The 107,657-nt window shown below is 42.0% G+C and overlaps 2 protein-coding genes across 2 annotated transcripts; both read right to left on the bottom strand.

Moving 5' to 3' along the window:
- Positions 1-1,859: 1,859 nt before the first annotated feature.
- KIF5C (kinesin family member 5C) lies at positions 1,860-65,145 on the bottom strand. Its single transcript, XM_056496443.1, has 26 exons — positions 64,910-65,145; positions 44,133-44,223; positions 41,959-42,032; positions 40,539-40,643; positions 39,212-39,260; positions 38,193-38,248; positions 36,847-36,934; positions 36,634-36,758; positions 34,676-34,780; positions 33,515-33,663; positions 30,809-30,957; positions 26,834-27,009; positions 25,762-25,830; positions 22,767-22,973; positions 21,830-21,976; positions 19,542-19,730; positions 17,627-17,744; positions 17,006-17,082; positions 15,371-15,480; positions 14,512-14,613; positions 13,880-13,940; positions 13,463-13,534; positions 12,887-12,991; positions 9,139-9,355; positions 8,081-8,194; positions 1,860-5,392 (listed from the first exon to the last, which is right to left on the bottom strand). The coding sequence occupies exons 1-25, from the start codon at positions 65,033-65,035 to the stop codon at positions 8,088-8,090; spliced, it is 2,874 nt and encodes a 957-aa protein (XP_056352418.1). The 5' UTR covers positions 65,036-65,145; the 3' UTR covers positions 1,860-5,392; positions 8,081-8,087.
- Positions 65,146-71,486: 6,341 nt separating this feature from the next.
- On the bottom strand, positions 71,487-105,963 carry EPC2 (enhancer of polycomb homolog 2). The gene is made up of 14 exons (XM_056496820.1): positions 105,539-105,963; positions 92,918-93,077; positions 87,348-87,493; positions 84,868-85,074; positions 84,230-84,378; positions 83,883-84,015; positions 82,770-82,958; positions 82,442-82,531; positions 81,836-81,981; positions 81,390-81,733; positions 77,606-77,742; positions 75,932-76,091; positions 74,006-74,339; positions 71,487-72,798 (listed from the first exon to the last, which is right to left on the bottom strand). Exons 1-14 carry the CDS (start codon positions 105,689-105,691, stop codon positions 72,726-72,728), a joined length of 2,421 nt encoding a protein of 806 aa, XP_056352795.1. The 5' UTR covers positions 105,692-105,963; the 3' UTR covers positions 71,487-72,725.
- Positions 105,964-107,657: the final 1,694 nt, after the last annotated feature.

The raw sequence follows: 107,657 nt of genomic DNA, 5'->3' as shown, positions 1-107,657 counted from the left end.
TTTCATTTTGAGCTAAGAAGTGTTTGAATCAATTGCTGCAGCCTTGCGGTGAGTATTTTTCTAGGGATGCAGCTCCCGTTCCTTTGTTTTCGCTGCGCTCTTGCGAAAGGTGGATCTTGGAAATGGATACAGTAATTTGTGCTGTTTTCATAGAGTTAATTAACTGCTGCAATCCCACATTCCCAAAACGAAATTGTAGGGATCCACTTGCAAACAGTCTGCTCTCTAATTGAGTTCATCCTCCAGGCATGAGCTTTATCGGGGAGATCTTGAAAGGTGAGTGTTTTTTTGACTCATGGAAAAAGCTCTGGCACCCTGCGGTGTTTGCCTTCCTCTGCAGGACTTTTGGGGAATGGTTGGACTTCCCATCTGCTCTCCTTAATATAAACCATCTACCCTGGAAAGCCTCTTCTTACCGGGTGGAGCCATCCTCATCCTGCAGGAGCTTCTCAGAGGGTGAGGAAGTGCCTCTAATGCACTGATCCCAAAATGGATCACAATCCAAAATTTATACTTAATTTTTAATAATCGACTCCAAATTTTACTGGATTGATTTCTAAGTCTGCTTATGTTTTTATGGTGCAAAAACCACATAATCCTCATTAGGAGTCTATTCAGCAGCAAAAAAAAAAAGAGCAATCCATTCCTACAGAAACCTTGGGATAGCCAGAATTTGCATTGCTGAGGAGAAAAGTAATGATTTAATTGAGAAATGCTCAGAGTAATAATTACTGGAAATAAGCTGTTCCTAAAGCTCCCAAGTATGACTTTAGGTAAGTGGCAAGGACACAAGAACTTCTACTCCATTACATGAAGTGAGTGTAATATTCCTTTAAAAATGAAAATACATGCACAGGGAAAGTGGGAGAGTCTCCCTACCATCCTCCAGGCTAATGAAAAAAGAGGAGGGAGAAGGAATATATCCATGGAGAGGCAGTAGAGATGATTAAATTATTTATTAAAAAAATTTAAAATTCTGCTGGGTGACTGGGGAATGAACACAAATCCTTTAATTAGTGCCCCTGGATCCCTGGAAGTGTCCAAGGCCAGGTTGGATGGGGCTTGGAGCAACCTGGGAGAGTGGAAGGTGTCCCTGCCCATGGCAGGGGTGGGGCTGGATGGGCTTTAATTCCAAATCTGGGATGGGATGGGATGGGATGGGATGGGATGGGATGGGATGGGATGGGATGGGATGGGATGGGATGGGCTTTAAGGTCCCTTCCAGCCCAAACCAGTGTGGGATTTTATCACTTTGGGAATGACTTTGTACAGGAGGAAAGCTGAAATCCAGAGCGTGGCCTCGTTCCACTTTGGAGCATGATTCCACTGGATGGGTCACTCATGGAATCAGGGAACATCCTCAGCTGGAAGGAACCCACAGAATCATGGATCCAGCTCCATGACACCCCAAAATCCCACCCTGAGCATCCCTGGGAGCGGTATCCAAACGTTCCTGGAGCTCTTGGGAATGTTCCCATTTTCTGGGGAGCCCCAGCAGCCTCTGGGGGAAGAACCTTTCCCTGCCACCCACCCTAAGCACGCCCTGGGTGCTGTCCCTTGCCCTGCCCCGTGTCACACCAGGCCCACACGGCAGAGTTCAGTTCAGTTTTATTTTCCACTGTAACGGATTTCGAATGATACATCATGCAGTCTGCCAGTGTATCCATCCATCTCCACAGAACTTCAGCACGAAGATAAAAGACTTCTCTCCACGGGCTGGGGGGAGGAGGAGGGTTCAGGTCTGCTATTGAGAGTTTAATACAGTTCAGCATCATTTGATGCAATGGCAAAAAAAAAAAAAAATTTCCCCTTGTTACCAGCAAAACGCGTCCACCATTTATTTCTTTTTTTTTGTTTGGTTTTCTTTTTTTTTTTTTTTTTTTTCTCCTAAATTGAACACTACTGTAAAGATACATAGAGCCCAGAGATACACATCTGCAGTACACGTTACACACTTTACAGAGGAGACAGGGAAAGGTACAGAATGCCATCCCGCACAGCGGATGGGGCCGGGGCGCGGTTCCTGCAGGCACAGACAGGACACAACTCAGAGCAAGGGGAGATTCAGATTATCCTGACCATTTCTTTCCCTTTTTTAACCCCCTTTCCATGGAGGAGTACTTCAGTCGTGGTTGTGTGAGGTATTTCTCCTCCAGCAACGGGAAGCTGATGAGCCCTTTTCTTTTGGACTTTCGTCGCCGTCAAATAAAATCAAGTTCAAGTTAAAATTCTTGATTTTGTTTATTTATTTTTTTTTTTTAAGCCTTAGGGCAGGGTTGGATGGGATATTGGGAAGGAATTCTGTGAGGGTGGGGAGGCCCAGAGTAGCTGTGGCTTCCTCTGAATCCCTGGAAGTGCCCAAGGCCAGGTTGGATGGGGCTTGGAGTAACCTGGAATAGTGGAAGGTGTCCCTGCCCATAGCAGGGTGTGAAATCAGCTGATCTTCCACCCAAACCATTCCATGACCCTACAATTTATAAAGATTTCAGGCAAATGTGGCTCTTAGTCCATCAGGCTTTATAAAGTGAAATTGAAAAGCTGCTCAAGGCTCTGTGGGCAGGAACTGTTGTAGCAAAAACTTTTTTGGTGACTTATTTTTAAGTTTTCAGGATAATCCAACTCTCACCCTTGTTGGCTTTAATACAAAACTTAAAAATGCATCAGCTAAGGTTTTTCCAAGCTTAAAACTTTCCTTGCTTTCCAGAAAACAAGTCGATGAAACGTGAACTCAAGGACAAACACAAGATATTTGAACATATCATTAAGAAAAGCTCAAGTGAGCCAGAAATACTTTTCAATTACTAGCAAAAAGAACAATATGCACTTTAGTTCCATCTGAAATCCGTTTTCCATTCAGGAATGGTATTTCCACCCCAATTTGTCCCATGCATGACATTTTTGAGATGTGAAATTTCATTTGCGCTGTACAAACCACAACTTTAAAAATGAGCCTGGAATAAATAGAACACAACACTCAAAGAGCAAAGAAAGGAAGATGGGGTCAGGAAACAGCAAGAGACAGGTTCTGATCCCTGCAGAGCAGATGTGTGGTTTTCCTTTCCAGATATAAAATGTGAAAGCTTTAAAAATGGTACAAAAGTTGAATATACAACACGCCATACAAACTGAAGTTGCCTAATTAAAATAGGCTCCAAAAATAAGAATCGATACAAGCAGAGTATGTTCAGCTGAGAATTCAACATCTCCAATTATCAAATACCTCAGGTATTTCATTTTGAGGATTTTAGCCTAAGGCATCTGTGGGACATTGCTGAAATTCCTGCTGCAGTGTTGGTGTAGAAGGGAACTTGGAGAAATTTCGTCGTTTTGCTGCTGGTGGCACTGACTGGCTGATCAGCACCAGCACGAGGAAGAGATGTCCAAGTTCCCTTCTCCCTCAAGCTGCAGGGAGCTGGCACAGCTGTCCCCCCAAAAATTCCTGGTGATGCACCTTTTTGTTGTCATGAATGCTGCATTTACAACAGAATTCCATACCAAACTCTGAGAGACACAACAAAAAATTAGCATACAGTACAAAAACCTTCGACAGCAAATAAGCTTGGGATCTTTTCCTAGAACCAAAACAAGAGGATTATTAATTCCTAATAGAAACCTCAGCTCTGAGCAGCTGGTAAGATAGCACAGAGTAGTTCTGAGTTAGTGATTTTATTAAAGATTGCATATGGCAAGTTCACAGTTCATTCTTCTGGCAGTGCACATGCATGTAACGAAAGAAAATATAAAAAACTTTGGAAAATACAAAATAAATTAAATACATGCAAATCTGCAACTTCATTAAATATGTTTAGCAAAATGCTCTCCCAAAATAGTGCAACATTAAAAAAAAAAACAAAAACAAAAACAAAAAAACAAAACCAGTTAAATTAAGTTCAACTTACTTTGCAACACCCTAATTTCAGTAGAAAAAAATATCTAAAGTCAACTCACAATCTTCCAAAACACTCTATGGAACTGAAGAGTTCTACACCTACACATTCAGAAATTAAAAAAAAAAAAAAAATCCCAATCGATCTCAAATTAAAGAAGAGCAAAAAGAAGACCAGAGGGCTACGCTTGGCCGGAGCCTTCCTGGAATTCCAATTTCCTGGAGTCCCACCTGCCCCAGGAGATGTGGAGGGAGGAGGAGGAGGAGGAGCAGCACCTTCTGCCTGCCAGCAGAACTTTCCCAGAGCAATTCCAGTGCCCCCTTGCTGGGAAGATTGAAATTTGCTGTCTGAGAGATCCAAGGAAGGCTTTTCCTTCCCTTCCGTAGGATGAGTGGATATGGTGGCTTGGAAAGACATTCCCTTCCCCTGGCAATGTGCTCCTCACATCCCAGCAAAAAAAAAAAAAAAAAAAAAATCCCAAATTTGGTCTGCAAAGGACAGCTCGAGTGTGCAGCTCTCACCTCCTTTTGGATTTTTTGAAGGGAGGGTTTGGAGGATTTTATTTTCCTTTGTTCCCTCCGGGATGTGAATTCCGGTGTGAACAGATCGGGGCTTGTCTGGGGAAAGGGGGAGGAGGGAGATGCTTGTTGGATTTTCCAAGGCAAGATTTCCACAGCATTCTGAAATCCTTCAAAAATTCCTAGGGAACAACTCTTACAAACATGTGGCTAAGCCATCCCTTTCCAGGAAAACTCACCACTGTAGGGAGAACTACAAGGAAACAGGAGCTTAATTTTAAAACAGGTCACACAGATAAATTCATGGAACTACCAAACTTCAAATCCTAGGTCTATACTAACAGATTTCTCTGCATCCCATTTGTTCTTTACCAGGTACTGCAATAAAGGTTATTTTACACAGTCCAAAGATTTTTTTTTTTTTTCTTTTTGTGTTTTAAATCAGGATATTACAAATGCTTCTTTGGGGAAATTTCCTTCTGAAAATGTTAAGCAGTAAAATTAAACCACATAGCAGCACATTTTCATCCCCTAAAAATATAAAATAATATGTATATTATACAGGAAATCAGTCATGACAGAGCACAATCACCTGCCTTTGATGGCACTTGGTCATTGAATAATTAATTCCTCGATGCCAGAAGTTGAGAATTACTGATGCCAATGGAGGACTCGGGAAAAAAAAACAAAAAAAACCAAAAAAAAATCACTCAGAGTGGAGAAGCCCCAACCTAAGCAGCGCCAAGGGCTCGTGGAATTCGGAGTGGCAGACTCCCTATCGTCCTTACTGAGGTGGGAATGGTCCAGAAATTGTACAAGGATCTGGAGGAGCTGAGCCGGACACTTCTGTACACGTGGAGATCCTACGAAGCTCGGAGTACCTGGAGCCGTGGGAAGCGCAGGATGGGCAGGACGTGGTTGGAGAGGGGCAGAAAAAGAAACTAATGTGGCTTAATGACAGTCCTTAACATGCTAAGTGGAACTGGCCTGCCAGAGAGAGCGAGAGAGGGAAGGACAATTAGTGGGTTTGGGGGGATTAGAAAGCAGAGCACCCAAATGGGGTGAGCAGCAAGCAAAGAAATGAATCCACAGCCACATTTTGAAAAAATACAGAATTTGAGTCTCACAAAATGAGCCAATTCCTGATGGAATTCACTCTCTGCCGCCTATAGCCTGGAATTATGCCACCCCCAAACACTTATCTAAAGGTCTCACTTTTTTTTCCCCTCCTTTTAATTTTCTGTTCCTTTAATGGGATTTTTCTCTTGGCTCAGTGCATGTGCTGAAGAGCTGGTGTGAGTTTGTCTCGTTTATCCCATGTAATAAGGGAGGAAAGTAACAGCAGCAGAGTTTGAAAGTTACAAATCAAAAGGGTGAAAAAATTCAAATTCAAACCAATCCTTTTGTTCTCTGTCTCCTGACAGAAATCTTTTCCTGATACATACACACACATATAAAATAAGTGTTTACAGAAATACCTAAAATATTTAATCTACAATATCATGATAATATGATAAAAATATACTTTACAATTTTATATATGCAGATAGACAAGCACATTTTATTAAAACCCATGCTTCTTTCTCTTCTATCTGCTGGGTTAATCAATCATAACCACTGACCAGTCTGACAGCACTAAGTGCCTTCTATCTTTATGGTGAATAATGAATGAACACAAGATAAATCTCTCCTCAGCAAATGTTGAAATAGGGACCTCAATTTCATTTCTCTGCTGTTAAATGACTATAAAAGAAAGTTTTGTTCTAGTTCCAGCTGGAGAGAACTGCACCATTCCAAAGCACTTCCTGCAGAGCACAGGAATGTCTCAACAATAATCAGGAAATAATCTGGATGAAGTTTTCCCTGCACTGGTAGGACCCTTATTAACACCCTTACTCAGAGCCCTGGGTTTCCATCCCAGCTCAGAATTCAGATTACTCAGATACTCCCAACTTTGGCAGCCAAATAGTTGGAATTTACCAATATTCTTAACCAAAGGACCAAAACTGAGGAGAACTGACCTTCTCCAATCCCTTCCCAGCCTTCCTGGACTACACCTTCCACATTTATTTCTGGATGTGTGCAGAAAATCTCCAGCACACTGTTGAAATGGTTTCATTCCAACCTTCAGGGTTGCCATTTGGTTTTCAGATTTTTCCTGATTTTTCCCAGAGCCCCCAAGTCTGTAACTTTATCCAGTTTCTCCCAAGATATTCCATCTTCTTTTTCTCCAGCCTCGTTTTCCCTGGTGCTCCTCTGCAACATGGCCTGAACCTGCTCATCTCCACAGCCCTCAAATCTAAACCTCAGCATCTGAAATACCTGGTGAATATTTTATGCCTCCTGATTGCTTTTCCTTGACTTCCACAGTCCTGTCTTGTTATTTCAAACCCATCTAGTTTGAAGTGTGGTTATTTTATTGATACTTTTGATTAATCTACAGTTGTTCACTTGACATGTGTGGCCTGTTTGAATCTGACTCTTCGTTTCAGTGCAGTTAGTGAATTAAAGGTGCATTTATTTGGGGCAGGTGGCAGCTTTTTCCCCTCAGAGTAGGTGTTCCAAGAAATGTTTAGGAATCTTTGACAAGGCTCTGTATCCCACTCTTTGCCAGGTCACAGAGGTGAGAATGCAATGAAGCACAGGCACCTCATTCCTGAGGTGGAAAAGCCAATTTCAGACCAGAATGGACAAAACCACTCAGCAAAGCCTTGCCCTAATTTATCCACAGAGGAAATATTTGTTGCTGGAAGCTCATGGCAAACACAATGAGCAGGAACAATCCCCCAGCACAATAACAACTTGAGTGTGGCGTGATGGATGCTTGGCATGCAAGCCTGACATGAAACATTCCCAAAAAAAAAAAAGCTAAAAACACCCAAGAATGCCTCCAGGAGATCACAGACCATGGAGAGAGTCCTGAGACAGAATTAATCCTCAAGGAGGGCAAAAAGCCAGACTTGGAGGGACAAGTTTTTTGTCCCCAGGCTGCTTTTCACAGCCACTCGCTGCCATCTGGCTCTTGGCATGTCTGTGGCAAAAAGTCATCATCTCAAATAATGCAGATATAAAATCTCTCCAATAATGAGCATTTAAAGAAAGAAATGGGAGGGTGGAGTCCATGGAACAGTCTCCTGGGAATATGCTCATCTTTTGCTTAGGAGAAACCCTCAAGCCCTGGCAATTAATGTAAAATATTTAGGGTTTGGTTTTTTGGTTTTTTTTAATGAAGAGAACTAAGAGTGCAAAGTGTGCCCAATGGTGACACTCAAATTTGGAGATGTCTCTTGCTGCCACTGACAGCTGCTCTACCCCTATCCCAGGCTGGAATATCCTAACAGGGAAACACACCCATGGTACAGAAAGCAGAACTTGATGCTGGCAGGAGGAACCTCTGGAACTGTAATTTTACTGCATGAGTTTCATACCTCTATGTGTGAATTTTGGTCCAGATATACCAAAGAGCAGCTTTTTAAAAAAAATTAAGTGCTAAATCATTAAAATAAAACCTCTCCTCAGCAGCTGGCAAAGCCTCTTACAGGCACTCAGTTGAAGAGTATTGTAATTATCAGCAAACAACTACTAAAAACAGAAAAAAAGAAATAACAAAAATCAAGATGAAATGCAAGTGAGTGATGAGTGGGAGAAGAGGTGAGCACGTTGCTGTGGCCTTACCTCTGGTTTATTTGGTGCTGTGGTAGTAGCTGGAGTTGGACATCCCTCCCCCTCGGATGGCGTGGACGGCCGTCGGAGACGACGCTGGGTAGTGACCGGGGCGGATGGGCTTGGCTGCAGAGGGGAAGGAGGCACCAAACAAGACATTTTAACTTTCACATTTCAGCTTTCCACCTCCCCTTCTCCTCCAAGGGAAGCCCCATTGTTTCCCAGCTCAGAGCTGTGCTTGGCAGCGTGGTTTCTAACCCTGTGTAGAACACTCCCTGCCTTGGCCAACAACAAATACACCCATTTTCCTGCTGGCAGATCCTTTTTCCTGCTGGCAGAGCTCTTCCACATTCCCATGGAATTATGGATTATGGACTGTCTAACAGCAGAGGGAAGTCACTTGGTGGGTAGTGAGACACTTTTAATGTCTAATTTACACCATTCCAGAAGATTCAAGACAAAACTTGGATGGCTCCCTACAAGAGGAAGCATTCAGGAGGTGACACTTTGTGCAGTGTGATTTTCCCTCAGGATTTAATACCCCAGTATTGTCATCTCCATCTAAACCTTTAGCAATTCTCCTTGAGCAATCCCAACAAATAATTTCAAGAATTGCCCCCATTCCTCTGTGCTGTGCACGCATTACATTGTGCCTCGGAAATATATCAATATCTGAATTACAAAGGAAGATTTTTTTGGAATTAAATCACATACAGGAGTAATCAGGGGGAAAAAAGAGGAAGGGACAAGGTCCAGAAAGGCAAGGAAAGAATAAAAGCAGAGAGAGAGTGTGTGGGGGGAGGAGGAGGAAGAAAGTGAGCGACTAATTTAAGGAGACAAGTTTTCAGGTCACTAGAAGGGCACACAAGACCCATTATGCCCTTTATTTACCCAGTGGAGCAGCACAGCCTCTTTCAACTCAAGGCGGGGCAGATTCCATTAAAAAAAAAAAACCCAAAAAAAACCCCGAGACCTTTGAAAATTCCTGGAAGCAACCCCTGTGTTTTACTCCCTCCACTCAACCCCCAGCCTGAAGCACGTGGGCAGCCCCATTAGCTCCATGTCCTCACCAATTTGGGCAGAGTGTGCTCTCCTGGCCATGTTTTTGGCTCTCACGGCCTCCTTAATGCGATCCACCTCCTGCTGGTAGCGCTTGCGGTCGCGCATGGCATTCTCCTTGGCCTCCTTCAGTGCACTCTCCAGGGCCTTGACTCTCTCTGCCGTAGCTCGAAGGCGTTTCTCCAGCTTAGGAAGCTCGCAACGAAGATCTGCATTATCACGTACCAGCTGCGGGGAGAGCGGGGCGGAAATAAAGGGAGGTTAAAAGAAAGGCGGGGAAAATCTGCTTGGAGAAATGGCGGGGAAAATCTCCTCAGAGGAATGGTGGGAAAAATCTCCTCACAGGAATGGTGGGGAAAATCTCCTCAGAGGAATGACAGGAAAAATCTCCTCACAGGAATGGTGGGGAAAATCTCCTCAGAGGAATGGCGGGAAAAGTCCCCTCAGAGAAACGGAGGGAAAATCTCTTCAGAGAAATGGCGGGAAAAGTCCCCTCAGATGAATGGTGGGAAAAATCCCCTCAGAGGAATGGCAAAAAGTGTTTCCTCAGAGAAATGGCAGGAAAAATCCCCTCAGAGAAATGGTGGGAAAAATCTCTTCAGAGAAATGGCAGGAAAAATCTCCTCAGATGAATGGTGGGAAAAATCTCCTCAGAGGAATGGCGGGAAAAGTCCCCTCAGAGAAATGGCGGGAAAAATCCCCTCAGAGGAATGGCGGGGAAAATCCCCTCAGAGAAATGGCGGAAAAAGTCCCCTCAGAGAAATGGCAAAAAGTGTTTCCTCAGAGGAATGGTGGGGAAAGTCTCCTCAGAGAAATGGCAGGAAAAATCCCCTCAGAGAAATGGCGGGAAAAATCCCCTCAGAGAAATGGCGGGAAAAGTCCCCTCAGAGAAATGGCGGGAAAAGTCACCTCAGAGAAATGGCGGGAAAAGTCACCTCAGAGCAATGGAGGGAAAAATCCCCTCAGAGAAATGGCGGGAAAAGTCCCCTCAGAGAAATGGCGGGAAAAGTCCCCTCAGAGCAATGGAGGGAAAAATCCCCTCAGAGGAATGGTGGGAAAAGTCCCCTCAGAGCAATGGAGGGAAAAATCCCCTCAGAGAAATGGCGGGAAAAGTCCCCTCAGAGAAATGGCGGGAAAAATCCCCTCAGAGAAATGACAGGAAAAATCCCCTCAGAGAAATGGCGGGAAAAATCCCCTCAGAGAAATGGCGGGAAAAATCCCCTCAGAGGAATGGCGGGGAAAATCCCCTCAGAGAAATGGCGGAAAAAGTCCCCTCAGAGAAATGGCAAAAAGTGTTTCCTCAGAGAAATGGTGGGAAAAATCCCCTCAGAGAAATGGCGGGAAAAGTCACCTCACAAGGAGGAAAAGGAGAAAACGCCACTGGTTGCTCTCCATGTCTCATGTATTAAAATTAAACAGAAATTAATGTAAAAATCTTAGTTTAAAGAAAAATTTAGAACGTCCTGAATAATGGACACACAAGGTCAAAAGAAAGTGGCAAAAATCTCCTCAGAGAAATGGCGGGAAAAGTCGCCTCATAGGAAGGGAGGAAACGCCACTGGTTGCTCTCTACACCACATGTACTAAAATTTAACAGGTTTTTTCCAGAAATTAATGTAGAAAATGTTAGGTTAAAGGGAAATTTAGAATGTTCTGAGCTGGACAAACAAGGTCAAAAGAAATGGGAAAAAAATCTCCTCAGAGAAATGACATGAAAAGTCGCCTCACAAGGAGAGAGAAAACACCACCATGCTCTCCATATGTCATGGACTAAAATTAAACAGGTTTTTTTCCAGAAATTAATGTTAAAAATCTTAGTTTAAAGAGAAATTTCGAATGTCCTGAGCTGGAATGGACACACAAGGATCAAGACCAGCCTCTTACCCCACACAGGGCACCCCAACAATCCCACCCTAAGCTCAGTTTTACTCACAAAATTCTCTTGTCTGGCTGAGGAGTGATATTCATTTAATTGTCCAGAAACATAAAAAAAATTCCAGTGTTTATTTCATTCAGCAATATTCCATAGGGCTGATCCTAAGAGATGAGGACTCCAGGACCAACCCTGCCATTGCAGAGTGCCTGACAGCCAGATTTGCTTCTCTACACTTCAAAAACTGCAGCAGAAACTCTACATCTCCTCAGAACACAGAAGTCTCCAGGGTTTTACAAATCTTTGATCACCTCATTATTTTAAAATAATAATTCTGAATATATCTTACAGACAACACCAGGGATCACCCCAAATCCATCACTTCCAGTGGTTCTGATGTGTTCAGCTTTGTGTTCTCTACTCAGCCATGTGGGAAAACTGGGAACCTCACTAAGAAATCACTTTTAGACCTTTAACTACAAATATAATGATTATATGCTTTAAATTCGTGCACTTCCTGAATTTAATATAAACCTAAGTGAGGTCTATCAATTATACAAATCACATCTGGCTTCCCATGCAGCAAGAGAGGATTGATTTTTAATAAACACAAAACTGATGCAAAGGGGCAGAAAATCCAGCACAATTTCTACTGAACAGATTACACCACTGCTGGAAGCCAATAGAAATCTGCTCCAAAGGAATGACTCTTTCTTTCCTGGATTAACAACCACATTAATAATACAGCAAAGCAACAGCATGTCCTGACATTCACAGGTTGTTCAACAATCAGAGCATTTTACACCTGCTGGGTCAGGCTTAGTGCTGGAGAAAAACACAAACAAGCTAAAAAAAACCTTGTCACAATGTGCTTTTTGTGTAAGTGCTGAACCCTTGTTGTGTGAAATTGTTATGATACAAAATCCAAGCAGGATGGTATCAAGTCCAATGTCACTTTTCTCTCTAAGTTTCCTACAAGATATGAATTCCAAGTTGATTTTGGGTAAATACACACTAATGAGAGCTATAAAAATCCACTTTTTAAACCCAGCAGATGCATGAAATGAGTACAAAAAAAAAAAAAAAAAAAAAAAAAAAAGGCAAAATGGTGAAAAAAACCCACTTTGAACATGTCCCAGTTTCCACATTTAGAAAGTAGGTCTTTAAACCATCTGTTCCCTGGGAATCTCAAAACCTCAGATCTTAGTGGACACTTGTCACAGTGCAGCATTTCCTGCTCTTCTGGCTCTTCTGCAGGAATTATTAAAGCAAATCTGGGAGTGTGGGTCACTAATTCAGCCTCAGGAGAGTGCAGTGCACAGTGTTACATCACTGCTCAAAAAAGAAATCCAAACAGCTTTTGTGGGTTGTGCTGTTTGCTTGAGCAGTGGGACACAGCTCCAGCATAGTGGGAGAGGAGATTTTTTGGGAGAAATTCTTCCCTGGGAGGGTGGGGAGGAAATTACCAACCTCAGCAGCCCAGAGAGGAGCAGCTGCACAGAAAACCCAATTCATTGTTTTTATTGAAAACTCTGCTGGTTGAATCCTCTCCAATCACCTCTGAGCAGCTTCAGGCCAGCAGTCAAATTGAGGATGCACAATCCATCCAGAAAAGAGCTATATTTATCTATTTCCTAGTGCCCAAACAGATCTATTTTCACAGAAAAATAAAATAAATTAATTTACAACATTCCTAGAAGTACAGGGAGTGGGAAGAAGCTCTAACTCCTAATGGCAAGGAGTTCAGTGGGCACCTTTTCCTCAGACAGCACAGGCTACCTTCCAAAATCACCCTTGCAAATATTAGAAAAGTGCATTTTTTGATGGAGGAAGGGAAGGAGGGAAGGAGGAAAAAAGGAGAAAAAGGAGGGAAAGGGAGCCTTTACCTGTTTGTGAACCTTTGTAAGTTGTTCCAGGTTGTTCTCAAGAAAGGAAATTTTCTGCTTCTGCGCAGCGCTTCCACCTCCATCATCACTGTCCAGTTCAACACTCTGCACACAAAATTGCAGCACTCAGCAAAGCCAGGCACAAAGGCAACTCACCAAAGGCAGAAAAGTCTTACAGAGCCTCAAATTTAAGAGAAATTATTTTAATTCTTCGCTTGATATTTAGGAATCACATTTTCCCTTACATAAAAAACCCCCAAGCTATTTTTACTGAACAATTATGGAATCATGAATAAGAAAATCATGTAACACTAAATAATTTCTGAAGCTCATCATCTCTGAGAATTTTGCAGCTGAACTGCATGAGTTCATTTTCCTCAACCACCAACATTTTCCTGATCAAATTAAGACCAAATAAAAGCTGATAAAAATCACAACAGCTTTAATCTTGATTCTCACTGCTACTAAAAAAGACATTATCCCATTTTGTAACTGCATGCACTAAAGGCTTCCAGCTAATCACAAGAATACTGCAAGAAAAGGAGAAGATTTGGATTGAAGAGAGCAGAGTTTTACTTTTTTAACACGGGTGGTAAGATCCTGGACAAAAAGTTTGCGCAGATTGTGAAGAGTCTGAAGCTCCCTTGCCTGGAATAAAAATAACAAAACATGAATTATTTTTAAAAGCACAAATTACTAGGATATAGCAGATGCTCTGGTGTAAAAGTTCTCCTTGGATATGAGTTGGTAACAGGAGAAAAGAACTCTGGATTCTCTCTCTAGGAATCACATTGGCCCAAAGTGAATGCCACAAAATATCCAGCCCCAAAACCACACTGAAGAGGCCAATTCCTCCAAAACTGGTCAGAACAACCTTTTAAAATTTTAATTTATGTAGTTCAAAGCTGTTTACTCAAAAATTGAAATATATATCACCAGAATATACAGGTACAGTGGGAAAAGCTGAATTTTTAAAATGTAATTAAGACCTACCACTGTTTCCTCCAGTCCTTTAAGGTCTTCTCTTGCTTGTTCCCTTTTATCATTAAGGAGTCTGGAAAGATCACAACATGGAACACAAATCAATCATAAAAAACAAAGGAGAATCAACCAACATCCACCTGGAGCAGCACATCTGCAGGTGGCAGCAAATTATACATCTCTAATTAAGCTTTTGACTGCCCCAAATATCCAGTTTTATCACGTGGAAGGGCTGAGTCACCACCTCCATATTTGTGTCCACACATGGGATTTTTCTCTCTCATTTCCAGGAAAGGCTTTTACTCAGACATCTGATTTAAAATCCCCAAAAAAATCAACAAAACCCCACCAAAAATTCCCAACTTCTTTCATGCTTGTTTTGCTGTGCATTAAGGAATGAGAGCTTTAACACTTGCTGGGATTTTTATAAAATCAGAGCTCTAATAAACTCTTTTTGACTATTATCAAAGCCACTATTGAAAAGCCTGTAATATAAAAATAGAGAGTAATTGGTATTTATTTATTAGTGGTTCCTGCTGGCTTTGTTACTGAAATGGTACCTTCAGTGTGAATATTCCAACACAAATCCCTCTCCCGAGCACATTTTCCATGGACACATGAAGAGGGACACAAAGTGCACTTACATGAGCTTTTCCAGTTTCATTTCTCTTTCCTGGTCCTCAATTTTTAATTTATCATAGTCAGCACTCAGCTTCTCTTGTTCCAGCTGCAGCTTCTGGTTCATGCTGGAAAAGTGAAAGGAAAAGTCAGCACAGCTCAGACTGAACCCCAGGAGGGAGGGAGAGGATTGGGCAGAGAAAAAGTGAAGCTGTAACCCTCTACTGAAAAATTCTGGAAGAAATGAAGCATAAAGAACCTGAAGGACTTTATTTAAAAATACTGGAGAGCTTGATTCAGTGTTTTATTTTGTTTTCCTTAAAGGAGGACAAAATTATCAGCATCGTTCTGCCTTGCTTCCTCATTTCCCTACAATTTATCTTTGGCCACACAATAAATATGATAAAAGAATGCCTAGATTTTAGGAAAAGAGGAGTACAGGAGAAAAATATAACAGATTCACACTGGTGTGTGAAGAAAAAATACAAAAATGTGTGAAAATAGGAGCTGTTGGACTCTCAGAAGGTCTGGAGCAGGACAATCTCAAAACTTTCCTGGAGATGTGAGTTCAGTGCTGGCTGAACTCGATGACCTTAAGGGCATTTTCCAACCCAAATGATTGCATGATCCTTTAAAACCTGCTCTCCTCCAAGCTCCTCTCACCTGCTGACCTGCAGGTGCAACATCACTCCTTTTTTTTTTTTTTTAACTCTATAATTTTATGGCCTTGTTAAAGCTCCCCAATAAAGAATTAGGCACTGTAATCCACCCTGCAAAATAATTACAGGCTTGGCTGCTGCATGCAAGGACAGAACTTGCACAGGAACATCAATCAAATCTAACAAGCATCCCAGGACAGAGGAAGGGGTGGAGAGGTGAACTTACTCCCTGATTTCATCGATGATTTTCTGCTTCTCCTCGATTTCATCCCTCAGCCTGGACAGCTGCTTCTGGTGGGCTTCCCTGTGGCTCTCCATCTGCTGCTCCAGAGCCTTCTGCAAAGGGCCAGACTCACAACAGCCCAGGGACACTCAGCTCCCTCTCACCCAGCCCCCAGATTTGAGGGGAAACTACCAAATCCATCCAGGAATCCGCCTGGAATTTCCTCCTCTGATCACAAAACTCTTCCTGCTCATCCAAGTGTTTAATTCAGTTTTTAGCAACAGACCCACAACAATTTTCACTCATTTTCTTTACCATGTGAAAACCAAGGGCTTGACCACAAATGACACTGATTTTACCCCAATCCTCTATAATTTCTCTTATTCACCCAGGAAATACTTGTACAGCTCTACCTGTGGCAGGAATAAACCCCATATTTCTGAGAATTGTTCATACTTGTACAGCTGTGGCAGAAATAAAACCCAGACTTCTGAGAATTGTTCATACTTGTACAGCTGTGGCAGAAATAAAGTCTAAACCTCTGAGAATTGTTCATACTTGTACCGCTCTACCTGTGGCAGAAATTAAACCAAAATCTCTGATAAATTTTTATATCTGTACAGCTTTACCTGTGGCAGAAATTTAATCAAAAATCTCTGAGAATTTTTATACTTGTACAGCTCAACTTGTTGCAGAATAAAACCCAAACTTCTGACATTTTTTATACTTGTACAGCTCTACCTGTTGCAGAATAAAACCCAAATCTCTGAGAATTTTTATACTTGTACAGCTCTACCTGTGGCAGAATAAAAGCCAAACCTCTGACATTTTTTTATATTTGTACAGCTCTACCTGTGGCAGAAATTTAACCAAAATCTCTGGGAATTTTTATACTTGTACAGCTCAACTTGTTGCAGAATAAAACCCAAATCTCTGAGAATTTTTTATACTTGTACAGCTCTACCTGTGGCAGAATAAAACCCAAACCTCTGAGAGTTGTTTATCCACAGCCCTGCTACTAAAATTGTTATTTGAATTGAAATTCTAGGAGTAAATATGCCTTGAGCAGCAGGAAAAACTCCATTTATCTCTTTAGACTGCTAACAAAAGATTTGCTTTTTTTCCTTGGAGCTGTAATCACAACTGCTTTAATCACTTAACAATTTTACAACTGCTTTAATCACTTAAAATTTTTATAATGGAGGGAAAAGTTCTGCAGCTGGCAAACCTCTATTACCGTCCTTGTAAAACTCTATTTTTCCTTGTCTGCAATTTGCAACAAGAACAACCCATTATTGCAAACATTTCTTGGCATTCCAAAGGAAAAATACCAGAAAATGGGTTTATATATTCTATTATTATTTCCAGGAGATAATCAGAATTCCAGCCAAACTTTGGGGAAGTAGCTTCTTTTAAAATCAAATTTATAAGAACTTAAATTATATTAAATGATATTAAACCTCAGCAGCATCATTACTGAGCAAATTGACTTTCAGCAGAGCTCCAGCAGCAAAAAATTAGTGTAGCACAGTGATAAATCAATGTAATTTTTGGCCATGTGAACAGGAAGATAAAATTCCACCCCAATGAACAATCTCACCAAGAAATTCCCTCAAAATTTCCACTATGCCAAGCTACCTTCATCTCCTCTGCATCCTGGAGTCGTGTCAGGTGCTCCTTCTCCTTGTCCTTGAAGCTGACTTCGTGCATTTTCTCTGTTTAAAGGTAAAGAAGGTTTTAATTTTAAATCTAAAATTCTAGATTTTAAATAAATTTAATTTATTCCAGGAGATGGAATAAAGATTCTGCTCTAACAATGTAGGAGATTATAAAAAAATGTTTTAAAAATTTAAAAGTTTTGTCCCCGCCTGCTGCTCCCTCAGAAAAAATTCATTGTGCAGAAATCCAGAATGATTTTAAAGCTGTAAATTTATATAACCCAGGAGCTTAGCAAAACTACAAGAACTTCTTTTGATACCTACACGTTTTCCACATTAAATTGGAAGGGGAAAACCGAGCAAACCTTAAAAATGAAGTCAGCTGGGAAAGACACTTGTGCACAACTAAGGGAAGCAGCTTTGTTTGGAACAGGGCAGGGATTTTGCAGAGGGACAACTGAAATTTAGATAAATCCTTATCTCAGAATTTCACAGAGTATTTAGCAAGATTATGGGGGGTTTCTATAATTTTCTACACCACCAAAATACAACGTTGAGTCTTCTAAGAGAGAAATGATGAGCTCGAGAGCCAAAGTTGTACCTTGAGCACGTAACTTGGCCAGTTCCTCGTTGAGGGAGTCCTGGGACTCCTCCAGCTGCCTCCTCTTCTGCTCCATGTTCTGCATGTAGTCTGTCAGGGATTTGATCTTGGCTTCATGCTTTAAAGACAAGGAACAGCAGTGAGGTGGGAGGAGCATTCCATGCCCCAGGAATTCAGGGGAAAACTGAAAGAATTTCCACATCCAGAGGTGATGACTGGGAGAACTCACAGCAAGATGTTTGGGAAGGAGCTGAGAGATCAAAGCTGTGATTTTAGAGGTCACACTCAGTAGGCCAATTTGGAATTCAGGCAGTAATCCCAAAACATCCCTGGAAGCTCCTGGCTTGGTGTTAAACCAACAACCTTGAGATGATTTTGGGATCTTCACCCTGCAGAAACTCAGATGGACACTCCCCATCCATCCTGATGGTTTGGTTCTGCCAACAACCTTCTGAACTAAAAGGGCTTAGGGGTAAAGAGAAACCAGCAAAGTTTGCAGTGAAAACACTCAAAATGGAATTTTTATTCTAATTTGAGGATAAAAATTAGGATGGTGTCTGGATTATTGCATCTTAATTAAAAAGATTGAGTAGAACTTAACAAAGACACTCTGCTGAAGGGAAAGGAGCTCTCCCTGCTCCAGATTTCCTTAGGATTACTGCTAGGGAATGAAATACAGGAAATTGGATGATGCCTTTCTCTTCCCACATCCATTCTCATGCAGGTGAGCTCTCAGCCCCTCTCCACAGCCATCACCCACTCAGAACCCCTCCTACTCCCTGGATTTCTATCCCAGAAAGTTTTCCATGGTATTTTGTATTTCTCAGCAGCACACCCACAGAGCAGATCCGGGGAGCTCCCCAGAGGTTTGGCTCATGAAAAATACAGTAGTGATCTTTTAAAGTGATCCAAGATACAAATTACAGAATCACAGAATGAACCAGTTTGAGATCAACAAATTCCTAGTCAAGAAACACCTCCAGGGAGGAATTTCAGTGCTAACACATTTTTAGAGACCTACAACAGGATGTGACCTTGCCAGAGCTCAGGACACAATCTCAGGATGTGCTGAAAAACACTGAGAGGGAACAAAAGAGCCAAGAGACAACACTGCCCTGCTCCACAAGGCCATGTCTCACTGCTGGCGCACACATTCCGTGGGGAATGAGGTTGGGAAGGTGTCTTAGGATGCAATAGAGGATGTGAACAAAAATCTGTATTCTATCACCATCTGTTGAAGCTGGGTGGGGCAGTGACCCTGATCTCTGTGGGAGATATCTCCTGTTAATGGGCCAGCTGTTAAAAACCAGCTGGGGCAGTGCTCTTTATCGTCCCACAGCCCATCCTCCCTCCAGGAGATATCTCCTGTTCATGGCCACTGAGTCCCAGGGCATGACTGATAAAATTCCATCATCCCATGGGAGATGCTCCAGCCAGGGGAGGAGCCAAGCCTTTCCTACCCAGATAAAAACTGAGATTTGGGACACCAGAGCAGCCTTTGCCACTGGATCCCAGAGGAAAACCAGACCCTTCCACATCATCCCTGGAGCTTCAGAGGAAACTGCACCTTCTCCAGGAGCACTGCTCCAGCTGAACCACATCTGCCCCTGCAGGAGGATGCAGCCACCATTGAATGGGACTGTGCCAACACCCTGACTGACTGACGGGTGTCAGCTTGGATTCTGATTCTGTCAGTGTTTTGGGATTGTTCTTTGCAATACTGTATTTCTATTTTAATTTTTACCAGTACAGAACTGTTATTCCTATTCCCATATCTTTGCCTGAGAGCCCCTTAATTTCAAAATTATGATAATTAGGAGGGAGGGGGTTTCCATTCTCCATTTCAAAGAGAGGCTCCTGCCTTAGCAGACACCTGTCCCCAAACCAGGACAGAAAGGCACCAGGGAGGACCCACCTGGGAGATGAGGAGCTGGCAGGCTGCGAGCTCCCTCTCGCTGGCGTTCATCTTCCTGTTGGAGTCCATCTGGGCACTCTCCAGCTGCTTGCTCCTGTTCACCAGAGACTTCACCTCTGATTTCATCTTGCTGATGTAGAGCCTGGCCATGGTGAACTCCTCCTCGATCACCCCGTTCACATCTGCCAACTGAGCACACAGGGAATGCCAGCTGCTCACAGCCACAGCACCAGAGCTTGTCCCTGGCTGGAGGCTTGGGCTGGGATTTGGGATGGTTTTACAGGCCAGGGGTCATTTCAGAAAGAGAGTTTGGAGAAGAGGATGAATTATTTCTGAAAATTTAAAACTCATATTTGGAGGGCAAAAAAAAATCAGAATTGGGATCTTCTCACAAAGCAAAGACAGCATATTATATTAAGGAAACCTCTTCCTTCAGAGCTTTTGGTTTGGTTTGTTATTTTATCTTGTATATTTTATTTATGTTGTATATTTCACATTTGTGTGAAGGGATGTCATATAGGGATATTATATCCAGGTATTAGGATGAATATCAGGGAAAGTTTCTTCCCCCAGAGGGTGCTGGGGCTCCCCAGGGAATGGTGACATTCCCGAAACTGCCAGAGCTCCAGGAGCATTTGGATTCCACTCCCAGGGTGGGATTTTGGGGTATCTGTGCAGGGCCAGGAGCTGGATCCATGACCCCTTCATGGGTCCCTTCCAGCTCAGGATATTCCACTGAGGAGCTGTGCAGGTTCTCACACAGCTCAGCTTCATCTGCTTCCCCTTTTTCCCCAGCCCTGCCAAGGGGAAGGGAACATGTGCTGCTTCTTCTCCCAAAAATCCTGAAAAATGAGACTTCTAAAATTTTCAGTCTGCTCTGAGATTAGACACACTTGGAGAAGATGCTAATTGCCAACAAATTTGAAATTATTCTCCTAAACGCTCCTCAGTCTGGCCTTGTTTCCACTGACAGCTGTCCCCTGAAGTGCTGACATCTCAGATCCTATAAAAACTCCCACCAAGCTGCCTCTGCCTCCATTTGCAGAGATTTCCTCTCCCAGTCGCTGCTGCTACGGCCACCAGAGGCTGCTGTGACATCTCCAAAGGCTGGAACGTGCAGCAGCACAGGGACAGCAGGGACTGTGTCCTCTGCAGCAGGACAGGCTGGAGCTCCTGCTGACCTGAGAGAGCCTTGGCAGGACATCAACAAAAAGTGAACTAGGAGTAGCAAAAATGTATTGCAAGGAATTTTCATACATCTCAAAAATGAGCTTTGCCAGTTTTAACCACTATTTCTCATGGGGTTTTAAACAGACAAAGATGGCATTAACTCCACCAAGGGGATTTTCCTGGCCATGGAAAGTTTCCATCGCTGCCATTTAGCAATGACCATACAAATATTTCCTCTGAAATCAGCATTTTGTTCTTCTACAAACGTGACAAAGTGAGCAGCCACCTCCTGTGCTGTGCCCCCAAACCCAAGAGCCACACAAAGGCAAACCTCAGAGCAGGGCTGACCAAAATTTGCACCGAACTTCAGATTAAATATTGGCCACATCAGAAGCCAATATCTTCATATTCTGGGAATTCTGAGTCATGCCAGCTATGGAAGGAGTTGGGGTATGTGTGTATTGTTTTGGGAGGAATTCAGATCCCCATTGATCAGTTCAGTGACTCCCAGATGGGTCTGGCCCCACAAACTGAGAATAACTGTGGGAACTGTGAGCCCAGGCACTGAGCCTCTCCCAGCCAGACAAAGAGCCCTGCAGTGTCCTCCTGTGTGCTCAGGATTTCCACATGAAGTCCTGGGAGAAGGAGAATGGCTGCTGGATGCACACATTCCACGCCTACTGGTGCTCCCAGGGCTGGAGCCAGGCTGGGAGAGCTGGGAATGTTCCCCTGGAGAAGGGAAGGATCCAGGCAGAGCTTCCAGCACATTCCAGGGCTAAAGGGGCTCCAGGAGAGCTGGAGAGGGGCTGGGGACAAGGGATGGAGGGGCAGGACACAGGGAATGGGGGATGGATGGGATATTGGGAATTCCTGGCTGGGCTGGAATTCCCAGAGCAGCTGTGGCTGCCCCTGGATGTGCCCAAAGCCAGGCTGGAATAACCTGGGATGGTGAGATGTGTCCCTGCCCCTGACAGGGGATTTGGGACCAGAAGAGTTTCAAGTCCCTTCCAAGCCAAACCCCTCTGGGGTTCCCTGATTTGCTGGAGTGTTTTCCCTGCAGGAGGAGCCCAGGGAAAGGGAGGAGGTTTCCCTGCAGGGACAGCACGAAGCCCACGCACGGTTTTCACGTCGTTGGTGCCGATGATTCCCCCGATCTCCCCCAGATCCTTCAGCAGCAGGTTCAGGATTTCTGTGGCTCTCTTCTTCTGGTGGTTGCTGAGCTCCTGCAACTGGCCCAGCTCCCTCTGGGTGGCTGTCAGGGCACTCTGGAAAGGGTTAAAAACGAGAATTACCCTCCCCTCTGCAGGCTGGGCACTTTTCATGGGGAATTCTCCTCCTGCCTGCTGGCACAATGTGGTGACACATCCAGTTCCACCTTGGCATAATCCACTTTCACAACTCACTTGCCACCAAAGGCTGCTTTAGGCCTATTAAATGCAGCAAATCCACTAAGAATCTGATTTGCATAATACATCAAAGGAGGTTAATCACAGAGAAATAGGTAGAGAGGGATGGAAAATTCAATTTTTTCCAATGGATTTGGTGGTAATCTGTTTTACTAGGGGAGATAACAAAGTCTTTAATGAAACAGATCTGTTAGCAACAGCACCTTAAGTTGATGTAATGAATTAAGGGAAAAGGATGCTTTAAGCTACTAAACCCATCTTGATTTTCCTCAGATCCCATTTTTTCCTTGAGATCAGGACACATCAGCTGAAAAAGCTGATTAATTCTTTTCCTGCTCCCTTCCCTGAGACCCCCTGGCTGCCTGTAAAACCCCAACCCAGCAAGACAGAGTCCAGAAATCCACAAAACGCTCCCATTTGCACGAGGCAGATTTTCACAGCTTTCTTGGCAAAATACAGGTTTTAAATATCCAAAACACAGGATGGCCACTTGTCCTTGCTGCAAGAGCCACAATCTGCCACCAACTTCAGAGCAGCTTCTGAATTACCTAAATTTTGTTGTTCGATAAAGAGAGGGTGGCACCAGCAGGTTTTTGGGAAGCACTTTGGGAATATCAAGGAGCAGGGAGGATGAAGAAGTTGTTCTTACACTTTTCTGTGCCAGCTCATCTGCCAGCTGTTCGTTAGTCCTGGTTTTGTCCTCCACTTCCTGGGATTTTTGGTCATAATTGACAGCCAGCTCTTCCAGGGCTTGCAGCACCTCCTTCACTTCATCCTTGGCTGCTTCATTCTCGATCTGCAGCCGGGTCAGCTCCTCCTGGATCTTCTCATAATCCCTCCTCGTGGAGGCCAGAAGCTGGGAAGAAACATCACAGCAGCATTAAGTGACCCAAAAACTCCTTCAAAAGGCAACACTGAAAAGGAGAAAAGCAGGCAAAGAGGGGGGGGAAAAAAGGGTGAGCACAAATCGTGTGTACAGGAGGGGAGAAATCCTGAAAACAGCACCAGTTCCAGCATAAATGCATTTGAAAGAAGCACAAAAAAAAAAAAAAAAAAGCTCTGAACTTCAACAACAAGAAAAATCTCCACCAAATCCTACTCTGACCCAAGACTGAGGCAGAGAAACTGATTTTAAACAGTATCAGAGCTCCAAAGGCATTTTCTGCCCTCAATCCAGTGCTGCAGCTCAGAGCTGGAAAAATCCCACAAAGTGAAATGTTTCACCAGAGGCTCAGGGCTTTGAACTGAGCTGAGGGAAAAGAGTTCTCTGAGGCAGCCTCAAAGACCTGGTGGCTTTACAGAAACATTTTGATAAGCAAACCTAAGATGATTATTCTCAGTTATCTGAAGGATGATGCTGAGGACAGATTAGCTGCTCCTGTTTGCTGGGGGAAAATATTAATCTCAGAAGAAAATACTGACTTCACACACACTCTCTAGGGAGTGTTTCCAAGCTGGAAAACTTATTAAATTTTTTCTTTGCACGCTGCTGATTGTGAGAGGTCGCTGGTTTAGTCCTGTCCCTCCCCTTGAAGCAATGTTCAGTGAGATGCTAAAGCCTTGGGAATTCTGCTCTGGTGTCCTCAGCTCCACCAGCAGCCCTGCACTGCAGGGTGATGTGAAAATAAATAAAAGTGACACCTAACATTTACTGCTAATACTGCACTTTCAAGAGGAATAATAAAATCAGGGCTTGACATGGCATAAAAACATCAAATAGGGAATCACAACAGATAAAAGCAGTGCAGGGGATGTGACAGGGCCTCATGCTCATCCCAACAGCAAAGTCACAGAATGCTCTAATCTCCAAGAAATATGGATTATGGATTGGTATAACAGAATATTATTGAGACAGTGAAATAAAACCTTCCCTGCTGAAATGTTTTGGGTGGTTTCCTCTTGATCTGCCCATGGAGCAGCTGAGACCCCCAGCACAAAAAAAATAAAAATCACCCCTCTCAAGCAGACCACCCAAAAAACAGAATGTCCCAGAAGAAATGGCTTTTTAATTTAATTTGATTTTTATTTTTTGGCTCAGAGTGCTCATGGAAAATGGGAAAGCAGGCAGGCAGCTCTGGCACGTGCCCAGAGAGGCACAGAGAGGATTCAGAGTAAGGGAAATTTCTCTCCCTGGTAAAGCTGCAGCCTCAGAAGAGCCCTCACATTATGGAAAAAAATCCATTGGATTGCCAGAGCCAGATGGCATGTAAATATTTAAATAACAAAATAGCTTCAAATAATCTTCCTGCTAAACACAGATGGAACTATTATTTACATTCATTTAGGGAATTTTCTGTGTGAGCACCACTGTGGCTTTGAGAAGTGTAGGTGTGCATCACCTGCAGCATAAACAAGGAGATTCTGGCTGACACTGTGTGCAGAAATGGAGCAAGGTTTTCAAAAGCCAGCAAAAAAAATACAAAAAATGAGCTGAAAACAAAGGGGATCTGTTCCACCTGGGCATGGAATATTCAGAACCCCCCAAAAAACCCACCTTAAACAGCAGCCAGAGGTGAAAAGGTACCAAACCCCCCCCAAAATCAGCCTCATCTGCAGCAGGTTTATAATTAACCTGCTGGCTTAATCAAGCAGAAATAAGCACTGCTTAATTAGGGGGGAGCAGAGTGAGGCAGCTGCTGGTGAATCAGTGAGCTCATCACATCTCCAGCTTGAATAATAAAATTTCACCTTGTCCCTCAAAGGCAGGAGCTGAGATGAGGCACAAAAGGCTCTGAGCAGCAGCAGCTGCAGGGATTTTGTCATTTAGCAGAGCTGGACAAGGAATGTGCCAAAAAATGGGGAAAATGGACAATGAAAACCTGATTCACCTTCCAAGGGTGATACTGGAACAGGGAGGAATTATTATTATTATTATTATTATTATTATTATTATTATTATTATTATTATTATTATTATTATTATTATTATTATCATTATTATTTTGGTGCAGTGCAGGGCAAACAAATCAAGCTGTGGCAAGAGTGTGGAGCTTCATCTAAGAATAGAATAGAATAAAATAAAATAAAATAAAATAAAATAAAATAAAATAAAATAAAATAAAATAAAATAAAATAAAATAAAATAAAATAAAATAAAATAAAATGAAATAAAATAAAATAAAATAAAATAAAATAAAATAAAGCTGGAGATTCCCCCAGCCAGGACAAGTTCCCTGAGGGATGAATATCATGTTCATAAAATTTTTTTCTCTAATAACACCTCAAAAACCCATTCTGAGGGCCTGGATACAAAATAAAATAAATTTCTAAGAAATATCACAGCAATGTTTGGGCAACTTGGTGTTGCTGCCTCATTTTGCATCTTCAGAGCTCCTCATAGAAGGGACTGAGTTTGGTGATCATGTTCTCCATCCTAAACCCAAAAAAACTTCATTTTAGGGACAGAAAAGATGCAATCAAATGTTTGAAGTGAGCAATCCAAGATTTTACAGCAAATCTGTGGCAGCACCAATTATCAGCTTTTTTTCCATCTGACAGATTGCTGCCTGTGATTGCCAAAATAATGATAATTAGCAATTTAATATCAGGAAATCTCTTCACTCCCTGTATCCATAGTGCCTGGATACCTGAGTGGACACAGATTTATTTTTTTTTAGGTTGGTTTATTTATTTTAGTTTCTTACCTCCTCTTGATCCAACATTTGCTGCTTTAATTTTTCAGCCAACTGGCTCTGCTGGTTGATTTCATCATCCTGCAATGAAACAGGGGTGGAGATTTTTAATTTATTTTCACAGCTCTCATTTAATCACTTTTTATTTCCCCTTTCTAGAAAAGCAAATTTTGTGCATGTTTGAGTGGTCATGTTTGAGAAAAATAAATATATATAAATATACCATAAATAAAATAAATAAAAATACACAGAGCTCTGCAGTAAAAGCTGGTATAAATGGGGATATTTTGGGTTTGGGATCCCTGTGTTTGGGATCAAATATCTTCTCCTTTCCTACAGTCCTGTGCCAAATTATGCTTCCCATGTTTTCTAGGGAAAAATTCAAACTCATTGCCAGCTCCCTCCAGAATAATTTGCTACTTTTGATGAGGAAAGTGAAAGAATGACTGAATTTATTTTCCTTTTCCTGAGCGAGATGTAAAAGCTGAGGATTGCTGCTGGGGATGCAATCAGAGCAAAGCTGTCATTTCTTACAGAAAACTCTTTTCAGTGCCACCAACAACAAAAATTAAGGTTTAAACACAATTCCTTTCTGTCCTCAAACAGCCAAACCTCAAAATTAACAGGCAAGGCCACACTGGGCTTTTTCCTGCTAATTACAACTGAATTTTAAAATTGAGTATTGATTCCTGAGGAGAGCTGCCCTTTTTTTCTAGGCAGCCTTTTTGTGGTGAATGGCTTTTTCTGAGCTTTTTTTTTTTTTTTTTTCCCCACTTTTCATCTTCCCACAAGCCAAAGCTCTTAATGGCTGGAGGAGGGAATTGCTGAGAGCTTTAAGTGCCACTGATGTCCCTCAAGCTGTGCAAAGAAATAAAAATAAATAAATAAATGAGCCACCTGCACTTTGTACAAACAAAAGGGGGTGGGGTTGTGTTTTCCTTAAAATTCTAGTAGCTGGAATTATTAAAGACAGTCACCCTTTTTTTTTTTATTTTCCTTTTTCTCTGGTGACTCAAGAAACAGAGGAAAAAATGCAATAATTGGCAATAATTTTCCATTTCCACCTGGATTCAAACATTCCCACCTTATCATCCAGCTGCCTGTAGAGACTGGCAATCTCCTCCTCATATTTCTGCTTCTCCTCTGTGGAGATGCTGGAAACCACAGGGGTGATGTTATCAATAATTGGGGTGTTATCACAAGGCTCCAGGTTCTTCTGGTCCTTGGCACTGATCTGCTCCTCCTCAGGCACAGCTTCACCTGCAGGGACACAGCTCATGGAAACCCCAAATCCCAAATCCCAAATCCCCAAATCCCAAACCCATGGAGAGCTCAGGATGCTCATTCCCAGTCACTGCTTCACCTGCAGGGACACAGCTCATGGAAATCCCAAATCCTAAACCCAGGGATAGCTCAGGATGCTCAATCCCAGTCACTGCTTCTCCTTCTCCTGCAGGGACACAGCTCATGGAAATCCCAAATCCCAAACCCAGGGAGAGCTCAGGATGCTCATTCCCAGTCACTGCTTCTCCTGCAGGGACACAGCTCCTGGAAATCCCAAATCCCAAATCCCAAACCCATGGAGAGCTCAGGATGCTCATTCCCAGTCACTGTTTGTCCTGCAGGGACACAGCTCATGGAAATCCCAAATCCCAAATCCCCAAATCCCAAACCCATGGAGAGCTCAGGATGCTCATTCCCAGTCACTGTTTGTCCTGCAGGGACACAGCTCCTGGAAATCCCAAATCCCAAATCCCACATCCCATAGAGAGCTCAGGATGCTCATTCTCAGTCACTGCTTCACCTGCAGGGACACAGCTCATGGAAACCCCAAATCCCAAATCCCAAACCCATGGAGAGCTCAGGATGCTCATTCCCAGTCACAGCTTCACCTGCAGGAACACAGCTCATGGAAACCCCAAATCCCAAATCCTAAATCCCAAACCCATGGAGAGCTCAGGATGTTCATTCCCAGTCACTGCTTCTCCTGCAGGGACACAGCTCCTGGAAATCCCAAATCCCAAATCCCAAACCCATGGAGAGCTCAGGATGCTCATTCCCAGTCACTGTTTGTCCTGCAGGGACACAGCTCCTGGAAATCCCAAATCCCACATCCCATAGAGAGCTCAGGATGCTCATTCTCAGTCACTGCTTCACCTGCAGGGACACAGCTCATGGAAACCCCAAATCCCAAACCCATGGAGAGCTCAGGATGGCCATTCCCAGTCACAGCTTCACCTGCAGGGACACAGCTCATGGAAACCCCAAATCCCAAACCCATGGAGAGCTCAGGATGCTCATTCCCAGTCACAGCTTCACCTGCAGGAACACAGCTCATGGAAACCCCAAATCCCAAATCCCAAATCCCAAACCCATGGAGAGCTCAGGATGCTCATTCCCAGTCACTGTTTGTCCTGCAGGGACACAGCTCATGGAAACCCCAAATCCCAAATCCCCAAATCCCAAATCCCAAACCCAGGGATAGCTCAGGATGCTCATTCCCAGTCACTGCTTCTCCTGCAGGGACACAGCTCCTGGAAATCCCAAATCCCATATCCCATAGAGAGCTCAGGATGCTCATTCCCAGTCACTGTTTGTCCTGCAGGGACACAGCTCCTGGAAATCCCAAATCCCAAACCCATGGAGAGCTCAGGATGCTCATTCCCAGTCACTGCTTCACCTGCAGGGACACAGCTCATGGAAACCCCAAATCCCAAATCCCAAACCCATAGAGAGCTCAGGATGCTCATTCTCAGTCACTGCTTCTCCTGCAGGGACACAGCTCATGGAAACCCCAAATCCCAAATCCCAAACCCGTGGATAGCTCAGGATGCTCATTCCCAGTCACTGTTTGTCCTGCAGGGACACAGCTCCTGGAAATCCCAAATCCCAAATCCCAAACACATGGAGAGCTCAGGATGCTGATGGATTCAGGGGATCAAGGAAATGTTTTGTGCCACTTCCAGGGAGACAAATGGCCAGGAAAAGGTGTGGGATCACCTTTTAGGGTGATGATCCCATGGAAATGCAAACTCCATGGGCTCTTGGAGGTTCTTTTCCAACCTTAATAATCCTATAAAAACTAACAACACTAAAATCAGGGAATGCCAGGCTCTCCTTTCACTCCCTTGATAGGATTAGCTCCATGGATTAGAGGTGTAAAAAATGAGGGAAACTCCCCAAATTCCAGCCTAAAATCTGCTGGCATTTAAATCTCTCTTCCTCCAGGGATTTCCAGCTCTGGGATGGACCAGGACAGCACCAGCACAGCTGTGTTTAAAACAATATTTAACTTTTGACTGGCAAATTCCAGCACAAACACCAACTTCCAGAGTGTGACTGTGCACAGCAGGCACAGCTCCTAAAAAATCCCTGTCCCCAGTGAATATTTACAACTGTAAATATTGGGGTTACAAGGCTCAGAGAGGAGGGATGGGTGAAAAATCTATGGGGGAAATTAAATCCATCCTCACCAAAAGCTGGGGAAAGCTCTGGGATACTGCACAGGGTTACAGGATTTTTCCTTTTCCAGGTAAAACTCCAATATTTTAGCTCCTGAAAGCTTTACCAGCCATTCCTCTTGCCAATTTATCTCACTGGCAGCAGAATAAATCAACAGGATCAATATATCAAAGCCCAGAAAGGCTGAGTGAGGCCCCAAAACAAAACAAAAAGGGCAAGAAAAAGCACAACCAACCAAGCAGATTTATTTTTTTTTTCTCAGCTTAAAGCACAAAAAAGTGGAATTTGAAATCAAGAAGCATCACCTCTATCAAGGTGCTCCACTCCAAATATTTTCTGCCCTATTTCTGAAGGCTTGAGGGTATTTTGTATTATTAATGAGGGAAATGGGAATTGATTGGATTTCACTGGAGCAGAGAGGGAAAGGTGGGTTTGGTTAAAATGCAGGGCCTTGTACACAAAAAAAATATTCCTCAGGCTGTGGAGAATCCACCAGCAGCTTCCCAAAAGGAATGTTTAATTTCTCATTCACGAGAAAACACAGAAAAATTGGGGAAGCTGAAATCCTGAGCTCCCCCATTTCCTGCTGCTCTTTCCTTTTGTAAAATAAATCTGTAATTCCTGGAATAATCTGTGCCTGTGGAATGTTATCCAAGATGTGATTGCTGTGACAGTTCCCTTTGTAAAAAGCCTCCATTCCAGAGGATGGGATGGCACAAGGTCAGACAAGAAATCAATAATTTTCTGAATGCATTGCTGGGTAACACTGAGAGAACAGCAGCACGAGGGAGGGGTGAGGATATTCAAACAAAAGGATCCATCCAGGATTTTCTTTAAAAAAAAAATGGCTTTGGATTCTTTTTTTTGTTGTTGGTTTGGAGGTTGGGGAATGATTTTTAAAATGTGAACTAAACAATTCAAACTGAGGTTGGTTTGCTAAAATTATTTGCCAGCGTTCCAGATAAAGTTCAATTTTAAAAATTTTGTTTTTCAACAAAAAAACTCTTTCATTTGTGTACATCCATATTCTGCCTGCTGAACCATCCTACAGCTGATGCTACAGCAATTCCCCACGTTTCTTATCAGAAAATTGGCTCTTCTCAACAAAAATTTCATTCAGAAGCCAGAGGAGCAGACAAATGGTGATTCTTCTAACCAGATGCCACTCCCTGTCATTGTACTAAAGACTAATTATTCTAATATGAAATTCAATTATAAAATTCCCCAAACCCAAGGTCCAATTACCTTAAAGCACAATGATTCTTATTCCTGAGGAGCAGAGTTCTTTAAAAAATATATATATAATGACATTTTCCAGGTTTTTTTTTTTAAATTTCTATCATTAACAATATTAAAATTAGTGATGCCTCCTGTGTTCTCTGCCCTGAAATTGCTGATTTTGGCATTTTCACTGGTTCCTCCTACAAATGGCTGCTGGTTTGCCTGGTTTTTGCTTCTTCACCTTCCATTATTATTATTATGAAGTGTGAGTTATAATGTGAGTTTAGATTTAGTGAGCAGACCCAATTAATCAGAATTGTGATTTAGGGCAAGATTTCAACATGGACACATCCAGCTCCCGAATTTTGGCACCTACCATTCCTCCACCTGTTCAGCTCCAGCTCCAGGTGCTGGATAACATTCTTTAAACTCTTGTTCTTGTCCTTCTCCTTCTCATATTTCTTCTTCCACTCCTCTGCTGTCAGCTCCAGGTTCACAGACACTGTGTTCTTGATGGTCTTGGCCCTGCACAACAAAACCCAGGATTTGGGATTTTTATATCCCAGTGCAACTGTGGGGATTGGGAAATTTTTCCATGGTACAGAAGGAAATGAACAGAGAAATTGTGGATTTCCCATGGGAAGGGAAGAAGGAAAGGAAAAAGAGGAAAGAGATGAAAAAAAAAAAAAAAAGGAAAGGAAAGAGAAAGGAAAGAGGAAAGGAAAGAGGAAAGGAAAGAGAGAGGAAAGAGAGAGGAAAGAGAGAGGAAAGAGAAAGGAAAGAGAAAGGAAAGGAAAGGAAAGGAAAGGAAAGGAAAGGAAAGGAAAGGAAAGGAAAGGAAAGGAAAGGAAAGGAAAGGAAAGGAAAGGAAAGGAAAGGAAAGGAAAGGAAAGGAAAGGAAAGGAAAGGAAAGGAAAGGAAAGGAAAGGAAAGGAAAGGAAAGGAAAGGAAAGGAAAGGAAAGGAAAGGAAAGGAAAGGAAAGGAAAGGAAAGGAAAGGAAAGGAAAGGAAAGGAAAGGAAAGGAAAGGAAAGGAAAGGAAAGGAAAGGAAAGGAAAGGAAAGGAAAGGAAAGGAAAGGAAAGGAAAGGAAAGGAAAGGAAAGGGAAAGGAAAGAGGAAAGGGAAAAGGGAAAAGGGAAAAGGGAAAGGAAAACTCTGGAGTCAGCCTCAGGAGTTTCTGCCTCCCTAGGCAAAAATATCCCAAATTTCAACCCTCCTAACCACCACCACCACTTTGTTATTGTGCAAGTGCTCAGCTCCAGCCCAACCCAAACAATTGTGCCAGGAAATGCAAAGCAAGCAGAAAACAATGCCCAGCACCTACTCCAGCAAATCCACACTGAAAAGGGAAACCAAACCAATCACTGTGAATTAAGAAAGCCTCAGATCTGCCCTTCACTGCTCAGACACTGAGCCCCTTCAAAAGCCTCCAGTGGTGTTGAATAAAGCAGAGGACAAGGAAAAAAATAACAGATAAACCCCCAGTAGTTTATAAAGCTCCAGTGATTTGCACTCTGTGGCAAGCAGGACTTTTATTACCTCAAAAGTAATTTTTAAATACTTCTGTGCTTTTAAAATAATTCCTCATGGTCAGGGTTCACATTTTGTCTCTGTTAAAAGCACAGCTCAAGTTTCATTTAACTGTATCAGGAAAAAAAAAAAAAAATCCAGCACACCAGGAAGTTTCTCCTGATGATGGATGAAGCCCTGACTGACAACTAAAATTAAACATGAGATAAAACCACAAGAAAAGATGGAGTAGAAAAAGAAAAAGCTGATTCATTGCTATCAGAGGAGCACTTGCACAGTTTGATTGGTACAAGAGCTCCCCTGAAGATGGATTTTATTCCTGACATTTATTTTAATGGTGACATAATTCTTTCTTTCTTTTCCCAGGAAAAATGGAAGAATCAGCAATCAGCCATAAGTCATGAACCTTTAATGCTCTTGAGGTCCACTAATATTTCCATGCACTGGTCCTCAGGATCACCCTCAAAATCTTCCTCCTCCCAGGAAACTCTGCAATATTTAACCAGGATGTGCAGAGTCAATCAGAAAATTTTACTGATTATTGAAAAGAGGAAGGAAAGCAGGAGGAATCCAAACTGAAATTGAATTTGGGAGCTGGAGTTCAGAGTTGTTCATGCTCTTTATTTCATCCCTGCATCTCAGGATGTTTGGTTTTGCTCAACACACGATGTCATCAGTAGAAATTTGGATCTTCAGTAGCTAAAATTCATGTTCAGCTCACAATGGGGGGAAAAACCCTACAAAGCAACTCTTTAATCTGATTTTGTCCATGGCCACTGCTTCTTTTTGCAGTCCAGAAACTCCACGTGGTGGAAAAGAACCCAATTTTAAACAAAGGTATTGTCTCCTCAAACTGTTCAACTCTCTTTCAAACACTCCTAACTCACCAGTATTTTTCCTTTCTGCTACTACACAAACCCAACAAAATGAGTAATTTTCCAAAGGATCCCAGTTCTCCTCAATTACCACAGAAGCAGTAATTGCATAATGAGCCTGACCTATTTCTGCAAACTTTCCCACTGTATTTCACATCACTCTTGTCAATAAACACACATGGAACAGAAATTTTCTTTCTGGATCATGGAAGAGAAATTTTCTTGCTGGCTCCTTCCATATTTTTGTTCCTAAAGTGTCCAGATCCTCCAAACATCAGCTCCATGAGCCACCACAGCAAGTTCTCAAATCTCTCAATATTACACAGTCCACACTCTTTAATTTCCCTAATTTCAAAAACATATTTTTTACAACCATAGCAATAATCCCTGAGGTAGAATTCCAGGAGAAAACACCTCTTAAAAGCATCAACAGCACTTTGTTAGATAAAGCAAACTGAATTTTCCCCATTGCCCAGTGCCTTTATCTTTCCCATAAAATTCCAAGGAATTAAGATAACCCTTTGCACTTCCTGCAGGAAAACTCAACCAGGAAAGAATTCAAAAAACTTTCCAACCCCACCCAACATCAGCACTGATTTTCCTGGTTCCACTGGGAATAAAGAGGCTCTCTGAAGTTTTTTAACTGGATTCCAAAGGCAGATCCCAGTGGTCCTCACCTCTGGCCAAACATCAGGGTGGATTTGGTCTCAGCCTCGTTGAACACGGAGGGGGAGCAGCAGATGACAATGGTGGTCCTGCAGTTGCCCCCCAGGGAATCCTGCAGGATCCTGGTCATCTTGCTGTCTCTGTAGGGAACGTGGGTTTTCTGCCCCAGACACAAGCAGAAAACAAGAACAATTCTTTTAGCCAGAGCCCAGGATGAGCAGGAGCCACAATTTGTTCTGCTGGTGCCAAGGTCTGAGCTGTGGCTCCTCCAGCTCTGCTCATTCATGTCTGAAATCCCAGGGCAAAGTTTTTAAAATGCTTTTCAATTTTTTTTTTTTCCCCCCAAATCCCAGAGAAGCTGGGCAGGTCTGGGTGTAACTCTGGGAGGGGAGATCACTTTTAGCAAAAGTTTTCATCCAAATCTTATAATTAAATTAAATTTCTGAGTGATTTTTATTGCTTGTGCAGGTAAAAATCCCCCCTGCTCACAGGTAAAGCACAGCTCCAGTTTCACTTCCACTTATCTGGAGTTTGATTTTAACCATGTTATGCTGGAATTTCAGAAAGCAGCAAAAAGAAAATACCAAGAATAAAGAAACCACTTTCTCATCTGTTCTCTGCATTTTCTCTGTTACCACAAACCCACCTCCACCTTTTCCCATCAATATTTATCTGAATTCCCTTTATGTCCAAACTCAGGATTTTTTCTTCCCAATTTTCTCCTTGCCATTTCAGCCCAGTAAAATACATTTGTCAAAACTTCTCTGGGTGCACCAAAAGCAAAATTCAAAAGGTGTATTTGGATATTTTTGTTAAAGAAAACAGCAGGAAGAGCAGAAGGAAATGTTATTCAGAATAAATTTCTATCAGTATGATGGGAAAAAAAGCAATATAATATTTACCAAAGCAAGAAGGCAGAGACAGAGAACAGAAAAATCAAATTAAATTAAAATTAAAAATAAAAACACAAAATCCCCCTCAAATCTGATCTGCCAAGATCTGACAACTCCCCCAGTGAGGAGGAGCCACAACAACCAAAGTGTCACTGGTCTGTGGCTGCTCACACAACATTTCCTCCCTTCCCAGCTGAAATTTTAGCTCCTTTTACTCTTTTTTTCCCTGTGGATGGCAAAGAAACAGATAAATAAAACCCCCCAGCCAGGATTACTTACAGTTCCCTCTGCCAAGGCTGAGATCACATTGCCCAGGGCAGACAAAGACTTATTGATATTTTTAGCTTCATCCAGAACAGCCCCCTCTGCTCCAGTTTTGCTGACCTGCCAAAGAGAGGCAAGAGTCAGACCCTGCTCTGCAAAGCTCAGCCTAAAGATGCTCCTGGAGGAGCAAAGCCCAGCTTGCAACTTTTATATCTAATTCTTATATCAACTTCATAACTTTTTTTTTTTCTGTGATAATTCCACTTTTCTCCCACTCCAAGAGCAAGTTGTCCCTGATTTTATTCAATGCCCTCCTGAGGACTTTTGGGAATCATTTCCAAGCTGTCCATGGGAGGCTCAGCAGCCCAAAATCAGCATCTTGCCTTTGCAATTTATTTGCATGGACCAAAAATATCAAAAATCACAGATTTTGTTCATGGCCACTGCCTCCTTTTGCAGGACTAAACCAGCATGTGATAGAAAATAACATTTTTTCACACCAAGACAAATGTATTGTGTTCTAGAACTGCTAAATTTTATTTTGCACACTTCTAACTTGCTGGTATTTTTCATTTCTGCTACTACACAAATAAAACAAAATTTGGATTTTCTAAAGTATCCCAATACAGGATAAATCCCCATATTTTTCTCTACATTAAAACTATCTGTACTTTCACCTAAAAATGCCCCATGCCATGAAGAAAAAGCAGTTGTGTGTTTTAAGAGGACAACCCACCCAAGAAATCCAAATTTCAGGTTTTCTCTGCCATGCCCAGACATAACAAAGCACAAAAGTTGGTTTTTCAGAGCCTGTCCAGGCCCTCACTTTGCAATTTTAATTTAACACCTCCATGCAATCATATTAACCTGATTAATTACTCTGACAAATCACTTTTGCATTGCACCCCTGGGTTATCAATTAACATCTGCAATGAGCAACCCAAAATCCCAATAAAGCTGATTTTGGATGCTCCAGAAGACATCAGAATGAGAACTGGGAAACATTTTTGCATTGCAGCACTGTTCTAAACCATTAATCTTTTGCTAAAGAGATAAAAGGCATTTTCTGGGGTTTATTTTTCCCCATTGGGAAGCAGAAATTGTCACCACAATCAAGATTCTGGGAGCTGTGAGTAGACTTGAAAACTGCATTAACTGATGGTATTTAATTCATTTAATATGTGAAATAATTACCAAAAAAAACCATAGAAACAGGACATGACAATACAAGCAAGTTAATTATGTCTGATTTGATAAATTATATCAGAATTACATTCCTTTTTTCAGCTACACAGACATCAGTGTGAAGGTATGTAAAAATACAGAGGGTATGTAAAAATACTGAATGTAGAAAAATACAGAAGGTATGTAAAAATAAAGATATATAAAAATACAGAAGGTATATAAAAATGCAGAAGATATATAAAAATACTGAAGGTATAGAAAAATACAGAGGGTATGTAAAAATACTGAATGTATATAACAATACTGAAGGTATGCAAAAATAAAGATATATAAAAATGCAGAAGGTATATAAAAATCCAGAAGATATATAAAAATATTAAAGGTATGCAAAAATAAAGATATATAAAAATACAGAAGGTATATAAAAATGCAGAAGATATATAAAAATCCTGAAGGTATATAAAAAGCCTGAAGGTATATAAAAATCTAGAAGATATATAAAAATACTGAAGGTGTATAAAAATACTGAATGTATATAAAAATACAGAAGATATATAAAATATAGAAGGTAAATAATACACTGGTTCAACTCACTCCATTATAAAAACAGATTTTGGGGGCTTCTCTTTCATGGCAATAATTCTGATCTGCTTCCTTTCTCCATACCAACTTTAAAAAAATAAATTAAATAACTTTATAAATGATAATCTAAGGGGAGAGCTCTGTGAGCCACCCTCCCATGCTCAGTGTGGGATCCCAGTGGGAATCCCAGAAAAATGAGAATTTACCTTCTCACTGCCAGCCAGGTCCACCAGGTACAGCTTCCCACTGAGTTTTTTCTCTGTTTCCACATTCTCCTGTTTGATATTGATGAGGAAGATGCTGTGGCTCCTCGAGCTGTGCTCATTCATGTCTGAAATCACAGATTGTAACAACAGCTGCTGTTAAAATGCTTTCCAAGAGAATTCCAGAGAATTCCAGAGAATTCCAGGGACACTCACTTGTCACAGCCACGTGCCTGTTGGCCTTCCCTTCATCAATGACATCCAGAACTTCTTCAGGACTGGACACAAACCTTTCTGTACAGCCCTGGGGACAGAAAAGTGGGAATCAGGAATGGTCAGGTGGGAATCAGGGATGGTTCAAGTGGGAATCAGGAATGGTCAGGTGGGAATCAGGGATGGTTCAAGTGGGAATCAGGAATATTCAAGTGGGAATCAGGGATGCTCAGGTGGGAATCAGGGATGCTCAGGTGGGATTTAGGGATGTTCAAGTGGGAATCAGGGATGTTCAAGTGGGAATCAGGGATGGTTCAAGTGGGAATCAGGGATGGTTCAAGTGGGAATCAGGGATGGTTCAAGTGGGAATCAGGGATGTTCAGGTGGGATTTAGGGATGTTCAAGTGGGAATCAGGAAGGTTCAGGTGGGAATAAGGGATGATTAAATGGGTATCAGGAATGGTTAAGCAGGAATCAAGGATGGTTAAGTGAGAATCAGGGATGTTCAGGAGGGAATCAGGGATGTTCAGGAGGGAATCAGGGATGTTCATTCAGCACTAATGAACAAAGCAATCAGCAGAACCATCACCATCCCACGGGATCATGGCCGAGGCAATGGACCCAAAACCACCTTGGGGTGACTTCAGGGGAAACTTGGGAGCCAATTTTTTTCCACAGGATTCAAGATTCAGTGACATCCAAACACACAGAATGAAATTTTCCCCAGAAAACATGGAATGATACTACATACATTCCTAATTTGGGTTAGATTTCACACCCAAATTAATTCTTCCCCCCAAACTACAAGACAAAGTCCTTCTCTCTCAATGCAATAAATTATTTTATCGATTTCTTTTTGCTCCTCAAGCTGAGAATAAACAGAATAATATTATATATACATTATTTAGGCTCACATATGTTCATATCAAGCAGATTGCATTCAAGTGAGGGCCCAGAAAGTCATAAAACAAATCCCTAACCCAACCAATCTGTTCTGAGCTATTGAGAGATCTCAGCATCCAAGCAGCAAAATATTAAAGAACAAAATTCCTCAAGTTGTTCTCTTTCATATCTGACATGAAAGGGGAACATGAACACTTGAAATTTAACAGCATCCTAACAAAATGGCAACGTTCAAAGTCAGGAAAATAAAACAAACACGATTCAAGCCCATTAATATTTCAGGAAACTTGTTTAAAGCCAGGAACCAACACAACTTGAACATCCAGGGCTTCAAAGAGGAGGTGAATTATTTCAGCAAACACTCTGCATGCAAATAGAAGTGTGGAAATAAATGCATTTGTGGGGGGAAAAAAAATGAAAAACTGAGGATAAAATTCTTTTTTTACCTTAACATAGGGAACTCTGTTTTTATCTTCATGTACAGCAAGGTTTGTCTTTGACACTGGAGAAAAACATGGAGATCATCAGGAATATTCCAGAGGGGAGAAATAAATAAAGTGTCAGCTCCAGGCAGGGCAGACTCATTTTGGGCTTGGAAATTTGTAAATGAATTCTGCAGTCACTCCCCACTCGTGAACCTTCAATATTTCTGACACACAGAAATTGTTTCCTGCTCTGTCAATCTCATACCTGCTTATTCAAATTTAACTTTGGGGCACAAAAGCTTTTTGGTTTTTTTTTTGTTTATTGCTTGGGTGAATTAAATTAACCCAGACTAAGCTGGGTTTTGGCAAAGCAGAGGAGACAGGAATTTGGAACAGCTCAGAGCCACATTTACAGAGATTTCTACATTTACAGCCATTTCTAATTTACAGGCATTTTTAATTTACAGAGATTCCTACATTTACAGACATTTCTAATTTTCAGGCATTTCTAATTTACAGGCATTTCTAATTTACAAGAATTTCAACATTTACAGCGATTTCTAATTTACAGAGATTTCTAATTTACAAGAATTTCTACATTTACAGAGATTTCTAATTTACAGAGATTTCTAATTTACAAGAATTTCTACATTTACAAGAATTCCTACCCTTACAGACACATCTGATTGACAAAATTCACTTTTATTAGCACCCAGCATGCAGAGCTAGAGACATGAACTGTGAAAAAAACAGATTCCCCCAGACTAAACTGCCTGACAGAAGCAAGGCATGATTCTAAAACCCCTCCTGCATTTTTAAACCAGTTTTTTTTTTAATTTTTTTTAATTTTAAGCAGTTTTCCTTGCCCTGCCTTGCTCTGATTCATGACAAACTCGTGCTCTGCACAGGAGGCACAGCAGGTGATTGAAGCTGCAAAATTCTCCAGTTTCAATTTAATCCCCTCCTAATAAAGTCACTTTTCCCCCCAGGCTTTGGTTTAAAGCCAAGGCACTCAGTCAGGTAAGAAACACAGAACTCACCATCAAGTAGGTCCCTTATTTTGTCCAAATATATCTCAAAGTAGGAAACCTGATTAAATAATCACAAACATCACAGATTGAAATGCTGCTGATTTCATGTCTTGCTGCCTCTGTGTTTCCAAGCTAAAAATAAAACCCCACCTCCCACACAGCTTGAATTCCATCTTACATGGGAGCACATTTGGATCTTGAATGATTTACAAGCCATTGATCTTCCTCCATTTATCAAAAAAAAAAAAAACAACCTGCAGGCAAACCTTATCTCCTTTTTTTTATTTTTTTTTTGGTAACATAAGCAAAATTGAGACAAAAAATATTGAATTGAATCAAGGCAATGCAGCTCCTGCCATATCTGTGCAGCAGCACCATGAGAAGGGTCAGGTTTGAGGATTGTAAAGATTGCACATTGATTTTCACCCCCCCAAAAAACCAGAGAGCATCTTTACCATTCCATTTCCAGAAGCCTCAGCAATATAAATTAAATTAAACTTTGAAATGAAGCACGTGTGGCTGTCCTGTCTTGAATCAAATCCAAAGGAGAGAATGAACCAAGAGAGGCAATTGTCCTCAAAAAAATAAAAAAAAATTAAAAAAAATTTAAAAAAAAATTTAAAAAATAAAAAAATAATTGAATGAATGAGTTTCTCAATAAAAGGATTTGACTCACAGAAAGAAACAGAAATATAGAAGAGTAGGGCCTAACCCTTCCCTAATTTAGGTTTATGCAGATTATTTAGCTGGAATATCTCATGGCTGCATTCTGGGTATCAATAAATATCAATAAATATCAATAAATATCAATAAATAGCAATATAAATAAATAAAAAATAAAAAATATAAATATAAATATCAATAATATAAATAAATATCAATAAATATCAATAAATATCAATAAATATAAATAAATAGCAATATAAATAAATAAAAAATAAAACTATTAATATAAATATCAATAAATATCAATAATATAAATAAATATAAATAAATATCAATAAATAGCAATATAAATAAATAAAAAATAAGATTATTAATATAAATATCAATAATATAAATAAATATCAATAATATCAATAAATATCAATATAAATTAATATAAATAAAAATAAAATTATAAATATAAATATCAATAATATAGATAAATATAAATAAATATAAATAATATCAATAAATATCAATAAATATCAATAATATCAATAATATCAATAAATATCAATAAATAAAAAATAAATAAATAAAAATAAATAATAATCAATATAAATCAATATAAATCAAGATAAATTAATATAAATCAATATAAAGACTGGTATTTGGTGAGCATCCCATGTACCTTGATGTGGAACTCCAGGTTCTCATCCATGGAGTAGATGTGGTCAAAGATGTCGTGGGCAATCCTGGGGATGATTCCCATCAGCTGAGGGTCGTGCAGCTTCCCCTGTGGGAAAACCCCAAAAAAAAAACCCCAAATCCTTCCTCAGAGGGAGGTCCATCCCAAATTTCCTGTTTATTGCTCCCATGGAATTCCTCCTCCCATGGAGCACAACAAAAATCCCACCCCAGCTGCTTCTCCTGCTCAACCAGAATTTTGGGAATTTGGCAGTGGCAAGAAGCTTTAAATCCTGATTTTAGGCTGGGGGAAAATCTGGGATATGGAGATTTGAGTAATACAGTGAAATATTCCAAACTGGAGCTCACCAGAACTGGAGGAAACTAAAAAAAAAAAAAAAAATCTGTTTTCCACATTAATTTGCACAACTTTCCCCCGGTTTTTAGGAACTGGATATTAACTCATCCCAAAAATCCCCCAGAGTGGCTCCTTCTCTTGTTGGGAGAGGCAGCAACACCAAACCAACCCTTTTAGTTGACCTCCCAAAAAATTCCAAACCACAAGATAACCCAGCTGATTAAAAAAAACCCCCAAAAAAACCCAAAAAAAAAAAAAAAAAAAAAAAAAAAACCCCACAGGAAAACTCTTCTAGCTGACCCCAAAAACCCCAAACCACAGGAAAACCCTTCTGACCCCCCAGAACACAAACATCCCATAATTAAAACAAGGACAAACCATTTTGTGCTTTGCTTGCCATTTGTTCTACATAAATTTGGGATTTATTTTGATATATCTGTTATTTATTTTGATATATCTGTTATTTATTTTGATATATCTGTTATTTATTTAGATATATTTGGGATTTATTTAGATACATTTGGGATTTATTTAGATAAATTTGGGATATATTTAGACATATCTGTTATTTATTTAGATGTATCTGGTATTTATTTAGATATATTTGGGATTTATTTAGATATATCTGTTATTTATTTAGATATATCTGGGATTTATTTAGATATATTTGTGTTTTCTTTAGATATATCTGTTTTTTATTTAGATATATCTGTTATTTATTTAGCTGTATTTGGGATTTATTTAGATATATTTTTGTTTTGTTTAGATAAATTTGGGATTTATTTATATATATTTAGGATTTATTTCGATATATTTGGGATTTATTTAGATATATCTGTTATTTATTTAGATATATCTGGGATTTATTTAGATACATTTGGGATTTATTTTGATATATCTGTTATTTATTTTGATATATCTGTTATTTATTTAGATATATTTGTTATTTATTTAGATATAACTGTTATTTATTTAGATATCTGTGTGAAAACCAAGGATCTGAACATTCCCAAATCCCTTTTTCCATCTTTCCCACCAAATAAATTGAATTTTCCCCTATTTTTACCTCCATGGTGTGTGTTTTTCCTGATGAGGTCTGGCCATAAGCAAAGATTGTGCCATTGTAACCTTCCAGAACATCTGCAAGGAGGAAAAAAATTTAAAAAATTAATTAAAATTATTCTGTGCCATCCTCAAGCTGAATTATTAAACATTTTTAAAGCCTTGGAGCTGGAATAAGAAGTAGTTCGTGCAAAAAAATGGGGGGAATATGAGACATTGAGCTAATTTTAGGAAAAAAAAAATCTAAATTAGAGAATCTGTGGGATTAAAAAAAAAATAATAATAAAAGAAAAAGCAGAACCCTGGAGAAAATGCAACAAATTCACAGCTATTCCTTATTTTAAATTTCACATTCTATTTTCTATTTCTGTGTCACAGTATCAATTAATAGATAAATAATAGATAAATAAATAGAGAAATAATTTCCAATTTTTTTTTTAAATAGATAAATAACTTCCAGGCAAAAAAAAAAAAAAAATTATACATTAAATTAAATCGATTAAATTGTATTATATGCTTTATTTGATATTAATTAAATTATATTATTGATATAAATACACAAATAATCTCCTTATTTACATCTGCATGCAGGAAGGAATATTAAAGAAGAAAAATAAATATCAGAAAAATAAAAAAGGAATTTTGAATTTAAAGAGAAGGATAAAGTTAGAGACCTTAATTAATGCCCTTCTAGAATTAATATTTTGAATTAATTTAGAATCTTCATCTGCTCACAGAAACAGAGACACTGCTTGTTTTTGTTTGTAGGAAATAAAGATTTAAATAATTGATTATAAATAATATTTGAATTTTAAAAAATCTTGTTGTAATTCCAGAAGAGTTCATTCCTAATATTTCAATTTTTCAATATTTCAATATTTCCTGCCAAATTTGGTTAAATTAGGGGAGAAAATAGCTTGAACTGAAATAAAAAAGGAAAAAAAGGAGGAAAAAAATGGGGAGAAAGGAGGGAAAATGAAGGGGGGGGAAAGGGAAAAAAAAAAGAGGAAAAAATCGGATAAAAGGGGAAAAAGGGTCATAATTTCCAGGTAAGGGGGAAATAACCTGATTAATCAAATATTATGTAAGGAAATTACTCAGAATTTGCATCAATATTTGCATTTTGCTGGAGGAAGCAGAGATAAGCAATTTACCTTCCCAATTAGCAAAAAAAAAAAAAAAAAAAACCAAAAAAAAACCAAAAAAAACCCAAAAAAAAACCACCTTTATCTTATTTTTAAAAATAAACTTTCTGCAGTGAGAACAAGGCAGAGCTCTCAGCCCTGAGGTTATTTTTGCTGGAAGATTTTTCCACCTTTAGTCATTTCTCCACCATCTGTGCACTGAACCCAGAATGAAAAATCCCAGATAAAAAAAAAAAAAAAAAAAAAAACAAAAAACTGCACAAAATTTCAGAGGATGAGGGAAAAAAAATCAGATTTAAAAAAAACCCACAGAGCCAAGATCAGGTGGGATTTTTATGTCATTTCCAGGAAAATTTTTTAAAAATCCAATTTTTTTTTCCCCAATTCCAACTCTCAGTGATTCCCAGGTTTTTCCAAATTTTTTCTCTGCCTTTGAGCTGCCTTTTTTTTTTTCCTGAAGGTGAACACCACAAAACCTTCCCATTTTTAGTTTTAAAAAATTTAAATATTTATTTAAATTTTAATTTTTTTTCTCTCTATTTTTAGATTTATATTTCTCTTTTTCACCCCAAATCTCTCCAATTTTACAGCTCAGCATTTGAATCTCATATTTATAACCAGAAAAATCACTCAGCCCTAAGTGAGAGAAATTCCAAACAAACTTTCCCATGGAAAGCAAATCCCTTCCCCACTCTCCATCCTCCCACAACATTTTACAAATATTCCACATTTATCCTGGGCTGAAAAACATATATTAAAAAAAAAAAAAAAAAAAAAAAAAGATTTTGTGTGGAATAACAATACACAACAAGTGCTGCAATTCCTTTAGCTCTACTGGTTTTTTTTAATTTTTTTTTTCACACAGACCCTTTAAAAACCCTTTTAAAAACAAGGAAATATTTGGAATTATTTATGCCAAACTCTTTTTCAGACATCCAGCCATTCATTACTCAGAGTTTAAACAGCTGGAGGGCACAAAAAACACAATTTTCCGTTTCCTGGAGGGGAGATGATGAATAAAAACAAAACTTACCTTTGACAATCTGCTTGGCACAGGCATTATAAACTTGCTCCTGGCTGGTGTTAGGGGGTAACACCCTGTCAAAGACATAGGGCTTCCCTTGCTGCAAAGAGAGCAGAAATTTATATAGAAATTGATATAAAAATTATATATATATTGATCTAGAAATTTTATATATATATATTTTATTTATTTTTTTATATATATATATATTTATATGATATTGATATAGAAATTATATTTCATGTCAGCCTAAAACGCAGCATTTCTCACAGAGGGACAGGAGAATATTTTGTGGACTAAAGATGTGACATTTTGGGGGCTCCAAACCCTTTTTTTTTTTTTCTATAGGTGGCAAATAAAAAGTGGGAAATGTTCCCTGTGTGCTCACACTGGTGGGGTGGAGATTTCCTTCTCCTCCTGGGAATTAAGGGGAATATCTGTGTAAATATTGGGAATAATCCTGTAAATATTGGGGGAATAGCTATGTAAGTATTGGGGAAATAATCCTGTAAATATTGAGGGGAAATATTATAAATATTGAGGGAAAATCCATGTAGAGATTGGGGGAAAATCCATGTAAGCATTGGGAATAATCCTGTAAATATTGGGGGAATAGCTATGTAAGTATTGGGGAAATAATCCTGTAAATATTGAGGGGAAATATTATAAATATTGAGGGAAAATCCATGGAAAGATTAGTGGAAAATCCATGTAAAGTATTGGGAAAATAATCCATGTAAATATTGGGGGAATAATCCTGTAAATATGGGGGGAATAGCCTTGTAAATATTGAGGGGAAATCCTTTAAATTTTGAGGGAAAATCCATGTAAATATTGGGGCAATAAATCTCTAGATATTGGGGGAATAACCCTGTAAATATCACGGGAATATTTCTGTAAATATTGGGGAATAATTCTGTAAATATTGAGTGAATAATCCTGTAAACCTCTAGATATTGGGGGAATAATCCTGTAAATATTGGGAAAATATCCATATAAATTTTGCGGGAATAACCCTGTAAATATCAGGGGAATAAATCTGTAAATACTGGGGGTAAATCCATGTAAATATTGGGGGAATAAACCTGTAAATATCAAAGGATTAAACCTGTAAATATCGAGGGATTAATCCTGTAAATATTAGGGAAAATACACATGTAAGTTTTGGGTTAATAATCCTTTAAATATTATGGGAATAATCCCGTAAATATCACGGGAATATTTCTGTAAATATTGGGGGAATAACCCTGTAAATATTGGGGGAATAATCCTATAAATATTGGGGGAATAATCCTGTAAGTATTGGGAGAATAATCCTGTAACTATCAAAGGAAAAATCCTGTAAATATTGGGACAATAAGCCCGTAAACATCAAGGGAATACTCCATTAAATATCCAGGGAATAACCCTGTAAATATTGGGGGAATAAACCTGCAAATATCACGGGAATAAATCAGTAAATATTGGGGGAATAACACTGTAAATATTAGGTGAATAATCCTGTAAATATCAAATTTAAAACCATGTAAATATTGGGACAATAACCCTGTTAATATCAGGGGAATAATGTCCAAAAAGGAGGCAGAGGAGTCATTTCCTTTATTCCACTGAAGGGAGAGGCCATGGGACATTCCCCTGGGGTCTCTCAGATTTTTGGAGGGTCCAATTTATCCCAATTTCCCTCTCTCTTTCCCCATTGCTGAGGTACCTGAGAGGCACAGACTGCCCAAACCCTGACACCTGAGATTCCACTCTCATCTACAACCCTCCTTTGCATTTTTAATTCTTATGGAATTCATGATTTCCCTCATTGCTTCTTTCACCTTCCAATATCCAATTTCATTTCTCAGCAAACCTACAGTTTGTTTGTAAAGGCAAATTCCTTTTTATTCCATTCATCAATTCATAATCCATCCCATTGTTCCTTTTATCCCTCAGTGCTGGTTTTATTTACCCACAGCTCGTTTGTAAAGACAAATCCAACATTCCTCCCAAGCCCTGAGATTCCCAAGTGACACCAGGAGTGACACTTCAAACACCACCAGCAGTACCCAAAAACCAGATTGGGGTGACCTTCCAAGGCTGAGCCCTTGTTTCAGCCTGGATTTTGGAGTTCTAGGATGAGGATTATTATTATTATTATTATTATTATTATTATTATTATTATTACTATTATTACTATTATTACTATTATTACTATTATTATTACTACTACTATTATTATTGCTATTATTATTGCTATTATTACTATTATATTATTACTACTACTACTATATTATTACTATTATTACTATTGTATTATTACTATTATTATTGTTGTTGTTGTTATTATTGTTATTATTATTATTTTATATATAATCACTGAGCATCTTCACTGACTGCACAAAAGAGCAGTTGTGGGATTTTGGGCAGAGTTTTTGTGCTTCAAATCCACATTAATCCTCATTCTTTATCCAGGAATTCCTGCTTGGGATCTCTGATGTTGGAGAAATGTTGGGATTTTCCTGTGTCACCCCATTCCACCCCTGAGCCTTTTTGGGTTTGGTTGTGTTGTTATTGGAATCTCTGTTGCAATAATAAGATTGTATTACAGCTCTAATTAAATTAATCTTAATTTCTGACTGGTTTTCCCTCAAAGGCAACAAAAGGCACCCTGCAAAGGCAGCACCCTCCAGATCCAAAGGGATTTTCCCAAAGCAGAAAGGAGAAGGAGCAACCATGAAAATCCTGATTTTCAGCATCTTCCACTATTGTCACCTCCAGAAGTGACAGAACTATTTCCTTTTTTTTTTTTTCTTTTCCAATGTAACTCATCCTGCACAAAATACCCAAATCAGGGAGCAATCCCAGCAGCAAAGAGCCAGAAATAAAATGTGATTTTCTGAGCCATGCCAACCATTCTCTCTGTGCACCTCCCAAATTTCCCATCACATGCAGGGTGTTATCCCCACCCATAAATCACATTTCCCTTCCTTCCCTGACAGGCTGTTCATTAACTTGAGCATAATTCTGGGATTTAATAGAGATTCCAATAATAACACAACCACACCCAAAAAGGCTCAGGGGTGGAATGGGGTGACACAGGAAAATCCCAAATTTTCTCCAACATCAGAGATCCCCAGCAGGAATTTCCCCCATTGTCACCTCCAGAAGTGACAGAACTATTTCCTTTTTTTTTTCTTTTCCAATGTAACTCATCCTGCACAAAATACCCAAACCAGGGAGCAATCCCAGCAGCAAAGAGCCAGAAATAAAATGTGATTTTCTGAGCCATGCCAACCATTCTCTGTGCACCTCCATCTATTATGTCCCAAATTTCCCATCACATGCAGGGTGTTGTCCCCACCCATAAATCACATTTCCCTTCCTTCCCTGACAGGCTGTTCATTAACTTGAGCATAATTTTGGGATAAGTGCTCTGATCCACCCACACAATTCCTGCTCCTCTTGTACTGACAGCCAGGGAGATTCTGCTCTGGGTACCACCAGGAAATCTATTCAGACATATTGACAGTTATTATTTCACTTCTTTGAGTTTAAAGGCTTTAAAAAATAATTTAATAAAGAGGATTTCACAAGCACATGAATGGATTTTCACCACAAATCCCAAATTTTCCAAAGCAGCATCTCAGAGCAGCTCTGTCACCAGCAGCTGGTGCAGCTCAGTTAAAGAAATCCAAGATAACCAAATACATTTCCTGGTTTGATAAATCAATAAAAGAACCCCAACCCCCCAGAATTCCCCAGGGAGAGGAAATGGGGAGGGCTCAGAGCTCAGCTAAACCCTCATGGAATTTCAGGATGGATCCCCAGGCTGGACTCCAGCTCTGGGTGTGCAGGTTGGGATGTGAAGGGAGGTAAAACCTCATCAGATCCACCCCAGATCCATCCCTTCCACATGAAAAAAAAAAAAAAACCAAAAAAAAACAAAAAAAAAAAAAACAAAAAAAAAACATATAATAACTATGGGCAAGGTGAGATGGCTCAGAACAAAATTCCTCTTTATTCCCTGGAAGGGCCAGGGGGTTTAGGAAGGTAGCAGGAGGGTTCTTTAATAATAAATATATAAATAATAAATAAGAATAGAATAGAATAGAATAGAATAGAATAGAATAGAATAGAATAGAATAGAATAGAATAGAATAGAATAAATAAAATAAAATAAAATAAAATAAAATAAAATAAAATAAAATAAAATAAAATAAAATAAAATAAAATAAAATAAAATAAAATAAAATAAAATAAAATAAAATAAAATAAAAATCCCCTTTATCCCCTGGAAGGGCTCCCTGCAGTCCCTCAGGGAAGCTGCAAAACCCAAATCACCAGCTCAGCCTGAATCCCTTGGCTGGGCTGGATCCCTGTCATTGTCACCCTGGGCTCTGTGCTCAGGATTTTATGGATTTTGAGGGGATTTATTGACTCACACCCCCAAATTTATGGCACCAGTGCAGCAGAGACAGAGGGTGATGTGCAGGTGACATGAGGAGCAGATTAATTAATGAAGAATTATTTCCCAGATGGTTCCCAACACCCTAAATGCTCCTGTAGAAGGTTTATAAATAAAAATGGGGAATTGCAGGTCTGGAGGATGGGATATTTCCCAAACAAACCCTCACAGTGGGATTGGGGAGTTGAGGCATGGAGCTGCTCCCAAAAAGTGAAATAAAACAAATTCCTTCCCTCCAGCCCACAGAGCAGCAATTAAAGCTTCTCTCCCTTGGAAAATGCAAAGGCCACGTTTGAAGGTTCCTCCATTCCCAAGTGGGATAAATCTGCAAATTAATTCCCCCTGGAATTACAGAGAATTTTTGGATGGAAGCAGTTCTCTTCCCCACAAGGCACAGGGAGCTGCAGCTCCAGGGCTGTTGATGTTTTTTGCTGGTGAAGCCCAAGAAATAAACAGGATCTGAAGCCATTTATCTCCCCTGAGAGTTGAAAACATGGTTGGGAACAAATGGAGAAAATTAAAGGATGTCAAAAAACCAGCAAAATTCAGGAGGTGCTGCTGCCATGCCAATCCCTTTTCCATGTCAGCCTGCCCTGTAAAAACACCCAGTGGGTGAAAATTCAGAACCCCTGGTGAAAAAAGAAAGAGAATATTTATTCAGAATATCCTGAATATGCTACAGAGTGAAACCAAAGTGTCCAAAAAAAAAAAAAAAATTCCTTAAATCTTGGAAATATTCCTAAAAATCATTTGGAAAATAAAGGAAACAGGTACTGCAGAGCAACTGGAGTCAAACCCAGATTGTTTTTGCAGAGGGGGGTTAATTATTGATTTATCTTCTGAATATTTCTGTGGAGCTGATGGAGTTTGGCTCGTGGCCAGTGATCCACTTTTAGCTCTCAGTGCCAGCAAAAAGAACTTTTAACTCCTTGCAACAAATCTCCAACCCCAAAAAAAGCATCATTTGATTTTATTTTTTGAATCTGCAAATTCAGGCAATCAAACCTCAGGAATTATTTTAAAGCTATTCTTCCACCTTGATGGAAAAAAGACTCTTCCAGAAAGGAATTGGAAGGATAAAGATCTCCCAAAAAATAAAGGCAGCTATTAAAAAATCCTCTTGAGCAACATTTTTGCACAGATCTGACACAGCAATCCTCAGAGGAGCAGCTCTCTCATTATTATTGATTTGCACTGGTGCAACCAAGTCCCTGCCAGACCCAAAATAATCCAAATTTTCTCCAGTTTTCACCAGGCTCCAGCATTTCAGTTGACCTGGTCCCTTACAGCAATGGGAGAGGAGAATTTGGTCATTTCTTGTGATTATAAAACAACACAAATTAGCATTTTGACAGAAAAGGCAGAAAAAATATTCTTTGTAGAAGAAAAGAGAAAGAAAGGTGCCATAACTCATCAGGCCTCTAACACAAGGTGATTTCAGAGTAATTGAGAGTGAAAATAGAAGAGTGGATATCAGGAAAAGTTTTTTCCCAGAAAAGGTGACCAGGTCATCAGGAAAGGGGTGAGGTCCTGGAGGGATTTAAAATCCATTTAAAATCCATGTGGATGTGGCACTTGGGGACATGCTGGTGGCCTTGGGGAAGGGCTGGCTTCAATCTTCTTAAAGATTTCCAACCTAAATTCCATTATTCCATTGTAGATTCATAAAAATTCGATGCTTTGAAACTGATCTTGAATTACTGTGTGGGTTTTTTTGTTGTTGTTGTTATATATGGTTTTCTTCTCATAAAAAATAAAATTTCCCAGATAGAAAATAAACCCCATGTTGGAGCAGCAGGGGAAGAAGGGTCCCCATGGGGGTGGGGACAAGACATGGGTGGAGCAGGGTTTAGGATATCCCAGGAAAAAAAAAAATTAAAAATAAATAATAATAGGAATAGGAATAGGAATAGGAATAGGAATAAGAATAAGAATAAGAATAAGAATAAGAATAAGAATAAGAATAAGAATAAGAATAAGAATAAGAATAAGAATAGGAATAAGAATAGGAATAGGAATGAGAATAGGAATGAGAATAGGAATGAGAATAGGAAAAGGAATAGGAATAGGAATAGGAATAGGAATAGGAATAGGAATAGGAATAGGAATAGGAATAAGAATAAGAATAAGAATAAGAATAAGAATAAGAATAAGAATAAGAATAAGAATAAGAATAAGAATAAGAATAAGAATAAGAATAAGAAGAATAAGAATAGCAGAACAGGTGGAAGGTTCCAGGCAAAGCAGATTTGGGGAGAGCCCCAAGGAGCTCCAGAAGTGCATCCCTGGCAGGGCTGTGTGAATAATCTGACTTTGTTAAACCTGCCCCTGGCAGATTTGTGGGGGCTCAGGGATTTGTAATGGGATCCTGAGCTTGGAGTCAAATCCAGCCAGGGCAGGAGGGGTCACAGCAGCAGCACTGCTGCCCCTGGAGCAGCAAAAACAGGATTTAGGGGGTCAGGGAACAGCCCAGAGCATCCCTTGGGGTGGCACAGGGAGATCCCTGCGGAAAAAGCATTTCCTGAGGTCTCACTGCCATGTTTAATCCTGATTTATTGTGTGGTGGAATCCTAAGGGAAGAACTCCTGGAGGGTCTCAGGGTCTCCATCACAACAGCCCTGAGCACATCTGTGCCCCCCAAACCTTCACCTGGGCAGAGCCAGAACCCCTCAGCACATCAGGACAGGGCTCCTCACCCTCCAGAGCTCCACATCTCCTCTATCCCAGCCCCAGGAGGGAGGAGCAGCAGCCAGAATTTCCCAGCATTTGCAATTTAACAGAGCTCAGGGAATAACCAGTGCCCTGGTTCCTGCTCAGGGTGTGCTCCTGATCACCAGGCAGCACTGAAATCGCTGAAATTCAAACTTCATTTCACTCCCTCTCCTACAAACTGAGCAGTGCTGGAAGCTGGGATTTCAGGGATTGACTGGGATTTTAGGGTTTGGCTGGGATTTTAGGGATAAACTGGAATTTTAGGAATAAACTGGGATTTCAGGGATGGGCTGGGATTTCAGGGATCTGATGCTGCAGCAGGATTTGGAAAGCCTGGGCTGGAACAGAAATGTTCTCCCTGCTCTGCACCAGCCTCCAAGCTGATTAAAACCTCAGGAACTGAAAACACAGCCCAGAATTGCAAAGGACAGCAGCAGCACTGAGAGTTCTGCATTCCCTGCACCATTTCCCTGGAAAAGGGAACCCCAAAGGGCTGAGAGGGCAGCACAGGGCTGGGGATGGTTCTGTCTGTGTAAATGGGGGATTGCACACTTAATTTTCTTCTGTCTTTACTCAGAGTTAGGATTAAAAATACAAAGGAGATGAATTTTTTTTTATGTTGGGACTTGGTTGTTATTAAATCTTATCTAAAGTACAGAGAGTTCTGCTTCCAGCTAGAAGTGAGAAAAATGGAGCTGAACTTAGTTACAAGGTCTTTAAAAGCTGAACAATCCAATAAAGAATTAACACTTGTATTATTTATAATTTTGACTCAATAACAAAACTCCTGTGACCACAGTGCAGCACTAACTTGTCCAGCCAAAAATTACTGCCAGAAATCATGAAGAAGAAGGAAGATGAGCACCCCAAATTCCACATCTTGTTCCATACCTGTTACTATATTATAAAAACCCCAAATTCCCAACCCTTCACCATGTGAAATCACACACTTCTATTTAATTACACACCCGTGATTTTAACTCCATCACTCACATTTGGAAGCTTCTCCAAGGCCTCAAGTTAAAAGCAGTGTTAGCACAGAAATCTCAGAAATCCCAGGTCTGGGGGTTCCAGCAGTCTGCAGACAGGCTGGATGTGCCACACCCAAAATACCTGCTCAAACCCAAAATACCTCCTAAAAGCCGTGCCACACCCAAAATACCTGCTCAAAACCAAATATCTGCTAAAACCCCATGCCATAGCCAAAATACCTGCTCAGAACCAAAATACCTCCTAAAACCCTATTCCCACACCCCAAATAGCTGCTCAAACCCCATGTGACACCCAAAATATCTGCTCAAACCCCATTCCACACCCAAAATACCTCCTAAAAGCCATGGCAAAATACCTGCTCAAAACGAAAATACCTGCTCAAACCCTGTTCTTGCCTGATTTCCTTCTACCCCTCATGATCTGGAGAGAATCAAAGAAGCAGAACTCTGGATTTTTATTCAAAATGTCCCAATCTCACTATTTTGGCACCAACCACCCAATCCTCCCTTATTTGGGAAACAGGCAATGAGACAAAATTTATAAATTAAAATTAAAAATTTTAAAATTAAAAATTATAAATTCCAATCATATTTTTAGAAAGTAAGGATTCTTTCCCTGATGTAGCAGGTAAGTTTAAACAGGAAATTGCTGATCAGAGATCCCAGTGCTGTTTGGAAAATCTGTTTATTTGTGGGGGCAGGGCCTTGCTCAGCAATCCTGTTAATAAAATTGTATCAGGTAATTAAACAGAGACCAAAAATCCCTTACAAAAATCATTACAAACCAGAATTGCTGGAGGTAAAAAAAAAAGAATATTTAAGTTTTGCGTCCCTGGCAAATTAATTCATCAGTGATGAATAAAATCAGTCAGCAAGAGGCTGAGATTTGTTTAAATCTAAATCAGAATTGCAGCTGGCCCTGCACTGGGTAGGAAGAGCAGCTCCAGCAGCTGGGGACAGGTTTTGCTTCCCTGGGCAGCTGGCAAAGGGTGCTGGGTGTGTTACTACAGCCCAAACACTCCAGAAATGGGAATAAAAGATATTTCTGAGCTGGAAAACACCCAGAGAGCACAACAGCCCCCAGTGCACTCTGCCAGGACAAAGAGCTGCAGTTTCCTCTCTGAACTGAGCTTCTTGGCCTTTCTTTGGTCATTTTTTGGGGTTTTTTTATGAGCAAAAATAGAATTTCTGGCTCATAGCCCTGCTGCTGTCTGCCTGCAGCAAGAAATGCTTTAGAGAGATGCTGCAGAGAGCACAGCACTGAGAGCAGCAGAGCAGCCCCAATTTCTGCTGAATTATCCCCAAACATGAAATTATGCCCAAAAATGCTGCTGGGTTATCTGGCAGGAATTCCCTGATCAGGTTCAGGTGCATTTTTGTCTGTTCCCTCCAGCTCCAGATGTTGATCCTGCTCGAGAGTTCCAGCCAGGAGTGAGAGCTCTGCTGCTGCTTCCTGGCAGGCAAGAGGAGGGAAACAGCACCTAAATAAATAAATAACAAACTGGCAGCCCTGTGAGCACAGCACCTGCTGGCCCTTATGTAAACCAGCCCTCATATTCTGAATTTTGCACAGCAGAAATAAAGCCAGACCTGCAAGACACGGGGCTGGTGACTAGCACAGGGTAAGGGGGGTGAAAATATCATTAACAGGGTGAAAAGAATCATTAAGAGGGTGAAGAATTATTATTACTATTATTATTAACATTATTATTATTACTATTATTATTATTTTATTATCATTATTATTGCTATAGTTATGATAACCATTATTGCAATAATGTTAATATTATAAATAATAAATAGATATGGATATGGATATAGATATTGATATAGATTTATAGATATAGATTTATAGATAGATATAGATATAGATATAGATATAGATATAGATATAGATATAGATATAGATATAGATATAGATAGATATAGATATAGATATAGATATAGATATAGATATAGATATAGATATAGATATAGATATAGATATAATTATTATTATTACTGTTATTGTTATTGCTATAGTTATTATTTTCTTATTGCTATAATTATTATAATCATTATTGCAATGATATTAATATTATTAATAATAGATATAGATATAGATATAGATATAGATATAGATATAGATAAAGATATAGATATAGATATAGATGATATAGATATTATTACTGTTATTGCTATAGTTATTATAATAATTATTGAAATAATGTTAATAGTAATTAGATATAGATATAGATATAGATATAGATATAGATATAGATATAGATATAGATATAGATATAGATAATAATAGATATTATTATTAGTGTCATTGTTATTGCTATAGTTATTATAATAATTATTGAAATAATGTTAATAGTAATTAGATATAGATATAGATATAGATATAGATATAGATATAGATATAGATATAGATATAGATATAGATATATATAATAATAGAATTATTATTAGTGTCATTGTTATTGCTATAGTTATTATAATAATTATTGAAATAATGTTAATATTATTAATAATATAGATATATATATATATATATGTGGTATTATTACTACTACTACTACTACTACTACTATTATTATTATTATTATTATTATTATTATTATTATTATTATTATTATTAGCACTTGCTCTTCCTGATGAGCCCCAAGCCATTCTGCAGGACTTCAGCCTCCAGCCACCCTCAGCATTTGGCAACATTTTAAGGAAAAAAAAAACAAAAAAACAAACCCCAGCAATGGGCTCCAGGTCCCAAGCACTGCAGGTGCCTCTCCCCAGCACAGGATGGTTTATTCTGAATTTATTCTGAATTCCCACCTCCACCAGCAGCTCTCAGAGTTCTCTGGCCTTGCAGAGAACCCCAAAAAATGACTTTGTCAAAATCAGCCTGGGGTGTGCAGCTCCCACAGCCCCAAAATCTGCAATATCTGGAATTGAGAGCTCCAGAGCTGTGTCAGATCAAAGTGAGGAGCAGTTCCACTCCACACACAGGGAGATGATGCTGAGCTCTGGGAAGTCAAACCCAGTTTTCCCAGCTCCACACAAACTTTGCATCCCAAACAGCCCAAATCCCAAATCCAGCTCTGCTGAGGAGAAGGGATGAACAGGAGCAATAATCCATTTATCCAGCCCTGCTCTTGGTGAACAGCACAGGGATTTAGCAGGAAACATAATAAAAATTGGATCATTTTATTGAAAAAAAATGAGTATCCCAAATTAACTGATTCACTCTGACCCATTCTGGCTCAACCCCATTTTCCCCCAGCTCCTCACAGCATCCCCACCTTCCTCCTGCACAGAAATTAAATTTTTTTTTGGTTGAAGTTTATGGCTAAGCTTACTCCACAACACTCAGAAAATCTGAGCTGCACACAAAGCAAGTCACAAAGAGAATAAATCCTCCATCACCACCACAAACAAACATTTTTTTTCTCCAGGAAAATATTTTCTCCACGTGCTCCTCTGTAGTGAGATTAATTCTGCTTTTAAGATTTGCTTTTGCAGCCCTGAACTGTTTTGCTTTGAAGCTGAATTGTGAAAGATGCCATGAAGTGAGAAATAACTGAGCCAAGTGACAGCTTTCAACTGGGTATTTATGGGTGACCCAGAAATTGGGGAAAAATAGAAAATAAAGCATAGGGAGAGGTCCTGAGAGGAGAAAAACATGCAAAATGTAAATAAAAAAAGAGAGAGAGGGGGGAATAAAAGAAAAGGAGTGAGGATAGAAATGTAAAATAAAAGGAGATTGGGGGGAAAAGAGAGAAGTAGAAAGGAAAGACAAGGAGATGAGACATGAACAAAAATCCAGAGATTCCAGCTGCAGAAAAATTCAACTTTTGGTATGAGCCTGGCTAAAAATAATCCCTAACCCAGTTACCCCAACCCAGGGAATGATCTCCTGCTCAGGGGGGGAATAATTCAGCAGCCAGGACGATCAGTGTGACTTTGAAATTCAACTTTCACCCCTCAGAACTGGAGATTTTCAGCTCAGGGGCTGCCAAAACCTATTTTGCTGACTGGAAAATGCTGCCATAGCAACAAAATCTCAGCAAATTCGGGAATATTTTGTGCTGTAAAAAAGGTGTTGAGGGCCTTGGGGTCATTTAAGATGGAACAAAATGAGGTTTTGGTATCAAATCCTCCTGCTGGAAGAACCAGCCCAGTTTTTCAAGGTTGGAGTCAGGAGAGATTTTTACACCAGGAGCATCTCCTGTCCATCATCACAGCCAGGGAGTGGAAAAGGAATCATCCCAGCAGAGAGAAAAAACAAATCACTTTTAGCAAAGGCTGCTATTAAATATTTAACTTTTTGTCTCATTTCTCATGGGGGGGAAAAAAAATCCCACATTCTTGGTGTCAATGAGATTTCAATTGACATTTTCTGAAGCTGTCCTGTGACAAATTAGTGATATTTTAATGGGAATCTGATGGCATTTCCCATAAAGAGCCAAAATCCAAAAATATAGAATGTATCTATATAGAATATATTGAATATATCTAAATAAATGGAAATGGATGAACAAAACCAGGAATCCATCACTAATCCCACACCTGTGACTCCAAACCTTTAAGGCTTTCAAGGATTCTATTCTGGATAATTTTTTGCTGCTGTGTTTGCTTTGTTTTGCCAGGATTATTTAAATATGCAACATTTTCACACTCCAAACCAAATAAATTTGAATTAAGAGATTTTCCCAGTTCCATTTTCCCAGCTGTGCCTTCCAAGGGAGCAGGAAAAACAAACATTGCCAAATCCAAAGTGCCAAACCATTCCTGAGCAACTCCAAATCCCTTTTCTGCCTCCACACCTGGCTTTTAAAAGGTTGCAGCAGCACCAAACCAAGCAAAAAGGGAAAAATAAAGAGTATTTGGTGAGTTTAAGATAAAACATGACAAGCTCAAAGAACAAAACCTGACACAAGAACATCCCTGTAGATGTTAAAAAAAATACAACAAACCACAAACTGCCTAGGAGGGATTTTGGAGGAAAAGATTCACACCAGATTCCAAAAACATTTTTGAATTTAACTGAACCAGGCAGAATTTAACCAGAAATGCCTCAGACAGTGCCAAGCCATGGAAATGGGATCATGTGGGGTTTTTAGGAATATCCAGCAGCAGCTGGAGACATCTTAAACAGCACAGAACAAGGAATTTTGGAAGGAAACAAATCCCAAGGGAGTAATTTTCATGACAGCAGGAAGGATAATACCAGGAGTGTTAAAACCATCAAGAAAAAACAAAATGAAATCATCTTTCCTCCCAAACCTGCTTCCTCACAGAAACTCCTACAGAGAAAAACAAATCAATATTAAAGTGGCATTGCATCCTTAATTTTTTTTTTGTTTTTTTTTTGCTTGGTTTTTTTTTTTTTTTTTGTTTTAACAATTTTTATTCTCCTGGCACAGTTTGAAACCCTGAGCACAGAGGGGGAGGTTTGCCCTGGGGAAAAGTCCTCTCCAGTGGAGCACACAGATAACCCCAAATAATTCCAAATATTCCCAAATCTCACTGCACCAAGCTCAGCAAACACTTGCCAAAACAAATCCAAGCCCCAGTGGTTGAATGGTGAATTCCAGGGGAAGGAAAAGGACTGGGACTACCCAGAAATGATGTTCAAAAAATGTTTAAACCTTCTGATCCCAAAAAAAAGGCAACACAGAGTGGCTTGAAATTCAATTTTCCTGTGGTTTGACAATTGAGCTTGTTGAAACCCATCACCTGTGCTTTAAGTTTTAAAGGTTTAAATAAAAATCTGTGTTTTTGCAGGATGGTTCAGAGAAGGATGCCCAGGGAAAGTTGGGAAAAGAGAAATACAAGATGCCCTGAGAAACACAAGGGGGAATTGCCTTGGTGAGGAAATTGCTTTTTATTGTGAATAAATCACCTTTCCAGCAGCACCAGCAATAAATAGAAGCTGTTTTCACACCTGAGTTCTCACCACTCTTTCAGAAAACAGAAAAGCAAACACAGGAGTGGCTTCATCCATAAAACACACATTGATCCGTGCTGGGTGATCTGCCCCAGCCCAGCAGTGAGAGAGCAGGAATCCCCATCCTGGGAGGGCAGGAATTCCCATCCTGGGAGAGCAGGAATCCCCATCCTGGGAGAGCAGGAATCCCCATCCTGGGAGAGCAGGAATTCCCATCCTGGGAGAGCAGGAATTCCCATCCTGGGAGGGCAGGAATTCCCATCCTGGGAGAGCAGGAATCCCCATCCTGGGAGAGCAGGAATCCCCATCCTGGGAGAGCAGGAATCCCCATCCTGGGAGGGCAGGAATCCCCATCCTGGGAGAGCAGGAATCCCCATCCTGGGAGGGCAGGAATTCCCATCCTGGGAGAGCAGGAATTCCCATCCTGGGAGAGCAGGAATCCCCATCCTGGGAGAGCAGGAATCCCCATCCTGGGAGGGCAGGAATCCCCATCCTGGGAGGGCAGGAATCCCCATCCTGGGAGGGCAGGAATCCCCATCCTGGGAGAGCAGGAATTCCCATCCTGGGAGAGCAGGAATTCCCATCCTGGGAGGGCAGGAATTCCCATCCTGGGAGGGCAGGAATTCCCATCCTGGGAGGGCAGGAATCCCCATCCTGGGAGGGCAGGAATTCCCATCCTGGGAGGGCAGGAATTCCCATTCCAGCAGGAAAGGCAGAGCAGAATCAAACAAACCCCCCCAAAATCAGGCTGTGCCCACAGGACCTGGCAAGAATGACAAGCAGCCCAAGATTTTGTTTTGGAATTTGTTGGGAATTATCCCTGTCTCACAAAACTGGGGCAATTCCAACAGAATCCCAGTTCAGGAGCTGGACTGGCTGCTCCTCATCCCAATGGTTCTGGGATTGGACAAAGTAGGAAGGGAGAAAATTTGGAGAAATCCTTATCAGCACAGATTTTTTTCCACTGATATTATGGCAGAGCAACTTTGCACATTTGCTTCATGGGAGTCTCCTTGTGACAATAAATAAATTTATTTCTTATAATCAGCTCCAGAACAGTTCCCTTCTTCACCAGCACGCTGCAAAAACAGAACCAAACCCCTCCTCAGTCACCCCTGATTGAAATCTTCCACACAAGCTGCTGAAAATGAGCCTGGAGCAGAGGAATTATTTAAATATCAAACTTGGGATCCACAGGGGAAAGGAAAGAGAGAGGAAAGGAAAGAGAAAGGAAAGAGAAAGGAAAGAGAAAGGAAAGGAAAGGAAAGGAAAGGAAAGGAAAGGAAAGGAAAGGAAAGGAAAGGAAAGGAAAGGAAAGGAAAGGAAAGGAAAGGAAAGGAAAGGAAAGGAAAGGAAAGGAAAGGAAAGGAAAGGAAAGGAAAGGAAAGGAAAGGAAAGGAAAGGAAAGGAAAGGAAAGGAAAGGAAAGGAAAGGAAAGGAAAGGAAAGGAAAGGAAAGGAAAGGAAAGGATCTACCCACAAGACATTAAAAAAGTACTTATAGCATAAAATAAAAATAAAAATTAAAAAAAAAAAAAAGAAAACAGAACCTCAACCCTGCTCAGGCAGGAATTTTTTGTTTTCCTTTCTGTCACAGAATACTGTGAGCTGGAAGGGACCCACAAGGATGATGCAGCTGCCAGCCCTGCGCTGGAGTCCCTGCCATGGAATGTGACACTGCAGAGGATCAGCTGATGGCTCTGCCTGCCCCCAGGCACTTCGGTTATTTACGGGCGATTTTTCACGGCTGAGACAGCACAACCTCCCTGGGGTGAGTGAGCCAGTCCTGGATCCTCCCCCTGAGCTCTCCTGGATTTTTCCCTGGGATGGGCACAGAGAGGGGAGCTGGGCTCTGCAGGGCTCAGCAGCTCCTGCTAAGCTGGGCTTTACAAACCTGGGCTTTGCAAATCCCCCCCAGCACCACAAGCAGCTGACAGCCACAATGAAGAGCCTGATATCCCTTCTGGGAGCAGCAGCAGCTTCCCAAGCTGCCTTTGGGATGTTCTGCTTCCTAACACGTTGGAAAATATTAGGATTTGACAGGAAGGTCTCACAAATATGTATAACAAAAAAAAAAAAAAAAAAAAAAAAAAAATTAAATGTAAATTTGAAGAAGGAATAAAAATAATAACAAGAAAAAAAAAGAATTGCTGAGCCAGTTTTGCTGAATAACTAAGAAGGCCAAAAGTGTGTTAGTGTGTGAGTTGAAAGGGGTTTTTATGGCTCAGAGCAAAAACAAAAAAATGTTTTTACCAAGCAAAAAAATTTTTCACAGGCAAACAAAAATGCTGATGTTGCAAGTAGAAAAACAGATGTCAAAATTTTCCACTGGGGAAAAAACTTAGAAACAACTTCTAGCTTAAACTGGCACATATTAATTTTTTGTGATTAAAAATAGTAACATGAATATGGCAATGTTAGTGGTGGTGATAATCTATAGGTAATAATAAAAGTATTGATTGTCATGTTTTAAAATGCTCTGCAATGAAAAGTAAATAATTAATTGGAACCAGAACTGGAGTTGGCTTCAGGTGACACCTGTGGGCTGGGCTCTGCCACCCACAACCTGTGAATTGCTGCATCAATTAAATACTAAAAACAGAATTTCAAATAATAAATAAATAGCTGTATCATTTAAATATGATAAACAGCATTTTCAAATAATAAAGAAATTGCTGTATCATTTAAACACAATAAACAGCATTTAAAATAATTATAAATAAATTGCTGTATCATTTAGATACAATAAACAGCATTTTAAATAGTTAATAAATAAATAGCTGTATCATTTAAATATGATAAACAGCATTTTCAAGTAATAAAGAAATTGCTGTATTATTTAAATACAACAAGCAGCATTTCAAATAATTAATAAATAAATTGCTGCTCATGTAGATACAACAAAGAGCATTTAAAGAGCCATCTGCACCCCTGATTTCAGCTCTCACACTGACAGGAGGTGTTTGCCTGAACACCCCCCTGGACCAGCCCAGCTCAAAGGAAGTGGCTGCTCCACAGCTGGGAGAAAAAGGAGGTGAGGACATGAAACCACCAGGGAATTGTGGAATTGTTCAGGGCTGGCTGGAGGGATAAAGCTGAGCACAAACCCCAAGCAGGGATTACCCTGGAGGAACAGGACACGCCCCAGCTCCCAGAAAAACCATTTTCAGGTGTGGGAGGCACCACATCCATCAGTCACCTGGGCTGCAGAGGGAGAGGATGGAGCTGCAGCTTGGAGAGCCAAGCACAGAAATTCCCTGGATTCATCCCCTGCTCAGAGGATTTTTGTGTTTTAAACCTGTTGGCTGAATTGAAATACAAAAAATTTTGGGGTTTAGCCCACTTTAAGCAAAGGGAAATTCAAGGTATAAAGGTTTACACCACTGGAGATGAACAGCAAATAAACACAAACCCCAAAACCAGGGTCAGATCCCAAATCCCAAGAATCCATCAGGACACTGCCCTGGGGCAGCTCTGACCCCACAGCCCAGCCCAGCCTAAGCAAACTCAGCCTAAGTGTTAAACTTTCCCTCCTTGCTGCTCCTTCCCACAAATATCAAGTCATGATCTGTAATTTTATTTTATTTTTTTTTTTTTTGCCCAAGGCCCCAGGGAAGTGTAACAGGAGATGACAGTGGGAAATTCAGGGAGAAAACCTTCTCCCTGTGTTTATTGGGAAGAAATAAATTTATTCAGACTTACTAGGCTGAAAAAAATAACATAAAGTTCCCCTTAAATAGTCCCTTAAATATTTTATTTTTTTTTTCTTTGAGGGGAATTAGTTTGGTTTTTAAAATTTTAACAGAACTCTTTCCAAAGCAGGGATCAAAAATAAAAGCTGCATTGCAGGGTTTTCAAATGCTATAGTAAAACAAAACAAAAAATTAAAAAGTGATTGGTCCTGGTTTATTTTTGCTTTTGAAGACTTAAATCTTGTTTTTCCTAGAAGGAACTTCTCTGGTGGTGCCTTTCCACAAATCAGGATTCCTTCCCCTAGCCAGGCATTATTTGTTGGAGCAAAGCAGCCACTCCAAAGCAATGAAATAATAAAAATAATAAAAACCCAGCAGCTCTTCCCAGTCCTGCTGCAGTGGGATCCACAGCAGAGCTCAGGGCTGCAAATAGAGGACAAAGAAAAGATTTTTGTGTTCCCTTCCACTCAAACTCCAGCTCTTCCCACACAGCTCCAGCTGATGGCTCCTCCTTGGAAATCAGGAGATGGATTTGGGGACATATTGCATTAGCTGAGCTGATTAAAATCCTAAATAATTACAATTTTTGCCTTAGGAAGGGAAAAGCAAACTCTAAGCTTTAAGATTTTCAAGATAATAAATAACCCACCAACCTGAATATCTATGTAAAATAAATATCAATATAAATAAATACATGCACTTTCCTTGTTTCTATTTTTTTTTTTTTTTTTTTTTTACTTCCATGGTAGTAAATTACCAGTTGCTGTTATTTTTTCCCTTTTTTTACCCTCATGAAAGGAATTATCTCCTGCCTGCAAGACACAAAAACCTTTTCCAAAGCATCACAGTTACTGTTTTTCCCAGACAACAGACACTTTATAGACAAAGCCACATTATGAGGGGGAAAAGAGAATTCCAAACTCCAATTCTCCTCACAACACAGCACTGTAAAGGATTTACAGGAGATGTATTTTAATCTGCTTTTAATATGTCTGGGGGTTTATTTATTTAGGGGGGAGGGGAACTTGCTGACATTTGTTTCTTGAACATCCAGTGGCACAGATACATTTTCCCTCTCGATGTTTGCCGGCCAAATCCAACCCTCTGCTGCCGACCAAGATTGATTAAATCAACCAATTTGATTATTCTATTGTTAACAGGCTGCTGGGGGTGCTACAGCTTTAACCTTCACAGAAACACAATTAATTTGGCAGGACAGAGGGTGTTTCATATTTAAAATAATAATGACAACAAGCTGTTCATGCTCATAATTCACCTATTTTTTTTTTCCTCGCAGTTATTCTGTAACTTTCACCAGCAAAGTTTCTGCTGAGCTCGAGGTTTTGGTGAGAATTTTAACAAATGGTGCAAGGGGTTGTGCTGATAATAAATTTCAGAGTCTCTTCACCACCACGCAGCACAGAACATGTTATTGCTGACCAGAATATGCGCCAGATGTCACGGTACAGTGAAATAAAGCGCTACAACCAGGCTGGCTGGACACTAAACCGAAAATCTGCCCCCGAACCCCGCCCAAAGCGGCACCGGGGGGTTCTGAGCGCTCCGGGGGGTGCTGGGTGGGAAGGAGCCGCATCCCGACCCTTTGTTCCCATTAAACCCCCGGAGCAGCCGAGCCCCAGCGGGCAGCGAGGCCGATTTGCAGGGTTTGGGTTCGTTTGGTTCCTTTTGAAAATAATAAACCCCAAAGTTGGGTCACATCCCGCAGCGCTGCTCAGCGCGGGGCCGCTCTGCTGGGCTGCCGGGGATGGGGATCGGGAATGGGGGATCGGGAATGGGGATCCGGGAATGGGGGATCGGGAATGGGGGATCGGGAATGGGGGATCGGGAATGGGGGACAGGGAATGGGGATCGGGAATGGGGGATCGGGAATGGGGGATCGGGAATGGGGGATCGGGAATGGGGGATCGGGAATGGGGATCAGGGAATGGGGGATCGGGAATGGGGATCCGGGGATGGGGATCAGGGAATGGGGATCGGGGGATGGGGGATCGGGGATGGGGATCAGGGATGTGGATCTGGGAAGGGGGACGTGGGAATGGGGATGTGGGAATGGGGATGTGGGAATGGGGATTCGGGGATGGGGATGTGGGAATGGGGATCCGGGATGGGGGACCAGGGATGTGGATCTGGGAATGGGGATGTGGGAATGGGGATTCGGGGATGGGGATGTGGGAATGGGGATCCGGGAATGAGGATCCAGGGATGGGGGATCGGGAATGGGGACCAGGGATGTGGATATGGGGATGGAAATGTGGGGATGGGGATCGGGGAATGGGGATTCGGGGGTGGGGATGTGGGAATGGGGATCCGGGATGGGGATCCAGAAATAGGGATCCAGGGATGGGGATCTGGGACGGGGATTCGGGGATGGGGATCCTAGAATGTGAATGCGGGGATGGAGATCCCGGGGTGCGGCTCCCGGGGATGGAGACCCCGGGACGCGGATCCGGTGATGGAGATCCCGGGATGCGGATCCGGGGATGCGGATCCGGTGATGGAGATCCCGGGATGCGGATATCCCGGGATAACTCCGTGCCGGCGCTGCCGCAGGGGCGCGGCGGAGGCGCGGGCGGCCGCCCCAGCCGAGCATGCCCAGTCCCCGGCATGACATCAGCGCCCGAGCCCGCGGCTCCCCCGCGCCCCCCGGGTCCCCCCAGACCCCCGGCACCCCCGGCCACCCCCGGGCCCCTCTCCGGGTGGGGTGGGGGCGGCCCGGGCGGGGGGTTCGGGCAGCGCCGCCGCCTCCATCCCGCTCCGGGAACAATGGAGGGGACGGGGGGGACAACGGGGAGGGATGGGGGGGGACAGCGAGGAGGGATGGGGGGGACAGCGGGGAGGGATGCTCGCCCCGACAGGAGGGATGCTCGCCCCGACAGGAGGGATGCTCGCCCGGAGAGGAAGGATGCTCGCCCCGAGAAGAAGGATGCTCGCCCCGAGAAGAAGGATGCTCGCCCCACCCGCGCGGGATGCGGGATGCCGCAGACTCACCCCGATGACCACGGTCTCGTCGCCCTTGAATTTGGGGATGAATTTGTCGCCCCGCAGGATCTCGGCCTCGTTGAGGGGCCGGAAGCGGCACATCACCTTGATGCTGCACTCGGCGGGGTCCGCCATGGCGGCGGCGGGCCCGGGGCGAGCGCGGCAGGTGCGGGAGCGGCGGCGGGGCCGGGGCCGCGGGCGGGCGGGGCGCGGAGCCCGAGCAGCCGCTCACAGCCCGCCGGCACGCCCCGCACCGGCCCCGACCAGCCCCGGACCGGCCCCGATCGGGCGCGGCTGCGCGGGGCCTCCCCCCGCAGAATTAACCGGAGATGCGCTGGGAGGGACCCCGAGCATCCCCCGGTGCCTCCCCCCGCAGCATTAACGAGAGATGTGCTGGGAGGGACCCCGAGCATCCCCCGGTGCCTCCCCCCGCAGCATCAGCCAGGGATGCGCTGGGAGGGACCCCGAGCATCCTCCGGTGCCTCCCCCCGCAGCATCAGCCAGGGATGCGCTGGGAGGGACCCCGAGCATCCTCCGGTGCCTCCCCCCGCAGAATTAACGAGAGATGCGCTGGGAGGGACCCCGAGCATCCCCCGGTGCCTCCCCCCGCAGAATTAACGAGAGATGCGCTGGGAGGGACCCCGAGCATCCTCCGGTGCCTCCCCCCGCAGAATTAACGAGAGATGCGCTGGGAGGGACCCCGAGCATCCCCCGGTGCCGCCCGTCCCGCACTTTGTCCAGCCTGCAACATTCGCAGGGACCCAGGGGCAGCCGCAGCTTCCCAGGGCCTCCCCACCCGCACAGGGATGAATTTGTTCCATCTATCTAAACTAAATCTCCCCAGGTCCGTCTCCAGCTTTTTCCATAGCTGGAAGCCCGCTAAGGGCTCTCTGCACGACCTCCCCCAGCATCCCCAGCCTGTCTCCACAGGGAAGCTGCTCTAGTTTCCATATCAGCTTTGTGGTGACTCTCTGGATTAGCCTCTCTCAAATCTCCCCTTGGCACCTTTCTCCCTTTGACACAACTGGATCTATAACCAGGTTAAAGGATTTTTTTTTTTTTTTCCTGGAATATCACTCCATGCCTCGTTCCTGCGAGGAAAATCAGCAGCAATGGTGCCCCTGGGTGGCTCTTTGACCTTGCTCAATTTACAAGAAGTTTTGTCACGATGGTGAATCAGCATCTGGGAAAAGCAGTGTCTGGAGCCTGCTCCTCCTCTCCAGGGGTGCTGTCCTCGTCCTCCTTTCCATACTTGCTAAAATCACCTGCAACTCTCCCTCCTGTCTCATTTATTTCCCTGCATTCACATGATTTGAAACAATCTGAAACACCACAGGAACTCTCCTCCTCCTCCTCCTCCATCAGTTTCTCCTACAAGAATCTCCTTCTTTAAGAAGAATCCAAACATCCATGATGTCTTCTGGATTTCTTCAAGTTGCAGACATGGCCCAGGCTCCTGCAAATCCTGGTCCTGGTTTCCTCCAGAGTTTTATTGCATTGCCCTCAGCTGTACAATGAAGATGAGGGTGGACAATCCTGCAGCACTTTGATGGAAATCTCCCTTTCTTCCAGTCACTACCTGAGGCAACAAAGCCTCTCACACCCTTCTTAAAAGCAATTCCATGGGGAAGAATTAGCAATGTGCAGCATGTGATAAGTCATTATTATATAATGGGATTTATTCCCCTGGATTACCAATTATCCCTTTTATTTCTCTTATGTTTCAAGATTTTACCCTGAATAGCAAATTTGTTAGTCATGACAAGGGGCTTAGTCATAAAAGACAAGACTTTGGATGAATTAATCCTTATTTTCCTCCATTATAGAGAGCTCATTTTGGAGTGAGATAAGCAAAACTCGATTTTTCTATTAAAGCAGGTATAATCTGCCATCAGGAAGAATGCAGAGAGCCATCTTTTCTCAGCAGTGTTGTCACAAACAATGTGACATTGTCTGGAGTGCAGACAATACTGAATTGTCACCAGCTGCTGCTATTTTTTACTACTTATTACTACTAAGCAGCCTGGTAGGAACACGAATTTTCAGGCAGATTTGGGAGTGATCAGCACCTCCAGGCTGGGCTGGGTGCCTGAAGGTGGGATGGACAATTTGGTGGGAACCTGCTTTGTAAAAACATGAAAACACAGAAAAACAGAGCTTAAATACTTTATTATTTTCACCTTCATTCATTTCTTTCACCTCTCAAACCATGTCATTTTTCAGCTGTACACTTACAAGAAATCCACTTAGATATACATTTTTCTGAGTTTACTTATTCCTGAACATTTGGAAATTGCCTTCCTGCCAGCACCACAAAAACAAAACCACTTTCCCACTCTCAGTTTAGCTCACCCTGTCAGATCAGATATGATTTGACAACAAGTCAAGAAATTCCCCAGCTGAACCAACCTCAGTTCATAAACACCTCGAGATACCAGAACAACGAATAGGGATAATAAAGGAATAACAAATCCTCTTCTTGAGAACCGGGATCATAAAGAAATGACAAAATTCCATTTATCTGCAGGAGAGCCACCAGCACAGCCAAGGTGTGGAGCCTGCAGGAAATCAAGGAGGGGACAAAGGTGACAGCAGCATTTCCATGGCTTCCTTTCACAGCTTCTGGGCTGCAGGAAGGGGCTGTGGGGCTGCAGGAAGAGGCAGCAAGGTTGAATTTCTGCTGTGCTGAACAATTCCGTGCAAGGAGCAGAGCAGGCGCTGCCAGGGGCGGGAGGTGACAGCAGTTAATGCTCGTCCCATTGATCCCGCGGCTCAGCAGTGGCCAGAGGCAGGAATTTGATATCTTTGTGTCATCAGCGCTCAGATGTGGCTCAGGGGAAAGGGGTGCTAAAGGATTTCTCCCAGGAGGGACCCAAAGGGTGGGATGCTCACGACAAAAGGCAGTTTTAAATGTCACCCGTAGTTATGTCCCACTGACACCAGCAGACGCTGAGAGCAGAGCATAAAAGGGTTTAGCAGGAATAAAAACAAATAAAGGCAGGCTGGAGAATTGGCAAAAATGAGTTGGGAAGTGCTGAGGAGGCAGCCAGGAGGAACTGAGGGTCAGAAATTATCTGATCTGCATCCCCAGGGATCATCAAAGGCACAGAGACACATCCACAGCCAGAGGGACTGGGCTATGGAAACATTTGGCCAGGTGGAGAAATAATTCCACAGCAAAAAGAACAGGATCTGCACCACTGACACTCCCAGGATGGTTATCCCAGACCCAACATCTCCTTGGAACAGACAGGGGAGGATTTTTTTGGGATCAGGAGCACAGGGGTTCCTTTCTCAGAAGTCTGGATGTGGAAATGGAGCACTGGCACTCCAAAAATACTCCATGAGAAAGTGCTTGGGCTGTGCTGGCAGGAATTGTTTCTCATTTGCAAGACACTTCAATATATGCTTACTTTAAAAAAAATGTAAAGTACACACATAAATCTCAACCTCTATATAAATTATTCACGTTATGCACAGTCATATACTTCGTGCTAACCCACCTAAAAAAAAAAATGGGTTTGCTCAAAATAAATAAATCGATTTTACCACTGTATAAAACAGCAAAATGTTTCAGGTCATTAGTGAGTACACAAAACATTATTTCCGAGCTACCATCTTTACATTTGGGTTAATAAATCACCTAAACAAAAGGGTTGTAACTCGAAAAAAACAAAAAAACAAAACAAAACAAAAAAACGACAGAAAAACATTGTATTTACATTATAGGAAGTGATAAAGCAACCATAAAAACACCGACTGAGCAGGAAAGCACTAAAAATACCCAATAACCTGGAACCAGGAGTGCTCCATGGAGATGCAGGAGCTCAGCAGCATCGCAGGCAGCTGATGCCACCTTCTGGCGTCACTTCCAGCGGGGATTTAAACCCCTGTGCCGGGTCCGGACCAGCAGCAGGGAGCGAACGCTGCTGCTTCCAGCTCCTGCGCCCCAGGGCACGGCTCAGAGGGCTCAGGGCTGAAGGCAGGCTGGGCTAAATGTCCAGTAAAATGGATTTTATTATTCTCAGGCACAGAAAGAATCCTAACTCCAGGAAGTTTGAAAGGCTGTGAATGGGAATCCCTGGAATGATTTCCCAGAGAAGCTGTGGCTGTCCCTGGATCCAAGGCCAGGCAGGACAGGGCTTGGAGCAGCCTGGGACAGTGGAAGGTGTCCCTGTCCGTAGCAAAGATGAGTTTTAAGACCCCTTTCAAAACAAATCCCATTCTGGGATTCAGGGATTCCAAAAGTGATTTGAGCAACATCATTGTTACTCCCTGTTAGTTCTCAGATTTTAGTCCTGTTTCAGCTACATTAATTTCTTTCTTTTTGTTTAAACTGGAGTTACTAAGTTACAATATGGACTGATAACTGAGTTAAATTCATAGCAAAATATAACTTGTATATGTGCTCATTAATTTTTTGAGGTTAAACCATTAAAAAACATCTAAAGGACACAGAGATTGCACTTAGAGAGACAGCAGAGACAAGAAAGTCACAGAGAAAACAGGGAATGTATCCTGCAACTCCCTCTTCATCCTGAAAAGCATTTCAGAAGCAAATGTTCTGTTCAGCTCTCACATCAGGGAAGGACATTTTGGGTCCTGTCACTGCACAACCCAACCAGAGGAGGGGTCTCCACATCCCCCCACTGCTGCTGGGGTCCTGCAAGCAGCACATCCAACATTTCCCACACATTTCCTGCTGGGATCAGCAGTAATTCTCTTCCATGTTCTCTGTTCTGATGGAAACACTTGGATCTTCACAGCTCACACCCAACTCAGGAAAAATTCTCCCTCATCTTCCTTCTTTCCCAAGCAGCACTTTGCAGGCTTTAATTACCAAGGTAATTCCCAGTGTTCCCAATTAAAGTGGGAGTGTTGCAAACCCCTCAAAGTAGCAGAAACGTGGAAGTGAGCTTTGAAACTGTTTCTCTGCAGGCAAATCCAGGGAGCCTGTTGGGATGACAACTAAACACACACCAAAACTCCCCTCAATCCATAAATAAGTACAAATCTTATCAGAGAAAGAACCAGCATTTTCTAGTTCCTGACATTTAAAACTCTGCACATGAAGTAGAGCATAAATTGCTGGATATAAGCCAGAATTCCACAATCTTACCTGAAAGATATTCCTAATTCACACCAGAACAGAAATTCCTGTTCCAGTCCTGCTGTAGATGCACAAAGAAATTCAAACTGAACATCATATCCTCAACATGTTTAAACAGCACAAAACCACCTCAGTGACATTCCCAGCTGGACAAAGGATTTCATAGCACTGGTCCTTCCCCTTTTTCTTGTTTTAATGAAAATTTCCATGGCCTGCAGCATCATCCACCACTCCTCCCCTTTTCCTGCACTTGAGGCACACAGAATTCTGCAATGATTATTCCAGTTCTGCTTCCCAGAAGGTTTCATCAGCACTAATCCTTTAAATGAAAGCCATTCCCCATCTGGCACTTACCATCAGAGCCTTGGGAGTTTATGGAATCCTTCTCTGCACCTCACATTTTCCCAGAATCCATTAAAAGTTCGAAGCTCCAGCTAAAGGTTTTTTAAGTAATTAGATGAGGATTAGACTACACGAAATCAGAGACACACAGCAATCTCTGAGACATCTTCTGGCCAATTTTCCCTGAAAATGATCCACTGAAAATGATCTTTGTAGTGAAAAGAGCCCATGCTAAGTGTACAGCTTTCAATCTGCAGAGGAAATTACTTCCCATTTTCATTAAGCCTCCAAAGGGTTTTGGGGATGGTAGTGAAGCAAGGTTATTCCTAGATATCAAGGACAGTAATTTCTTTTTTCTTTTACAGACAAGGATTTTCAACAATTCTTTCAAAAAACAAATTCATTTAGACTTCAGACTATCAGCCATTCCCTGCAATGAGCCCAGTTCTACAGAAAGCCTGGAAAGATGAGATAAAGAGGAATTTTCAGGGAGCAGCAACCCCAGTGAAGCCACAGGTGCTCCCCAAAGCTGCCACCACCCCTCACCTGACCAAGGCAGTGCTGTGGGTTCCTCTATTCCCAACAGGAATAATCTATCCCCACCTCTCCCTACAGACATCACATGGAATAAAAATAGAGCATGAGTTCAGGAAAAAACAGGTAATTTTAGACATCTGAGTCGGTGATGAGCTCTGAGATTTAAAGCTCTGCAAGTGTTTTTAGCTGCCAGGACTTTTAACTAGCACAATGCAAGACAAAACAGGTTTTAACACAGCTTGGATTAAAAACAGCTCTTTATATAGAAAGCTAAGATGGAAATTACACTGACTGCATGGCATAGGTAAAATTCTCCTGGGAGGTTGGGCTGGACTAAACATCATCTCCATGTTCCTCCCAAACTCAGTGATCCTGGGATTTGTAATACAGAAACATCCAAATGGGGAGAACAAACCAGCAGAAATCCACCCCATCTCTTTGGCAGGACAAGAAACTCTGATTCCCCATTTAACCAGGTGCCAGCCCACCCCTCCCCTGGCACAGAATCACCACCTCATCTGGAAATAAGTGCATATGATCAAAGGAAGGATCAGAGTCCCTGCTTGCACACTGAAATAACCACATATGCACCATGGCCAGGTTTTGATATGTATTTTTATTTCCCTGCAGTTTTCACTTATCAAGAACAAGTAACAGGGAAAGTTGTCTGAACTAGTGCATAAACAAACATTCGGAAACACCACTACACGTATCTAATGTACAAGAACCGTATAAAAAAAGTCACTAAAACACTACACTAGCAAGGTGTCCAACGCTTACAGTCAGACTTTTTCCAACCCGTTACTTGCCTTGGAGCCACAGGAAAACTCTCCAAAACTGAAAAGACAATCTTGCCACAACCCTCCCTCCCCTCCCCCCCCCCACCACCTGGGATGGCTCGATAGCTAGACATCCAATAATGAATTATTGCAATGATATAGAATGCAATACATACCTGGTAAAATATCCTTTAATGTGGTGTTTGTGGTACAGTTGGAAAGCCGGTTAAAATACGCAGTCTTCGGATAAAATGGCATCAAGGTGAAAATTTTCTCAGATCTGCACATTTGGAGATGTGGCAGATGCATAATTTTCCTAGTCAGTTTATTTTTTTTTTTCCTCTCCTGTGTAATTATTTTTTATAAACTGGTATTATAAATAGAAATATACATTCAAAATATATGGAAAAGTGAGTTACTACATTAAATTTGCATGTATCGATCCATCCCTTTCCCCTGCACAGTAATAGAAAATACTATTTTGCCTTGAACTTCATATTTGACAGTGAAATGCCACTAAAGTATTTACCAAAAAGTCCATCTAGTCAAATTGTGAAACAAAATGAACCAAGTGAAAACTTTACATTTCCTTTAGAAAAAAATTACAAGAATTTTGTTTCCTAGCTATGAATCTTTAACTTTTTTTTTAGACACAAAGTTGCATTTATTTGTACAAGATACAAAATGTAAACATGGCAAAATAAATAGTTTAAACAAGTGATGCAGGATCCCATGTCATGCTCATGATCCCATTAAAGAATTATTTTTTAATCCATTCAGTTGCAAATTCAAGTGCAAAAGCATGATGATGAATATCTACTATTCAAGTAACAGAAATAATATTGATGATACAAATAAACTATTTTACAAGGTAGTGATTTTCCCAATTTTACAAAATTTACATTATATATCGACTTAATACACGATATAATCCGAGTCCATTCAGGTCTGTGTGAGTTCTCTGTGAGCCACAGAGTGCTGTGTCTGCATTCAGCTGGAGGGGAGGGAGCAGAGCAGCTCCCCCAGGGGCACACCACAGCTGGGACATGCCTGGAGGTTATGTCACCTCCATGGCCACTGTGGTCTCTGCGATGCCGTTCAAGCCCAGGCGCTCTGGTTCATGGTTCTCTCTGCAAGGGAAGGGAACCACAGTCACAACACTTTTCCTCACACAGCTTCAGTCATTTCTTTCATATTTGCACACAGCTGTTGCCTGGAGCAGGCAGCAACCTTCACACACACTCTGCAAACCTTATTTTTACGTAAATACCGGCATTCAACAACTGCTGTTATTCACCAATGCAGCTCCTTCTGCAAGATTATTGCATTTAACTCTCCATTCCAGCCTAAGTTATGGATTAAATCCCTAAAAGTTTTCTGAACAAAGTCAAGATATGATAACTCAGCATTGAGTTATAGTGCACTAAGTATTGTTGTTAATTCCCTGCCCATTCTGCTTCAGCACTAATTTTTTACTCGTTTACTGACACTCATTTTTTATTTTTCCAATTCACAAACATGACTTTGTTTTTTGAAACACCATATAATCCAGAAGAGATTTCAAACAAAGCTCAAATATTGCCATTTTCAGAAAAAACTGCCAACTGCAAAGCTGCTGCCACATCATCTAAACATTCCTAAATAACAGTACTGCTGTTTAATTAGAATAAATACCTTAATGGTTGGACTTGATGATCTTAAAGATCTTTTCCAACCTAAACAATTATAAATTATGATTTTATATGCAAGGTAAGGGTTGTCACTTTTCTGGTTTATTTCACATAAATATATAGCACATAAAAATACATGTGCCAGCCTGTACCTTACAATACTGGTACACAATGATTTAGGGGGAACATGAGGAGAGTTTGACAGAATCTACCTGAAAATGCTGCATGGAAAGGTACAAATGAAATGGTTAAAATACAAACACAGTAGGAGTTGATGAAAACTACTGGTGCCTATAGGCAGGGTGAGTTATTTGAGGGGTTAATTTGCAAAATCAGCTCTTGTGGTTTGCCATGGCCATGCTGAAGGTGCTGAGAAACCTCTCAGAGGTGGGACAGATTCCCTCCAGTGCAGAGCTGGGCACGACTGTGGAGAGGACACAGTTGGGGAGGGCCAGGTGGGACATGAGGAAGATTTCTCCCTGGAAGGGCTGTCAAGCACTGAACTGCCCAGGGAGGTGAGGAAGGCAGTACTGAGGAGACACTCAGTGCTGGCTCTGCTGAGGTGAGGGCAGGTCCCAGGCTGGACTCTGACTCTGCCAATTCCAACCCCAACAACCCCAGGACACCAAACACAAGTGGGAGCTGCTGCAGCCCTGTCCCCACTCACCTTGCTATACTGCTGATGGCACTGCTGGGAGTTACCTTTGGCACTCTGTCCATGCTGGCAGCAACTGTGGCAAGTTTTAAGGCTGTTGGCGAGGGCGCTGAAGTCCGTGTATTGATATGAACATTGACTGGAGACACAACGCTGACGTTGTTGAGGTGCACGGCGCTGGGCAGGCAGGAATTGTTCATGGGGAGGGGCTGGGGGCTGCTCGTGCACAAGGCTGGGATTAAGTGGTTTGTGGTGCTGTGGCCAACTGTCCTTACAAGCTGTACAGTTGAGATCCCTGGGCTGGATGATAAAGCCATGTTGGTGGAGTACAAAGTTCTGGAGGTTCCTGTTATGCAGAATAAATGGGGGGTGTTAAAAAAATGATGTTTCTTAGATGGAAAGTCAAAGATTAACCTCAAGGGCAATGCTTTGAGTGTGCAAATTATTAAGGTCCATATTTTACAGATTCACAAAATGGAAAAATTCAGAAGTGGCAGCATGGAACAATCCCATTAATGCCTCAGGATTTAGCTTTTATATTTTTCAGACCCTGTACTGCCTTAGTGTATAATCTAAAACTCCACAGCCTGTCAGCTTTTATTCAGACAAAACAACCCCTCTAGGCCTGAAACTCAAGGAGACCTGACTGTCTCAGGCCCCAAAAAGTATAAACAAAAGTGAGCTGGGGGAGAGAAAACTGGTGGTATATGACTTCATAATCTAAAGCTGTAATTGGAGGATTAACCCCTGACATGTAAATGGACCAAACTTTTCATTAACTGAAAAACTCCTGACCATTGTCCATTTTGGGCGCAGCCCCTGGGAGGCCTTGGCTGCCAAGGTGTATTTATTGAAGGTATAAAGAAGTGTACCCACTTTTATTCTCCTAATCTTGTCTAGCCTCTGATCCAGGGAGCCACTCCAAGGCCTCACCATGTACCTGATCCTCCACCCTCAAAGCACTCTCCTCTTGGATATGAGCTCAGAGAATTACATACAGATCTCCCTCTCTTTGCTGGAACTGCTCCAGTTTATTGATTTTATTCAGTCGTGTTTTTTCTCCCTCTATTCATTTCATATTATCATTAACCCAGCCTGGCAGAAGGTCTATAAAACTAATCACACCATTAGCTGCTAAAACAACAAATTACTTTAAAAGCCTCTTCTTTGTCTTGGCAGCCCAAATCCCATTTGCCTCTTGGCATTGTGGAGACAGCACCAGCACAAGCAGCACCACAGGAAGGCTGGGAGGGGGCACTGAGTGCCCATGGCTGCACTTTTTGGGACAAATCCTAAATGCAGTGAAACCTGAGGCTTGAAGTGATGTCAGAAGAATTGCCAGTAAAGGTTGGTTAGTACATTTTTGGCTGAATATTCAAGTGAGGTAACAACCAAATAATGAATCAACTTTTCCATTTCCCTCTCAAAGTACTTAAATGTTTTAAGCAGTTGATTTATTCTTTCATTACACACTCACATTGGTTTTAAAAGGCTGTCACTTAGGTTTTTGATCAGAACAGACTATTAGAAGATAAAGAGTACCAAAGGAAAAGCAAATAATGCTCTTCCAAGGCAAAGAGCACCTGGTGGTTTTATATCCATTTTAACAACATGTATTGGACAAGCTCTCAGGCCCCGGGTGGGATTCTTGGGGCTGTGCTGTGCTGTTTTCCTCCAAGAAAACAACCATGCCTTAAACCCTTTCTGCTGGACTTTGATCATCCTTGTGGGTCCCTTCCAACTCAGGATGTTCCATGATTCAAACTACTGCTCCAAAGTACCACAGAGCAGAATATTTAAAACAATCACAACTAAGAGATTTGATTTTTTTGGTTGCTATTCACTAACATTTTAGAAATCAGCAGTAAGATCAGCTGGTAATTCAGAGCAGCTGATGCTCTCAGCTCATTGCAGAGCAGGGTTTCCAAGGCTCCTCACCTGAAGGCTGGACAACACCGTTGATATTGTTGTGGCTGGTGTTCTGCTCCTTGGCTCCCTCGCTGCGCCCGGGGGCCGGGGCACTGACCACTGCAGAGGCAGCAAAGTGGGCACTGGCTGAATCCAGGGTTTTGGACATGCAGTCAGAGGTGCTGGAGCCCTGCAGCAACAGCAAAAGGTGCTTCTCAGTCATCCAAGTACAAAGTGAAATACACCTTAGCACTGCTACAGTGCACAAGTAAAGCAAATAAATAAATACAGCTTGTGCACGTGACCTAATGCACCACAACATTGATCACTGCCCAAAGCAGCCAGGCCAGTTCTCAGCACAACACTTCACTTTGGTTGTGGTTGTTCAGCCTGGAGAGGGAAAGGTTCTGGGCAGAGCTCAGAGCCCCTTGCAGGGCCTAAAGGGGCTCCAGGAGAGCTGGAGAGGGACAGGGAACAGGGGATGGAGAGACAGGACACAGGGAATGTGTGGCCCAGAGGGCAGGGATGGATGGGATATTGGGAATTCCTGACTGGGATGGAATTCCCAGAGAAGCTGTGGCTGCCCCTGGATCCCTGGCAGTGTCCAAGGCCAGGCTGGACAGGGCTTGGAGCACCCTGGGATGGTGGAAGGTGTCCCTGGAAGAACTGGACAGGCCTTAAGGTCCCTTCCAACCCAAACCACACAGGATTCCCTAAGTTTGGAGACGTTTCCTCCAAGAAAACAACCATGTCTTAGACTCTTTTTATTCTGTCTCCAGGCAGCAAATGCTCTGCAGTGCAAATCTCAGGGATGTCCAGAATTTGGGTACCTCCATTCTGTGACTTGTGCCACAGAATAACTGCCCAGCACATTCTGGAACCCCACTCTGTTAGTGCAGTTTCTACTGGAAAGACTCATCATTCTTACTGGAAAGAACATTAATTCTGCAATTTCAATTTATATTAACTAAGAAAATGACTTTGCACAGAAGCTTGAAGTGTTTTAAAGGTCCAAAATTCATTTGTTTTGTTTAAATATTTTGGCATTGTGACTTTACACTTACAAAAAATGTTATCAGTATCTGCCAACACAGAATCCCTGATTAATTGAAGTAGAAAACACTGAGGAGAAGGGGACAACCAGCACAAGCAATTAGATTTAAAATGCCCAAAGTAATATATACATTTTCCTGTAATAGACAGCAGCAGCAGCTTTTATATTTTATTGGGAAGAAGCTAACAGAAAATTAAGTGCAATGGAAAAACATCTTTCCCTTGCAAGGGATTCCAGAGGAAAAATGGGATTCTTTCAGAAGCCAGAATGTACAAATATACAAAGCTCTCTTTTCCTTCTCAGAGGTACCAATTTTTAGTTCAGAACAGATTACCTCAGAAGGTAATTTTAATAAAATCTCTTCAGAGCACTTAGAGACAGGAGGACAAAACCAGTGAAAACAGAAGAGTTGAGAGCACACACTGATGTTTTTACACTGGTAACTCTGTGGATGCAGGTAACACAATCAGCTGCAAAGTCTCTTACTCAACTTATAAAATGCAGCCAATTTATTAAAAAAACCCTGAGCAAAGTGTTTTAAATTCCTTCTACCATGTCCCACATTTGCTGGGGTGTCACATTTGGTGGAGAGAGATGAGCAGCACTGTGAACAAAAGGAAGTGTCAGGACATGCAGGGTGGGAGCAGTACCTGTGCTTTCAGATGTGGCTGTTGGGAGGAATGCTGAGATTGCTGCTTCTGCTGCAGCTGGGCCAGCTGCTGCCTCTGCATCTGCACTAACTGCTGTTGGTGTGTCTGGAACTGCTCCTCTGTGATCCCCCCTGTGACTATGGAGAGAAAGGAGCCCAGTTACACACAACACACACCTGGAAAAGGCAAGAGTCTGGCTAACAGGTGGCTGAAGAGGACAGAAATCATGTCAGATGCACCCAAAATCTGCACAGATTACGTAAAGGAGAGGTCAAGCTGTGTTTGTTTGTTGTGTTCTTTCATGGAATCAATTTGTAACAAAAGAATTCAGAGCTTTCATTGCTTTTAAGCCTTTTCTGTCTTTGGTGGTTTTATCCCGAGTAGCTTTAGGCAAAAGCTTAAGAGAAGTGATTTTCCTGGCTTTGAGGAAGGAAGCACAGCCTAAAAATCAGAGTGAGGACAAAGTCCCTGGGCTGAGCTGGGTGACTTCTCTCAGTGAACACTGGGAGAGGATTCCTGGATAATTTCCCTTCCTACAGCCCCTTGCTGTCCCTTTCCCAACAGCAGAAAGGACTCTGAGCACACACCTGGCATGGGAGATTTTCTCTGCCAGTTATTGTTTGAAATGCAGGAAGAGTTTAGGGGAGCCACAATAAGTTTATTTTTGAGAACCAGGTGAATGCCACCCCAGTAATTTCACAGGCTCAAGAGTCAGAAAAAGCTGGTTTAATATTCTGCCCCTGAGGATGAAAAGCCTGACAGGGGTTTCATGCTAAAGCCTGAGTTGTGTGCAGTGAACCCAAGAACTGAATTCTCTAGGGAGCAAATAAAGAGAGAATTCACTTTTCAGAGACTCTCATGAACACATTTCAACACTTTATCCTCAACTCTTTTTCCAGGACTGAAGCTGTGCTGCACCTCAGGAATATCCTCCTATCAAGAGACACTGAGCTAACATTAAAACACAGAGTTTTCCATCTTACAGGGTTTGTCTCTTCCATTTACCACTTTCAGTACTCAGGGTTGCCCTGAAATTCCACTGGGAAGACATACCAGAATTAGAAGTGCTTAGAAATTAGAAATGAAATTTCTTTATTGCTACATTATTAAAGCAGGTGCCACCCATGTTAGGAGAGTTGAAAGTCCAGTTACTTAAAAATTACTCCTCTTAAACTCCAGCAATATTATGAATTCCAACCTAAGTTTATTTTGCATTTAGCTTTACTCTGTTCCCCTTGCACATTCTTACCTAGAATTTAATTCCAAGTTAAATCAGCTCAATGTGCTACATTCCCTCACAAAGCACATGGCACTGCTGAAGGCACCAGGGCCAAGAACAGCATTATGGAATATTACAGATATTTCTATTTTTAAGTTCTGAGGTAACAAATCCCAGAAAATGTGGTTTGTTTTATAGAAAGCTGTTGAGGAACAAGGTGAGATCTCATGTTTTCAATCTCCTGTCCTTCCCAGTTTTTCACAGAGCACAAAGTCATGAATATTCTATTGCAGGATACAGGGAAGGTAACTCAGAATTCAATATTCCCTTAGTCTGTATTTCAGGTATTTATCCAATGGCCAGGCTGAGCTCAGCTGTTCATGTTGTTATAAACTAGCAGATGTTCATTAGCACATTAAATGTAATTTCCTTTTGCCAAATCAAACACCTGGAGGGTCCTGGAGAAAAAAAAAAGCAAATTTTGACCATGTCCCAAGGCAGCCTCTGAGGTCAGGGTTAAGAGATCTGCAGCTTCAGGAGGTTTTTATTTTCTCAGAGCCTGACTGGGCTGAAAAACTGCACCACAACAGGGGGAAAAAAAAATTAATTTCAGCTTTTCCTTCCCCTCTCTCCTTGGAAGGTTTTAAGGTGCAGTTGTCCTCTCTCTAGGGACAGGCTCTTCCCATTTGCAGTGCTTAACATGAGCAAGAGAATAATTCAGCTTCAAAAATTGGTTCTTGATTCGTGCATTCATCAAGTATTTTGAAGAAAAGTCTAGTCACAGACTTTTAAAATAAGAAAAAAAAAAAAAAATATCTGTCTGTACAATGCATTTAAGGAAATACCAGAGTTGCTTTATTAATACAGGGAAAAATAAAACACAGAGGCAATTTAAAATATTCTTGTGCACAAAAAAAAAAAAAAAAAAAAAAATTAAAGGAACTCCCAGTTCTCTGTAAAATAAAATAATAATAAAAATAAAAATAATCACTTTAAGTACTGCCACCGTTTCCTCTAGAGGGAATACCAAATCAGCTGTAAAATTAACTGATTTCAACAATTACTTCCCAAAGAGAATGACTTTAATAAATGCAGTGACAGTGCCTGTGCTCATTTAATGCACAAGACTCTGACCAGTCCTTTTAAAATTTATTTGCTAGTGAGAAAATCCAACTGCAGTGCCTCTTGCTAGTTCAGTTACTTGGGGAGGAATTCTGTTATCTGTTGTGTCTGATCCTCTTCCAGAATTGCAGGATCTGGTTTGTAATTTAAATCTGTGACAAAAAAGGTCCTCCCCAGCCATAAATTCCATGCATAATTTACTTCAACTACTGAGGGATTTCCATTTCATTTAAATGTATTCCTCAGATGATTTCTAAAATTATACCACAAGTTTATTACTATTCCTCCAAAAAAGTGGCTTTAATCCATCAGATTTGGCTTTATTCATTTTGCAGCTGTTTCTTTACCAGCTCTTGGTGTTTATCAATAATCCCATCACACTGAACTGCCCCTTTCTGCCCCAGCTGGGATTCCTCAGGCCTTCAGGTTCTTTCAAAAAATAATGATTTTATAAAATATAATGCATTTGATCTGTTTTTTTCATGCAGCAGGAAAAAGCTCCTGTGCCAATCTTTTCAAGGCAGAGAACAATCTAAAGGTTACAGTGACCATACTGAGAAGCTGGGGAAGTATTGGGCTGGGATAAATATTCTGTACCTCTGTCAGAACAATTTCATAGGACTCAGGAATTCTAGAGATACATTATTGAAGAATAAATACCCATTCCTGAAACTCAGAGAGATGGAACATTCCACAACCACAGAAATGATGGAATTCAGAGTCAGTCTGTTCTATTATTTAATTATCCTCCTGTACAGGATGGAGCAGGGATATGCTCAGGTGCTTGCTGTTGTAGGAGATCTCATTTGCTGTATCTCAAATTTTTCAGATTTTTGGAGAATCCCATCATTATCACTCCCTTATGATTATAAAGAAGTGACAGTGTTAAAATTTGAGCCATTACAACTCCAGCTCATGAAGCAAGTGATGCAAACTGCTCAATTTAAGCTTAGAGCAAGTTTTCCATCACTGGATGCTTCCACTATCAACATTTTTACCATTTTCAGACCTTTTCATGCCAGCTCAGGGCTCTTAGCAACTTCCTACATTTGTTTGAGTCAAAAATGAAAACTGCCAACAAAAATGAGCCACACCCACCCTCCCCAAGAAACCACCAGATTTGTTTTGCATTCATAATGAACATCCTTTTACCCTTAAACAAGGTTAGACCAATTAGTGCCATTAAGAGTTAATTAGACTTAAACAGTTCTTCATATGGGCAGAATCCCTGCTTTGAATAATGTTTGAATCCAGCATTTCAAATTCTAATGGAAGCAAAGCAGGAGGAAGAAGTGTTTGTGGGAAGTTTCTGTATGTCTAAGAAATATGAAACAGTCATGTTGTAGCTGTGGTGAAGTGCTGAAGATCTCATCATTCCAGTCACAAAGAAAACCCCCAAAATTCAGCATTTTAAATCCCAGAAGCAGCCAAATCCTTGCCTACCTGATATGCCATTCTTGCTGGTGTTCAATAAAGCTACAGATGCTGCAGAGACTCTTTTATTATTCACAGTCTGCCCTGCTTTCCTTGAGGTACATTCTTCACTATCACTGTCCTGGAGATTGAGTAGCCTGGGCTGGAAACACTGCAGTCGACATGATCTGATATTGCTTAGGATTTCAGGAAGGGAAAGTCTGTTTTCACAATGTTTATTGGAAGCATTGGTCCGTGAAAAATTAGAAGAAAAGTCTAAAGTCTGGGAAGAGCTTGAAAAACTGTTCAGCATTTCAGGGTCAATCTGCCTCAAGACAGGATCGTGCTCTGTGGATATTCGGTCCATGATAACCCTGAGGCAAGAGGAGGAGGAAAATCATTAGGTTCAGCATCTCTTCTTAATTCTTTTATCCTCTGAAGGGGAATGAAGAATTAAAAAAATAACCCAACTGTACCTTCCACCCCTGCCAATCCTCCTCCTTGCAAATCCTATACATCTCCTTGGGATTGTGAGGGTTGTAAGGCAATGCCTGAACCTCAGTTTGTCCAATTCTGCCAATTCTGGGCTTTCGTACGAAGAATTCGTTTGGTCCAAACGAGGCTGGCAAGAAAGAAAAGGCAATTTTGTACTCAAAGGGTGCTGTGGTTATCATGCACAGGCTCCAGGACAGAACAAGTGGTTAATGTTCAGTTAACCAATAATAGCTTCAGTAGTTAAAAAATAAACTCTTAACATTTAGCTGTTAAATACTCTGTTTCTAACAGCAGTGGAAAAGTTAGAGAAAACGAAAACAAAAGTTTCCAGTTGACTCAACATCTTTTGGCAAAGGAATTAACTCACAGGCTTAAGGGAAAATGAAAGCAGGATGAATTCCAAGCAAGCTTGGACCCTTCAGAGCTGAGCAAAAAAGGGGATGTTCCTGCAACTGCCTTTGGACAAAGCATCAAAGCTTTGGTGGTGAGAGTGGGAACAGAACTCCCAACATTAGCACTGTGCCAACCTAAATTTAAAGGAAGCACCACTAAACCCAACAGCACAGCACAATACTGCATATCCTTACAGCATAATACTGGCATCCTGCTCTTCTCCTGAAAGCACAAGGTCCATCAGGATCATTTTCTTCTTCTGCTTCTGACACTGGTGAGGGTACCTAGACCAGAAAACAACATCATTTTCCCAGCTGCCACAACTGTATCACTGTATTTATTATAAAAGTTTGTGTTTATGTAATGTGAACTGCCATGTTTATACAGCAAAGCACAGTTTGGAAGGAAATTCAGTTTATACAAGGAGCTTTTAAATATATTCAGGGTTGGGATGAGGCAGACTGGTGAAATGGCAGCTAAGTGGAATCTCTGCCTCGTGCACACTGAGATTTGGGTGGTTACCTGTGGGAACTCATCCTCATCAGAGCTGTGGAAGTCGTACTGCTTGATGTCACTCTTGCTGAGCACAGGCAGGGGCTCAGCCAGGGGCTGAGGGGTCACCACACACTCCAGCTTGGGCTTCTTCAGGTACTTCTTCTTCTGCCGGACAACATCGGCCACCTCCTCCTTCAGAGAGGAGTGGTGAGGATGCTGCTCAGGAAAAACAAACAGAGAATTCTAAAAACTACAGCAGGAGAGAAAACTTCAGCACTTGAAGACAGGACTGCTTGTCTTCCAAAGGCTCTGTGGATATTTGAGACACATCATTAACTGAACACATTAAAGTCAGAACTTTCCCCCTGATTGTTTTTACAGGTATTTATTAATGATCAGAGAGCTCTCAAGCCATGTGACTGCCTGAGAGGCTCCTCACTCTGCACTACACTCAGTATATTGCCATTGAAATTCCTCTGCCAATTATTTTCTGAGATCTCATTTTTCCCTGGCACTTTCAATTTTCTGAACTGCTCGGACATGTTCAAAAGAAACAATTTAATTTGTTTCCTGTTTCTCACAGAGCTGACACTTTTGAAGAGATGTGATGGCATTTGGGTTGGCTATTTAAGATTTTTCTCACATAAACCCTCTGCAGCGAGCAATTCCATCAATATTGAACTGTCCACTTGAACACAAATGTTATTAAACTTCAAAGGTCCCATTTGAAAAGATTATTTCACTTGCAAAATTCTCCATTTGAAAGAGAAGCATCAGTGCAGTTTTAAGAAGTGTTTAAATTTACCCTGAATTAACACCCATCAATAACAGCATGACTGAAACTAACTCCAGGAGCTCAGCTTGGGAACCAGAGGAGAAACAGGAATGCCAAAATTCCTGGAGAAGCAGGCAAGCAGGGCTCTGGATGGAATTCTGGCACCACTAGGTGTCGCAGGTGCTAAATACAAATTTCCACAGGTCTTCAACTCTCAGCCTCACCCCCAAGCATTTTAACTCTTTAATATTTCAGGTTATTTCTTCAGAGAGAAGTATATTTCTTCAGTATCAAAGTATATCCAAAGATGATGATCCCAAAGGAATGATGACCCCAGGAACAACAGGAAAAAAAAAAAATCTTACCTTAACTTTACATTCTTGAACTTTGTGGTGGTTCCCATTGTGGAGAGATGATGGAGTTGTGCCCATCTCTTTTTCAGGTCTGTTCAGCTTCACTTCATTGAGGATTTCACCTCCATAATCACCCAAATGGTACCTGAAAAAAATAAAAAAAACAGGATTAAAACTATAGGGCTGCATTTCCACTGGGAAACATCTGAAAGACACAAACCAGTGTCTTCCCACTGTCTACACAAACTCCTTCTCTTTTAGTTTCTGAATTTATTATAGCACCATAAACTTATGACAGATGATTTCAAAGTCGCTTAATGAAAATTTAAAACCTTGGGGTTTATAATCTGGAATTTTACCTTTTCTCCACAACTTCCAACGTTAAATGCAACAGTTCCCGTTTTGTTTTCTCTCTCCTCTTAATCATCTCCAAAATTGTTATGGCTCTGCTAAACTCCCTCCTTAATTTCAACATCTTCTCATAAGATGCTTCATCATTCTTTCGGTTCTGTTGAGAGATGAAACAATTTTTTAGACAAAAGCAAAAGCCATGAGGCACAAACTGCAAAAATAAAGTTATATAATGCTGCTGCAAACGAGGCTCATGAGGACACTCCAAAGCAGCTTTTCCTAAAGCAGATCCTACTTGGCAAACAAAGCCACAAAAAGCAAACAAACCCAGTTTTAAGAGTAAGCTGAGAAGAATTTTTTAGCCATTTCCCAGATCAACCCAGTGGAAATTTGTCAGAACAAGGAATTCAAACCCACCTTGATCCCACCCACAGTAAGGCTGTGCATGTGTCCAAAGCAAAATGTTGGTTACAGATTTAAATCATTCCAAATTATTTCCCCTTTTCCCACAGAAAGAAAAGCTTCCAACCCAGTAGATTTTTGTGTGCCAAGCACTGCCCTGAGCTTCAGCTCAAAAACCAGATGCTGGCCACGGATCCAAATGATGCAAATGTAAAAGTCCAAGCAGCAGAGTGTGCCAGGTCACCTTTCTGGTCTGCATCTTCTCCGTTCTCCTGCGGAAGGCCACGTAGGGGTCGTTGTTGGTGGAGCCGTCCCTCTTCTCCTGCTTGATCTGGGGGATGAGCGAGGGCCCCCGGCAGTTCTTGCGCTTCCTCACCCAGTAGTCATAGACAGCCTTGATCAGGTAATCGTCCTCATTCAGCAGCAGCTTGGCTTCCTGCAGGGTCACCAGCTGCAGGGCAACAGGGAAAGCTGCACTTGGCATGGGGGTGCAAAGTCACCACACACTCACACCAGCTGTGCACTTCCTGGATAAACTGTTATTTTCCAGACCGCAGTAAAGGGATGAAAAATATTGATGGAGTTGCCAATTTTTCTGAACCAGCAGCGTGTTTCATCCAGCGGTCTAGAACTCCATCACAGAACTCCATCAATTCCTCATTAAATCTGAATACACTTGGAAACAATTATAAGCACAGGCTTTAAAGAACTTACTACAGTCTGCAGGTCATGATTTGGGAATCACTTTAATCTGACTATTTTTTCCTATAAAAAAAAAAAAATGTTTCTTATTGGTTAACCTTTGTTAATGTGTAATTCTTTGCAGTCGAACATGGATTCCCCTAGAAGTGAATTTATTTCTTAATTATTTCCCTCCCAAATGTTTACTCTGTGATAGAACAGGACAATGCCCATCCCTGTTTATTCCAGCCTTGAGACACAAAGCTTTTCACTTGTTTGCTAAGTTATTTCAGTATGTGATAGTTCTACACAGGTAATTTAAAGACAGAAATTAAATTTAGGGTCAGCTTTTTATATGGAAATCAGACTCTAAATAAATGCAAAAGTATCTCTAAATAGTACATTAGTTTAACAGGCTCATAGGATCCTCAACCCATTCATTAAATAAAAAGAAAACAGTACCTCTAGTACTACTTAAGAAGTCAGGCAGCACATCATCTGCCCCATAATTTGAAAAATATCAACTGAACAACTTAATTTGCACTTTAACAACGTGTCAAACTTAAATCTTGTCTCTACATTAGGAGAAGCAAAAAAAGGAAACAACACATTGTGGAAAATTAAGGAAATCCTAAGTGTAACCATGGCTACTCTGCAAGTGTTAGTTCCAGCAGAGCAGAATAAAACCTTGGCAATCTATGGTAGAGTTAGAAAAGCACTGAACTGTTTTTTCAGAAAAGGAACAAACATTGCTTAAAAGTCATTTTAGTTTTGTCTTTTGCTCCTTTTTTCCCATTAACATGTTTCTTATAAAAAATAAATCAACTCTGCCTGGAGTGCACAGCTGGGAGAGTGAAGCTGAGCCTGTGTGCTTGTGTTTGCTTGCAGATACTTTGTCCTTGTATTCCCTGAGGAAAGGCTGGAACTCCTCCTGGCCAGGGAAGGAATTCCCAACAACATCCTTTAATATTCCAGGGCTAAGGCATGTAAGCTGGGAGCTGGGAGGCAGCACTCAAACCCCAGCAGCCACTTCCCTTCCCAGGCTCCAATAACCTGCAAGAGCTGCTTGTATCTACAGAGAAAAACCTGTATCCTTATAACACTTGATTTTTGAAAAGCACTTTCAAATCTTGACTTCATTGCTGCAGCAAAGAAAGGTGAAACCTGCACCAGAAGGATGAATATTGATCATGAGAAGTGATCAACAGAATGGCCTGAACTGGAAGCCAGAACAGGGGTGTCTTTATCAAGCTCCAACAAATTCAAAAACACATTCAGCAAGTTTCATCCAATGTATTCCCTTTTTCCCTTCATTCCCTTTTCTTAGCATAGTAAGAAATAGATGCCTTCCTGAAGTTGCTCTAAGATGGAGAAAAATACAATATTTTTGCCTTTTAACAGACAGCACTGAACTAAATCAGGTTAAGGAACTGAGGCAGAGCCATGGATCCCACACAGGATTTTCACTGCCACAAAGTCTCATCTCACTGGGAAATAATTCCACCTGTTTCAAACCTGACTTGCACAAACTGATCTCTCAGGTGTAGCTCTGGAGTGAATATTTTGGGCTGTAAGAGCCTTCTGCAGACACTGCCCTCCTAGAACACCTCAGGACCTGATTTTACACTGGTACAAAGTTAATTCACTGTCTGTGCTTCTAACCCTGAAAAACCAGCCAAAGTCCATGTCCAGCAGAAACAAGTGTAACAAAAATTTGGATTCTCTTATGTTTATAGACATTTCTACACCCACTGATCACCACAACCTTATTCCATACCCACAGTGGTAAAACAAGCTGTGTGTCCCTAACACACTGTGATCAGGAATTAAAATTTAAAATCAAACCCTGCAACCCCAAAAGCTCCTTCTCCAGCTGTTTTATCTGAAGTTACCAATACTGACACAGGAGACAGCAAGGTGATTTCTGTGGTTCTGCACACTCACACAAACACACTTCTCCTGTGAGCAGGAAATAAAACCAAGCACCCACCCAGAACCACCCCCCAGGAAATCAAAACCTCTCAGTGATTTCTTCACACATACCTGACTAGAACTGGCTTTTTCGAGTCTGTCAACCATTATTTCAAACTGCAGTGGCTTGATTTCCATCTTCCTGTTCAGCCTGTTCAGTAGGGTCTCATCCTCAGAGTCCATATCATAATCTGGCTGTTCATTGTCCAGATTAAAGGCTGGAACACAAGAAATTGAGATGCTGGGTAAGTGACACACTCTGGATACACATCTGCGATCAGAAATCTAAACTGAGAAAATTCCAGACCAGCATTCTCTGCCAGAAAACTTTTTTTATACTAAAAAGTTTCCCCATGTAACATACAGCAAGTAGAAGTTGCTTGTCTCTAACTTCCAATGTGAAAGGAATCTAAAAAGTTTCATTTTAAGTGACTTAAATTTTAATGTATCTCTGCAAAATAAGAGCAAAGCTGCTTGACAGTACTGATATAACACAGGTCCTCCAGAGTATCATGGTAAGATAATAAGAATCAAAATAATTTTCCATCAAATGCAAGATTTTTTACACTGAAGTTCCAATATAATTTTTGTTGCCCATTTTTAAACAGTACACCAGACCTAAAGTGTTAAAATATTTAATAGACTAAACTTTTTCTTGTTTTATGTAGCTGTAGAAATCCTACACCAATCCTGTGGGAATTGTTACTGCTCCAAAACCACCTCAGCTGTGGATGTAGAGCCTGACAATTCCTGCAGGCTCTCTCAGTTCTCAACTTCTCAGCAAAGCTCATGTCTTTATTACTAATTGTGCTAATTAGTTTCCATACTTGACAAAGTTATTGGCCCCACCAAATGTAGAAGGAAGTTCTCATTCAGGTAACAAAAGAAATAAAATTTAACAACAAATAGGAGTAAATTGCATATGACAGTAAGAACTGTTAATAGAAACATTAACTGCACACCTAATAAAACCCTGAAGGGGTGACACATCAGATACAACACTCCCAGTAATTCAATCAGCACTGGAATAACAGCAGTTAATAGTCCTGATGAAATATTTTCTATTCTTAATAAACAAACAGCACTATCTTATCTCCAATTGTGGCTACACCAAGTGCTAATTTAAAAGCCTCTGTTACTGAGCTGCCCTGTGTGCTCTGAGAACACCTTAAACCAAAAACTTGGAAAACCAGGAGCAAAAGAAAACCACAAAAAAAAAATCTTTAAAACAAATCCCACAGGCAGGTGGTCAGCAGTGTCCTTCCACTTCTCAGCCTTGCCCAAGACCACTCTCTCTGTGACCCAGTGTAATAAATGATCAACAAATAAACCACTACCAGCACTTATTTATGCATTTATTTATTTATTCAGGCACAGAAACTCAGCCAGATGCAGCTGGGAAGGGCTAAAAAGCAGCTCCTCAGCATCTTCAGCTCAAGCTGGTCCCTCTCAGAGGAGACACTGCCCAACTGTGACAACAGCACTGGCCAGAAGAGCTCTCTGACCTGCCACACACTGGAACAATTTATTGGAGGAGAAATTAATACCAGGCTGTAACCATGTGTCAAGAACTGCTGGCAATATTAATTCAGTAATACAAGCTGCATGGCAAGTTTATTTAACACACTGTCACTGGGCATGTGACCAAGAGCTCTCCAACAATTAACTGTGCATGAGACTTCAACTGCAGCTTTCAACATCACATCTGCCTCTCCAGCAGATCACTGCTCACATGTGGACTGAAAACCATTCAAGTCCACAAAAAGCTTGTTTGGCCTCAGGCAGATGTTGGTCTCACATCAGGAAAGATGTCAGCCTATTGTCTGTCAGTAGATAATTCAATAATTCCTCCTGGACAAAGTTTCCAGCCAGTTTTTCCAAGCCAGAATTTCAGTGAGCAGGAGGGTCTGTGACAGGACAGATGTGATGCTGTTGTTCACCTGTAAATTGTGAGCAGTGCCAGTAAGCTTCCCTTCATTTCCACAATGGGAAAAGAAGAGTCACTAAAAGGTCTTGAATCATCCATATTCCAGAATAAAACCATGATCAACTGAGAGGCAACCAGGAGACACCAAGACAAGCAAAAAGAAAAGAAAAAGCTCAACCATTCCACCAAAAAGTATCTTAGAACACCAGTGACCCTCAGGAGCACACTGTGGATATTAGTGCTGGGTCTCCAGGAGGGAAGGCAGGATATTCCCAGCACCCCCAGTGACCCCATGGTGCACCCAGCTGGAAGCAGGGGTCCCTCCCTCTCTCTGCTCACTATTTTGATAAATATTCAAGATAAGATAAAAGGCATCCAACAGGATCACCACACATCAAACAAACCCAGTCTCATTTTCTTACACAACCCCCATCACTCCAGTGAGAACAGCAGCAGTCCTTGTCACACATCCCCCTTTTCATGCTTTTCTGTCACCAGCAATGCTGTTTGTTGTGACCTGTATTTATCAGTGCAGTTCCCTCTCAGAGAGCAGATCTGCACAGGGGGGTGCAGGTTGATGACACTGAAGGGATGGAAGCAGCACCTGCTCCAGTGCAGGCAGGATGGCCACACTCTCAGCAGCCTGGGGAGGTGTGAGGGCCTCAGGAAAGGCAAGGCTAGCACTTCTCCTCTGGAGTTTGTCAACCCAAAGCTGGCTTGTCCCAGCACTGGGACACCCATGGATGTTCATTTACCACTCCTCAAAACACACTTCAGCAACATCCTTAATTACTTCTTTCTTTCCCCAAGCACTGAGTGAACTGAAACTGTTCCAGAAAAAGCCATTTTTCACCCTGGAGCTGGCCTGCAGTGTGGCAGCTCCCTGGCTCCCAGAGCCATCACAAGACCCAGGTGTTTATGTGCCATGGATGGAACTATCCATCACTCCCTGCTCCTGGCCCTGCAGGAGAACCAGCCCCCTGTTCCAGCCCACATGGACAGCTCCTGCTAAATCCTGGGACATTCTCCTGACTCAGCATGAATCCAGTCTTTCTCCTCCAGAACACTTGCATTTCTACAGGGCACTGTCAGACAGGTTCCAGTGATCCCACTGGGAAGTTTCTCCTGGAATGCTCAGAATTGTCTGGTTTGCAGCTGCAAATACAACATACCAGTGACCCACTGGAAATTTTCTCCAGGAATGCTCAGAACTCACTGGGTTTGCTGTTGGAAACACAACATCCCACTGATCCCACTGGGAAGTTTCTCCAGGAATGCTCAGGACTTGCTCATTGTTGCTGCAAACACAATCCCAGTGAACCCAGTGAGAAGTTTCTTTCTCCAGGAATGCTCAGGACTTGCTCACTGCTGTTGCAAACACAACATCCCAGTAATCCCAGTGGGAAGTTTCTCCAGGAATGCTGAGGACTTGCTCACTGCTGCTGCAAACACAATCCCAGTTCCCACCCCTGCCACTCCACCCACTCCCAGTTGTACCTGCCAGAGGGATTTGCTTTTTTGTTTACTTGAGCTCCCCTAGGAGCTGAGTTTATACCAACTCACACAGATGCAATTTGTTTCTCAGTGAAGTTACACTGAAGTGGGTTTAACTTCCCCAAATTAACTCATTTCATTGAGTTAGCTAAATTAAGGCTGTGGTTCCACACTGACTGAAGCTGCCACAGGCACGAGTTCCCACTGAAGCCAGAGCTCCCAGTGCCTTCCCTCCCCAGGGTTTGCTGGCAGGGTTTGGTGGCAGGGTTTGCCACCCTCTGAGCCAAACAGCAAACTGATAAATACAGAGGCTCACCCAACCAAAAAATGAAGGAGAAACTTTCTGCCAAAAAGTCCCTTTTAAGGATGACTGGAGTTCACTCCCCACTTAAAGAACATTGTTTCATTGTTTCTGTGAGGGGACACTTGTTTTCCACGCCCTTAGCTCTAATTTAGGTCCAAGTTCACCAATTTAAGCTCTTTGTTAATTATCAATAACCTAAAAGGTATCTCCATGTTATTGATGCTACAAATATCCTTGGAAAATTATGAAGAATGCTGGAATAATTAGAATAGTTCAAGGCTTTTTCTTTACATTCAGCTCAGTATCATCTGTGTTGGTATCACTGAGGTCAACTTATACCTGGAACCTTGCTTATTCACAAACTGCAGGCTTTACAAAGAAATTAACTTTTCTCTGCTTGGAACCACTGATCTAAATAAATGAATGTAAAAAATATTAATATTAAAATCTTAGGCTACCAGAATCCCAGAAAAACATAATTTGCCAGAAATACCCACCAGTAAGTATGGATTATACTCTGTGTCCTCCTGGCATTCTCCATCAGTTTATATAACTTCCCTGGCCAAAGTGGGTATTGCTGCAATTTGTGCTTTAAGCATTAAGACAGAATGTCTAAGCAGTTTATGTAGCATAAAGCTGCCTTGTATCACACCTACTCCATCCAGAATATGTGGGAAAAATTATCTTGGAGCAGTATCTGATATTTATCTTCAGCTCAAATACCTTCTGCAATTCTGTCCAGAAAGACTGTGAGTCTCAACAAGACAAAGAAAATTTTGGCATAATATACTTAACATTTCAGACATGTTTATTAATAGTATTCACAGTGTTTCTGGCAGTGTCCAACAAAGAACAGAATAAAATACATTCCTCCATCAGCAGCTCAGTTTTAGTTCACTCAGCCTGCTTTGCTTCCAAGTTTATTTCTTTTATTAAGGAGAGAAATAATTCCTTTAAGTTGATTTTTCCCCATCACCTCTATGGTCTCTATTGCATCACCCTGAGAACATTATTTCCAAAATCTCCTATTTTGTAAATAAATGGAAAAAACTGGACACTTCACCATGCTGGGGGGAAATGGTGCAATAACTGAGTCAAAGGTTTTGCTACAAAGGTAACTCCTGGGAGGAATCCAAGTGACCAAATAACCCCCTGAACCACATCCTGCAAAGGACAAACATGAATTGTGTGCCAAGGAACAACTGAACTGTAAAAGTGTCACTTTTCAACAGAACAGCAACCAAAAGAAGTGGCAAAATTAATCCAGAGCCCACAAGTTTAGATTAATGACATGTTGTAAGACATAAGATAAGCTTATGCAAAATATTTCATTTTATCTACAAAATAAACTCACAGTTCCCTGCTGAAATGGAATTCTTCAGTTTTAGCCAAGCTCAGAGAGAAGTGAGTGTTACCCAGAACAGCCTGAACCCTGCAGCAGCACAGCTGCCCTGCCAGAACTCCATTGTGAGCAGCAGGACAAAGGCTGATTTCACCACAAAAACTCTTCTGGTTTATGGATCTGCACTTCCAGAGAACTTTGGAGTTAAAGGTGAGCAAGACAACCTTTCCCCTGCTCCCTACATCAGTGTAAGCAGCCAGGAGGCAGCCAGGCATCAGTTATTCCTTCTCAGGACTAGGAATTAAAAAACCACAAGCAGTGAGGCTGGATCAAGAATACTGGAAACTCAAGAGCCAGGATGAGGCTCAGCACATGGAAAGAGCATCAGCACAAACCAATCAGTAAAACCTTCACCAGAAACTGTCAAGTCTTCCAGAACTTGAGAAGACACTGGAATTCACATCTACACATGGATTTCCTGACCACTCTGAGCTCAGTGCAAAGGTTACTCAGGTTAAATAAGGAGGGGTTGAACAGACACCACAACTCACAACACTCCCAATGTTGTAACTCACGTTGGATGTGGATGAACTGCTTTGGTTGCTTGAACTCTCCTTTGTACAAACGATTGTAGTAGTTGACATTGCTCTCTGCTTCAGGGACTGGGATAACCATGCTCTCCTTCTTTTCTCTGAAAACTTGCTGTGCTGAGATTGCCCGTTGCAAATGATGTTCCTGCAAGGGGAAAATGGGAGAGGTGATTTAAACATCAGTGTACAAAGTGCATATAAAGACAATCAGCTTTTTCTCCCACTGTTTTCCTACAGGATAACAGAGTGGAGGCTTTGCTGGGTTTTAGAACAAGCAGGATGCTTGTTCCCAGGATGTGTTCTCCATCTTTTAGGGTTCCTAACTGATGGGAATCTTGAAACTACAAACAGATGAAGAGAACCTTTTGTTCAGACACAGCCCACACCTTCCACCAGACTGGGAAAAAGACAAACATTCAAACTTCACTGAACAACCTCAGCAGAAAGTCAGGGCTGGGGAAAGCCAAACCCACCCAAACCTGTCAGAAAGAAAATGTATGCAAGATCAGGCCTTTAAAGTCAAAAGAATAGCAAATTTCATCATTCCTGTCTACCCAGCAATCCTTACTGGCTGCTTTTAGAAGTTCAGCAAGTTAAGAGCAACAGCAAGAAGAGTTCTCACAGAATAATACCTGAAAAGCAAGGACTCCCCAAACAGGTATCACTTCATTTTATTCTTATGGGACAAAAGTCAAAAATTCCACAGAACCACTTCAGGTGAAAGAGAGATCACAATAAATGTAGCACGAAGATTTTTTTTTTCCCCCAAATAATTTTATTAGCTAACTTATTAGTGAACTCAGTGACAACCATCTACTGTTGCAAGTCAGAGCTAAGCTGTAACTTCCCTCTTGAAACACTTTTCATGTTAAAATTTAAACCACTAAAAAATGTCTCAGGCTAAGACACAGACTAGGCTGCCTTCTGTGTGTGCAGGGGAGTGACATTCCTCACCAGGATACATCTCAGACCACACAGCCCCTGGGAAAAGTGAAATACCAAGTTCTCCAAATCCAATATAACCAAGCAAAGTGCAGCCTCCCAGCAGATGAACTTGGTGGAACAGGGATGAAGGTTTCATTCTGCTTTTACTGTTCTTCCACAAAAGTTTCCCAGATTTGAGGGGAGGGAGGATGAGCAGAATATCAACTGGAAATCCAAGCTCAGCTGTGTCACAGATCCATGGGATCTTACTTTGCCTGTTCCAGGGGCTGCAGGTGGCCCCCAGCCACTCCCACACACCCACTGCTGGGAAAAGCACTTGTTTGAGCAGGAAAAAACACACACACCAAAAAAAAAAAAAAAAAAAGGTTTGCTAGTCTATGTTCCTCCCCTTGGCTTTCTAGGTGCCCCTCCCCAGGGCTCACACTCCCAAGAGGCCAGGATCAACAGCAGGAATGGGAAGGTGCCAGCATTCCAGTGCCTGGCTGGCACTGCAGCCTGGCACACACGGCAGTCTGGCACTCACACACGCTGCTACCCACTTGGAAATTCTCTCAGGAACAAGATTTCCTCCTCTTTAATTCTACAGAATGGTATTTTAAAAAAGGAGGAGTGAAAGAAAACTCTTTTAAAATATGTAAATGTTGTTTAATAAACGATCCCCTTTTAATTGTTAAGATTTACAGAAACACAAATAATGCAATTCCTGCAAAATCAGAGCAGCTCTGGGAATCTCCTGCAGCAGATGAAGCAACATTAAATCAATCAGGCTCCCAAGTGAGTGCTATTAGAATTAAGACAAGCATGCAATCCAATAGCTGCTGTGATGTGCCTGAGTTACTCCACGCTGAGTAAATCTGTCATTTCACTATTAAAACGTGGCTTGGAGAGCTTGGCAGTGCTGAGTAATTCAACTACACAGAAATGGTTTCATTACTGGGCTGCTTTCAACTGCTGTCCCCGGAGCTGTGTACCAACAGAGCTGCTCGAAGGAAGGGCTTGATCTGTCCAAAATTCACAGCACCTTTTGGTTCTGCAGCCCATTAAAGGGTAATTCAGATGAGTAATTCAGGTTGTCAGCGCTGGAACGCTGTAGTGAGCACACACAGAGCTCCCGAGGAAGGCTGACAATAGGTGTGAGTACTCACTTCACTATAAAAAGCCTTGGAGCAGAAACAGCTTTCAAACAGAGATTTCAGCTTTCAGCACTGCTGCTGGCACTCCTCAAACAGCACAGCTCCAAAACAGATAGATAAGCTGTGTAAATTTTAAAATTAGGGGGGAAACCTCAAATCTTTCTGCTGAGCATCAAGTACAGGAAAATTTAAACTTCAACTCCTGAAACAATTCTATTTAAACAAGATTCTTATATGAAAGCCAGGCTAATTAAATGGATTTATTAAACCAGAAGAAGTGTTTCAACAGAGAGATTTATTACCAATACAACTTTTAGTCTAGTTTTCACTTCTTTCTTATTGTTTTGAAAGACACTCAGTATTTTAAGCTCACACTTTGTTCTGCAGTAAGGCAGACCCAAAGGTCTAACACAAAATAAGGGAACATTAGAGAACCAGTGATGACAGCAAACAGAACGTGCAGCCATGGGAATAAAAAGGAGCCCCTGACAAAGAGTGATTACCCATTAATTCCTTAAAAAGCACATCCAGACCTTTCTCTCCAGAATGAAGACAAAATTTCAAACAAACACAGCTTAGACTGGGCTATTTTTTCAACCAAGAGCATTAGAGAGATGTAAATGTTTAGTGTGTGTAACACTGCTGCCTGAACACATTTACACATTAAACCAGAGCTGCTCTCTGAGCCCTTTCTGAGACACCACAATCCTTCCTTCCCTTTTTCCTCAGGAGGGAAATACCCCTAAAATTCCTGCAATCCTGGTACCTAAAATATTCAGTTTTGGTTGCAGGCATTCAGAGCCAAGCTCCAAATCCAGCTGAGAGCAAGGAACCTTCACTGCCATTCCCTTCATCCCTGAAACCCCCACAGATTTCAGATTCTCCCTCAACCTTCTGTCTGGGAGTTTCTTCACTACAAAAGAGTCCAACAGTAGGAATAAACTAACAGGTATTGATGCTATTAGCCTGAAGTTATTTTTGTTAAGCTTTAAGGGGAGCAGTGATCAATACTGAATGGTACTTTTTACACATTTTTCACCAATATCAAGGAATCACAGAATGGTTTGGGTTGAAACCCTCATTCCAGCCCCCTGCTATGAGCAGGGATGTCCCCCACTGCTCCTACTTCCTTTTATCCAAAAACCAAAGCACTTGGACCCTACAGGCCAGGCTGGGTTTTCCTTAATCTTTAAATCCCCTGTTGCCACCCTCAAGTAATCTCTGAGAAACAGACTTTATCAAACTTTAAATAACTGCCAGTTTTTTGGTTGAGCATGGCTGGAGATGCCCATGGCTGAACACCATGAAAAGTTCATCTTAAATATCAAACTCCAGTGAGCAATTTCAGATTGGATACAAACCCTTAGACAAATTCAATCCTAAAGCTTTGATATCTTTACCCTTCTTCATTTCTTAAAACTGCAACATACAAGCAAAGCTCCACCTCTTTAGGTTGTTTCACTGCTTTAACCCCACAGCTCTCCACACAAGGAGGATGGAAAAGTGAATTTATCAACAGCTTTTCCTACTCAAAATCAGCTATTTCTAGCCAACCTGGAGTCAGCCTTCCAATCTACCTGCACCAAGAACAGAATTAAAGCAAAGCAAACAAAATGTAAACTCTAAATATTTCACTTGCTTAACATTATACCTGAATTGGGAGATTTTAAAAAAGGCATTTTTATCTTTAATACTGAGACTCAGAAGCTAAAAGTACAGAGTTGTAGCTGGAAATGTGCAGACTCATCTTGCAAAGGCTCGAGCACAGCGAGTAACACCTCTTGACAGCGCTTCCAGAAAAAAGTGTCAGGAAGCTCAAAAGCTAATTTGGTCAGAAGCCTCCCTGCCTTGGAAAGCCTCAGCCCCATCTCCTCCCTCTCTGCACAGACACTTTTTTTAGAGAAGATTCCCAAGAGCAGAAGTGTAAACTCAAGCACCAGCTTTTGTTTTCTTGTGCAGTTAACCCTTTCAATCCCACACAATCCTGCAGACCTGGCTCCCTTTGTTGCCCCTCCCTCTGCTGTGGGATGGAAGGAAGATGAGTGAAATAAGGAGTCACAGAGAGGAAATCAGTGTGTGCACCATCAGAATTCCCACCCTTGAGAGCTGAAACCCATGACTTCATTTCCAATTGATTGTGAAAAGCATTTCACTCATTAGCAAAGTTGATAACATGCATTTTTCTGATTAGATAGAGACTTAATCTAGTCAGGAATCAGAGCTGTTTCCTCTTGCACAGGGTGTCCCCTTAAAATACTGGATTAATTATCAAGTAATGCAAGGCACTGGGAAAACCATAAAAATCCAAATATTGAGTGGAAACCAACACAACCAAACCAAAGCTTTCAAGGACAACTCAGTTTCCCTAAGGAGTTTCCAACACTCAGTGGAAGGAAGCTGGAGAACACCCACAAGAAAGAGAAGATGCACAAGAGGAAAGGGACTGTGGAACCACTTCTCAGTTTCACTTTTGGCCATATCAAGTTTTTCCAACATGATATCCCCCACCCTTTCTTAAAAAAAAAATAATCACAAGAACCATCTGCCCCACACTTGCCTTTCAGACTGCAGGCCAAAAAAAATGTACTAAGGGTTGGCTGCTCTTACTGACTCAGTGAGTAAATATTTCTCTAAATAACTTTAATTCAAAAAAAGGAAACAATGCAATTTCAACCATTCCATGTCAAATTGGACATGAAACAACTGTGAGATATCCCAAATATCACCCTGAGTGGGACAGCAGTGATGTCTGAGAACATGAGCAATCTCTCATCCCTGTAAATAATGATTATTCACTATTTATGAACATATGGACACACAACTGTCACTGTCTATGAAATGTCAAAAATCCCACAGCAACCAAAACTCTGTATTTTAAAGCTACAATTATTTACACAATTCCCACTCTACCAAAACATGAATATAAACTAATTATTAAAAATCAAATTATTGTTATAACAATAAATTGAATTATTAAAAAATCCTTTTGAAAAAGCTGTTTGTGGCACTAGATGAGAAATTCCTGCTTACTAAAGAGTGGGATTGTTTTTTTTTCCAAAAAAAGCTTTATGAGAAAATTGTTACAAATAATGCAACATGTAGTCCAAAAAGCTCCTTGGGATACAGTGGTATCACTCACATGGTAAAAAATCATTCCATTAAGATCTTGATTATCCCAGCCAAAGCAGGATGGCAAAAATAGAAATATTTTAGAAATATTCTCTCATTTTTCATGTCATGAACCCCACGTTGCATTTTTAAAGGCTGAGACTCCCCACTAACAAGCTTTGCCCTTTATTAAACCAAGTATTACCCTGGGAACCCAAATTCTGTAATTGAGTTTGGGGCTGGCTGCACACACCAGCACCTCCATGTGACAGTGAGTCACAGAACTCTCCTGGCAGCAGGGAGGGAGAGCTGGAAACCCTCCAGCAGGAGCTGACAGGAGCTCCCTGCATTTCACCTCAGCCCAGGATTAATAGCCAGAGTTTTTATTTAACTGAATTTGGGCATTTGGGTTTTACAGAGTTTTTGTACAAATGGCGTTTTCATTGCCAAAGTGATGCTACCTGAACCACACAGAAATCCCTCATTTTGTAATTAAAAACAATGCCAAAGACTGCTTCTATAGTCTGGACAACTTAGAGAAATTAAAACACACATAGAAATCAAAATTATTAAAAATTAACTACAAAATTCCATTTTAAACCAAACACCTTTAACTCAAGAAACATAAGTCATTATTTTTTTACTTTCTGCAGCATCAGTGTCTCCCTTAATTATCCAGTCTCTGGATACCACTACAGACAGAGTGGTTTGTTTACATCCAAGTCTGGCACAGGGAATCCAACATCACTGGGATGCTTCAAAGTAAAACAGTTTGTTTTAGACAACACAGACTGGTCTAAGATCCACCAAGTGTGAGCTGCAGCCAGAGAAATGGCACAAAGCTGAGAAAAACAAATTATAAATTCCAATGTAAACAAGCACAGAAAGGGGGGAGGAAGTGTTTCTGCTGGCTGAGAATTGCTCTGTGGATGAAGCACTTCGTGTGTCCCAGGGGACAGGAGCAAAAAACGAGTTTACTGATATAGAAAACTGATGGGAAAACGGCCTTTCACTGACTGGGGAGAGTCTCACAAGTGAAGCTGAGCAAATCTTTAACTGAAGATGAGAACAGATCTGCCAATGGGGAGGTGCTGAGCACCCAAACTTGAGAGACCAGAGGTGTAAATGTGTTAATCACATTTAAAATTGCACCAAGGAAATCAGGGGAATTAAGAACTCAATTTTTTTGCTGCAAATTTCTGCTGCCTTACATTTGCAGCACTTCACCTGCCTTGGACAGGGAGAGTATTTTAATCCAACACCTTCAGCCCTACTACATTGTGATTATTATACATTAACGAATAGGAATTTGCAAAATGGATCAAAAATCAAAGTATATTCTCAAATACTTTATTTCTTTGACTCAGACCTAGTCAACATTACTTTCAAAATTATGACAGTCTATACTGAGCATACTTTTAGTCTCACAAAATTATTTTTCCTACTTCTCACATCCTTTCATATACAGGAATTCAGTTCTAGTTCCATTCCTCTCTACTTGTTATAGAAACTTCAGCTCTACAATTGACCTTCACCACCACTGGCTTTTAGGACACCCAAGGTTTATGTAAATATTAAATTCCTTATTTATCTTTTTGAAAATTGAACTGTTAGAATGATAAACATGCTATGGCATAAACAAGGCATTGTTGTCAAAATAATTAAAAATTGCCTTTTGAACATCTAGCACCAGCCAAAAGGATGTTTCTTATAAAAAAAAACAATTAAGAACACAGGTTACTAGAAGCAGATTTAATGTCTGTTGATCCAAATTGTTCAAGCAGGACATTTCAATCAAAACAGAAATTGTACCAAGCTGCTTCCTGCTCAGTTCTGCCAAGCAGGAGCGCTGTGAAATCTGGCACTCTGTAAATCCAAGGAAGCCCGAGCTACTTCTTTCCAAGGTTTCCCTAAATTGAAGGAAAAGTAAAGACTGCTCGCGGCGTTTGAGCCGTCCCAGAGCGATTCCAAGCCTCTCCCAAGCTTTTGTCATGGAATGACACCTCCCGCCGAGGAGCCTTCCCACCAGGGAAAGTTCCTGCATAATGAGCCGAGGTGTGACTCAATTAACAAGTCCCATTGTGCTGCAGGGCCACGGGCACCCGAAGCGCCCGGGCAGCTCTGCCAGCCCGGCTGCTGACCCCGCGCAGCCTCTGCCTGCAGCACAACGCAGCTTTATCTAAATTACCCGTGTTAAGATAGAGCTGAACCACCTAACCCCGGCATGACACCGCTTCTCCATCCCCATCTCTATCCCACGGGGATGGAAGGGTGATCCGATGTCACCACCTTCTATCAAAACCCCAAAAAGCTGGATGTCCCCTCCACCTGCAGCTCGGGTACCTGGCTCAGCTCTATCTTAAAAGCACGCTCGGAGATCAGCGACATTTGTCCCAAGCACTTGTGACAGGTTTGCTGATAGGTGTTCATGTGATAAGCCCTAATCAGATGCTCGTGAGGTGGAGACCTAATATCTGCACTAAAAAACAAAAGAGGGCTCCAAAATCCAGTGAGATTCCTGGGATTTCAAAGTAAAAGACCGAGGAAATGAGTGGGCAAAATATCCCAAAGATAATGCGACTTGAAATGGTCCAAAAACTCCTAAAATAGCAGTAAAAATAGCTCAAAACCTCCTGTAATCCGTAGTAAAACATCCAAACTCTGCCAAAATCCCAAAGATCGCTGGGAAAAGCATCAGGAAAACTCCAGGAAAAATTCAGCCTAACACACGAGAAAAATAATTTAAAATTCGCACTAAGAGATGCAAAAATCCCCTAAAAATCGATATGAAAACGGCCAGAAATAGTCCTAACATCTGCACTGGAACATCCCAAACCTATCAAAATTCCAGGCATTATTGGGAAAAACATCAGGAAAAATCCAAGATAATTTCATACTAGAAAAAACCCAGAAAATTCCCTCAAAATTTGCACTGATAAAAGCAAAAATCGCCCAGAAAATGCACAAGAAATGGCCAGAAATACTCCTAACATCTGCACTGAAAAACCAAAAATGACCCCAAAATCCAGTGAGATTCCAGGGATTTCTAAGGAAAAACCTGGGAAAATGAATGGGAGAAATATCCAGAGGAAATTTGTCTTGGTCGTGTTTAACTTCAGCCACAACAAATGGAATGTAAAGCTCCTCAGCTGAAGAGCTCAGGGTTAATTCTGATTCACCAGTATCAAACGGGACATTAAACAGGGACCAGAGATTCTGCAGGTGACAGCACAGCAAGGAGAAAGGATCAGAGCTGAGAACTGAAATAATGGTGGGAAATGGAATTGAAATGTGCACTTGGGAGAACATCACTGCACGAGGTGGGACTGCAGGGAGGGACAAAAGTACAGGAGATCAAGGCAGGAATAGAGCTCAGACAATACTGAGGTTCACAATTCTGTGAATAAAAATCACAACCCAGCGTTTCGCTGCTTAATGCCAAACATACTTCAGTAATCTCAGCAGCCTCCAAGTACTCCCCGAGTAAGTAAATAAATGCAGGTGCTTAACTCTAACTGAGGAATACTTACACTGGGAATTCTATTTCCCCAGCAGATAACCCAGTTGATTTTAGCCAAACAATCCCAATTCCTTTCCTAAGTGAAGCAGGCTGTCTTGATTTCACCTGGTTTGGCATGGAAATGCAATCCCTGGAGTCTCTCACTTCGATTCCCATGCAGCCTTTCAGAGGGATTTCTGTTTTACAGAATATTTGCATGGTTGGAGCTGAAGTTATCCTCTGTTGACCTGCTGTTTTACTCACTGCTGTCTGGGCTTCTTTGTTCTACAAAGCCTCTCGTTTGTAAGGAACTTTGAGGGTTCAACCACAGGTTATGAATGCACAGCCCACACACAAACATCCAGTTAAGAGCAGGTTCTGTCCATGTGGGGAGTGATTTATGAGTATTTGTGTTTTTAAACCCAGACCTAAGTGCATCAGACAGCACCAGGTAGGTACTTCAGCAGCTTAAGTAAATCCTCACACATTAGATACTCTCCCAGTTCTCTGTATCAGAGGGAAAATATTCATTATGGATATTTTTGCTGATACAGTTTAACAGGAAAACCAGGATTTGTGCAAAGCTTCCTGCTTTGAAAGGAGAATGAAAAAGTTCCAGGAGCATCACCAGCTCCAGGACACCTCAAATCCCGATGATGAGCACTTCAAGTCCCAGTGTTAAAAAGAAACTGAATGAACTAAGAACTAAAAAAAAAAATCAAGTTAAATACTTCCAGTGGAAATAATCCGAACTGAGCGTTGTATTTAATGATCGGAGCAGGCTCATGCCGAGGCGATCCCTGAAGGGCTGGGACAGAAGGAAAGTCCCTTCCCACGGGTACGGTGTCAGCATTTCTGCAGCGTCAAACCACGTCCTTAAGTTGCCATTCCTGCACTTTTCCTCTCTCCCCTGGGGCTGTGATGCCACGCCAAGCTGAGGTGTAAATGAACGGATGTTCAAACAAGGACTGAGATGGATGCTCAGACTGCTCTGAGCGGGCACTCCCGGCATCACCCATTACCACCGCATTTTCAGCTTGCTCACACCTCAGGTAAATTCACTTCCCGGAGCTTTCCGTGTGAATGTGCCTCATTACCAAGCGGCATTTCACCTCACCATGTGCAACTCTGCAATCTCCAGTAATAGGTATTCAAATAAAAACACAGTAATGTGGTAAGAAACAAAACCAGGGCTTATCTGTTCTGCAACTTTCTCCCTTTCCAGTCAAAACAATTCATTAGCATTAGGAAATACAAGTCTTACTCATCAGAAAAACAAAACAAAACAAAAACCAAGTGTCCCTACTCAGTTTCTGAACTCCCAAAAGAACATCTTCCTGCTTCAGCTTAACAGGATTTCACTCTCTCACGTGAGTTTAAAAACAAACCCACACAATTTTCTTCCTCAGGTTTAATTTAGAGTAAATTATAAACATTTGTAACATAAACATGCTACAGAAGAGAAACCTAATTCTTTCACAGCTGGAATCTCCAAGTGAGAGAAATGAGCTGCTGATTTGTGAAACGCTGCGAGTGGATATAAATCTCTGAGATACTCGTACAGAAACAGTTCCAGAATATTCATCACGAATAAATGGACCAAAATCTGCACTTCTGTGTGTACAAAAGATCAATCACCAACTAATTAAATCACATCAGCGAGGCTGGGTTGTGAAGAACAGGGCAGATACATACTCAAGCATTTCAAATCCTGCAAATCTGGAAATAATGACGATTTCCAGTGGGATATATCCTGGAAGGTGCTGTCTGACCCCACGATACACTGGGCTACAACACCTTCCTGGTGCCACCAAGGCTGTTCCTAGAAGGGTTTTCCTATCTTTTTTTTGTAAAAAAAAAGTATAAATAAGAATTATCTGTGCTACACTGGGAGAAGGACAAGCCATGAATGAAACCATCACCACATGGCAATAATCTGAACAATCTAAGAATAGCAGTTCATAATCTTGCCTGGCTGATGCATCTTGCACTGTTTATATATTGCTTCAGTCATTTCATTTTGAGACTATTACATAATATATCAAACAGAGCCACATGTCAGGGCAGAGAAAACAAACCTCACTCTCACAGAAAAACAACTTTTTAGGACAACACTAAAGTAGTTTTATTGAAGTATAAATCTAATCTTCTCAATCATTTAAGCAGCCCATAAGCAGCTTGTTTGCTTGAACTCTTACAACAATTTTCCATTAACAACTTTATTGTAAACATGATTTATCAAAAGAACAGCATTTAAAAAGAATTAATTTAAATATTAAATGCAAACACAGCACTGCAAGATAGACCTTCGAGGCTGAGAAAAACCAAATTAAGCTCCAATATTGCTTCATTAGTACCCCAGTGTTGTTCCTTTCAACTACAATCCCAGCTTCTAGCAGAGTAACTCTTGGGGAATTCCTGAAGTTTTGATCAAAGTGTATTATACACAGTAAATTAAAAAATAAAAGCCCACCAGGATAAGACAGAGGATTCCTTTTAATACCATCAGTCAGGTGAGAAAAAGCAAGGAGGAAAGCACATAGCCTCTTTTGACAGCTGTAACCTCGGAAAAGCCAATCCACAGGCACAGAGGTTTGGCTGAGGCGGAGACACGGATTCATTGAGGAAATTCTGGAGGGTGCATTTACTATCGGCTCTGCAAGTACAGACACATCAGGCGACAGCCTCTGTCTGCGCTTACACAACTCCCAGGAGCACAAAATAAACCTTACTCTTACAGAAAAGTGTTTGAACATCAGCGAGGCAAAGCAGTACGTTCGGAGCAAACCACAACTGCGGGCAAGCCTTTTCAAAGCTGTCCTGCCGCTCACCAAAAACCCCAGAAACTTATATTTACCTCAGCGGACAAAAGCTTTTCCACCCTTTAACACTACGAGCAGAACACGCACCACACGTGTGATTCGGAAATAACATTAAAGCTCCAACGCGTGCAGCTGCCGCCTCTGCCATGCGATGCGCGGCGAGAAACCATCGCTGTAAAATAACCCCGAGCACCGGGGGGGCTGCAGCAACAGAGCCACTGTCCCACACGGGGAGCCAGAGCTGCCGTGTGTTTTGGGAGCCTCACATGTGCACAATGTGTGTGTGTGTGTGCGAGAGCTGTGCCCGCAGCCCCACATGTGCGCAGGGACTGACAGCAGCGCGAACCGCGACACGGAGCTGCCGCCGGGCAGAGCAGAGGGACGGGGACAAGCTCGCTCCCCGTGGAGTGGCACAGCACAGCACGCTGCACTTTCACGCCGCCACCACCTCCCCAGCTCCAGCCCGAGCGACTTGACAGCCACTCACAACACGCTTGGCAGCAGTAGTATCAGCTTTAGTCCACAACGTGCCGAGCACCCCGAGCCGGCAAACCGAGCCCGCTGCAGCACCTCGGCATCCCCGGCTGCTCCGGCATCCCGTGCACCGGCACAGCCCGAGCTCCGACACTCCGCCCCGGCACACCGAGCCGCCGTGCCGCTCGGACATCCCGAGCTGGCTGCGGCACCCCGAACTGACAACCCGAACTGACATCCCGAGCACGCTCCGCTCCGCCGCGCTGACATCCCGAGCCGCTCCGGCAGCCGGCGCCGCGCTCCGCCGCTCTGACACCGCGCCGCTCCGACAGCCCGCTCCGCTCCGCGCTGCCGCCGGCCCAGCCCGGCCCGGCCCGGCCCGTCCCGCCGCCTCACGCCGAGCCCCCCCCGCTCACCCGCGCCCGGGACGCGCAGCAGAAGATGGCGGACGGCGGCAGGGCCCGCTCGCGGCGCCGGACCGCGGCTTACGCTGCGCCGTTTGCGCAGCGCCCCGCGCGCCCCGCGGCGGAGCGAGCGTAGAGCGCTTGGTGAATACCGGCGGCCGGTTCCCCGTGCGGGGGGTGCCTGTAAACAATGGTGCCCCCCCTGCGCCGCGCTCCCTTACCGATTCTTCCTCCTTCTCCATCCCCGTGGGCATCTGCGGCACGGCCCGGTTGATGGAGACGCAGTCGTTGAGGTCGGGCATGTCCTTGCCGCGGTAGATGGGCAGCGGTTTGGCGGCGTCTAGCGCCCGGGCGCGGAAGGAGAGTTTGCTCATTGTCTCCCCCTCACAATAACACCCCGGGGCCGGGCGGGCGGGGGGGGGGGGGGGGGGGCCTTCAGTGCGGCCTCGCCGCCGCCTCCCAGCCGCTCCCGCGCCGCGCCCGCGCCACCATGGAGGGTCCCGCCGCCCCGGCGCAGCTCCCGGCGGGGCCGCCCGTAGCCCGCAGCGCACGCCCCGCAGCCCTAGATCCGCGCCGGGCTCGCTCGCTCCGCTCCCTGCGCCATGGCAAACATGGCGGACATTAACCACAGCCGCTCGGCCCTCCCGGCAGCCCGCGCGGCGGGAGCGGCGCTGCGCGCGCAGCCGAGGGCGGGAGGCTGAGGGAGCCTCAGGGAGCCTGAGGGGGGCGGCGGCGGCGGGAGCGGAGCGCGGCGGGCGTCCGGAGTGAGCCGGCAGTGTCCCTGCTGTGTCCCCACAGTGTCCCCATAGTGTCCCTACAATGCCCTAACAGTGCCCGCAGTGTCCCCGCTGTGTTCCCACAGTGTCCCTACAATGCCCTAACAGTGTGCCTGCACCGTCCCTGCTGTGTCCCCACAGTGTCCCCGCCGGGTGCCCAGAGTGTCCCCACAGTGGCCCTGCTGTGTCCCCTCCACGAGCACACAGTGTTCCTACAATGTCCCCAGTGTCCCCGCTGTCTCCCTGCCGTGCCCCTACAGTGTCTCCACAGTGTCCCTATATTGTCCCCACAGTGTCCCAATGTCTCCCCGCTATGATCCCCACACTGTCCCGGCTGGGTCCCTACCGTCTCCTGAATGTCCCCACAAAGTCCCCGCCGTTTCCCCCACAGTGTCCCCACTGTGTCCCACATTGTCCCTGCCGTGTCCCCAAACTGTCACCCCTGTATCCCCCACAGTGTCCCCGCTGTTTCCCCTACAGCATCCACACCGTGTCTCCACAATGTCCCCACAGTATCCTCGCAGCATCCCCAGTGTCTCCCTGCAATGTCCCCACAGTGTCCCCACAATATCCTCCCCCAGTGTCCCCACTCTGGACAAACCAGCGGATTTATCTCCTCAGTGTGTTGGTCAATGTGGGCTTAAAGTGTTCCAGCCATGAAAATGTCACAAGGGACACAAACAAACATTTCAGATCCAAACTTGTTCCTGAACGAGTATTTTATTTATTTTTTTTAACAGAATCACGGAATATTTAGGGTTGGAATGACTCTGGAGGCCATCCAGTGCAGCCAGGTCACACATCCAGGTGGGTTTGGAATGACTCTGGAGACTCCACACTCTCCCTGGGAACCTGTTCCCATCCTCTGCCACCCTCATGGAAATTCTTCCCCATGCTGAGGAGGAACTCCTCATGTTTTAGTTTACTAAACTCCTTCATCACTCTTTCCACCAAGAGCAATGTCCTGCAACTTGGAATTTAGTAATCCCAAATTCTCACCTGACAGCTTCAGTCCTCTGCCCATCCAGAGTTTTCTGCATGAGTTGACATTAGTCTGCAAAAATCTTCATCAAAGACTCTTAGTACCTCAAATATCTCCTCACTTCCATTTTATTTTAATGGCCTGAGACCCGATTCTCTTAGAGCTCTCACAGGGGCTGTCAGTATCACCTTCTGAAATAAACTGAAATTCTTACTCAAAACTTCCCTGTTTGGATTACTGTGCCAACTGTACCTAATTCCCATTTTTTTTTTAAATTAGAAAAAAATAGTTCAGTCTCTGAACTGCCTTTTATTTTTAGTTACCTGTTGTGTCTTTTATTTATGTGGTTTTGTATAGCAAATACAACTGCTGTTTGTGACAAACACATGATTAACAAAATGAAGAATAAAGAATTGTGTCAGCTAGAGAGAGAGGGAAGATGAAACAAGCACAGGAATACACAGGAGGGAAAATGAAGCAGCAAGAACATGGTGTTCATCAGCCACAGACCCAAATTAGCTTGGGAAAGAGATCTGGAAATTATATTAACTTCTGCTATGAAAACATCAGGTAAGTGTTCAG

The sequence above is a fragment of the Oenanthe melanoleuca genome, chromosome 7, assembly GCF_029582105.1.
Source record: "Oenanthe melanoleuca isolate GR-GAL-2019-014 chromosome 7, OMel1.0, whole genome shotgun sequence".
Taxonomy (NCBI): Eukaryota; Metazoa; Chordata; class Aves; order Passeriformes; family Muscicapidae; genus Oenanthe; species Oenanthe melanoleuca.
The sequence above is the reverse complement of the archived record's forward strand: the minus strand, read 5'-3'. Positions and strand labels throughout refer to the sequence as shown.

Bases quoted from the DNA above. Each gene is read 5' to 3' on its own strand.
- EPC2 (XM_056496820.1), bottom strand. From the start codon at position 105,691: ATGAGCAAACTCTCCTTCCGCGCCCGGGCGCTAGACGCCGCCAAACCG. The intron at 77,743-81,389 runs GTAGGCAAGGAT...TTCTCTCCATAG, and splicing joins CAGCAAGAATGGCATATCAG to TCACAGGGGGGATCACAGAG. The intron at 76,092-77,605 runs GTACTGCTCCCA...CTGTTGCTGCAG, and splicing joins AGCCACATCTGAAAGCACAG to GGCTCCAGCACCTCTGACTG.
- KIF5C (XM_056496443.1), bottom strand. From the start codon at position 65,035: ATGGCGGACCCCGCCGAGTGCAGCATCAAGGTGATGTGCCGCTTCCGG. The intron at 38,249-39,211 runs GTGAGTTCTGTG...GTTTTTCTCCAG, and splicing joins AATAAGGGACCTACTTGATG to TGTCAAAGACAAACCTTGCT. The intron at 8,195-9,138 runs GTGAGGACATGG...TCCCCTCTGCAG, and splicing joins AGCACACTCTGCCCAAATTG to CCAAGCCCATCCGCCCCGGT.